This window comes from Gossypium raimondii, chromosome 9 (assembly GCF_025698545.1).
Source record: "Gossypium raimondii isolate GPD5lz chromosome 9, ASM2569854v1, whole genome shotgun sequence".
Lineage (NCBI taxonomy): Eukaryota > Viridiplantae > Streptophyta > Magnoliopsida > Malvales > Malvaceae > Gossypium > Gossypium raimondii.
The window spans coordinates 41512263-41656441 of NC_068573.1; the positions used below are offsets into that span (position 1 = coordinate 41512263).

General features: G+C 33.0%; 13 protein-coding genes, 2 long non-coding RNA genes and 1 other non-coding gene across 36 annotated transcripts; 10 read left to right on the plus strand and 6 right to left on the minus strand.

The window, feature by feature from the left end:
- The first annotated feature begins 3276 nt into the window (after positions 1–3276).
- Positions 3277–4875, plus strand: LOC105799787 (aquaporin PIP2-1). The gene is made up of 4 exons (XM_012630514.2): positions 3277–3658; positions 3820–4115; positions 4206–4346; positions 4461–4875. Exons 1-4 carry the CDS (start codon positions 3358–3360, stop codon positions 4578–4580), a joined length of 858 nt encoding a protein of 285 aa, XP_012485968.1. The 5' UTR covers positions 3277–3357; the 3' UTR covers positions 4581–4875.
- A 14041-nt stretch (positions 4876–18916) lies between these two features.
- Positions 18917–21757, plus strand: LOC105799788 (serine/threonine-protein kinase-like protein CCR1). Its single transcript, XM_012630516.2, has one exon. The coding sequence runs from the start codon at positions 19000–19002 to the stop codon at positions 21580–21582; it is 2583 nt and encodes an 860-aa protein (XP_012485970.1). The 5' UTR covers positions 18917–18999; the 3' UTR covers positions 21583–21757.
- An 8817-nt stretch (positions 21758–30574) lies between these two features.
- LOC105799790 (uncharacterized) lies at positions 30575–32328 on the plus strand. The gene is made up of 2 exons (XR_001135665.2): positions 30575–31551; positions 31637–32328. It is a non-coding gene; the product is annotated as an uncharacterized LOC105799790 (long non-coding RNA).
- Positions 31694–34137, minus strand: LOC105799789 (putative serine/threonine-protein kinase). Of its 2 annotated transcripts, none has more exons than XM_012630518.2 (6): positions 33575–34137; positions 33301–33376; positions 33000–33216; positions 32591–32828; positions 32318–32468; positions 31694–32200 (listed from the first exon to the last, which is right to left on the minus strand). In XM_012630518.2, exons 1-6 carry the CDS (start codon positions 33622–33624, stop codon positions 31877–31879), a joined length of 1056 nt encoding a protein of 351 aa, XP_012485972.1. In that variant the 5' UTR covers positions 33625–34137; the 3' UTR covers positions 31694–31876. The 2 variants fall into 2 exon arrangements, with proteins under 2 accessions (XP_012485972.1, XP_012485971.1); XM_012630517.2 differs by having other exon boundaries at positions 33301–33422.
- A 9978-nt stretch (positions 34138–44115) lies between these two features.
- Positions 44116–47119, plus strand: LOC105799795 (probable E3 ubiquitin-protein ligase LOG2). The gene is made up of 3 exons (XM_012630525.2): positions 44116–44963; positions 46027–46522; positions 46812–47119. Exons 1-3 carry the CDS (start codon positions 44485–44487, stop codon positions 46926–46928), a joined length of 1092 nt encoding a protein of 363 aa, XP_012485979.1. The 5' UTR covers positions 44116–44484; the 3' UTR covers positions 46929–47119.
- A 97-nt stretch (positions 47120–47216) lies between these two features.
- On the minus strand, positions 47217–52897 carry LOC105799791 (uncharacterized). Of its 2 annotated transcripts, XM_012630520.2 has the most exons (11): positions 52246–52897; positions 51546–51860; positions 51348–51456; positions 51176–51269; positions 50407–50494; positions 50207–50290; positions 49440–49536; positions 49249–49336; positions 49009–49114; positions 48827–48919; positions 47217–48084 (listed from the first exon to the last, which is right to left on the minus strand). In XM_012630520.2, the coding sequence occupies exons 1-11, from the start codon at positions 52414–52416 to the stop codon at positions 47689–47691; spliced, it is 1641 nt and encodes a 546-aa protein (XP_012485974.1). In that variant the 5' UTR covers positions 52417–52897; the 3' UTR covers positions 47217–47688. The 2 variants fall into 2 exon arrangements, with proteins under 2 accessions (XP_012485974.1, XP_012485976.1); XM_012630522.2 differs by lacking the exon at positions 50207–50290.
- A 657-nt stretch (positions 52898–53554) lies between these two features.
- On the minus strand, positions 53555–57480 carry LOC105799792 (dnaJ protein P58IPK homolog). Its single transcript, XM_012630523.2, has 9 exons — positions 57298–57480; positions 56160–56325; positions 55648–55849; positions 55399–55559; positions 55214–55307; positions 54802–55014; positions 54629–54709; positions 54089–54307; positions 53555–53966 (listed from the first exon to the last, which is right to left on the minus strand). The coding sequence occupies exons 1-9, from the start codon at positions 57428–57430 to the stop codon at positions 53787–53789; spliced, it is 1449 nt and encodes a 482-aa protein (XP_012485977.1). The 5' UTR covers positions 57431–57480; the 3' UTR covers positions 53555–53786.
- A 3626-nt stretch (positions 57481–61106) lies between these two features.
- LOC105799794 (zinc finger protein JACKDAW) lies at positions 61107–63992 on the minus strand. Its single transcript, XM_012630524.2, has 4 exons — positions 63190–63992; positions 62678–63074; positions 62265–62476; positions 61107–62147 (listed from the first exon to the last, which is right to left on the minus strand). The coding sequence occupies exons 1-4, from the start codon at positions 63320–63322 to the stop codon at positions 61531–61533; spliced, it is 1359 nt and encodes a 452-aa protein (XP_012485978.1). The 5' UTR covers positions 63323–63992; the 3' UTR covers positions 61107–61530.
- A 16443-nt stretch (positions 63993–80435) lies between these two features.
- On the plus strand, positions 80436–88135 carry LOC105799796 (probable E3 ubiquitin-protein ligase ZFP1). 19 transcript variants are annotated; one of them, XM_052620782.1, is made up of 10 exons: positions 80609–81727; positions 82053–83368; positions 83965–84012; positions 84090–84710; positions 85239–85387; positions 85630–86373; positions 86445–86857; positions 87271–87369; positions 87456–87593; positions 87790–88135. In XM_052620782.1, the coding sequence occupies exons 5-10, from the start codon at positions 85288–85290 to the stop codon at positions 87931–87933; spliced, it is 1638 nt and encodes a 545-aa protein (XP_052476742.1). In that variant the 5' UTR covers positions 80609–81727; positions 82053–83368; positions 83965–84012; positions 84090–84710; positions 85239–85287; the 3' UTR covers positions 87934–88135. The 19 variants fall into 19 exon arrangements, with proteins under 19 accessions (XP_012486001.1, XP_052476755.1, XP_052476742.1 ...); XM_052620786.1 differs by lacking the exons at positions 80609–81727; positions 82053–83368 and having other exon boundaries at positions 83965–84302; positions 84398–84517; positions 84593–84710; XM_052620783.1 differs by lacking the exons at positions 80609–81727; positions 82053–83368 and having other exon boundaries at positions 83965–84302; positions 84398–84505; positions 84593–84710.
- Positions 88136–89668: 1533 nt separating this feature from the next.
- Positions 89669–90628, plus strand: LOC105799799 (polyubiquitin 11). The gene has a single exon (XM_012630549.2). It carries the CDS (start codon positions 89800–89802, stop codon positions 90487–90489), a length of 690 nt encoding a protein of 229 aa, XP_012486003.1. The 5' UTR covers positions 89669–89799; the 3' UTR covers positions 90490–90628.
- A 429-nt stretch (positions 90629–91057) lies between these two features.
- TRNAP-AGG (transfer RNA proline (anticodon AGG)) lies at positions 91058–91129 on the minus strand. Its single transcript has one exon. It is a non-coding gene; the product is annotated as a tRNA-Pro (tRNA).
- Positions 91130–104253: 13124 nt separating this feature from the next.
- Positions 104254–105374, plus strand: LOC105799798 (uncharacterized). Its single transcript, XM_012630548.2, has 2 exons — positions 104254–104576; positions 104676–105374. The coding sequence occupies exons 1-2, from the start codon at positions 104343–104345 to the stop codon at positions 105234–105236; spliced, it is 795 nt and encodes a 264-aa protein (XP_012486002.1). The 5' UTR covers positions 104254–104342; the 3' UTR covers positions 105237–105374.
- Positions 105375–106878: 1504 nt separating this feature from the next.
- Positions 106879–109199, plus strand: LOC105799800 (uncharacterized). The gene is made up of 2 exons (XR_001135666.2): positions 106879–107252; positions 108862–109199. It is a non-coding gene; the product is annotated as an uncharacterized LOC105799800 (long non-coding RNA).
- Positions 109200–123761: 14562 nt separating this feature from the next.
- Positions 123762–125854, plus strand: LOC105799802 (peroxidase 21). The gene is made up of 5 exons (XM_012630551.2): positions 123762–123972; positions 124424–124572; positions 124775–124963; positions 125060–125225; positions 125314–125854. The coding sequence occupies exons 1-5, from the start codon at positions 123894–123896 to the stop codon at positions 125718–125720; spliced, it is 990 nt and encodes a 329-aa protein (XP_012486005.1). The 5' UTR covers positions 123762–123893; the 3' UTR covers positions 125721–125854.
- Positions 125855–126437: 583 nt separating this feature from the next.
- LOC105799803 (DNA-binding protein S1FA) lies at positions 126438–128206 on the plus strand. The gene is made up of 2 exons (XM_012630552.2): positions 126438–126603; positions 127832–128206. Exons 1-2 carry the CDS (start codon positions 126550–126552, stop codon positions 128048–128050), a joined length of 273 nt encoding a protein of 90 aa, XP_012486006.1. The 5' UTR covers positions 126438–126549; the 3' UTR covers positions 128051–128206.
- A 9423-nt stretch (positions 128207–137629) lies between these two features.
- LOC105799804 (uncharacterized) lies at positions 137630–139158 on the minus strand. Its single transcript, XM_012630553.2, has one exon. The coding sequence runs from the start codon at positions 138654–138656 to the stop codon at positions 137790–137792; it is 867 nt and encodes a 288-aa protein (XP_012486007.1). The 5' UTR covers positions 138657–139158; the 3' UTR covers positions 137630–137789.
- Between the last annotated feature and the right edge of the window lie 5021 nt (positions 139159–144179).

Consider the following 144179-nt stretch of genomic DNA (forward strand, 5'->3'; position numbering starts at 1 on the left):
AAGTTGCTTTATTGATTCAATAAAGATGTCCAGCCTTTGTTTCAATAAAATAAAATAAAATAAAATAAAACACTATTTTTTGGAATTAATAAATTTGATCCTTTACTTATATAGTTTTACATGGGTCCGGCTTGACATAAATTTAAAATTGTCATATGAACAATTGTATAATTTGGTCTCTCTATTTTTATAATGTCGCATAGACTCAATGCTTTAAATTTTAGTTTTGACTCCTTATATTATGCTAAAACTTGAAATTTAATCCATTTGCATTGATTATATATATTTTAGCCCTTTATTTTTATAGCGTTATTAATTAGTCGAAATAGTTAATATTATTAACTATTTAAATCAAAATTTTGACGTTAATTTTCTTAAAATACTACTTCAAACAAATATTTTATCATGACAAGTTTAAAAGGTTTTTAAAGAAATCCTAATTAATATTTTTAATATTATTTTATTGTTACATGATTATTAAGTGAGAATATATTTTTTAATTTTAAAATGTCACATCAATGAATCTAATAGAAGAATTTTAACAACGATAAGAACTAGACCTGAATTTTTAAATTGAAAAGTAAGAGAATAAAATTTTGAAAATAAAATAAAGAACTAAATTCTAAATGTAAAAATGCATAAAAATTTAGAGCATATTTTAACTTTTAAAATTTTACTTTATAATTAAATACAAGATTTGAACTTAAATCCTCTTTAAAGAGTATAATGTGCCTTATTATAACAACAACACTTGTTGATTATTCAAAGACTAATATTAAACCTAAGTTATAATTTAAGTGGTTCAATGCAATTAAGTCTTAACATTTTAAAACGATTTTGAAATATTCATTAATGTAACAATTTTATCAAAGGATATACACGAAAAGTTCATTTTAGTTCCACTACTAAAAATGCTCTATATTAGTCTTTATACATTAAAATTTTATTTAAATTATGATACCTTCATTATTTGTCATTAAGTTAAGGATAATTTACAAATATATCATGTCCAATTAAATCACTCATGATCGACTAGACCCATAAAAATCCAACAAATCAAAAAAGAAGTATTGTTGAACTATCGCACGACTGAAGTTTATAATTATTTTAGTCATATAATAGTTCAAAAGTATAAGTTATGGGTAAATCAATTAAATATAATATATTTGATCGAAATTATTAGTAACTATCGTATAGACTTTCTGCTCAATATACACTGATAGAGAAACGTGTGAAGAGTGTTCTTCTTCTTTGGGGATGCAGACTATCAAGTTTAAATCCAATCAAAATGTGTGGTTGATTCGAATTTGAGAGAAGAAATTATTTGGTTGTTCACTTCATCTTTCCATATTTTCCACATGCCTTTAGCGTAAAGGCGCAGCAATGCTACCGCCGCAACCACCGCCACCCTCTTTGCCTCTTCCAATTCATAATTTCCTTCGTTTTCAACTCTATTATTATTATGAAAGAAAAACGCATCCACCGCCCTTACATATTTATTTTGTCGTACAAATAATTTTTTATAATTAAATACGAGGTGTAATTATTCAAACTCTTATATTTTATAATATATAATTAAAAATATTTAAATTTAATTCCCAAATAAATTTATGTAACTTATATAATGAAATTGAAACTCAGATTATAAAACTCCCAAAGCCTCGGTCTAACCTCATCTAGACAAAAATTGCAATTCTATTTTATCGGAAATTATGCTTTCTTTTTCAAAGAAGAAAACTGTGTTTCATCCAAACACGTCAAGTCTGAACTGAAATTTCACGAAAATAAGAAAATTTTAATATTGACAATAAAATTTATTTTACACTTTTACAATCCAAACCCATTACACCCTTCCAGTAAAATGTAAATAAAAAAAAAAACATAATAATTGCATTTTGGAGCTGTATTTATGGACTATTTATGTTTGTTTTAAGAAGCCAAATGAAATGCATGACCAATCACCACACATCCAAACAAAATGTCAAACATGAGGGGCATTACATCAAAATACAAACATTCTGATTTTCCCACAAATCAATTTCTTCCTTATCATTATTCTTAAGCAACTCATCTAACATGAAAATCTTTTCTGTAGCCGCATTGCCTGATATGCAAAAGTAACGGATGAGGACAACCGACGGAGTCAACATCGGCCTCCAAATACTGATCATCTGAAAAACTTTTTTAATGTAGTATTTTCTTGCCGCTCAGGCTTTGGACCGCCACTGCACCATCAAGATAATATAATTAATTATGATAATTATAAATCAATTAAAAATAAATTTAAATAAAACATTTCCTTGTTAGTATGCATAGTATCACATTTATAATAAAAATTCTTATAAATACCCTGAAATAACATCTAAAAATATTTTTACCACAATCTTCTAACTGATTTGGGCTATTAACTACATTTTTATTAACATCAACCCAAGTACCCAACTTAATTAGAGTGTCGTTGCACATCTATTTGACATTAAAAAAAAGAAGGACAAAACAACTGGCCAATGATTGGTGGAAGCTGTTGGGCTGGAAGACAACGTGGCAGGAGAAGAGTGGTTGAGCCAATCGGGTTAAAATGGACGGTGGTGCCGTAAACAACAGTGGTTAGTCGGTAAGCCTTTTAGTCACGCACCAATTTCCATGTGATTCTAGCTGTCCATCGAGTCTTAAACACGTGGCGGATTATTAACCACTTATCGTATACGGCTCTGATTATCCGAATCTGTCTTTCTTTCTTCTTCTACCCAGTTTTCGTCGGATCGGACGACCCAGCATTTTTCACATTTTTATTTTAGATGAAGTGTTGGATTGGAACTACGGTAAAAGGTGGTGCTGTAGTGGAAGATGGAGGGCACTCTGAAAAGTTAATATATATTACTGAGAAGTTAAATACATTATCCATGATTTAATTATTATGTAGTAATAAAAAAAAAAAAGTTGTTTCAAACACAGAATAGGAAAGTTGAGCATGATTGGAACGTCCACACTCCACCCACTAGTTATGTAATTAATGTTGTTGTATTTTGTCACCAAATGAAAGCTAGAAGTTTGATAAGGTTAAAGTGGGGGGCTGTCATTGTTTTTTAAAGAAATAGAACTGACTAGAAACTATGAGGGAGCCGAAGAATCAAAGTCCATGAGCAAATAGTTCTCACTCATGGTGGGGTCTCCCACGGTGTCACAAACCACATCTTTTGTAATATGGGGCGGCAAAACTATATGTTAAATTAACTTTCACTCAAAAATTCTCTCACTTCATCCCGTATATATTCACACACAACTCCTCCACTTCCCCATCACAAAAAATATATTCTTCACTTCACATCTTTTTGGCAATCAATTTTGTAAGCAAGTATGGCTAAGGACGTTGAGGTTGGTGGTGAGTTCCAAGCCAAGGACTACCATGATCCTCCACCAGCTCCATTGGTGGACGGGGAGGAGTTGACAAAGTGGTCATTTTATAGGGCTGTAATAGCCGAGTTTATTGCCACGCTCTTATTTTTATACATCACTGTGTTGACAGTGATCGGATACAAGAGTCAGGTTGACCCTGATAAGGGCAGTGACGAATGTGGTGGTGTTGGCATTCTTGGCATTGCTTGGGCTTTTGGTGGGATGATCTTTATCCTTGTTTACTGCACTGCTGGTATCTCTGGTAAGTTTCGACTCTCTTCCCCTCATGTGTTTGATAAAAAGGGGCATTTTTTTTCCAACTTCTTTTCAAAGTTGTTTTTCATGGTTTACAGTAAATGAGGTAAAAGAAAACCGGATGATGGTTTAGCAGATGAGTAATTGTTTAGCTGAAATAATGTGCAGGAGGACACATCAACCCAGCAGTGACCTTTGGGCTTTTCTTGGCTAGGAAGGTGTCCTTAGTTCGAGCCATATTTTATATGGCTGCTCAATGTTTGGGAGCCATTTGTGGATGTGGGCTAGTGAAGGCATTCCAAAAGTCATATTACAACAAGTATGGAGGAGGAGCCAACAGCCTCGCGGATGGATACAGCACTGGAACTGGTTTGGCAGCTGAAATCATTGGTACCTTTGTCCTTGTCTACACTGTTTTCTCTGCAACTGATCCCAAGAGGAATGCAAGAGATTCTCATATCCCTGTATGTGTTCAATAGCTGCAAATTTCGTAATGATTGCTCAATTTCTTAAGTATGTTCTTAGGTACTAATTTTTCCATATTCTAATTTAAGGTCTTGGCACCACTTCCTATTGGATTTGCTGTGTTCATGGTTCACTTGGCAACTATTCCAATCACCGGCACCGGTATCAACCCTGCTCGTAGCTTTGGGGCCGCTGTTATCTACAACCAGGACAAGCCATGGGATGATCATGTATGAACCTTAAATTTTGACCATATATTCTAGTTTCCCTTTGTTTTATGTGACACCCTTTTTAAAAAATTTTGATGCTTATGCAACCATTTGTACTGTTTTGAAATGTTGCAGTGGATCTTCTGGGTTGGACCATTTATTGGTGCAGCCATTGCTGCAATCTATCACCAGTTTATCCTGAGGGCAGCTGCTGTTAAAGCTCTTGGATCCTTCAGGAGCAGCTCTGCCATGTAATTAAGCAAATCATTCTCCAGCCACAAGTTTAAACAAAAAAAAAAGGGGGGGGGGTGGGTTGCCATGGAGGATTGGATTAAGTTTTATCAATGTGGTCAAGAGGCTTTTTCAGACCACTCAATTTGTAAATTATAATGGAGGATGTCATGCTTTTATGTATGTGGCACTTATTTTCAATGTGCCCCATCATTATCCCTGCTTTTCTTTCCTTTTTTATGGTCTTTGTTTGTTTGGCTTGGTGTTTCTAAGTTATCTTTGAAAATTTTATAAAAATCAAGTACTTTGTGTTGCTTTATTTATACAAGTTTAATTCAATTCCTATCCTTTTTTCTCTTATGAAACTTGGGTGTCCTATAAATGCGGTAAAGTTGTCATATTTATCAATTAAAAAATGATCTGATCTAAACCAGGAAAATAACTGTAAAACTAGGAGCCTTTAATGCAAATTAAGTACACAAATCCTGTCAATCTATGGTTAATATGAGGGAGGACATTTTCAACTGTACTATCAAGTAATGAAGCAAGATAGTGACTCCAATTTAAACCCAATGTGCACAGTGGCTGAAACACGTCAAGCTTTCATAATTTGGCATGTGTTAAGGTGGAGCTTTCCTCATTGTCTCATGGCACCTTTCTGTCTGGGGAAATTCTCTTACAACAAGAACAGGTATTAATGATATTAGCACCCATTTATGGCAAATTGGCAATGCATTTAACCCTGATGTTGAGGGTATATTAAATGCCAATCTTTTCATGATTTCAACCAGTAATCTATTCATTCGATGCTGAAACAATGTCACCTATGCTTCAGCATCAAACCAACTTGGTCTGGACCAAAGTTTATATAATGTGGTGTTCCGAAACTTGAGAAATCCAAGAGTTTCATTGCATATCTTGGAAAAAAATCCTTAGAAGTTTTACAATTTCTAAGACCCCAACCATGGCAAAACAAACCTCCCAAGTATGTGGTGCCTTGTTTATAGTGCTTTCATTGTTAACAAACTATAGTATTTCTACAAAACCATCTGAGCAACATGCTCCCAGTCCTGACAGTCCAACATTTTTTGCTGTCCCGCCTAGTGCCAACATTCCCGACGTCGAAACCAAATCCAATGAAACAATTTCTCAAGAGAATGTTTCCACTCTTTCCAATGCTGATGAACCAACTGATCTTCAAACCAAAGGTGAAGAGACTCTCTCTGATCAACAGCCTGCATCTTCCCAATCAATCAATGTTGATCCTACCCTTGAAACCAATGGTGATAACAATATACCCACTTCTCTTTCTCCTCCCATTGTTGAGAATTCGGTCCTCGACACCCGAGATATGGATAGTGTCTCTCAAGAGAATACATCGGTTCCTCTTTTAAAGGCGGATCCTCCAGCTGCTGAAACCAAAGAGAGTGGTATCATTGAAGATCTTTTCCAAGAAAACACATCTCTTCCCCCTTCTCCAAATGTCGATGTTCCTAACGTTGAAACCAATGAAGAAAAGAATTCATTGGTTCCTTCTTCTCCATACATTGACACCCCAGCTTTTGAAACCTCGGATGATGGAAGTTTCACTCAAGAGAATCTGTCTCCTCCTCCTTCCAACACAGTATCCGAATACCCAGAAGATGTACCTCAACTTAATGACTATAGCTCCCTACCCAACAACATCGTTCCTGCACCATCCGAGGCACTTTCGTACCCCGAATCAGACACTTTCAGTTCAGCTCCAACAAGTAATCAGCATACAATCTTGCCATTCAACTATAGGGCTGAAGATGAGCCAGTTGAGCCTTATGAGGAGGAAGAGGAGGATTCTTGGAATGGAGTGAATGGAGCAGTAGCAGGTGTTCTGGTTGGTGTTTTCGTCATTGGGGTGGGAGGCTTTGTCTACAAGAAGAGAAAGAATGATAATGTTAGAGCACAATATCATTCCTTGGCCAAGAAAGAAGGGGTTTGAACTTTGAATTGGAGCTATCTATCTATACATCACCTTCCGTAATTCCAGCTCTCTGAAGCTATATCATTTTACATTTATGTATGTTGTATTGCAACTATAATAGAATTTGGATTGAATGGAACTCGAAGGATCTATATAGGAAAAGCATGCTTTTGGAGAAGAATGCTTTCACTTGGATTTCTTGAAGACTTTTAAGGTAGCTTTGGATGGGCGGTGACGTGCGGCGCGGTGCGTTTAGCTTATTTTTTATCTCACGCTATGATATTACCTTTATTTATTTTTAACTGCAGCTAAACGTACTGCTCATCTAAACTCACCCCTAATTTGGTGGTGATTTGCCATTTTTATACGTAAGTACAATTAAAATTTTTTTATTTAGATGATTTTACTAATTTTGATTATAAATTAAATAAACATGGGATACTATAGTTGCAAAAATATTGTTTCTATTTGATTCATTTGTTTTAAAGTAACTTGAAGGATAAGTTTAATTACCTAAATAACTATAACTAAAACATTTTTATAAAATCTATATTATAAAGCATAATTGTAGATGTTTGCTTTTTGTTACTAACTATTCTATCAATAGTAGTATCGGAAAATATTGTTCTTTAGGATAGCACTTTTGGGAACAATTCTATTTTGGGAAACTACATTTGAAAACAAGTCTACTGGTAGGATTCTTGAATTCTATTACTTGGGGTTCAAATACAGATACTATTAAAAATCACTTTTTAATGTTTCTTTATAATACAACTATTTCCTCCTTATTTCTTCATTAAACAAGATCCTCCCTTATCTACGTTTTCAAGTAACTTTTTTTCACTTTCACTACCCATTATATTATCATGTTCACTCCTACTTTTTTATTGTAACCCTTCATTAATAATTTCTTTCTAACATCTATGAATAGTGGTTTAAAAGTTTCATTTGGGTCTTTTTGATTTTTGGTAAATTAGCACTTTAAGGCTTTGCTTAGTAAGTTGGAAGAAAAATTGGAAGGATGGAAAGTTGAAAGGGTAGAATGTTGAGAATAATTCAAAATAATATTGGTGGGATGTTTAGAAAATCTTGGTAGTATCTTGGTAGTTTCAGATTTTCTAGTTTGACTAAATAATTTGTTAGCTATTTTTATCTTAAGTTAGTTTTCATGTAAGCCTATAAATATAGGCATTTATTCTTTGTTTTTTACTCATTCAGAATTCATTAATAAGAGAGCAACTTTCCTACATATTATTCTATCTTTCTCACGTTTTATTCTCCAACAATTTTGGCATCGGAGCTAGGTTGGATCCTTTAGGCAATTGAGTGAAAGTGAGGTTTGGGTCCATTAGGGTCTTTGGGAAACACGAGAGAAAAGAGTGAGTGTTTTTGGAATGGCATCAGCTGGTTTTTCTTCCTCTCAACCACTCATACCCATTTTCAATGGTGAGAAATATGAGTGGTGGAGCATCAAGGTGAGGACATTGCTCAAATCGCAAGAGCTATGGGACTTGGTGGAGTACGGGTTCGTTGACATACTTGAACCTGATGAAGAAGAAGATAGGAGGTTGAAAGAAGTCAGGAAAAATGATGCTAAGGCATTGTTCATTATCCAGCAAGCAGTTCATGACTCTATTTTCTCTCGAATTGCAGCAGCAACCACATCGAATGAAGCATGGTCAATCTTGCAGAAAGAATATCAAGGTGATTCAAGAGTCATAGTAGTGAAATTACAATCACTACGACGTGATTTTGAGACCTTAATGATGAAGAATGGTGAATCAATTGCTGATTTTTTGTCACGAACAAGGACAATAGTCGGTCAATTGCGCTCCTATGGTGAGAAAATTTCAGACGAGACAATTGTAGCAAAAGTCTTGCGAAGCTTAACGACAAAATTTAATCATGTTGTGGTGCTATAGAAGAGTCCAAAGATCCGCCGGTTCTTTCCGTTGATGAATCGATGGGATCTCTTCAATCTCATGAGGCGAGAATCAATAGATCGTGAGAAAGGAGTGAAGAGAAGAGTGAAGAGAAGGCATTTCAAGTGAAAGGTGACAATAACCGTTCAACAAATAGAGGACGAGGAAGAGGAGGATTTCGTAGAGGTCGTAGCGGTGGCTATGGCAGAAGCAGAGGCAAAGGAAGGTATGATGGACAAAGGCAATCGAATGAGCAAGGTAACACAAAAAATGGCATTCAATGTTACCATTGCAATAGATATGGGCATGTAAAAGCTGATTGTTGGTATAAAGATCAAAAAATGAATTTTGCATCAGAAAGTGAGGAAGAAAACAAGCTTTTTATGGCTTGTATTGATACTAACTATAAGTCAAGTGATTGGTGGTTTGTGGACAGCGGTTGTTGAATCACATGACGGGTACCAAATCCTTATTCAAGGAGCTCGACGAGTCACAAAAGCTAAAGGTGCAACTTGGAAACAAAAGGGAGATGCAAGTTGAAGGAAAAGGCACTGTGGAAATCGTTAATAGCCATGGAGAAGGAAAAATGTTGGACAATGTTCGGTTTGTTCTGATTTAGGATACAATTTATTGAGTGTTGGACAACTAATGGTGGTGGATATCTTTGTCGTATTTGATGATGGTGCATGTATCATCAAAACAAAAATCGAGCAAACGAGTCCATGTCAACATGACACCAAACAAGATGTTTCCGTTGGATGTTTCAAACATGGAGAACTTTGTTCTTCTTGCAAGTACAAAGGATGACTCAAGCTATGGCATTTGAGGTATGGTCATCTCAATATTAAAGGCACGAAATTCGAGTGATAAAGGTATGGTTCTTGGACTACCGAAAATTGTCTCTCTTGATTTATGTGAGGGTGCATTTATGGAAAGCAAACTAGGAAGCCATTTCTGTTGGAAAAGCATGGAGAGCTCTTGAATGTTTAGAATTAATTCATCTTGATCTATGTGGTCCTATGCAAACCGAGTCCTTGGGTGGGGCTGTTACTTCTTCATTTCTTGATGATTATAGTCGCATGAGCTGGGTGTATTTTTTGGAAAACAAGTCAGAAACTTTTGAAAAGTTCCAGAAATTCAAGGTTATGGTGGAGAATCAAAGTGGCTGCCATATCAAAGTTCTTCGCACAGATCGAGGTGGAGAGTTCATGTCCAAAGAGTTTAATATGTTTTGTGAGGACAGTGGCATCCATAGGGAGTTAACAATTCCTTACACTCCTGAGTAGAACGGTGTCGCTGAGCGGAAGAATCGAACTGTTGTGGAGATGGCAAGAAGCATGTTACAAGCGAAGGGACTCTCAAATCAGTTTTGGGCGGAAGCTGTGGCAACATCTGTCTATCTACTGAATCTCTCACCAACAAGGGCTGTCATGAACAAAACTCCATATGAAGCTTGGTGTGGTAGGAAACCTAATGTAAGTCATTTAAGAATTTTTGGGTGTGTTGCATACGCTTTATTAAATTCTCATGCTCGTAAAAGCTTGATGAAAAGTCCGAAAATGCATTTTCATTGGTTATTGTACTCAATCCAAAGCATATAGATTGTATAACCCTCATAGTGGAAAATTTACAAGTAGAAGAGATGTAGTGTTTGATGAAAATGCAAGCTGGGATATGAGTGTAGAACAGGTACAACAGGAGATTTCTTTTCCCATCAAAGATTCTATAGATAAAAAGGAGGAGCCTGCACCAGCAATATCTACAACACTTGAAGAATCTTCTGACGAGCCAATTCCACTAAGGAGATCAACAAGGGTCAAAAAGCCAAATCCGAAATATGCTGATGACACTTATGCATCCTGCCAATTTGCCCTAGCCGTTTCAGATCCTCAGTATTATGAAGAAGCTGCTGATAAGGAAGAATGGAAAAAGGCAATGATGGAGGAGATACAATGCATCGAAAAGAATAGAACTTGGGAGATGGTCGACTTGCCGGAAGATAAAAATGCAATTGGTTTGAAGTGGGTGTTCAAGACAAAATTCAGTGCAGATGGAAGCATTCAAAAGCACAAAGCTCGTCTTGTAGCAAAAGGTTATGCACAGCAATATGGTATTGATTTCGAAGAAACTTTCTCTCCGAGAGCTTCGGTTCAAACGGTGAGGCTTGTTCTAGCAATAATGCACAATTGCAATGGCACATTTACCGGTTTGATGTCAAATCGGCGTTCCTCAATGGAGATACAAGAGGAAGTTTACGTAACACAACCAGAAGGTTTCATAGAGAAGGGAAATGAAACAAAAGTTTACAAGCTGAAAAAGGCGTTGTACGGATTGAAGCAGGCCCCTCGAGCATGGTACAACAAGATCGATGGGTATTTTCAGAAGAAAGGGTACATGAGAAGTGAGAACGAGCCCACCTTATGCGTGAAAAGGAAGGTAAAATGATTTCATCATTGTTTGTCTTTACGTTGATGATATCATTTATACTAGTTCCTCTAACTTACTTGTTGATGAATTTAAGTCTCAAATGATGAATGAATTTGAGATGTCCGATATGGGTTTATTGCATTATTTCCTCGGTCTTGAAATTCATCAAGCTGATGATGGAATTTTATCTCACAAAGGAAATATGCCAAGGATCTTCTCAAGAAATTTAGTATGCTTAATTGCAAGCCTGCAGACTACACCCATGAATATCAATGAAAAATTGCAGCAAGAGGATGGAGAAGAAATGGTAGATGCAAGGAGGTTTAGAAGCTTGGTTGGAGGTTTAATCTATTTGACTCACACTAGACCCGATATTGCATTTCTTGTTGGTGTTATTTCGTGTTTATGCAAAGAACCTTCAAAGGTTCATTATGGAGCGACAAAACGAGTCTTGCGATACATTCTTTGGAACTTGAGTATGGCATATAGTACTCAAAAACTTTAGATTTCAGATTGTGTGGGTTCACGACGGTGATTGGGCAAGTTCTCTAGATGATAGAAGAAGTGTATCAGCATTTGTTTTTACTCTAGGTTCGGGGTGATCACATGGAGTTCTAAGAAGCAAGCTACAACAAACATTGTCAACCTCGGAGAGGTGAATATGTAAAGAAGAATCGCAATGACTTGTCAAGCCATTTGGCTAAGGAGAATGTTAACCGATCTCCAACAAGAGCGAAATGTGCAACTACCATATTTTGTGACAACAAATCCACTATCTCTATGACAAAGAATCCAACATTTCATAGTAGAACAAAGCACATAGATATTCGTTATCATTTCATTCGAGATTTGGTAGCAAAAGAGGAGATATCTTTGGAATATTGCAACACTGAAGAACAGCTGGCAGATATGTTAACAAAAGCATTATCAAAAGAGAAGTTTTGCTATTTTAGAAGTTTACTTGGTGTCTGCAACTTTGAATTAAGGGGAGTGTTGAGAATAATTCAAAATAATATTGGTGGGATGTTTAGAAAATCTTGGTAGTATCTTGGTAGTTTGATTTTCTAGTTTGACTAAATAATTTGTTAGCTATTTTTATCTTAAGTTAGTTTTCATGTAAGCCTATAAATATAGGCATTTATTCTTTGTTTTTTACTCATTCAGAATTCATTAATAAGAGAGCAACTTTCCTACATATTATTCTATCTTTCTCACGTTTTATTCTCCAACATAGAAATTAAAAGGAAGGGAAACATAAATTTTCTTTCCATAAGTAAGCGAGATGAAAAAAATAAAAATAATTTTTTTATTTCTATTCATTACTTGGTAGAGTTGAAAAATGCCTATTTTTGAACTAACATACACATTTAGAGGTGCTCATGGGTTGGGCTGGTCGGGTTTGGGTTGACCTCATGCAAAGTATTTAGATCAATTTTCCAAACTTGGGCCCAACTCGATCTAAAAAAAGGGGCTTACTTTTTGCCCAAGTCTGACCCAATTTAAGGAAATTTGACTTTTTAAAATAATTTTAAAAAAAATATATAATACACTAAAAAAAACTCAAAAATAAAAGTTTTCTAGCACATTAAAGATACATTAAAAAAGTATTATATTAAAAGAACTACCATAAATATAATAAATGTTTTATTGTATTAAATATAATTTTTAAAATTTTATATTTTGGGTTGAGTTATTTAGTTGGGTAATTTTTTTTTTAGGTTTTGGGTAATGTGTTTAATTGTTATTGAGTTTGTAATTTAATATAAATATATATTTATTATTTAACATATATAATTGATATAATTACTTTTTATAACATAATATATTCAGGCCAGGCTGGGCTCATGCCAAACAAACTTATTCAAGGCCAAACCCATATAAGAAACATGCATTAAATTTTACCCAAACTTATTTTTTGGATTTTGTATATTTGGTCAAATCCTCCCATTTTTTAGGTTGGCCTTTGGACTTGGGCGGGTGACCCAACCAATGAGCAAGTCTAGTTTAAACAAAATGAATTAAAATCATTTTCATAAAAAAAATTAAAATCATTAAAAAATAGAGTAGATTGTAAAAAAAAAACATTATGAAAAGAAAGTGAAATTAATTTAGGAAAGAAGTAATATTGAGATTCCCATTTATATTCCCGAATCTTGAACTTATTGGTTATTGACTAACGGTAATATTTAAAATCTAAATGTGGAAATCTTATAATATCGCGCATTACATTAAAACTATTACATTTTTTGAACCAAGCACACTTTAAAAGGTTTATAATTTGGACTCACCTAATTCAAATGAAAAATTGACCTGAATCAAAATATTTCAAACTCAAAATAACCCCAACAAATAACCCAAATTAACTATTAGCAAACATGAATATATCTACCCGAAAACAACCCAATTGACTCAATCTTAATCCAAAATAATTTAAACCCTAAATCCAAAATAAACTTAAACGACTCCACTTATTTATTTATGTTAAGCTTAAGTATTAAAAAAAATCTCTGTAAAATAATTAAAAAAATCAATTGAGTTTATTGCCGAAAAGTGTAACCAATTGAAGCCTTAATCAAAAGTTAGCAATCAATTGAGTCCCAAGAATATGAGTTTTCGTCGAAGTCTTTGATTAACTGTTAGGTATTGATGTGACAGGTAACATAGTGGTAGACATGAAAAAATAATGATGTGACATTTGATATGAAAAAAAATTATTGACATGGAAGACTTAATTGATCTTTAATTATTTTACAAAGGTTTAATAAATTTTAATTATTTTAGGTGATTTAATTGATTTTAGAAATTATATAAAAATAATAAAAATTTATAAAAGGAGAAGTCACTTTGGGTTTTAGAATATTTAATAATTTTATATACCAATTTTTTAATAATTTATATAATTTTTAGATTTTCTTTTTTATTTATAAATTTACAATATTTTAATAATTTCTAATGATTTTTAAACTTTTTAATGAAAAATTATTATTCAATTTTGTTTTCCTCACAAACTACCCTACATCATTCCTCAATCTATCTTTATCAACTTTTCTCGTATCATTACTCCTTAATCAAAACCATTACTTATTATTAACCTTAAACCACCAAACACTAAACTTATTCTTTTCAAACCTCATACTCGAACCCGTTATAATTACTCTTTAATCAAAACCATTATTTATTATTAACCTTAAACCACCAAACACTAAACTCATTATTTTTCAAACCTCATACTCAGAACCCGTTATAAGTTTAATCACCATCACACTTTTGAAATAACAAAATTTTTCTATAATTTTCTTATATATATTTATAAATTTTTAAAACTTTTAATAAGTTTTTATAAATTTTATAAATAATTTTTTTATAAATTTTATAAATTTTTCTATAAGGTTGTGTTTAGAAAATCACCTAATAATTGAATTTGGGTATAATTACTTGTAATTACACAATGAAGACATGTTTGGGTAACTATTATAATTAACGGCTCTCACTGAATTGCGTGCAATTGGAGCACCTCAATTACACTTTCCAATCCTTAGAGGAAGGTGAGAATTAGAGTAATTATGTAGGTAATTACACCCAAATCTCATTTTTTAAAAATTATTGTTATACAAGTTATAAAAATTATATTATAAGTATGAACATGTATAAGTGTTTAAGATAGTTATGCTAAAAAAATTATATTATAAATCCTAAAAATTATATTATAAAAATAATGTGTATTTTATAAATTTATAGTAAAAATTATATTATCTAAATCCCAAAATAATTCTAAAGTTACGGTAAACAAATTTATTATAAAAATAATTTACATATTATAATATATTTATTTATAAAAAGTTATGACTAGATATTGACATAATTTATTTATGTGTCCATATTATAAATTATAAAAATAGTATACTTATTCATAAAATATATTTTTATCATAATTTATTTATTAAAATAACTTTCTAAATTTATGATAAAATAATATTATTTTATATGAAGTAATATAAAAGTTATATATTATAAATTTTATATTATATTTTACTTAATTTATGTATTATAAAAAATGATATAATAGACTATTTGGTCTGCAAATGCAAACATTATAAGGTCGATGCTAATGATGCAAATAGAAAATATTTTCTTGCACCATATCGTTAGGTATGATACCATTTAAGAGAATGGAGTCAACAAGCACTATAGACAGCTCGTGAACTCTTTGATTTGAAATATTCAATGCTTTGAAATGTGGTTGAAATAACATTGGTTGTTCTAAAATAATATTTCTCATATTAACAACATCGTCTTAGTAAAGCATAAAGAAAATGTTGGATCATATTAGTATTTTGAATATTTCATAACCTCAATCATAAGTGGAATTGAGATAATCCATACTTTGAAGAGTAAATGAAAAAAGATATTGATAATCTTAATTATGCGGATTCAAATTCAGATGATACTGAACTCAGTCAAGGTTAAGGAGCAGCAAATGATGATAATGGGCATGTGTTAAATATTAAAGAGGGAAAAACCCAACAAATATGCACTAGAACAATTAGATAATATTACATATGATATTTATTTTTCTTACTTTTTTTTATTAGTGATCATATTATTATATACTTTTTTAGACTAACATAATAAACATGACGATTTAATTTTAATTTTAGTTATTTGTTTATAAATTATTTTTGTCATACTAGTATTTTTATAGTAATTAATATTTTTAATATTATAAATTATATAACTGTGTAATTATAATTTGTATTACCAAACATGAGATGAAAAATTACGATGTAATTACACTCTATTAGCCAAACATGTCTAGAGAATTACAATTTTTGTAATTATAAGAGCGTGTAATTACTATCTTAGTAATCTCACTTTCGTTTAATTACTTTGTGATGTCCAAATAGACCGTAATTTTTTTATAATTTATATATGTTTAAAATTTTCTACAATTTCCAAATTTTATATTATTTATATAATATTTTCATTTTCTCGTAACATATTAATAATTTTTAGATTTTATAATATTTGATAATATTTATAGTTTTTCTATATTTTTATATTTTTCAAAAAATATAACAATTTAATAATTTTAGGCTCAAATAATAAAAAATAAATTAAGTCCTCCATGTTAGAATTATTCCATATCAACCGTCATATATCATTTTTTTCAACGACAGCTACCACATTAATACTTAATGAGTTGTCAAGAACTTTAATGGAAAATTATATATTTAGAGCTTAATTGATTGCTAAATATTATTTAAGGGCTTAATTAATTGTAGTTTTGGATGAAATTATGAATTTCAAAGGTAATTCTTTTGGTAACTTTTGTTTTAGATTAACTCTCTGCATGAAAGAAGATCAAAACTTTGCGTTCTCTTGTTCATTGGAGAGAATAAAATTCTGTGAAAGATCAAACCAAGAAAGCAGAAAAAAGATGGAACCTTTTTATATATATAAATTCATCGTTAGTTCAGTACTTATAGTTATGGTTGGTAGGTTCCTTTTTTATCTCATTTTCAAATAACTCTTTCCCCTCTTTCATAAGGATTTTAGCTATAACGCAATTTAAGCTGATGATGGGATCTAAGGAAAGATCTTTAATTTAATAACTGTTTATCAAGCATTAGGACTGAACTTTTGTGGGAAAATGGAGCTGATGATGTCCTTGAGAACTTACCATTACAGTTTATGGCTATAAGCCTAGTTCGCTAATAGTTTACCGCAACACCTTAATACGAGTGAGGCGTTCTTGGCTTTGCAGACATGCAATTAGACTGTTATTATCAATCTTGTTGTTGAAAGTTTGTTTTGGCATTGTAGCAAAAAACATGGAATCCAGCAGTTGTTTGCTGCAGAACAAGATGCTCAGCACATCATCGCTGCCAGAAACGGTGACCAGTCTTTCAACAGATTTACGGATTGGGCCATATTTAATATCAATTACGGCTGCAAATATGAGTGACCACTATGGATATTTCCCTTTACCAAGCAGGACACAAACAAAAACAAAAAGAAATGGAAAGAAACATTAGTATTTATTTATTTTGGTTCCTTCTGCAGCTTGACTGCCCCCACCCCAGCCGTTTGTTAACATGCTACTGCCTACTACAATGCTATACGAGTATACAGCAATAAAGTAAAATGAAAACAATGTAACCTATACACATATATTTTTAAAGAAGCAAACAAAATCTAGGTTGAGTTCCAAGCAAAATGTTCATCCAGGACAGTCCACATGCAATGATCAGAGTCCCCCTTACACAATGTGGGTCCACTTCTTATCCTGCACCATGGATCTACCACCCTCACCCTCACTCTGCATACCATATATTCACACAATGGAATGGCTTTAATACCACCGAATAGTGACTACTCTTGGACGCTAATATCTGCTCGGAACTCGAGCTTTCTGGGGTCCTAAACTCTATTAATTAAGGTATTAACATCGGATTCTAGCAACAGCATTTGACTTGAGAGTTAATCTATTTGTCTGGTAAATGATGTACATATAATAAAAGAAAACTGAATACAAAAAGAATAAGATGGATCCTATGCAAATAATTGGGCTTGGGGATGGTGGGTGGGGGTAATATTTATATACTATATACAATGTATAGACCAATGGGATTAGATTTTTGGAAGATTTTGGTGACCCCAATTGGCTATTTGTTCGGCATTGTAGTTTTGACTGTGGAACACAAAAAGATTCAGGTTGACTATAGAGTGAGTCGTTTAGTTCCAAAAAAGAAAAAAAAGCCAGACAATCTGAGCAAGCAAGCATGTGATTGTGACATGATGGGGCGTTTATAATTTCTAGGGTAGAGGATTTTGGCAGCTACTGCACAATTCACACCCAACCCAACAAGGAAATTTCAATATTGGATTTGGTTTTTTCTTCCGGCATCAATGTTTAGTTTAGTTTTTTTTTTTTGGTACTTTGAGAATTTGATTTACTCTCCATCCCTTTGCATTTATTATATTTGCCAGCATTCAAATCTAAACATAACTTTGCTGTCTGATTACAGTTCTTGTCCTGTTTCAGAGTTTTTTTTTTGTATTAATTAGCCTATTCTAATAAATTAACCGTTAAATATTTGAATATAATGATAAATATATATTAATTAAGAAAAAGTAAACATATTCAATAAAACACAAGACTACAATAAAATAGTTTGAAAATTTAAAAAAATTTTAAATTATAACATCCTTTAAATAAAATAAATGTGAGAAGAGATGGAGAAAGAAAAGTTATGGGGTGAGTAGGATCAAACTTGCAGACTTTTTTTTAATAATTGTAAAATTGTCTTGTGGTTGTAGTTGGAAAAGAAAAAGTATGATTAGCAACCAAGTTAATGTTTGTTTTCTTAGTAATATTTGGATGATTAAGAAACAGGAAGAGAGTGGTTCCTGGTCATTGGTTGTTTAATATTTTGTGATTAACAAATGATAATGGCATATTAGTGCCCAATTTGTTTCATGGTAAGTGAGGCACTCTTGATCCATTTATACAAACAAACATTTAGTCTATTTATAAGTTAGGCCAATGCACCTTCAATTGTGTAACAAGTTTATTTTTAAAATAATTTAACCTTTCAATTTGAACCCAACATGAAAAAAAAAAAATCAAACAATTTTAATATCCCACCTAATTTCTTCTCCATCAAATTTGTTAGTATAATCAGTGAATGACACTAACTTAATTAAACCTAAAATCCGTGATATTATTTGAATCTTAGGAATAGAGGTAAAACCTGCAAATTAATTTTCATAATCCGTAAAAAAAAAAAAAAACATAGCAGCCTCTAAGAGAAACCTTGCCACTTTTTGGGAAAAAACACATCACTGTCTTAAAAATAGAATAGATTTTCAGGAAGCTTATAAATATTACGATTTTAGTAAAAACTGTGTTATAATTTGAGTGTGGGTTGAAGCGTTTACGGATTCTCGTATGTCTCCGGTGCCCACACATTTGACGGTGGGCTAATGGAGCATTTCTTGGAAATCAAAACAATGGAATTTACTTTGAAATAGTAATTTGATGAGAAGTTGATTTCATGATTAGCACTGTTGACGGGTAAAACTCAACTATAAAGCAACAGTTAATTATGGAAAACCTTCCATTATCTTTGTAAAAATGAAAAACCAACAAAACAGAGGAGAAAAAGAAAAAACAAAAAAATGGCGACACCCACGTTGTTTCATCGTCATTCGTCACCAACCTCATCAACTGTCTCTATCTCTTTCTTTTTTCTATTATTCACTTCAACCTCAAACAACCCACCCTTTCATTTCCACTTCAATCCCATGTCAACAAACAAGAGGAGCAGAAAACGAGGAGGAAGAAGACGATAACAACCAAGACCCGCCGCCAGCCATGCAAATCCTCAGAACCACAGTGTTTCTCCTCCTTGCTTCCGCCATTTCCACATCTGGGTTCGGCTCAATGGGCCCCATCTCCGCCGCATTCGGCGACGACGGGTTCTTCTGCGCCATTGATGCCAGTGGGAAACAGGAAGTCATATGTTGGAGCAAAAACAACAGCTCTCCTTCTTCATCTACTTATACTAGTACTAGTACTACTATAACTACTACTTCATCTGCTTCAACTTCACTATCATCGATGGACACCCCTTCTCAAGTTCCTCCAATGGCAGCTCTATCAGGCGGCGAAGGTTTCCTTTGTGGCATATTAGCTAATACTTCTCAAGTTTTCTGTTGGAGCTTGGTGGCGTCAGGTATGGATCTTGTTCCTTCAGATTACAAAACCACAGCATATTCTTATATAGCTTCTGGAAGGAATCATGTTTGTGGAATTAGAGGGGCTTATTATTCCGATCATGGATCTGGTACCGTTGATTGTTGGGAAATTGTAAAAAGTTCTAATAATACTTTAAGTTCAAAACAGAGTACTCTGTTTTATAATGAGACTATCAATAACCTTGCCTTCAAAAAGATTGTTTCTGGTGAGGGGTTTAGTTGTGGTGGGATTAGAGAAGGAGGTCTTGTTTGTTGGGGACCAAATTCTGATTCTTTACGGGTTTCCAATGTTTCCGAGAGTTTTTTAGTTTTAGCCTCAGCTAAAGGTTCTATCTGTGGTATCCTGGATTCATCTCGTGAAGTGAAATGCTGGGGTGATTCTGATTCATTTTCCGGTTGTCCAATCGGGGTCCATTTCATATCATTGACAGCTGGCGCTTATCATTTTTGTGGGATTCGAGAGGATGATCATGGGGTTGAATGTTGGGGCAGTTTCAATTTTTCTTCAGTTCCGAAGCATTCTGGATTCATGGCACTTGCTTCATCAGACGTCACTACATGCGGCATAAGGGAAGATGATTTAGTTCTAGATTGTTGGTCCAGATATGCCACATTGCAGCCTGATTATAATCCTCCACTGGAATTGTGCAGCCCCGGTCTTTGTCGTCCGACCTCTTGCCTTGAAGGGGAGTTTGCTTTCAACGCAAGTAACCTAAACGAGCCGGATTTGACTAGCTTGTGTGTTAGGAAAGATTTGCATATTTGTTCACCTTGTGCATCAAATTGCTCTGCAGGTTTCTTCTTGTCTAGTCCATGCTCTACGAATGCCGACAGAATATGCACTGCTTGCTCTCTTTGCCAAAACAGTTCTTGTTGGGATGTTTGTGGACTCCAACCATCCTCAGAGAAAAACTGGCATCATATGATTAGACTAGCAATAATAGTTGCTTCTTGTGTTTCTTGTTTTTTGCTGATATTGCTTAGTTGGTGTTTTCTTCCACGTATGTTTGCGACAAAACCGGAAGAAGGGACAAAAAAACAGTTCAAGTCTTGCATAGGAAAACCAGACCAGTTGGATGGCGAAGCCACTGCTGATTTATTCCCTTCTGTTTCAGTCACTTCTTGTCCTGGAACAGCTCAAATTTTCCGACTTACGGAGCTAAAAGATGCCACTAATGGGTTCAAGGAGTTCAATGTGCTTGGTAGGGGAAGTTACGGTTTTGTTTACAAGGCAGTGCTAGCGGATGGGAGGCAAGTTGCTGTCAAGAGAGCGAATGCTGCGACAATAATCCACACCAACAGTCGTGACTTCGAGATGGAACTTGAAATCCTTTGCAATGCGAGGCATTGCAATATTGTGAATTTGTTAGGTTACTGTTCCGAGATGGGGGAAAGGCTGCTCGTTTATGAATATATGCCTCATGGTACCCTTCATGACCACCTTCATGGTGGGCTTTCTCCTTTGAGTTGGAGCCTTCGTTTGAAGATCTCATTGCAGGCTGCGAGGGGACTTGAGTACCTGCATAAGGAAGTTGAGCCTCCAATTGTCCACCGTGATGTCAAGACTTCAAACATTCTACTGGACTCAGATTGGGGAGCACGGATAGCGGATTTCGGACTTTTTACATCAAGCGAGAAGGATCTTGATCTTAGTGGAGACATGAAAAGTGATGTTTACAGATTTGGGATTGTTTTGTTGGAGATTCTCAGTGGAAGGAAAGCTTATGATAGAGATTATACACCTGCAAGCATCGTTGATTGGGCAGTTCCCTTAATTAAACAGGGTAAGGCAGCTGCCATTATCGATTGTTACGTTGCGCTTCCGAGAAATGTTGAGCCTTTGCTTAAATTGGCTGATATAGCTGAGTTGGCTGTCAGAGAAGATCCTAGTGAACGTCCTACTATGTCAGATATAGTAATTTTGTTGCAGCAAATTGTGAAGGATGGATTGCTCTTATGATCTTCGCCCCCTATTATTCATTTTTATTTTTTCTTAAAACCAAATGAACAGATTAGCAAAATGCATAGGTAGTTTGGAAACTGTAAATCAGCTTCTTGTACATTAGAATGAGATGCAATGTATTACTAAATTTCCATAAAGTGAAGAAGATTTGATTCTCTTTTTATGAAAATAAGAGTGCTTCATGATGAGCTTAGCTTTCTTGAGGGAAATGGAAATATTTGAGCCTTTGGGGAGACCAAAAACCTTATATATGGTATTGGGTTGGCTCTCATTGATTGTATAATACTGCATTCGGCATCATAATAGACTTATAAAAGGGTAATTCATATCATTTCTGCAATTATGTTGGAACCAGTAGAATCACTCGTCTGATGTCTGTAAGGCAAGCTTTCAGCTTTAAATGTTTATAGTTTTGAAGTAGAAGCCCAAAGCCTTTATGTTCAACTCTTGGTTAGTGTTTTCCATATCCCATATCAGATTTACTCAAACATAGGTTACAGGAGAAAAGATTTTGATGTTCTATCCTACAGACTACAATTTATGCTAGGAATTCCAAAATTACATTGTTTTTAAGGGACCAACCAACAAGGATTTTAGTATAGATTTTGTTTTCCTCCCATGTCTTTGGTTCCTCTATAACGCAGGCCTCTCATCATTGCATGAAATGGTGTCTTTGAAAACCTTATAAGCGTATGCACATTATGCAGTTAGTTTTTCTCTGGTTCACTACTTGACTACGATTTATGATCCTCAAACCATTTTTCTATTTGAATTAGTATGTATCATTATTTATCCATATTTTTAAAAAATATTTAATATAAGTATATAAAAATTATTTACAAATATAAAATAATTGAGAAAATAAATATAAAATACTCATCAATCATATAAAATAATTTTTATTTGTCAAGATAACTTATTATTATTAATTTTAAGTTTCACTCTTTTCACGGAAAGGATATCATAATATATATTTTAAATAATCAATGTAACTACAAAATGTTAAAAATATATGTAATATTAATAATATTTAATCAAATAAAATATATTATAAATTTATGAAGCATTTCATATTAAAATAAATTTATTTTTGTTTCAAAAGTAAAATGTTATCTTTTTAAGGATTAAAATCTTATAAACTTAGTTAATTTATATATTATATAAAAACAACTTCTAAGGCCATTTCTGAAAAAAAAAAAAAAAAACCTTTATGAGCAAGTAGGGGAGTTAACCGCTGCAGAGACGAGGGTAAGCGTCTTTGCCAGAGTCATTAATCGCCTTTTGCTTATAGTTCCTTTACGCGTTTTCAAATGAAGAATATGTTCCTTCCGTTTTTGTTTTTAGGCTTTCATGAACTTTTCATCCATGGAAAAAAAACATTTTTCCATTAAAAATTTTTTACAACGGTTTTGTTTGCTTCTATAGTACGATAGGTTTAGTTTTTTGATTTTCCAAGCATTTGGGAGAAAGAAAGTAAAGTCGCGGTTCAGTGATTTGTTGAACGGTTTTGGTGGCGTTGTCCATATAGGATGAGGAAGTTGACGAGTAGCATATCAATTCCGGTGAGGGGAGGAGTAAATCAGGCAAGGGGCAATGCCAGACAATAGAGGGATGGGTTACAGGAGAAGCTTGTCGTTAAGTGTTGTGGTGGGTCAAGTGGACTTCCAATCGCCAAGGATGTTGCCATTGGAACGAGGAGTGTATATGGACTGGATGCTACCTTCTTGGAGCGGAACGAGGGTAGATTGGGGGTGAACAAATGGTGGTGGATCTTGCCGGAGCGGGGTCTCTCATCATTCATTTGTCACGGGAAATGTGTGGTATCAAGAGAGCTCTGTACGTATCAATGTGAAAATGTCTGTTTGCACGAAGGGCAGGTCAAACAATGATTGGATGCGCATGGATCTTCCCTTTAACAGGATGCTAGTCAACAAAGGGATCCCAGTCATTATTTTCTTGTAGAGGACGAACGGCGAAAAGTGTCTACAGAGGTGGTGTGGTAGATGGGTCAGGTTTTAGGGCGATGGTGGCGGGAGATGGAAGATTGGAATGGGTCTCAACGGTCATGGTACTTACCATCAGCTTGTTTATTCTTGGATGCTTCTGCCACTGTAACAATGGATGTGGACATCAGTGAATTTGGGAGCTTTTTAGTTTGTTGATATTCTAATTTTTAGACGAGGAAAGCTCAAGTGTGGCTAGAATCTAATCTTTTCTTTTGATGTTTTCTTTTTAAGTCCTAGGCTTTTTTTGTTTTTTTATTTCTATTTGTGCAACGTTATCGTATTACTTAAATAAAGATGTCTGGCTTTTGTTTCAAAAAAAAATTTAATAGGGATATTTTAGATAATATAAAATTAATATAGATATTTTAGGTGGCATAAAAATCAATAGGGTAATTTAGACATTAACAAAAATAAATAGGTGTATTTTAGGTAATATAAAAAGCAGGGATAATTTAGAAATTAAAACTTAATAAGGATAATTTAGTTATATTTTATTATGAAATTAGAATTGCAATATAAATATCTGTTACTTTCTTTTATGATAAAATTGTTGTAAAATAGGTGAAAAATTATACCATTTCTCTTTTATCTTTCTGCATTCAATTCTTTCTTTAACTTGGATTTAAATATAAAATTTGGCTTTATAATTAATTATATATTATTTAGCAATTAATTCTTCCTTTTTTTTAATATTCAAGCTTTGCGTTGAATATAAAAATCTATTAGGTCTTTTTTTTTAGGGTTTATGTTTTATATTTTGGATGATGAATTTATTTATGGTAACTAAATTATGAAATCTGCAAGATTTAATCTCATTTTAAAACCTTTTATATATTTTTATTCACTTCATTTACCATATATTATATTGTAACATTTCATAGAACAAAATTCCTCCTACCCTCTATTTCCAGCTAAATATGGATTTAAAATTCTAAAAGCTTTAGATTAAAAAAAAGAAAGAAAGAAAGATAAACACTCCATCAATCAATAGGTGACAATTTATATTCCTATTTTTAATTTTTATTATAAGAATTAATTATTTTTATTTTGGAGATTATTGAGTCAATTTCCAACATAAAATTAATAAAGGAAAATAATCATTTAATTATTTTCTTGTTCACAATAATTTATAGGATTTAAATTTAAATTATTGAGCCAATTGCCAGCCTTAGTTTTCATCCATTTTCTTTTCATTTTCCTTGAAACTTTTAAATTATCATAATAAATTTTACTTTAATTTCTTATTTTCCATTTTACTTATTAAAACTCATAGTAATATGTCATATATATTATAAGGTTGGAGGTCCTGATATAGCTGTTTAATTTTTTGATATGTGACTGATACATGGCAGCACAATCTGTCTATATATATTTTTTTAATTAATAGAAAATAATATTTTAAATTAATAGAAGATGATCTCAAATTAATTTTTGTTTAGGATGTGAACCATTAATTATAAATAAAATTTTAAATAATTATTATATGTTAATATCTATGCAAATAAAATTAGAAATATATTCAAATGAAATACAATAAATTGAGAAATCAAAATCTAAAATATTTATATAATTTCTCAAACCCCTTCAAATATTTCTAATAGATCCCTAAAAATAAATAATTTAAATAATACAAATAAACTCTCAAGTTATACAAGTACAAAAACAATAATTATTTTTATTATTCCAAATTTTTTTAAATAAATAATAATAATAAAAACCATGGCAGCTTCACCAGCTCTTTCTGCTTCTCCCACTACGGCACCATTGAACCCTTCCTTCCATGGCAGCTTCACCAGTTCCTTCTAGTTCACCCGCTCTTCCATTGTTGACCAACATTTTTTTTTTTGTTTTTTCCGTCGACGGAGTCCACCACTGTTAATTGAAGTTGGGGGTTACGTCCACTGATACTTTGATAGATGGATGTTGAGATTGATGACCAGAAACGCCATCGAAAGCTTTGGGTATTTTGAACATAAAAATTTCAGATTGAGTTGTTTCTCCATTTTAGACAAATCAAGATCTCGTGGAATGTTGAAAGTTTGATCGAGGGGCAATATTCCCCGACCGAATTGTTTCATCGAGTGGGCCTAGTGTCTTGATCGAAAAAACTGGAAGTGGCTTCAACCCAGTTCACAGTATCGGTCCAGGAAGGGGATAGAGTAGAGAAAACGGGTAACCGGTGTCTGAATCGGGCAGGAGATGACAAGGTTAACCGTGTGCACCCATTGGAAAGAGGGACCGCCATTGAAGACGGCAGTAGCTCAAAGCTTCTGTGGGTTTTTTCTTTTTGTTGTTAAAAAAGGTTCAGTGGAGATTTGTGTTGTATGGTTCTGGATGGAATTTTACGGAATAAATCATATTAAGATATGTCGAAAACTTTAGTTTTTATGCATATATTCATTCATATCTATTATTTTTTCAATTTAATTTAATTATTTAAAATAATTATTTTTAAATTATAAATAAATATATTTTCTTCTTTTACAATTTTTAATCATTTTATTTTTTCTAAAATTAATATTTTTTATTTTGGGCAACCAATTTTTTTTAAAAATTAGTTTCTAGAGAGTGAATTTTTTCATTTTAAATTGTTTTCTATTTCATACTATATTTTTTAAAAGTAAAAATTATATTGCGTTGAATCTCCAATAACAAGAATTGTGTAAAATTTAAAGTTTCTATGTTATTTGATTTTTATTTTATTTTAATTACTCATGTTTTTTAAAATATATATATATAGAGTTGGAGAGTAGTTTAAAATGGATTGGTGTATAATAATACTTTCATATTTTAAAATTTGATGATGTGACCAAATTCTATTAATGCTTAAAACTAAGGTTTTAGGATATCCTAATGTAAGTTATTCTCGAAATTTTATGTGTAAAAAATTCCAAAACTTTAAAATACATGTCATCTTATCAACGATCATGTCAATGGTAGTTATTGTTTTAACGAAATGAACTAAAAATACAAAATATAACTCGAATAATTATTTTATAATTTTTAAAATCAAATAACTCAATAAAAATATAATAATTAGGTGACAATTTATATAATTTACACTTTATTTTATTATTAAGTTTAGATATATTTTAATTATGAATATGATGATGTTTTATAATTATTAATTTTGATTATAATTATTCTAATGTATTTTTGTCTTTGTAATTATGAATTTTTAACTCTCAAAAGAAATAATAAAATTACATATATTAATTGAAAATATATTATATTTAACATATGATTCTATTAGAACATAGTGCAACATATAATATAATTTAATAATAACTAAATTATTTTATATAATTGATTAGATTTTTATAGTTTTTAATTAAAATTTATTCAATAAAAATAAGTAGAATAATAATTAATACAGTATCAAGAAACCCTTTAATTTAGAATTTATTTAATAAATAAGCATTACGGGTTAATGTAATTTCCATCAAACCATTGGAGTAGGGTGTATGAAAAATTCTAAATCGAAAAAGCTGTATTTTTCTGTTTATTGATTTTTTTGTTTAATCAGTTTTATGTTTGATTTAATTGGTTTATTGGGTTCATCTTTTATTTTGATATTTTAAATTGAATAAACCGATTTAACAGTCAAAATGCTTTTGAACTTAAAAGTAAAAACAATTATTTTTAGTTTGGCAAAAGCGTTTTAAAATCAAATGACAATTTTAACACTTATAAAGTATTTTATATAACATTTATATTGGGTATGTAATTACTTTCTTATTAAAATTTATTTTAAATATATAATATATTTTAAGCTTTTAATGGTTATATTTTAATATTTAAAATATAGTTTATATATTCAATTAAATTTTATAAATAATTAATATTAATAACTTAAAAATATTTAAAATTTATATTTCATATACTAAAATATTAACAACAAATTATAATAAATTATTTTTATATTCTTACTAAAATCTCATAATATTAACTAATTTGAACATTATTTAAATACATATTTGTTATTTTATAATATTATGTTTAAAATAGACATTTTATTTCTCAAAACATTTTTTTATTTCTCAAGGTATTTACCAGAGCAAACCCAGTAACTAATCCTCCACATCCTCAAAAGCACATTTTGACAGTAATACTAAATACTTAAATCTTAAACCAAATTTCTCAAAAACACTTCTAAAAATCATTTTTCCACATTACTTTTTAAAAGCAGTATTAAATCCATAAGGTCATAAACTCATAACCCGTTTACATACCTAAATTAGAATTTAAACCTTAAACCCAAATAATCATCCTATTAAATTTAAAATCCAATGTGAATTAATATTTAAAACCCAAATTGACACCTTTTATCTAGCTTATCACTTTTGATTTGTGGCACATAAACAAAACACAAAAATCCAATTACTTAGAGACTTTTTTAAAGAATATAACCATATCGGACTTCAAATGATGTATTTCCTTGGAAGTCCGTTGAGTAGAAAAACCATTGTATGTGTAGCTTCTGCCCATATAACAAACATCTAATCATCCCCTTTTATGGTACGACTCTTCCTCTCACTAATTCCTTTTTGTAGTGGAGTATTATGAAGTAAGGAGTTGATGTTCATCCTAAAATAAATTGAATTGATCAAATGTGTATTCCTTATTATTGTCTGACCTTAAAGCTTGAATCCTACAAATACTTTTAAGTTACAATCTATTCTTTAAATTTCTAGAACACACCAATAACCTTGGACTTGAATTTGAGGAAGTAAATCCAACTCATCTTGGTATAAACATCAATGAAAACCATGCAATACTTGCTCTCTTTGAGCGACAAAGTTTTGTGAGATCTAGCCCAGTCCATGTAGATTAGTTTAAGGTTTTCAGACATTTTGGTGTAATCATCAATAAAAACTATGCAATGCTTACTCTCTTTTGAGTGACAAAGTTTTGTGAGATCTAACCAGGTCCATGTTGATTAATTTAAGTTTTTCAATAACTCTCTATGTTGATTTCTTTCTTGCTTGCCAAATTGAAAATTTTTATAATCTAGTATATCATCTTCACGGTGAGGTAACCCCTAAACTATATCTTTTTTTGTTGAAAAAATTCGATTTAGAAATTGATTTTGTTGCACAACGAAAATTTAAAACTTTTCTAAGACTCAAGCGGTTGTGCTATTTATTATAGCAATAAATTCTTTATCAAATTCGTACATATGGTTTGGAATAGGCAAACTGTTGTTTCCTAGATTTCGACCAATACGACCTTCTTCGCTATTCTCGAACCTTGACTTGCTTAGAGTGCGGGCTCTAAATCATATACCGATTAACACAATGAAATCTTGATTAGTATTCCACTGAGGAAAATCAATAACTCTCTATGGGCTAGAAATCAAAAGGCAAATATTCTCAAAGTTAGAATTTATTTGAAAATAAATCTCTCTAAAATTTGACAGTGTGCCATCGCTTAGTATTGTTAGTCTTGACCTAACTCATAATCGCTATTTATACATAAAATCACAAGTCTTACTTGAACAAGAATAAACAAAATAATAATATTTTAAACAGAAAACACATATCCCTATCGGGATAATAGAGTGGGCAATGACAAACTCCCTCTAAGAACCTTGCTTGTGTGTCACCCATCCCATGTAAAACAGGTTTACTAAGTCTTTTTCTGTATTGTATTCAATTATATATTTTATTTGATCTTTAAATCAACCCATATAATTTTACCAACCCAATAACTTGTTTTCTATACCCAAAATAGTATTTATTTAAAATAAATTTAATTAATGTTTCCAATTAAATTATTTTCTTAATCCAATTCTAATTCTATTAAAATCATGACGACTTTATTCTACTAGAATCGTGAATAAATAAATTTAATTATCTTGTTCAATAAAATTGTAATGACTAATTAATTTAATTTTCACTTTGAACTTCAATTATTTAGTTACAATTAATTGAAAAATGATTCAAAGAAATGAATAATTTAATCTCTAAATCATCTCTTGCTCATAGAGAGAAAACATATTTTCAGCGAATAGTGATGCATGTGATTTATTTCTTTAATTTGTTGTGTTCATATATTCATCTCATCGATTCAAGTGTAAACCGTCAAGATTGTATCGAGCTAACAGATCGATTAGACATATATAATTGAAGTTAGCTTAAATAATTTGTAATTAAATTCTTACTCTTCATCTATTAATTACAATATTATTTAGCATACCACCGTCCAATAACCTTATTGTATGTATTACTGTTATAGAATTAATATTATATACCATTACATCTTCTTTGATGGTAAACATCACATACACATATCGAATACTTTCATAATCATGTAATATATCACGAACCGAAACATAACACATTTTCATTAACCGTCTCCTGAACCGATCCGATTCATCAAGACTCTACTCTAAGTAGCTGCTATTTAGTTCATTCAATTGAAGCAATTCTGACAACAGAAAAAGCAGAATCTGTAGTCCAAGGCCAAGCCAAACGCAATGGTCGACCCAACTCTTGGCACAAGTGCTAACTAAGCTCTAACTTCTGACAACTTAACACAAAGATTCACGCACTTGCAGCACCTTCCAACCCCCAAAACGACAAAATATATGAACCAGTTATTGCTCTTGTTTTCAAGTTTCAAGACAACAGTTCATGCATGCATCCTTTTATGTTAATGTACACTGTTTTCTTCTTCAATTCACGAAAGGAGAAATGGAAATTTTTGCAGCCTTTTTGGCCAACTTCTCACACACACACACACACACATGTATATATGTATAATATTATATATGACTATCAGGTGACCCTAAGGGAAACTTTCTTCAAACCCTCTAAGGAAATGGTAGGTTGCCTTCACTGACATGGCATTCATAGTAGCAGCTAGCAAATTAGCAATTGGGGAAGTTGGGTTCATCAATCATGGAACTAAGTTCCTTTGAGACTATAGTGTTTGGTCGACATCTGGTCCCACTGTATACCGAATGGGTAGGGAATGCAAGGGAAAGCTGTAGAGAAGAAGATGGGACAAAGGTTTCAAAACCAGGTGTATAGGCATGGGAATCTAAGTCTTCCAAGCACTTCCAGACAAATCAGTTTCAGAATTGCGAAAGAACCTTTGCTTTATGATATTGAAAAGAGAGAAAAAATAAAGATAAAACCAAACAATAAAGTCCTCAAGAGAATTACCCACTTTCCCTACCATCTTTTCTTTTTCTTTCTCTTCAACCAAACAGCTTCACTCCTACTCTTCTTTCTCAAGTGTCACCACAAAAAACCCGGTCATTTAGAGACAAAAGTAGGCTAAGAAAGTGGCCTTTCAGGTAGAAAAATTATATGCCTTGAACTTGTGTTCATAGCTATATGCCAAATTGACAACTCAAAAGCAAAGGGAAGTTATGAGGGGCAAAGTCACCTTGAAGCCAACTTTATTATGACCGATTACGAGTTTATTCAAGATGTCACCCTCCTCTTTCTTTCTTTTTAATAACATATTTCCTTTTCTTCAGTATATATACAACTCCTTGCCTCCTTTTTCTAATGCAATCTTCTTAACCTCAACAGTTTTTGTACATTTTCTCCAACACTTCTCAAGTATGTGTGTGTATTCATGCTTGAGAATGCTTGCCATGTGGTACTTCTTCACTGCCTTAGACACCATTGTCCAAGCATTATCATCATTATTCGGTTATAGACACTAAAAAGTAACTGGACGTTATACATTCAGTGTGCCTCAACATATATATATGTATATTAGGCATCCATTCATTTTCATATTCATATATCATCATGCTTGCATTATATTAATTAAATGCATATTTTGCATGCCTGGCTCCCTGTATGCCATTTGCAAAGCTCATCAAGAGTCTGGTGGCCTTCGCGTATGGCGTGCGAGGAGCCATGCATGCATTCTGATGTCTTAATCAGGGGAAAAGAAAAAGAGTTAGGATTTCCATGACAAAATAAGCTTAGGGATACAGGTATCTTCTGAGATCTCTTGGATTAGTTCTTTTTTATTTGTTTTTGCTTCTGAACCCGGTTTTCTTTTCACATCTTATACTGCAGAAAAGGAGGACTCTGATGTTTCACTCTATTTTCCTCATTTCCTAGGGAGAATTCAACTACCAAACTGTAATATGCTTTTTATTTATATATGAAAAGAATGAAAAGTTGTAGTGGGAAAATGCTATTCTTCTCTCTCTATCTTTTTTCTTTGTACAACATTTTCAGGACCGTATAGGAACTGTTCCAATGTTATGGAGAAACAGTGATTAGTTCTCCCAAAAGAACAATTGAGGCAGCAAGTCAAGAACAAGAGCTCAGGGAGCTTGGGGTGCTTTCCATGTTTGAGGCTTTAGAGTAGAGGCTCTGAAACGTTGTCTTTTGTCCCAACTTGATGTTCATCAGATCAGCAACAAGACCAGGTTGTGAAATCTGAACTCCTTCTATGTCTATCTCATTAGTCAACATTTTCAGGGCTGTTGACATTTCTGGTCGGAACCTGGCTGTTTCTTGAACGCAAAGGAGACCCACCTTGATGTATCGAACCGCATCTGCTTCAGGGCAGTTCATACCTAGTACAGGATCCACCAATTGCAGAAGCCTGTTAGCCCTGTATAGTTCCCATGCCTGCATGTCTCACACACAATATGAAGTCAACAAGTTACTAATTTACTAAGAGAATTTATTTTCCGAAAACGAATCGGGAAGTTAGATTCACAAGTTACTTTGAATAACATCCATTACCTTTTGAACCAGGTAACGTTCACCATGTTCAAAGTCAAAATTGACAACTGTCTGGCCGCTGATAATTTCCAAAAGTAGGACCCCAAAACTGTAAACATCTGTTTTTCTTGTCAAACGTCCACTGACGGCATATTCTGGGGCAAGATAGCCTCTATCTCATTTGCCATCGTAATAAATTCCATTAGCCACGGTTACTTCAAGGAGCATAAATTCAATCCCACAGGAGAAATATTCATTAAGTTTATTGGTAAAGAACCAGCATTTCTCACTTACAATGTGCCTGCAACACGGGTACTAATATGAGAAGCATTATCCCTCAAAATTCTTGAAAGCCCGAAATCTGAAACTTTCGGTATTAAATTTTGATCCAAAAGTATGTTGCTAGCTTTAATGTCTCTGTGCACAATGTGTGGCTTAACTTCCTCGTGAAGATACGCAAGCCCTCGAGCGACCCCTAGCAAAATCGCTCCCCTTGCTTCCCACCTGAGTTTGATCCTGTTTTGCTCTCCACCTATTAATCGACAAGACATGGCAACCAAAATTGTCTAAACATAAATTCTATCGTTTTCGTTCACTATCTGATCAAATTTCGAGTATTCTGCAATGTTTTAATTCATCAAATGAAATCTTTATAACACGAATTACTCAATTTAGAATACCAGAACAATGAAAACAAGCTTACCTAGTAATACCTGCGCCAAGCTATTATTTTCCATGTAATTGTAAACCAAGAACCTTTTAGCTCCCTCAACACAGCAACCTACAAGTGTGACAAGGTTTTCATGTTTAAGATTTGTAAGTGTAGTTATTTCAGACACAAACTCCCTTTCCCCACGCATGGATTCCAGTTCAATTGAAAGCATTTTTACAGCTACAATAGAACCATTTGTAAGCAAGCCCTGCAAGATGAACCCAAAACTTTATATGATTACTGTATTAACCAAGGTTTTAACTTTTTGAGTTCAAGTCAAAAGACGTTTAACCTTGTAGACCGAACCAAAGGCACCTTCTCCGATCTTGTTTGAAGCAGAGAATCCATGAGTGGCAACTTTGAGCTCACTATAAGAGAAGACAGTAAAATTTTGATCATTTTCTGGTTCAGGTTCTGCAATGAAAGAAAGAAAGAAAAGCAACTACTGTTGAATAGAGAAAATAAAATCAATATTGGAAACACTAAATCCTCTTTAAACTTTTTTGAGACGAAACATAGTCAAAGGTACAAGAAAGAGAGAACACGCATAAGCTTATGTTCTTTACCCTCTTTGCGTATGTCGATGATAGCTGTTTCTGATGGAAAACAAAAACATTTTGAGAAACAGGAATTGAACTTCATGTCTTTGGGTCTGCCTGGAAAGTGGAAACTTAGAAATTTCCCCCTTTTCTCTCACGAATCTTTCTAACCCTGAACTGTGAGATTAGATGTTTGGTTAGAGGGAAAAAGTTTTCAGCCAAATTGGAGGAAGGAGAGTATGGTAGCAGTTAAAAGAGGAAGCGCAACGAGAACATAGCATGCCTATGGATTTTGACTTTGTCTTTAAAAAAAGGAAGACTTATAGACTCACTCATTTCTCCGGGAAAATTTAAAAACAAAGCCTAGTTTTAGCAGCATAATCGGATGAACAACAAAACAAATAAGTTAATATAAAACAGTCATGCTCATTTCAGATTGGGAGTCCGTTCTTTTTCCCACGAAATGAAAAATATCTGTAATTAAAGAATTACTCATTAGATACCAATTTTGAAAAAAAAAGAAAAGAAAAAGAACTTAGATTTTTACAAGACCGTAACAGGAAAGAAGACCCATCCATCCATCAGGACCAACCCGCCAACATGGACTTGAAATTTAATCAAAAAGAAAAACATCCAAATCTTGTCAACATATGTTGTTTCTTTTAACTATGTTTTAAGGTTTAGCTGATGAAGTAAAAATAATACTCTTTGTTTTTTAGATTTAAATATTTTAATCCAATTTATTCATAATCATTATTTTTATTTTAAATAATAGATATAATATTTTAACAATTATATTTTCCTGTTTCCCCAATTAATGGAGCATAGACTAATGAAAATAATATTCAAAAAGGTTATTGCTTGAGCCCAAACCCAACTCAACATCAAGCTGCAGAATATAAGACCTTTTCATAATGTTAATTTAGCATTAATCTATACATCTATTCTTTATTGTAAAAATACTTTTCTTGTCGCTTTTGAATTTTTAAACATTTCGATGATAATTAAACCTAATCCTGAATATATTATGAGAAATGAAATTTCAAGGTTGCTAGAAAATTTTAAAAATAGCAGCACCTACTCCTAAGGGAATAATTAAGATTAAGCAGGTAGGGTAAACCCACTTGTTTACGTTTTTTATTTGTGCTCATTTTTCAATCATAGCCTTAAATTACAGAATTACACTCTATAATTCTATCTTATAAGTCAATTTTAATCCAAATCACCCTTTAATTGAACCCGTTATGATCATTTTTATCTTGAATCCGTACGTCAAAATTAGTGGAGGGTATGTTTTGATTTCATGTGAGCCTAAGGGTTTGTGAATGATAACACCACAAAGTATGCATATTACGTTATAAGTAAAGCTTTTCTTTCACGTATATTACTCTGATATAGAAAATGAAAGTTTTGTATACTTTTTTTTTTTTTGTAACACGTTTTGAAATCAAATAAATAAATTTATGTTGAAAGATGTTATACATCAATAATCATTGACCTAAGTATTAGAAAGGATTTGGGTCTCTGACCCGTTATTCGAATAGGCCCGTCAGAAGATTGAGTGCAAGATGAACCACGAAAGGACAGTAAGGCGAGTTCGTGGACCCTACTCGCAAGAACCCAAGGAAAATCACGGTCTCGACTCGCATACATCCAATGAGCTCGCAGAAAGGATCACGTGCTCCGCAGGTCACCCAGACACATGTCCAGCAGGTGCAGAGCCCGCTCAGAATGTAAGTCCCAATAACAAAAAAGATCGTGTGCTCTGTAGACACGTGCCCAATAGATCTGGAGAATGTTAGCACTAAAGGCAGCGGAGTCAAAGACAAAATAGTGGAGCCCTATCATGAATTGCAATAATATCTGTAACAACATATATAAATACTCGAGCACTCCTATCAATAAGATAAAAGGGTTTTTTATTTTTTATTTTTTAAAAATTATTGAGAAAAGGTCGAAATCTACTTGCCTTTTTGAACCCGCATCTGCTTATTAAAATTAATAAATCAAATTCATGTTAGTAAAATACTTCACCCAAATCTAGGGTCTTCCAAAAGGACCCAGACAAATCAAATCAAATAAAGAACGTAAGTATCATTATCGGCTAAAATTTCAATACCAAAAGTAAGCCTTTTCAATTGGATTCTCTATCACTTGAAATTGATTTTCCTATGAATTGAGTGAGATATTTGGTGTTCAGTCCTTACCTATTTCTTATCCTTGTAAAATAGTCCCTCCACTTATGAGCCCCGAAACTACGGTCCTCTTGACCCCCTGGTCGTTGGTCTTTAAACTGACCGGTTCAAGCTTTAACCAAAGCTCGCCTTTTGCTCTGGATATTGCTTCGTAAATAAAATATTTGATCCTGGAGTTCTTCTTGTTAGGTTTTCTTCCAACACAAGACTTATCCAATGACAATCGTTTCAAATCCTCAATTAGACTGGACTCAAGTTGGATCCATATATATGGATTATGGTTTAATGTGTAGTTATGTACATAAACTTTGATTTTGTGCAATTTTATACATGAAACTTTTATTTGATCCAATTCTTGATAATTATTAACACAATTATTGATATAACATCATTTTTTGTTTATATGCTGCATACATAAATAATTATATTTATTCAATATAAAAATAAAGTGATGTATTTATTTCTTTAAATGTGTATGATTGAATCAAAATTGAACTTTTAAGTATACATTTGAACCACAATTGGAGTTTCACGTGTATAATTGCATCAAATTAAAAGTTATGTATACAACTACACATTAAATCAAAGTTCATGTATAATTTTGAGATTTATCCATTTTTGATCATATCTGTTCTTTTACACAATGCCTAAAACTATCAATAGTCGCTCCCCAAATAGAAGGATATTGCACTTCAGCACACTCGAACCCACGTATTCCTACATTGATAATAATATTCATACCAATCAAGCTAACACTCAATAACTTTTATTAAATTATTTTTTTCCTTTTTCGCCTGAGACATGTAATACCATATTCTGTTCAACCAACTTAGAAGATGTCAAATATATATCAATATTTATTTATAATTAAAAAAGGAGATAAAATGTCAAATTTTAGTTGGTTTCTTTTTTAAAAAAACTAATTTTACTTATTCAATAAATGGCTGTGGTTGAATGGTTGAGTTCAAAGTCTTCTTTTTAATGAAGAAATACATTTCAATTTCTAAAATGAAACAAGTATTATGACACAATAATATTAGGTATATCAAATTAAAAATTATTATCCTTTTCCAGAAAAACAAAATGTTCCTTATAGAGTGAAGGCATGGGTACAAATATATATTATATGTAGCAAAAAGAATATTATATAAATTGAATCCAATACAACCTTTATATACTAATTTGTATATATATTGATTTTGTAATACTTTTTATAGTATTAACTTTCGTTTAAAATCATTAATATTTTTAATGAGTTAAAAAGCAACAAATTACAAAATAATTTTAAAAATACTTAACATTAAAACAATACAAAATTCATTATAGTTTGAAAGTTAATCAATTGGATCAAAACTAAAATTAGTGAAGTTTTTATTATCAATTAAACCAGTTAAATCAATTGATTGTATAAAAAAAATTTAAGCATTAATTATTTGATTTTGATAATACATAAGTATTAAATATTATAGATAGTTAGAATTTTGTCACTAAAATTAGCAAATGTCGAGTGCTACGCTTCCTAATGTGGATCTTACGGCGGGTGCTAATAGTTCAGGTTCTAATAGTGGTGTTGGTAGGGCTATGAAAAAAGTGTGCACCAGGCTGGAGTTACATTTAGACTAAGATGATCCAATGGTGGACAGAAATGGGCAAAAAGTTTAAAGTTTGGATGTTTCCAAAGCATTATACAGGTCAACCTTGTTAGTGCGTCATCGGAGAAGGAACAAAATGTATTCATGAAGGAAGATTTTGCCCTAACTAAAGGGGATGTGTTAACTGAAATGGTTGAAAGTGTCCCATCAATTACGTTTTTGGATAGGGTGCAAGAGTATATTGAACGTCAAATGGCTAAAACTATTATTGTTAATTTGCTGAGGGGAAGATTGGATTTAATGTCCTTTTGAACAAGATTACCTTATTGTGGAATCCAAAATGCCCAATTCAACTCATGGATCTTGAAAACGACTTCTTCCTGGTTAGATTTCAAGACGAGAACGACTACAATAAGGCCTTAATTGGGGGGCTATGGGTAAGTTTTTGAAGATACCTGATTGTTCGGCCATGGTCACTGGATTTCTCAACATCGCGAAGTGGAATTGAATCGCAATTCATTTGGATACGACTTCTGGAATTACCTAAGGGGTTTTACTCGGATTGTCTTCTCAGGGTGATTGATAAAACAATTGGACTAGTTGTTAAGTTGGATGTGCACACGGATTGTGCTCGCATGGTAAGATTTGCCCGACTAGCAGTTTGGGTCAATTTGAGGAAGCTGCTGATGTCCAAGGTTAGAATCAATAACCACCTTCAACGAGTCGAATATGAAGCTTTGCCTAACATTTACTTCAAGTGTGGACTTTATGGGCATGGAGCAGACTTGGGCTCAGGAGTTAAAACAACATCACCGACAGCTGATTTTGATTGTGCTAGTCCAGTGATGGAAAAGTCAGGGCTTGAACGGAGGGTGGAGAAGGAGCCCTTTGCCCCTTAGATGGTGGTGGAACAACGAAAAGAGAGAAGCCGAGTCACAAGGAAGGAGAGCAATGATAGTTATGGTGATACTTTTGGGGGTTCGTGGTTTGCGACACTTAGAGATCTTAGAGGAGAAAATCTTAGTGATGTTGATGGAAAGATTGACGACGAAATGGAGGATAGAAATTAGGGACAAATTAATGGTGTAGGTGACAATAGTGTTTTAGGCTCCAAGTGATTAAGAGCAAATCTACGGATACCAAGGCTAAAAAGCGGGATAAAGGAAAATGGGTAATGAGCTTCAAAATATACGGCTTCTATTAGACCAACGATTGGAAGCGGAGGTATTTATTTATTTAAATTTAAACTATATAATATTAACATAGTCGGTTTCATATTTAGTAGTATATATATAACTAATGTTTTTATCACGTTAATATAGTTTGAATGGACACCATACGAGGATCTGACAATTTGAGAAGTCATCCCCGATAAATTATTTGTGAATCCCAACATCTGGCATTTGAATGTCCCCATTGGTAATGTATGCTACCATTGAAATGCACAAGACTGGTAGAGTGCTGCGGCAGTTCGGATTTCGACAATTGATTCCCGTGGCACTTCAAGACCTTGATGATCTGCATCCTATCGACTTGCGGCGGCCGAATGAGAATTGTTTGGTATTCCACTCCCAACATATCAACATGTGGAATAATCAATATGATTTCTTACCTACTCGCAAACCTATTATCTTTCCGGAGTTAGTATGCGATCCAGAGTACATGCCATGATTTAGGATCTATAGCAAGCCATATTTGTACGGAAAAAAAAAGAGCGAGGGGTCGGCATCCCTATACGATAGGCCACAACGCCCCCTTTAAATCCAAGGCCTGGCAACGGGGGTCCATCATCAACATCCACGTAAGAACCGGCACCGACGGCCCTAGAACCAATGCCCACACCGCCCACCGGTCAGTATGTACCATCTTATTCTGGTGCATATTCTAACCCTATCATCTTCACACAAGCACCATATATTGCACCACATTTTTCTACTTCTAGTCCTATGTCAGGTTGGAGTGTAATACATTTGTCCTCGATGTATTCAACGCCTATGCCATCGGCACCTCCGATGACGCCGACGATGATGTATAGGCCATCTATGTTTCAGGCACCAATAGAGAGTCTACTCGTCATCCCATCGGTGTATGGGACTTAATATAGTTATGCTCATTTGTCGTTTGTGACGCAAACACCTCCGGGATCTTTGTTCTACCAAGCTGGGTCAACTTCCCAACCACCTATTCCTGCCCAAAGGTTGAACCAATAAGGAATCTAGTGTGCAACCGTTGACCACCCCGATATGGCACAAATTTTGATCGACATTAATTTTATCATTGTATCGAACGTTTATATTTTTCGACGATTTTTATTATTATGTTTTTAGAGGAATATTGTTATCATTTTAAAAAAAAACTAAAGTTGAAATTTGTTATCATTTTACAAAATTGAAATTGTAATTTGTTACCATTTCACAAAATGAAAGTTGTTATTCATTATCATTTTACATATTACAATAGAATTGATATTTGTTTTTTAGTTTGCATCTTCCTCAATTGGTTTGACCTGTCCTACATATCCATGTTGTTGTGTATTCGAGTCAACGTCGATCGACCTTTTGGTTTGCGATGCAATGACCTATTGGGTAACAACTTAAATGGAGTGCTCGATACAAGCGGTCACATACGATTGGTGTAAATATGAATATTTTAAATATTGAATTCAATAATTACTAATATTATGTTAAACGTTTAATCAATTTAAATTTTAAAACCCTAAACCTTAATTTTTAAAAATTGGCCTATTCCGATAATTTTGAAAAAAATTGACATTTTTTTGTGATTCAATCAATTTACCCTAATTTTTACAAAATTTTATTATTGACAATTAAGGATAATAGCATCAATTACATCGGTAGCTAGCTAACAATATTGCAACGTGATGAAAGCTTGAAAGCTTGCTGCCCTCACACGGCTAAATGATTATTGAGGTGAAAATTCATGAGTCGCGCCACTTGTATAAGAAATGAGAGGGTTTTAATAAAAGTACGAGGATCGAAAAATGAACTTAAGTAAAATTTAAGGTCCGTTTACTATACAGGCTATGCCTTAGGAAAGATTTTTGGCTTGAGCCCGGCTTGATCCAAAAATATTATGTTATAAAAGAATATTTATATTAATTATATGTTAAATAATAATTATATATTTATATTAAATCACAAACCCTATAACAATTAAACTTGTTACTCAAAACTTAAAAAAACTTATTCAACTAAATAATCCAACTCAAAATATAAAATTTTAAAAATTATATTTAATACAATAAAAATTATTAAATTTATAGTAGTATTTTTAATATAAATATTTTTAATGTGTTAGAAAAGTTTTATATTAGTGTATTATATTTAAAATAAAAATAAAACAAAACTACTCTAAAAAAGCCAACAAATATGATTGGGGTAGGTCAGATCTAAATTTACATTTCTTAAATAGAGTGAAACTTAAAAAATATATATTTTTTGAATTAAATTCCAACTTAAAAAATGAATCTAAAAACCATCTCTAAATGAAAAACTGGTGAATGATTTTAGAATTTTCATTATTTTAAGGCAAAAGACAAGTTGTCTACCGACAACATCTTGGGCGTTTGAAATTTGCAAATGAATTTTTAACAAAGAAAAACATTGATTGGGATGGAGACAATGACTATGACTGCATAAGCAATGGAATTGTTTGAAGGTTTCCACTTTTTGTCTCTGCCATCACGCCTTTCCCACTAGTCGTTATCAGATTACACAAATTTTAGTTACTATAATATAATTGCTAGACACGGGAGAAAATAAAATATCTTATCATGAAAGACAAAAAGATTGATTGAGTTAATGAAGAGGGCAATTTATCATTAAAAGCTTTTTTTTTTTTAATTTATCGAAATAGATTCGATATTTTATTATTTATTAGAATTGGCCCTTTTCTCTTAAAGCGCGTCCACGTCAGCATGAAGTCAGGGGACGTGTAAGCAAATTGCGTCCACATTAACGCGCTTTGCTGACGTGGCAACAAATCGCGTCTACGTCAGCAAAGCGCTCTGACGTGGACGCGATTTGATGCCACATAGCGCACCCTTGAGGATGCGATTTCCCGGCACGTGAACAGTGCAACGGTCATTTTTTTGACCGTTGCCCCCCCAATGGTCAAAAAAAATCTATAAATACCCCCTACCCTTTATTTTTTTTTCATAAACTAATCATCTCTCAATTATTTTCTCAATTTCCTCTCAATTTGCTCTCAAATTCCTTCCAAATTTCTCTCAAATCCATATTTAATCTCAATTTGCTCTCAATTTGCTCTTAAATTTCTCTTAAACCCCTATTTTTAAATAATTTTAAATTTTTTTATTTTTAAAATTTTATAACCTCGCTTTGATTTTATATTAAAAACTCATAAACACGAAACGTAATCCAATTTTGAATAAATTATAATTAATTTAATTAGGACACCCTAAACCCTAATCCCTTATTTGTTTACTTTTTCCTCCAAAACCGTAAAAACCCTAACCCTAAAAACTAAAAACCTAACATGGGAAAAACGGGGAAAACACGTCCCCAGGGGTGCGCTACATGTCAGCAAATCGCGTCCACATCAGCGCGCTTTGCTGACGTTGCAACAAATCGCTCCCACGTAAGCGCGATTTGTGTCCACATCAGCAAAGCGCGCTGACGTGGACGCGCTTTAGGGGAAAAGGGCCCATTCGGATAAATAATAAAATATCGGGCCCATTTCGATAAATTTTAAAAAAAATGACTTTTTTTGGTATTTTGCGATATGAATAAAAATATATTTATTCTCGGTTGGTGAAATTAGATTGAAAATGATTCACATAAATAAAATAAAATGAAAGAGTAGCAGGGCAGGGGGAGCCCGTGAAGCGGCAGAAAGATGGTGAATTCGTGGTCTTTCTTTTTTGTCCAGAAAAAATAATCGTAAAACTTAAGAAATTAAAAAAGAAAGCAGAAAAATAAAATCACGATTCTTGATTTGCAGAGTTTTTATTGGGAAATATACGAATTTAAATGTAATGCACAAAAGAAGTATTTTAGTTTTTGAAAAAAAGGAATAAAAATGTTTTCATCATTTCTCCTTCAAACTCCGTTTTTATTATATATAATTTCTTCTCATGATAATTTATATGTAGAAGGTATTGACTATTGAATCATGGAATTTTATTATATCTCCTTTAATTGGATCAATTGAATAATTATATTATTTTGAAACTTTAACTACTATGATTTTCATTTTAACTATAATTTCCTTTGTTTTTAATTTAGTTTTCTATAAATATACTACTTTAATTTTTTTTAAGTATTAACTGTCCTAAGAACATTATTTTTATACTTCCTACAACTTACAAGTTTATTTTAAAAACATGATTTTAGATTATTATTGCATAATAATTATGGATTGGGCCAAGTCATAGCAAAAAGTTAGGCCTGTTTCTTAAGCTTGAGTCTCACCTGAAAATTGGGCTTAAATTTTTATCTCAAGTCCGGTTAACTCCAGTCCAATTTAGCCCGCCCGTATGAATTTTTTTAGATTATTTTTATATAAAAATAAATTTAAAAAATATAATACATCAAACTGATTAAAAACATTTATTTCCCAACAAATTAAAAATACATATAAAAAAATCTTTATACTTAAATAACACTAACTTAGTTGCAACGTAACAAGCAAATGCCTTTAAAATAGTAACAAAATTAACAATAAAACAAGAATTATACAATATCCAAACAATAATAACAAAATAATAATAAAATGGTAGCAAAACAAAACATAACAGCAATATGCAATAGCAAACAACAACAAATTTTTTTTTTAAATTCGGGCTGGGCTTGAGTCAAAAAAGTCTTGCTCGAGGCTCGACCCATTGTCTAAATAAGTCTTATTTTTTTGTCCAAACCTATTTTTTGGGCCGATATTTTCGTCCAAACCCTTCCATTTTTTAGGCAAGCCTTCGAGTTTGGTTTTTTCTAGATTAGTTTGGTTTTTGTTCTTTCTTTTTTTTTTTTGTTCATCGTACATTATTTTGGTTGATTTTGTATTATAAATAGTGGGCATATATTTATATTTATGCTTAAGTTATACTTGTATTGTATTAGTAAGACTTTTAAACAAAATTGAAATCTTATCACACACGTATACATGTAGAAACCACATATTTGGAATATATTGTGCACGTTAAAATAAAAATGTATGAAAACATTAAAATGAAGTTTTGATTTTGTGGTAAATTTAAAATTTTACTAATGCAATTGGCATAAGCTCAAATCTAGAGCTATCCATGGACTAGACTGAGTCAAGCCAAGGCTCGATTCTAAAAAAATTCCATGCTCAGACTCGTTTTCAAGCTAGCTTGACCCGCTTAAAAAGCACATTTTACTGTTCAAAAAATTAAAAAATATTTTTAATTGATATTTTATAATTAAAATTAAAACTTTAAAATATTTTTATTATTCAAATTGAATTCCACCTAGACCAAGTTGAGATACAAAACTTTTTGTCTAAGCTTAACCTAAGTCAAGTATATTTTTATTGATTATTATAAAAATAAAAATATTAAAATATTTTTAATAAATAATATAATTTATTTTAATTACGAAAAAATATTTGAATTGGGGAGTGGATTAAGAGTTTCGAAAATTGAATAAAACCTATAGATATAGTAAATTGTAGTGAACCATACATTCACGCCCTCAGTCTGCTGCTAAGTGCTTCTGCATAAGATTCGGAAATACAATCTGAAATGGACCAAAATTAGATACTTTTTTCACCAAACAAACAACTAGTGTAATTAAAAAGAAAAAGAAAGATAAAAGTTGAGATTAGCACACAATCTCTCGAGATCTCCCATTAATGGTGGGTTTGGGTGGAAGGTTTACGCAATCCATTATAGCAATCCAAAGATTCTCTTTTTCTCCAACTCCACTTTCCCTTTGCTTCCGTTTCCTTTCTCTGTCTTCTACTCATTAATCAAATATCCGTTTCGTTCCTTCCTCTCCCAAACAACTTCATTTTCTCTCTTCTTTTGTGGAAATCCCAAAATTATTGACACGAATTTGGATCTATCTTTGTTATAAAAATCTTTCCTTTATACATATTTATAACAACTTCCAATTTATTTCCCTTTATATTCCTTCTTCTGCGAAATACCATGGGAAACATCGGAAGTAGCGGTTCACATGGCTGGCGTAGGAACGGCAGTCGGCGAAACCACCCTCCGCCGCCGCCGCAACCGCCTACTCCATCTCAACCTCAACCTGAAATCACTGCCAATCGCTACGTCTTTGCTGCCGCCACGCCTTACCCGCCCCAGTACCCCAACACGAACCCACCCCAATACTATCAGTATCCAGGCTACTACCAGCCTCAGCCGCCGGTTCCCTTGCCACTTCCGGCGCCTTACGATCATCACCATCGAGGCGGTCCTCACATGGAACCCGCCAATTGGGGTAGGTATCCTTATGTACCGATGGTGCCGCCGCCTCCAGTGCCGTATATTGAGCATCAAAAGGCGGTTACTATAAGGAATGACGTTAACTTGAAGAAGGAAACTTTGAAATTGGTGCCTGATGAGGAGAATGCTGGGAAGTTTTTGGTTTCTTTTACTTTTGATGCTACTGTTGCTGGAAGGTATAAAACTCATAACTTTTCCGCATGAAATTTTCAATTTTCGTTGTCAATGAGAACCAGTAGTTGCAGCTTGATTGGAACTTTACTCTGTGCTTAGAATTGATGTGATTATTGTTTTAAAGCTGTCTTTATTAGAGCTTGAGATGTATATTATGTCAAATTAGAACGATAAGTGTATTACAGTTGGAGAGAGAAGCACTTTTAGATAGATTAAGCCTGCCAAGGGATTAAGCCTGCCAATTTGTGTGGAATTGAATGAATGATTATCGGGACAGCTTTTGTTAACTTATATCAATGTTGTAGTTTGTCTGTTGCGATTTGAGGTCTTAAGGCTTCCTTGCTTGAATGGGGTTTGACAATGATTAAAGAACCTGGTTGTCTGTAAGTTTATTTACAATTGTGAATCTACTTTAAAATATATACCAAGATGACAGGAAAAAGGATGAAAACTACTGAAATGGTATTTCAGAATCCTGCGCTTGTCAAAGTTCAAGCTGTGTGATTTTGTTGTTTTACTTGACAGAGAAAATGTTAATAGCTTTAATGTAATCAAGACTGAAATTATGGTGATTTCTGTGTCCTGGTGGTAATCGATTATGGGAACTGCTTAACTAGAGTAAAATGATGGAAAAGTAAGCTCTATGCTTTGCTTGAAAGAAGTTTTGCAATAGATTACCGAAAAGAATCATAAATGGTTTGTTGATCAGCACAACTTAGGTGACAAGCATTTATCTGGCACAATTTCTTTCTGAAAATGTACAAGGACATTTCATATAGTCCTTTGGTCGTTCAATCATATCACATTATGGGTGGTATTGTACTTTGAATTGTTCTAATGGATATAGCATTTATGGTATTTTTGTTTCTCTAGCATCCATGTAGCCATTACCGACGAAGTCTTTTCCTTTTCTTCTTCTTACTAGCATTTATGCATTGAGGTTATTTCTTATGCAGCATCTTATTTTTCTTCTGTGTTGCTTCTCTCTACTGAAGATTGCCATTTTTGTGTGTCTCTAATATAGTTATTAACAAGATGTAGTGTTTGCTTTTGCTCTGTGAACAGAATGGCTGTTATTTTCTTCGCAAAAGAAGGTGAGGACTGCAATCTAACACCAATGAAGGAAAGTATTCTACCCCCAGTAACTGTGCCTTTCGAACTAGGTCTAGGACAGAAGTTCAGACAACCCTCTGGTACAGGGATTGATTTCTCTATGTTTGAGGAGTCAGAATTACTGAAAGTGGATGATGCCAGTATCTATCATCTGGCAGTGAAAGCAGAGGCATTGCCTGTCAACCAGAGTGAACCAGATGGAAATCAAGTGACGGGAGCCATGAATTCTCAGATAACTCAGGCAGTGTTTGAGAAGGAGAAGGGCGAATACCACGCTAGAGTAGTGAAACAGATTCTATGGGTGAATGGTATGAGGTATGAGCTACAAGAGATTTATGGAATTGGAAATTCAGTTGATAACGGGGTCGATGCAAATGATCTTGGAAAAGAATGCGTCATTTGCCTTTCGGAACCTCGGGACACAACCGTTCTTCCCTGTAGGCACATGGTAACCAAGCCACTTTTTTGCTCTGCATTTCTTTTTTGGTGTTTTACAATATTGGTCGATTAGATGAGAAATCAGGGGCAAAATTTGACTGTTTTCCCTAAACCAATAAATGACAGACCTAATAAGGACATTATATCACAGTGGTGGGTCTCAAATAAATGGTGGATTTCACCAATTTTGAATCTAAAAGTCTATTCACAAAGAAGACAGACAAATGCAGTAAAGAAGATACTATATGCATATGACTGGTTGCTGATTCAATTGTTTTGTTTTTTTTATCATAATGCAGTGCATGTGCAGCTCTTGCGCAAAGGTTTTGAGATGCCAGACTAATCGCTGCCCAATATGTAGGCAACCTGTTGAGAGGCTTTTGGAGATAAAGGTCAACAATGTCCCTGATGAATGAGATGACTATGTTTCTTCAAATATCTTCCTGTATAGTACCTTGTTGCCTTTCTTTTGACTTTTACCCCCTTCTTTTTCACTTTTTCATTGCCTCTCTCTCACTATATGTTTGGCCTTTCTAATAATCAAACAGGAAGTTATAAGAATTATGCTGCTATATAGAATGAATGAATTGATGGAATTTTCACCCAATATCTATTAGCCAAATACGTGCTTTTCTCATCTGTGAAATTTCTTTTATGATCTATTACATTTTTTTTATGTTAAAGAAGAAACAGTAAAAATCATATGGTTGAATCCCATCTGATAATCATGATTTGCCCAAATTTGAAGAAAAACTGTGTAAGCCCAGACACCTAACTCGCGGAGCTATCCACATGTTCAACATTAGTCTTTCAATGATCCAACAAAAAAATCATAATCTTAACGGCGATGATCCATCACCAATAATAAATAACTCAAATTCGCCTCTAAGAAATACAAATCTTAAAGGAGCAACTTAATGTTATTCGTGTCAGTGTCATCATATACTCTAGGAATAGCCGTTTGTACTTTTATAATGGAGGGTCTTTCGTCCTCCACAACTCTTTCGTGCTGTCAAATGGATTCATCTCACTGGAATTCAATTCAGTTCACACGGTTGTAGTTCAAGACAACCAACGGGTGGGTTAAAGCGGTGAGTGGCCAAACTTGCAAATCAAAATGACAGAAAAAATGAAACCACCACCTTTGTTTTGTCTCGAATCTTGATGATGGTCTGATCATTGCTTGTAGCTAGAACCACCAGTCTTGCTGGGAAGTAATAGCTTATCCTTGGCGCTGCTACTTAATGTTTCGGTGTTGCTTGATTGACTTTCTGTAATACCTGGTCTCATCCAGATTTTTATGTGCCCCTCTTGACAAACCGTAAGTACAGATTCCTGGGTAAAAATCAAACCCGAGAGGGGTTCAGTGTGTACGCGATGAGCAACCACTGGCGAAATTTTTGGAACATCTCGAATGCTCGAGGCAGGTTGCAGGGTACCCAATGGGGATACATTGTCCCAATGGGAAGACTGGCTCCCGGTGCTGTAAGTAGGAGACCCTCCGGGAGGGCATCGACGTAGTGGCACCACAATTTCATCCATTTCCAAGTCCCACAATAGCAATTGTGTGTCCTACAGAGATGAAGGCAGTAATGAGATATATATATAGCAGGTGCTACAAGGAACCATATTCTCAGAGCTTGAAGTTCAGTGCTAATATATTAATGCTCAAGCACTACAGTTGGATGCCCCTCTTCAACAGGACAGAAGGAACTATTTTTTTATGGTCAAACAGATTGTGGTGTGCATCTGTGGGTTGTGTGGTTGGGATGGTGTCCATTATTGGCCAGGGGGTTGCTTTTCCCCACATGTTAAAGGATCAGACAGGAAAAAGAATCACAATAACCAACTTTTAAAACCATGTTCCTTGACCATAAAATGTTTTTGTAGAACGGTAAGACATTTCATAAATCTGTTCATCCCAGAATTTTCTCCAAGTACTCCCTTCTTCTCTGCCAATATTTTTTTGGCTTTGACCATCATTGTTCAGTTTAAGCCACTAGTATTCCCATATTAGCTGTAGACGGCACTATTAAACAAGAACCTAATCCAAAAAACCTACAACGGATAGTAATCTATGCAGAAGTAATGTTACATAAAGGAGGCAACCCCTACCACTATAAATGTTGCTTCGTAACTTTAACATAAATGTGAACCATCTATAACTTGCAAAAGCAAAGACAATTGCATAACTCAAGAGTTGATCCCACATAAACACAATCAAGAAACAATCAGAATACATGAGCAGGAAAGAACCATAGGAAAACATGGCATAAAGAAACAGGGCAGTCATTAGTTTGACCAGATTATATACCTGTCCAACAGAACCGAATCGGTACATCACAGTCTCCGTTGTGCCATCTGAATTAGGTGATGACCAATATGGATCAAACGCCACTCCACTGACCTGTCAGTGCCAGTTCATAAGAAATGAGTCTAGAGACATCATCCAAAATAAATAAAACAGAAGCCTTCATTAGAAGACAAAAATCTCACCCACGAGTTGTGCCCCTCACCCCATGCCACAACCTTCCGATCTTCCATACTCCAAACTTGAACCAAATCATCTTCGCCCCCAGTCAGAATATATTTCCCATCCATACTGTTCAGTGGACATTGTGTCAATAACAAATTTTATTTTATGTATAAAACAGATAACATTGACAAAAGGAGAACACAGTATACTCTAGAGAAACAGCCACAAGTTTAAAAAGTTTAACAGCAAAAACAGAGCACCTCCAAGAACAACACAGTACAGCACCATAATAACCTTTGCCACCACATACAAGCTGTTCTTTTGGATAATCAAACACTCGCAGATAGCCTGTACCCAGCATATGAAAAGAGAAAAAGAGAAATTAAACTTCAAACAAACTAGAAAATAAATGACCATAAAATGTAAATTATATGAATTTGAAGTAAAATACCATCTCTTCCAACGGTGGCCAAGTAGGCCCCATCAAAGGAGAAAGCAATGCTATTAATTGACCCTTGACAAACATGCCACCTTGCAATGGGATTACTCTGCAAGTAAAAACGGCACATCAACAAAGTGAAAGACACAGAATACATGGAAAGCTTGGAGTAAAAAGTATACGGCTTCCTCAATGATGTCAAACAACAGTCAGACTAATCCCAAGTTATGGTGCTAAGGTAGGTCCACTATCTTGTCACGTACCAAGACTATCATAGCATTAACTGTAACAAAATAAAAAAATAAATACATACACCAGCAGTCAAGCACAAGACTAAATTCTTTCTTCCTTCTTCTTTCATTCCTGTACCATGTAGCCAGCTAATCTGTTGAGTAAAGGTTTGCAGCATGCATGATTAACATGGGCTTCTATATGACTACTTGCAGCTCTTCAAAAAAAATAAATATGGGCACACTTAGGACTAATTGCAGCAGTCTAAGAAATTTGGGTGTAAATTACCATTTTCACAATCTAGATCATGAACAGCCCAACTGCATAAGAATCATCAAATTTTGAACAGAATATTTTCCAGCTAGAACTTACTAGATAAGTGAAAAATATGTTATAAGCAATAAAGCACCTACTAGAGCTGTACAGATGATATAATGCTAATGGCCTTCTCCTTTAGGCAAGAAGTTCTTAGGTAAAAAAAAATACTAATTTCAGGAAGCATACACAAATGACAAAGTCAAATTTCTAAAATAAACACCAACTGGTACCTTACTGTAACGTGCATGTGCTACAGAAAATTGAGTTTGGTCTTTTATAACAAAGAATGAAGAATCGCCAGCACCATCCTTGTTCTAGAGGGGAAAAGAAGAAAACGAAAACTAAAAATCCAATGAACTGTATAAAAAATCATGAAATTCGTAAGTTGTACCCCCAGATGAAAAAAAGCCTTGAAATTATTGGAACTTGCCTTTTCATATACATACATATTTCCATCAGCATGAGCAACCACAAAAGTACCATCAGCTCCAGGAACCCATGCGATACTAGTACAGCGACTGCTGGAAATAACAAGCATTAGTCAAAAGCCAACACTAGAAATAAAAAACCATCAATATCAAAGATAAACACCAATTAGTCACAAAGTTGGTTGCCCCTTTCCATTATCCTAAGGGAAGCCCAAGAGGAAAGCAAAGGCAGAAGAAAATTACAAAACAAATATTGCTAACAAGGTTAACAATCAACTCATAGAGAGGCCAACTAATTGCTGAATTTAAGCGGATAACATTGATACCTTAGAAATAAAGATTGAATATTTAAGGTCAAAGAGAAAACAAATAAAGCACGCTACAAAAAGGTCTCAAAGGTGGATGGAAGATTAAATTCATGGTCACCCAAAAAGGCAATATTGCCCTGTAAAACAACATATTCCAGAGAAAGATATTTTGATAATGATCTTATGGGGTAAGCTACATATGCACACCTGAAAGAAAAACTAAGCTATATGATGTCATGGAAAATTATTCTGCTTCCAAGCCTTTGGGTATTACAATATGTCTTTCTTCTATCCTAGAACTGAAACATATAAATCTGCAAGTCAACACCATGCAGTAAGACCTAAAACAGAACCTGCTGAACATGGAGGCTTAGAAAAGAACTTGGGTAGGGAAAATAAGTTGAAAGAGTCACTTTGAGAATGTCAAAAAAATGTATAAAAGATGTGGTATTCTTAATCTTGCCTGTTATTGACACAACCATCTTTATTGTAATGATGTGCCCCAACAAGTTTCTTTCCAACATCCTGTAACTGCTGTCTCAGTGACACGGAGTAAACTACAGCAATACAACAGAACTCATAAGTTGCAGAGTTTAAACCTTGGAATCGAAATTGCAAATCAGAACAATGATTACCATCACCAGAATTCAACCCAATAAGCAAATCATGCCCTTCCTTGGCATCCTGATCAAACGCATGGCAGACAGGGTTTGAATTGCTGAAATGGATAGACTTTATTGGATCCTGCCTCAAACATCAAGGTTCTTAAAATAGCACCATGTAAAACCCTTTCCATTCATCAAACATCTAACCAAGCCAAAAATCTAAATTACCTTTTCCTGAGAATTCAAATCACTTATAAAAATAGCATCACCAACATTAGAGATTAAATAAGTTCCTTTCCCATCAAAATTTGTATTAGTCATTGAAGTGCTTGAACTTGAAGTACCCAATGACCCAATCCTACTAGTACTACTAACACTTTTACTCCCACCATTCCCTCCAACAAAGCTAAGAGCACGGCTGCCGTTTCCAGAACCTAGCCACCTTGCTGCAGCTGATTTTACCCCAGTGCTAGCACCGAAGCTGGACGATGAAGCTGTTGGAGTTGACGGAGCTGGCTTGTCCTTTAGATGCGCAAGGGTAACCTAGAAAACCAATATTGAAACACAACACTTGAAATTTGAGTTTAGAAACATGGGCATTAATTTGAAGTCCTTAATATTCAATCTTTCAACCAACAATGCTCTAATTGAACATGAAAAAGTAACCTATCAAAATCTATTCATTCAGTGCTTCCAACAAATGAGTGTTTGTTAAAACCCTATTTTTACTAATAAATCGGAAACGTTATTATGTAATAAGAAATTTTAAGTACAAACCCACCAAATTGAAATTCCATACTACAAGTAAGACCTACTTAAAGCGAAATAAAAAAGATGGATCTTGATTACAACCCCAAATATAATCTCTCCCTTTTTTTCAATAATCTAAGAAAATGGACATATAAAACCCTAGAAATTTTGAAGTTACCTGAGTAACAGTCTTGCCATGAGCGTAGTGAAGAAGGCTAGAAGGGTGAGTCTTTTCATACTGAAGCTTATATCGACCTTCTGGGGTTTTAAAATAAGTTTTCAAGCCCGGCGATTGAGCGTTCGCCGATGAAGATGAGGTCGACATCATACCGTTAGCTGTGTTGATCATGCCGTCTCCTAATCATACACCCAAGAATATCATCTGATCATGACACTCTAGGGCTTCCTCTTATCTTCTTCCATTTCTTCTCAATTCTCAATTTTTACAATAAAAAACCCAAAAATAAAAACAAAAAGACTTCTTTTTTCTGTTCTTCAATGGCAATAGCTTAAAGGGATCAAAGAAAGGAGCTCAGAGGAGGGGAGGATCCTGTGTGGTTGCAGCTTATGATAAGTTTCTTAGTTTGCACTGATCGGTCTGTAATCTGAGTTTTGCTTCATATTTTTATATAGTTAAGAGTTTGACTTTGTGGCCAAACGAAAGGAAAATCAACACAATGGACGGTGGAGATGGGATGGAGAATTGAAGAGAGCGTTTCTCAGGCTTTGAAGCTATAACTTAGAAAGGGTTGGGAGAGACTGACAGACAAAGATGAGATTGAAGAGAAAAATGGCAATGAGACATATCCCTCTGTTTTCTTTGGTTTAGTGTTTGAGATTTGATTAAATATATTTCAGATTTTTTAGCTCCAATTTTCACTCTTCTAAACTTAATTAATTTATGGGCTTTTTAAGGCTTAAGCCTACCTTTGAATGTTTTTTACAAAAAAAATTAGTAAGGTACAAAGATTGGGCCTTTAATAAAAATTATAATCCATATTTTTTAATTAACACCAACCCAAAAATACTTTTAATTGGTATCTATTTCTTCTTTATCAACTTTTTCGAATGAAAAATCAATAAATCAATAAAGTGCACCGTCAGAATGAATGCTGAATGACACTCTCAACTCAATGACACGATAAAATGGATAAATTTCTATTTCACTTAGATGTTTTCTTCTGAAAAAAAAAACATAAAGGGTTCCATTGAATGGACTACATTATAATTTTTTGGTTGGAGCAAAGAAATACCAACATTTTAGGAAAGTCGGATATAAAAATTCATTTATTTTAGTTATTTAAATATTTTTTTTTTCCATTTTGGATTCAACCAAAGAAAAAAAAAAGCTTTTGCCAATTTGGTAAAGATCCGATAATCAGGTTCAAAGGCCCAGCTTGTTTTATGAAAATATCAAAAGGGAAAGTAGTAGTAGAATATATGACAAATTAAGCTTCCAGTGAATCAATGAAGAAAGACTCAGCATATAACTCAGTTAAAGCTCTTCAATTTATTTTCCTATCATTATTAACTTATACAAATTTTAAAATGAATGAATGGAGCAAAACTTTGTTAAGGGGATCAATTCTTTCCTGTAAGAACAAACCAGTTATAGTGGGTGTAAAAAAGTTACATACTGCTGGAAGATGTCAGGAAAAGTCATGGTGTTAACGCTCAAGATTGATAATGTAATCTCTTTATAACCCATATGGTAAGGTATCAAAAGTTGAAACCAAATCCACCACCTCCAAAGCCTCCGGGAAACCCTCCGTCAAACGTAAACGTGAACTGCTGTCCCCCACCACCACCAAATGGGTTGAAACCACCACCTCCCATTCCCATGTCTTCAATATCTTCTCCCCTATCATACTTTGCTCTCTTTTCGTCATCCCCAAGAACCTGTAAAATGCAATCTGTTATTACCATTTCATACATTTCATCTTAGAATGGATGGCGTCGATCAAAACATATTAATCAGCAAAGTTTAAGTTAAAGAGAGTTGAATATTTAATGAACCAGACCTCATATGCGGCAGCAATTTCCCGGAATTGTGCCTCAGCTTCTTCTCTGTTATCAACGTTCTTATCTGGGTGCCATTGCAAAGCAAGCTTCTTGTATGCACGTTTTATTTCGGCAACTGAAGAAGTCTTTGAAACCCCTAAAATCTTGTACCAGTCTTTACGTTTGCTCATCTTCAAAGCTTTCTCAGCTCTCATAAGTGCTTCACGGATATTCATGTCCTGCAAAGCAAGCAACTTTTAGCTCTCATGAACTCAGAGATGCACATTAATTAGCATAATAACCAAAATATAATTCTAAGTAGATCTAAACTTTCATTAACAGTAAGAAGACAGCAATGAAAGTTTAACATAAGGATTTTGAGGCTATTACTCTATTATATTATCTATTCTCACTTGGCAATAATTGGTAGAGTGACTAAAAAGCCATGAAAGCAAACAATTTATTAATCTCTTCAAAATGCACAAAACAAAAAGAACTACAAAACCTCAGCCTCAAATCTGTCCCATACATATGCCTATAAATTTAATATTATGACTAACCTGAGGTGATTTTTGAGCCGCTGATTTCAGATCATCCACAGCACCTTCCCAATCTTCTGTTAAAAGTTTAGCCTCACCCCTCTGAAGCATGCAAACACAGTTAAAGAATGAGGTATGGCATTACGTTCAACCAACTGTAGTAAAAACTTAGACCAAGTGAATCTACAGCAGACCTGTACTAATGCTTCAAGGAGTTCCCCATCAATGTTAAGTGCCTCGGAGCAACTAATTGAAGCATCTTTCCCTCTGCCAAGCTTAACCAAGACCTTACATAAACCAAGGTGAAGATGCACATTATAAGCAAGATGATCGGGATCCAATGCAAGTGCACCTTTATAGTCCTCAACTGCAAGGCGCAGCTTACCCTTGTTTACATTATCCTCCGCCTATACAATGTTCCATGAATCCAATTAACAAAATTAGGACATATAGTAGACAATATGACCAACTTAAAGTTATAAAAAAAATTTAATTGAAGATTGTTCAAGAAAATAGGGCTGATACCGAACCATATCTAAACCTACACTAAGCTCAAACTAGACATAAAAGGGAAAGGCAGGATAAAAATATGCTTAGTAGGCTTACACTTTTAGTCTTCTTCAGTAAATTTTTCAACCCAAAATATGCTTTCTTCAGTTCACTGTGCTCTGGATCAAGGCGGAGACCTTTCTGGTAATGCCTGAAAAGATCATGTATCACATCTATTTAATCACTATTCTTTAGGTAACCCAATAGTAACATAATACTCTTTTGCAATAAAATAAAGAAACCTTTGAGCAACATCATGATCTGCTAAATAGTAGTATGCTTGACCTCGAAGGAGTAAGGCCTCAAGATTGTTCTCATCTTCCTTGAGAATAAACCCAGTTTCTGATATTACACTAGAATAATATTTAGCTGCTAACAGCAACTTCGCCTTCAGGATCTTAGCCTGCAAACAAATGAAGCAAGTTAGACTTTATAAAGATTGCTATAACTCAGGGAAAGATAAAAGAAAAGAAATTTGAAGTCGGTGCTACCTTTGAGCATGCCGGTGAAAAAACTAGCACAACTTTGTCCAGGTATTCCAGACCTTTTGTATGGTCTCTAGAGTCAAAGAGACTGAAAGCTGTTTCCAGAGCACTTTGAGCCTGACGCAATTGAGACAGTTCCTTTTCACCAATTGAATTTCCAGGTTTTAATTCCAGAAACTTTTTGTAGCTTTTCTCAGATTCCTCATATCTACATCATCGAAAAAGCGCCTGTCATGTAGTTTTCCAATCAAAAGATGAAGATAGAGGGAGGGATATAAAGAAAAGACCAGAAACTTTTTACTTTCAAGGTGCAAAGGAACCATAAAACTTCAAAAAAATCCATACCACATTTTCCCAGCAAGTATAGGAAAATGTCATCAATGACTTCAGAATATCTCAATAAAACCATATTTTGTAATAATCCCTTCATTTTGAATAAAACATGAAAAAGGGAAAAATAGCTATTGTGAATGATAGAATGCAAGTTCATGTCCTAACATCCTAAGCTTCAACAGTACCGGCATAGTTGTCGCAGGATGGATGCACGGTGAAAATATGCTTCTGAAAGTGCTGGATCTGTCTCGATAGCAGCATTAAGATCATTGAGTGCCTCACTGTAACGCTTCACTTTTATATTCTGTGAAACACTCTCAAATAACTCAGCAGCATTTCCTGGCTTTCCATCTGCACATCCAAGTGTAAATTCTAAGGGCAAAGAAACAGGGAATGCATGCATTTGCTAATTAACAGTTACAAAAACAGATCAATAAACTGAAGAATACCAATTCTAATCTTCAAACAAGAATCACTAGATATTCTGCAGCTGAGACTTAAAAAATCACACAAAAATCAAACAAAAGATATACATTTCTACAAAGATGTTAGCAGTTATAAGTAGTCATCACTTTCACGCTGGAACCACCTGGTGCTTTTCAGTTCAATTTTTAACTATAGTACATTATAAAAGGGTGAAATTTGATATTCTTCATCATGCTGAACTATCCAATAGAAAATTTATACTCCACTAATGCCAAACAGAGAAGGGTAATGAACAAAAATGATGAAAAATCATAAAAAGAATGAGGAAACTATACGTCCTCAGGCAACTAGGATATTAAATTGATAATCCTTTTATAGCCCCATTCCAAAGGAAGGCAGGCCTTTCATTTCATATTTTCTCTCTAGCAGTTTTGCTTATTGCAAAATTCAAAACTTCTTTTCTATATTTATAATGAAAAAGAAGAGTCTTTTTTTGGTCACATGTCTACTCAATGGATAAAGAAAGATGACTAATGGATAAAGCAATTAATAACGCATATGACTAATTGACTATTCAAGGACTTCTTTTGAAGAAAACAATAATCCAAGAAAATCCCAAAAACAGTTTCTTTGACAATGAATAAAATTATAATCAAAACTAAAACAAACAATTAATGTAAAAAAATGTAATTTTTCCCTCCAAAATACGTCAAGTTTCACATGATCTCTAACGCAAGAACTTCCTTTATCCTCAAACAAAACCTAGATAATGAATGAAACTAAAGATTCCGTATTTAGAGGTAAAACCCACCAACTTGATGCAAGGAAACCCCAGATCAAATCGTGAAATGTGCACAATCCTCAAAAAAAAAAAAAAGAGTAAAGAAGTGGACTAACCCAAAGCAGAAACGAGAGGTTGAAGAAGCAGAAGCTGACAAACCAAAACGAAATGGAGTATGAAAACTGTGTACAGCAATCCTCTCCAAGCCATCGAATTGAAGGCCCAACTCAAACTCAACGTCTTCAACATCTGTCTTCCTCTCTTTCTACAGATTTACATACCACTTGTTTATTTATTTGGTGATTTGGAGAAGTCTCAATATTGGGGTAGTCGTTGGAATTTCAATTAAGCATCCGAGGACTTGCATGTCATTCCACGTTGTTTCATCCAATGGGTAAAGTACACGTGGAAATTACTTGGCCGGCAACATGCCGACACGTGGAATTTTGAACCTGTAGTAGATTAACACGTCAGGTTATTATTTCTTCGGACCAAAGACTAGCCCAACCAAACACTTTGTCGGACTTTCCTAAACCCAACACTTGCTTACAATTGGAGCATTTGAAACAAACAGCCCAAAGAGGAAGTCAGTCCCAAAAATATTGGATATTTGTTGACTTGTTGTAATGGTTATGGAGGACATCATTGATGCCAATGTCACCTGTATCTCTTCTCTAAGGTCGGTGTCTTGATTTGTGAAGTTTATCAAAAAAAAAAAAGGTTAGACAGTCTCAAAATTAAACTAAGTAGAGAAAATGTTTTAAGACTTTTTGCAGATAATCAAAAAAAAAAAAAAAAACATAACAGATGCTACTTGAAATGTAATATAAATCCATTAATGTTTATGTAACCATACTTATCTGAAATTCTAATTACTACCACAATACCTTTTATATTACATTTTAGCCCTTTATTTAAAAATATTTATTTTGGTGTTTTTATATAAAGTGTAATAATAAATTTAGCCTTCAATATTTACACATTTATTCTATTTGACCCTTACTCTTTTTATTGGAAGTAAATTAATTTTTTTGAAACTAATAAGGCTAAAGAGTCAAAAGACCTTAGTAATAAATTTTAAAGAAATTAATTAAACCCTTTTAAATTTTAAAATTATTTAAAAATCATAAAAATTATAAACAAAATTTATATAAAATCTTTATTAAAATTAACAATACCGATCTATTAAAATCTAATGATCATACGATTTTAAAAATTTGACCTCTATCTTTTATTGACTAATTTATCTATTTTTTAAATAAGATAACTAAATTACAATTTAAAATCTAATATTGGTTAATGTAACTTGGTTCTTTGTCCCTTCCCTTCCCCTTCCCCTTCCCCTCACACGCACATATATATGTAAGTAATTAATTAATAAAACTCTATTTTCTTAGCTGGGGTGACTTATTGTTAGGGGGAAAGAAAAAGACCTATATATGAACTCCGATTCCCTAAACGAAAGGTCGATCTTCTATAGGTTTGAATTTTTCCACACTGCACAAAGGTTCGTTGTATTTACTTTGTAGAACCACTTGTCTAACTAAATTTCTAAAAGAATGAGGTTTATGTTCAAAAAACTTACCTTTCATATATTTTATGTTTAATATCTTTATATATCCTTTCGGTTTTGGAAACGTGACAACATATCAAGTCGTTTTTGAATCGTCAGAAAGTAACTCTCCGCTCTCTATTGTTCGGGATGTCATTAGATTACTAATGTCTCGAAAGGCCTAGCTCCATCCAACTCCTATCGTGGACACGGCCTTTAGGTCCACATGCACTCCACAATGATGACTCATTGGTAGCTGGTTTGCCACGTCAGCATTTCCAAACAGGATACATCCACTGTGTATACCCTCGATCGATCCTTAAACATTTATAACCACCTTCTAATTCTCAACCTCCTTACTTGTTTACTACCTCCGACTCTTTATCCTACTAAAATGAACCAATCTTCTTAATTAATTCCTCCCTATATCCTCTATTATTGATATGCTAATCAACAATATTCTAAATTAAAAGTATAAATTACAGTCAGCTAGAATTCTTTTTGGTACATACAGTCAGCTAGCTATTAATGTTGTGGTAAATGGTGTGTATCTTATAAGCCACATTAAATCCAAATCTAGGTAATCCTTTCCTTTTAATTTTCTTTATAAATTTTAAAATCTTCACAATTTAAAAATGTAAAAATTAAAAGAAATAAACTTATAACCTTTTTTTATAACCACATGTGTCTTCATCCATCAAGAGTGGTATTCAAGTAAAGTCGTCTTAACAATGTGGACTCCAAAATTCGAACTTAGTTACCCACTTGTACTACTTCTAAGCACTTGATAGTAAACTTATTTATTATGGATAAGTTATTCATATTTATTTTTAAATTTATTTACCTCACACTATAATTAACTTTAGTATATTAAATATTAATTCAATTTATAATTATATACCGCATTTTTTTTCTCTTTAGCTAAAAACTTTGTTTGGAAGCTTGTGTTACAAATGTGACATTAAAAAAATATATATGGGAATCGTTGGATCATCCATCCTTAATAAAAAATGAATAAAATAACAATGGAATAGTGGTTGAAAACACCAAAGTTCAAAGACATAACTTAATGTGGTGACCCTTCATGCAGGTCTCAAAAAGCTGGTCGTGGCAAGTACCAATAAAAAGGTGAAAATCATTCATTTCACACAATCAACATCCACTTTCTTTACATATATTATATACCCCAAGTTCAAAGATGTTGGATATCTCTCTTTTTGTGTATTTCGTGGCCACATCGATGATCCCCTTCCTTCACTACTCACCCTGCTGTTACCCTCCACCATTGGTTCTCTTAACCAAAGCATTCCCGCTTTCAAAAAAGAAGCAGCATTGAAAGTCAAAAAAACCTATTTTTGTACAAACTGTGGCAAGCAACGGGCTGTTTGGGGCAACACTACGGTGCCCTACACTAGGTCTTGGAGAGCAAGATATGTATATATATATTTAGTGTTTATGTTTTAGTTCCAAGGTTGTTTTTGCCTTTTTACCCAAATTTAAATGAATGCACTATAAAAATCAGCAAACACTGCACATGCATGTTTGACTTAGGTATAATTTGTGTAATTAAATATGTAAGTATAAGGCATCATAATCATAGTTCTATTTGGAATATATATGGAGGTGGATAAGCAAAAGTGTCCTTAAAAACAAATGAGAACTTTAACTTTTATCATATTTATATAAAAGAATTTCTACAAGTGTAGTTGATGTTTGAGGATATATTTTCCAAATTCCATCAATTGAAATTGGACTATCCTTGTTTTCTAACCTCTAAATTCTAACGTACCTCCAAGGCAATCTTGGGCCACTTACACACATACATACATATGTACTCATTACACTAAGGTCTACATTTGCAGCCCCTAGATTCTTCCTACTTTCATTCAACATGGTCATTGCCTACCTTCCTTCCTAGTTGATTAATACTAGAAGCCCAAAACAGTGGAATTTATTGGATATAAAGATATTCAACTAATTAATTTTTGTGGTAATATGAATGCAAATAATAAAGTCTCCCCTATACCTATATCAATTAATGTACATAGATGAACAAAATTAAGGGTGCAAAGTAAGCTTTAAAGTTTTTTTTTAATTAAAGTTAAGCTTTAATTTCTTTGATCTTTTAAATATTTATATAATCAGATAATCATAACTAGATAATTCTATTTTAAAATAAATTACTGAGTTGATTGTCTATATATATTTTATTTTTCTCATAAAAAAACAAGGTGCAAATTAATTAAGTGACAAATACTTGTAATTAATTAATCTCTTAGTTTCTCACTCCTGATCCCGAAACCCACCAACGTTGACGACCAGTCAACCAAATACTAACTTCAGCTGTTAAGTTTAGAAAAAGGAGAGAGAAAATTACTACTAATATAACGATTAATTAAGATAAGCAAAGGGAAGCAAATAATTATAAAACCGAGGGGAAAAAAAAGGATAAAAGAACTGAGACATGAAGCAAAACAACAAGAACAACAACGTGGAGAAACATGCATGACTCGGAGTTGGCTCATTGTTTAGTCATTTCAAACATGGAATTGGGGCCACCTCGGCAGTTTCACTGACCATTCACAAGATGAGCTTACTGTGCTCTGGGAGTTTGGTTTTTGCTTTGCCTTCTACACCCACACTCCAAACTTGGTCCCCAGTTTGTAGCTTTTTCAATACTATATTGCAGTTTGCAGATAATATATATGTGTATATATATATTGCATATATAGGACCACGATCGTATATTTTGCCACTGAGCTGTAATCCCGTAACGCTATTTGAAAGGTAGCTGAGCTTAGTGGTTGCTGCTAGTGAATTGACTGAGACCCATGGTTGAGCCAATTGCTGCATATTTGGCTAGTTCTTGGGGTAAAAATGGACGTGGTGATTGATCATTGCTCATCCCAAGGAAGTCCCTCGTCAAGCTTTGAGCGAATGAATTTGAACCAGGGTGATGCATGCTTAATAGAGTCGGCTCACTTGGTTTGCCTCCTGTTTGTAACATGAGCTTATCAAGCTTGTTGCTTGTTGCACTCATTGATGCACTGCTTGATGCCATGAAAGTAGGTGCTGTGTGAGAGGAAGATGAGCTCATTACACCGAAACTGTTGCCAAAGAAGGACGAATTGCTTCTAGTTGAACCCATTTGAGCCGCTTTTTGCAAAAGCGCAGTTGCGGACATTGGTGAAGCATTAGCTTTAGATTGCTTGTTTTGATTATCAGAATAGAGAGATGAAAGGCTTTCCATTAAATTTCCTTCGTTTCGACCTTCTTCTTTTAACCCTTGTGGCAGTTGCGATAAGGAGAGATTATTGGAATTTGATGAAGTTGCACCGCCGTTTTCAAATCCAGGAAAGTGTGAAGAAGAGCCAAAGACATTGGCTGGAGCCATTTGAACCATCTCAGGCAAACCTGAGTGACAAATTCAATAACAACGAATAACCCCCCACATAATTTGTCACAATATATAGATTGATAGATAAATAGATAGATAGATGAGAAACAAATTAATACTGTGCAGTTACCTACCTGGTGCAGGCATCCCACTGAAATCTTGAGGAAAACCCGAACCAAATTGAGGAATGCCAGCAACATCTTGAACTCCACGGCCAGCAAATCCATGAGGCAGATTCACAGTATCGTTTCTGAAATTTAGGCTTGTGGCTGCAACTGAAGTGAGTCTTGCACTTTCTTCAGCTAAGGCGTCACAAAAAGCTCTATGGGTGATAAAGCTGTCTTTTCTGTTTGAATTAAAACAGCCCCCAAAATTCAATACACAAACAAGCACTTATTACCTAATCATTAGGTTGCATTGAATTCGAAAACACCCAAAGCCATGAAACCCCTCAAATATAAGCATTTATGATGCAACGTTTGTAAGAAAACCAGGAGGAAAGGAATTGAAAACAAGTGAGCAATGAAGGAATTTATGTGACATATACCTGGAAAACAGTGTCCCACAGTCACACTTGTACTCTCTAGTACCACAAGTTTTAGAGTGAGCTTTCCAGTCGGATTGAACAGCGTATTTCTTTGAACATTTCTCACACTTCCACTTCTTCTCACCATGTTTTCTGCTGAAATGTTTCTTTATTCCAGTGAGGTCGCCAAGAGCCCTGGATGGATCATGGTGGACGCAGGTTTTCTCAGGGCAAATATAAACCTTCTTCCGAACTTCTTTGTTTGTTCTTTGCCTTAGCTTCCATGGAAGATTGTGACCCCTGCGGTGAAGCTGCAGGTTTTGGTCTCTTTGGAAACCTTTCTTGCATATTTCACATATGAATCGGTTTGTAGCCATAAGTGTTTTTGGAGATAAAGCAATTACTTCAGCATCTGGATCTGTTTAAGACCCAAAGCCAAAGAGAATCCTATTCATTTCTGTAACCAATTGGATCATTGACAGCAACTAAGCAAAGGGTATTATCAAAAGAAAGAATTGATGAAGCAAGCTTACCAGGAGTTCCGGGAAGATTTCTCTTCTTCTTAGCAGGGTTAGCATTAGGTTTAGGGTTAGGGTTTGCATTACTTGGGTCTTGAATAAACCCTCCTATTGAAGCAGCTGGTAAAGAAAACGCCTCACCGGACATAGTTTCTTCCTTCTTCTAATTTTACTTTATAATATAGTTTGCAACTAAATTCCGAAAACTGATAGCTTTGAAAATTAGTTGCAAGAAAAAACAACTAGCTTTCAAAAGGCTAAAAACACAGTACAAAACAAAAGCAAACAAGGATTTCTCCAAGGCACAAGCAGATAAATCTTTGGTAATATATATTCAAAACAAATACTGCCTCTCTCTCTCTCTCTCAGTTTCTGCTAAAGAGACAAGAAAAGCACTACTTAAGCTTAAATCTAAAACACACAACACACTCTCCCCACAAATATAAACAACTTATACTAAACTTTAAAACAAAAAAGATAGAAATTAAAAAAGAAAACCCTTTAGGATTCTTCTCAGTTCTAAGTTCTTACAGAGATCTGGTTTTTAGTTACCTTGTTTGATTACAAGAGAAAACACCAAAAAAACATGATGACTAAAGAGTATATATATCTCCTTCCTCTCTTTTTTTCTTATAGTCTTGGTCTTGCATTATTCTACTCTCTTTTTTTTCTTCTTTTTAATCTCAACATATCTTTAAAGTCGGTCAGCCATTGATTTTAGATGGGCCACACCCTCTCTTTCTTTTTTTTCTCTCCCTCTCTCTTTCATACACAAACCGCACGATTGTGGAAGCTTGCAATTGTGTGTGCAAGACAGCAAGCTGATGCTTTAGATTAACCAGTTGAAAATGTATAGGCTTTCGTGCGTTCTTTTGCAGTAGTAGTTTTACTACAACTCACTCTCCACATTACTATAATTAATTTAGTGGTGTAGAAAGTAGAAAATTGAGGGGATTGTTTTACCGAGAGAAAAAAAGAAGATTAATTATTTGTTTAATGTTGAATAATGAAAAGTGAAGTGATTTGAGGGAGATGAAAAGGGAAGGGGTTAAAAAGTGAGTTGCCTTTACAGTGATATAGATCAAGTATGAAATGATTAAACCATAATTAAAAGGAAGACCAAATAGAGGAAGAAGTGACAGAGGGGGAAAAAGGAAGAGAGAGAGATGGGGGTTCCCGAGAGAGATGATAGGACGGTCCGTGATACCTGTCTGGGAAGAGGGACCCAAGATTTGGACTGTGATTCTGATGCTGCACCCTCCATCATCCCCCATAAAGTAAATCATCCATTATCATGCAAGCAATGTTGTTGCCACTCCCACTGATATTTACATATATTTATGTACTTTGCCTTCGTTTTTTAATTTTGTTTACTGAAGTTATTTATTTATGAACATCATCATGTTCTCCACTTCTATATCTAATAACACTACACTTTGAGTCAGTGAATGAGTGACTGAATGCTGTCATATATGGCATGGCGTCAATCACATTTTTCATATATTTGCGCTGTTGCAACGCCTGTTATTTTCATTGATGCTTTCTGCTTATTATTAGTTTTAGCTCTGGTAGAATCGGAATTTTAACCAATCTTTTTCATATTCAGTTCAATCTAATTGTTATTTAAATAATAACATAATTTACTTTAAATATAATTATTTTTAATATTTTATCGATTAAAATTTAATTCAATTACTATTATTATTGTAAAAACTATATGAATTTAGAGAACATAAAGCGACAATAATTTACTCGTGAAATTAATATGTGAGTTATGTTCATAGTGTTAAAAGGCATTTTTATTTTCATTTCATTGTCGTGAATAACCAGAATCAATTGGGGAAATTTAAAACTTATTTGTAAAAAAAGGCAACTAGAGTGAAGACCATCTGTATTATACTACTCTACTGTATGTGCTTTTTTCTTTTGAAGTATGGGTAAGGATAGTTTAAGGATCCAACCTGAGAATGGTGTAAACTAAGTCCTATTTCTCGTTTTATTTCGTTTTCACCACTACTATTCTCATACCAAAGACAAAACTAACGGAAACGGTGTCGTATCAACCACATTATTATTTCAAAAAGCATGCATTCCAATGGTGAAAAACGTGGAGCAACTAGTTATTAATTCATAAATTAATTCTCTCCTACTTGTTGCAATCATGAATCATGAATGTTGAATTTATGTATGAAACTGACTTTTTTTAATGATAAAGGTATATTTTATATTTATTTTACTGTATATGAAGATTAATTTTTTAAATGGTTCGTAGTTATTTTTTCAGTATAATCTTTTAAATAGTTCATGGTTGTTTCTCTCGATAATGTGAATTACTGTTAAACCTAACACTTATTGATTATGAAATTGATTTTAATCCGCTAAGCACTGATACATCACTCTTAACCTTGAGTACATCCAAAATTCAAACCCAAGAAATTGCATTTTTTTTTAATTTTCAAATCAAAGTTTCCTTTATATATGCAAGAATCTAGAAAGGCTTGGTTAAACTTATTTGATCTCATTTACAAATTTATAATAAAATGGAGTTGTTTCAACTAAACACGTTTTGACCAATGTCTCACATATAAATTCTACTTATTTAAAGCATGGAGTGAGCTCGGTTTCATGTGACCATGTCTTTATCCAAGCTGACTCCAACCAGACCCGCCTCATCGGTTTTATATTCTAAATTATAACTCGATGGATATGTATTAGGTGACAAAAATAAATATAATACACATATACATGTAAATATATATAATATAAAGTGGAACGTATGATACGAAATTTTAGGCATTCATATTAGAAAATTCATCAGCTTTTGGCTCCATGCACTCGGAGCTTACTTCCACAAAAAATGATGCCCCTCTCTTTCCATGGTATCCTATGCTCTTTTTTTTTTTTTTTTGTTTCTAAAAACATTTAAGTAGAGAGACACATGCAAACGTAGGGACACAAAACAAATTCTCATGTCCCATTTGTTAGGGTTTTTTTTTTAATTTGTTTAGTTTTCAAATATCTTTATTTAAAAAAAAAACCCTAATTCTAAGATGATGGATTAAGAATGAGTTAATAAAATATTACTGTATCCGACCAGAAACGACATCCTTCACATTCATCCATTGCATATAGATTCCCAATCTCTGTCCCACTATGCTGCTATTTATCGGAGAATTAATGCCTATTTTCTTACTTTATTATTCTCTCCCAAGACCTTCTTTGGTAATATAAAATTAAACTATTTAAAATACAATCTGTATTTTATTTATAATAAAAAGAAAAACAGATAATATTTCATGAAATGCGTTGTTTTGTTTTTTTATGGGGTTCCAAATAATGGCATATATATTTCTCCTGAGATATGAAAGAAAACAAGTATCCTAATACCATTGATGGTTGTGCACGAACCTTTTCATGCGTGTCTAAATTCAAACATCGGTGTGCTTGATATTTGAAAAATATGCATAATTTTCTTTTTCTTGAGGATTGATGCATAAATATTTTAGATTAGAAAAGTGGAAAATGTCCAAAGTTATTGGATATAATTAGTGATTTATCCAAATATATGTGGACAAGTGTTTTTGCAGAGTAGAACATGAAGGCATAAAATCCTAATTCCTACCCATATTTTAAAGTATATTAGCTAATCATAAAATTTGAGGACATATCACTCGATTCCAATTCATAAATAAATATAATTTATCTTGTTGTTATATAAAGATTTGGGACTTAGCAGTCGCAGCTCAATTATTAAATTAGTTTGATTTAGACAAATATATCTTTTTCCTTGGTTTCAAGTGAAATGAAGATTTTGGAATACCCATCTATTACTATATATCAACCTGCGCAAAACCACATGATATAAAAGAGTTATCCTTTACTGCTATGTTTCTTAAATTTTAAAATAAGAGTTATCCTTTTCTTTACATGCCAAAAGACGGTATTAGGTGCGAGTTTGGATGTATGATAATGATACCGCTATTTTTACACTAACAGTAAATAAACGCACCCTTAAATAATTCAAGAATCTCCACCAACAGGTCTGTTAAAATCATATAAGTATTGAAAACCTTTGAATAAATATATAATGCAACCAGCTTTTTTTACGAATTACTATACATAATCAATGGGCCGTGAAAAGTTACTTCGTGAGTCACAAGAAGGGTACTTTTTCTTCTCTGTTTTGTTTAATATTTTAGTGATGGGGTATTCTTATAATAATAATAAAAAGAGATTGTTTATTGATTTTTGTAATAATAAAATATTCAAACTTAAGAGCTCGCAACTAACACGTTGGGCCACGGCAAAACAGATGCGTGGTTCCCACATGGGCTGTCTTTACTAGCGAGGCTGCTACCTTTGAAAATATGCTCCAATAAGAAAGCAAAAACTGCTAACCCTTGTCACGCAAATTATCAGATTTAACTTGTTTATCATACTAAAGAGTAAGAATAAACGATAAACGACAACTTAACTCATTTGGTAAGCCAAGCCCTACGTTTATCTTTGACATATCTAGAAGATTTTAGGTCATATTATTCAGTCAAGTTAAAATGAACATATTTTGTAGCTAGTTATTTATCTTTTAAAGAACACCTAAGATTAGTCACTATTGTTAATAGTGAATACGTTAGTTTCAACCAAAAAATTTAAGTTGAATTAAGTTGTTTAAATTAATAGTAATTAAAAGTTCATCGCTGAAGCCCAATTAGTGTTCTTTTACTCCCAATAAATACAAGTTAATAATTATGACAAACTCATCAACACAAAATAAAGCAAAAACTACAAGAAGCAAACTAAACACGACTATTATATTGAAAAGCCATTTAAAACAAATGATAAAAAGCATGAGAGTTCAAAGCCCACTCAATAGCTTCACTATACTCCAATAAGGCAATCGAAAAATAATTTCAAACAAACTAAACAAAGAAGTTGATAATATCACCAAACTAAAAATCCCAAAGCTACAATATCAATATGGAAAATCCAACTATCCACAACCAAAATCTTTTAATCTACTATAGCATACTAAATCAATTACTATCAATCTTCTCATAAAACCAACAATATAATAAGCATAAATAATATCTTCAATGAGCTCAGAATAAATCATGAATCTTCAAGATATGTTTCCAAATTTTACTTGATTCGATCTAATCTCATTAAAAATAGATCAATTGCCTTGATCCAATCGAAACTAATCTCCAGAATATATTGTTATAAACAATTTGGATATCATAAATGAGCTTATAGTCGTCCAAAAACTCAATAGTCATCAAAGCCTCTGCTAAAATTTTCCAACTCAAACGTAACAAAAGTTGAAGTTGAATAGTGGACGCTGCTCAAAAACTACCTCAAAAATCTATTGTTGGCTTGAATCCTCTCTGTTATTCAATCTTTTGGGTGGTGACAATGTATAAAGCATAGCCACAACATAATTTTCTTCTCTTGCATTGTCAAAGCTGCATTTATTTTTTGATCTCGTACTTCATTAATTTCATGTCCTCAAGACTTTAATTTTGTTTTTCAAATCTTTTACATATCCCACATTTTTCGAAATATTTTGTTGATATTTTATCCTCCAAAAATGATAGACTGAGCTTGGAGGCCCACGGCTAGGCAAAATTAATGCAAGTTTGAGACATTGGTCCAACCTCCAGACCCCTTTTTGTGACTCACATGATTCTCACTCTCAAATATATTCACGAGCAAAAGTCAACATCTTTAATGCTACTTGTTTTAGACATAGACTACTACTTCAACCAACACGATTTGTATATATACATTTTAACTAAACAAGAATTTGAATTTTCCAACTTCTTCGCTTATATAATTTCGGTCACAAATAAACTATATTTTCAACCCTATGATCAGAATATATATTTTAAAATAACAGTATTTATTAAAAGGGTAAATTATAGTAGAGGTCACCAAATTATATTTTTTCTAGTCATCCAATTATGAACAATTATAAAATGATCATCTAACTATTTAATTTCGTCTTTTTTAGTCACTAACGAGCTAATGTAAAAATGGAAACACAAAAAATTTCAAGATAGTTGGGTGACCAAAAAAAGACAAAATTGAAAGTTAAGTGGCCATTTTGTAACTTTTTGTAGTTGGGTGACAAAAAAAGAAATTTATTGATAGTTGGTGACAAAAAAAAATTAGGTGACTACTAATGTAGTTTAACCTTTTTAAAATGATTATATTTGCTAAATCTTTTAAGTAGAAGACAAAAGTGGGTAGTTATTTTGGATTTTTTAAAGAAAATAATCAACTGTCAGTCTTTTAGATTTCACAAATAGGGCCAGAGTGATGACAATGTATATATATGTAAAGAGACATATGACGATTTTTTAAGTCTACTTGTGGAATAAAAAAATTGTTAATGTATCAAATATTGACTTTTTTTTAAATGTTTAATCTTTTTAAAGATATTATATAAAAGTATTGAAAAGATTTTTCTCGGCGCTGAGGACATCCCCCAAGAGCAGGGGATTTCGTGACATTTCTAATTGGCTGTCTTGCATTTTTAATAAGTTGTTTAATAATTGGCATACTGAATCATATACATAATAGACTGGTTTAGATCGATCCTAACCAGATGATTCTGAATTACTTCTTTTTCTATTTAATAGATTAGTAAAATACTAACCCCTTAGGCTTAAGTTAAGAAGGAAAGTAAGAAGAGGGATTAAATCAATCTTAATTAAATTGCGGATTTGTGTTAAATCGTTGCTATTGCCATTTGTTATTTAACTTATTTAACCGCTACAAGATCCACAATTCCATGAGCTTGGGCTTCTATTGCTGACATAAAAACATCTCTTTCCATGTCTTCGGATACAACCCATAGGGGCTTGCCTGTTCTTTGTACATAAACCCTTGTGAGGCTTTCGCGAAGAATCTTTTCTAATAATATTTTTTGTTATCAAAAAATTAGATTTATTTTTGTTTTCTTCTTTCGAGTTAATGTCTAATTAACTCGTGCAACCAATTTAATTAAAAGTTTTTTATGGTATAATAACAAATTTACCCTTCAATATTTACATCTTTTGTCAATTTGACTCTTACTCTTTTTTGAGCTAAATTTACTTTTCAAGAAAAAAGTCAAATCACTTTTTTTATCGGAAATACTGACTAAAATAGTAATTTTTTGACAATATTGGTGCAACAACCTATGTGACAATCCATGTCACTATTTGTCTTACGTGTCACATCAACAAGTAATTTAAAATTATAAAAATATTCAAAAGATTCTAAATTCAAAACAAAAATTATAAAAAGTTTTTAATTTTTTTTTAAAAAGCATGAACATATTATTATATTTTGAAAAAATATTATATTTAGTTTCTTTCAAAGATATTATTATAAAAATATTTAAAATCTCCACAAGATATTAATTATAAAAGTAGGTGAAAACTCTACGCGGGATATTGTTTATATGAATAGAGAAGTGAATAAACTTGTGGACAAGCTGAGGATGATGTTGTCATTTGCTATGTACTGATTCGTGTGGTTTATTTTCTTAATTTCCAGTTAGCCCCTCTACCAAGGCGCCATTTTTTTTCCAATCATTTGATATTTTAATATTTTAGGATGAACCCTTTTATTAGGAATGATATTGATGCTAAATTGAGCCATTTAATTTTTGTTGGGCTGGAGCTGTCGGTGCATTATGTCAACAAATGTAATCCATATATAAAGAAAAGTTGGATATTAAGTCAGGAATAGATGAAATTAAAGGTTAGAGGCAGCCAATGTATATGAATTAATCAATCATAAGACATAATCTAATGAAATCTTTCATTATTACATCACACAATTAATGCTGGGATTTGAAAGAAAATTTGACAATTTTGGATTCATACCAAAACAAAATAACACCATAATATATTTATAATAATTATTGATAAGATAATAAAACAAGTGTAAAAATTTTGTGAATGATATTTTGATTTATTCGCATTTTGTAAAACATTTTTTAATGAAAACACATTTAATAAATAAAATAAATATTTTAATAATGAAAATAAAAAACATGTTTGGTTTTTTTTATAATAGGAGAAATAGAATAAAAAATTTACATTTATATGGTTTCAATCAAGGTACCTAATCTAATATTAAAAATATATTGTTATGTTTATATCGATTTGAATAATGCAATTGATTTAAAGTTAAACACCTTTATTTTTATTATTTTCCAAGAAAATGAAAACGTAAATGACATCTATTTTTCTTATTCTTATTTTATTTTAAAATAAATACCTTATATAATCTTACTAACATATTAATTTTGTGATATTAATTAAATTCATGATACCAAGTAAAAGGAAGTAGAAATTAGTGAATAGCACTATTAAGAACTTTATCATCAATATTAGAAGGAGATATTCTCGAAAGATTAATCATTTTAACTACTAATTATCTCCTGAAGGAAAGCCAATAATTGGGGATATCATATCATAAAGCTGAAAAAAGAACCAACAATTGGATATCATGGAGAAAAAAAAACAGACACACATAAAGCAACATGTTGTGCAAGCAAACAGATCAAACAGTGGATTATTGTCATTTGCACAACTTAGGTTTTACTAAAAACTATTTTATTGGTGACAATTATTCTTAATAATGGACCTGTCCTAACCGACATTACTTTTTTCTCTTTCCTTTTTCCTTTTTTCAACATATTTTCCCTTTAAACAAACAAGATCTCCTCATCATAAATTTGTTTATATTCATCAAATCGGCTTCTGTTTGGACCTGTTTTACGTATCCAAGTTTCAATCACTTTCGTTTGCCGTATGTGGTAAATTAATATAAATTTCGATGTGTTAATAATTCATATACTGAATTCTTGATGGTGCCGTGGGATGATATCCGAATTGTTTTACGACGGGGCCACTTGCCGAGTGCTCTTTTGTCATTTACAACAATGAGGTTCTGGATTCCCTTCCACAAAAAGATTGGACCCTTTTTCTTTTTCCTCTATACATTAGCTTCCAATTGACTGGCAAATCCTTGTTTCAAGCTATCTAGTTAGCGCTAAAGAGATGGATATCTAAGAGCTAAGACAACAAGTTGTACTTCGGACCAACTGCCACAAGATCATGCCAAATTACATGATTAGGAAATGAGCTAAGTGTCCCAAATGCGTTATTCTCACTCCAGGGTCTTGGCTGTTAACATTATATGTTCCATATGCAATGCATGCAGGCAAGCTAGTTGGTCACTTTATTGGCAATGCAAGGAACAGTTGGGAAGAGAGAATTTCTATGAGTCCTGAACCAGATAGCTATCTCCCAAAACCGAATGAGCTATGGCCTTCAAATGCGAACCCCAAGGCTGATAAAGCCAAAAGCTATCTGCTAAATGACTGCCCCATCTTACCTTACACTTTTGCATCTGAGGATCTTCCCTGCTTTGATATAACCTCGACCTCAAGCATTAGCTGCCAAGGCAGTGGTATATCTTGCGCTTCTGACCAGGGGACCAATTCTAATAAGAAGAATTTGCAGATTTCATTTTCATCTCATCACAAGTTATGTACCACAAAGCAGGAAGCTCATCATGGAGAATACAGAGAAAGAGGAAGTACTATCAGTAAGTAATTGCACTAGTGATATAAACTTTTATGGAACAGATCATGCCCAACCCAAAGGCAACAATTTTAGTTCAGAGCTTAGGAATTAAAATCCTACATTATCAACTCTATTCGATTTCACAAGCATGGAAACGTTGCTAACTTACGTTGCCTATTTGCTTAAAATGCAATAAAATGAAAAATGCAATAGAAGTTCATGAGTTGGGTCACCCAGTCCGGCCCCGAAATGTGGGAGGGTTTGGGCAAAAATATAGTACCGAAATATGGGCTTTGACAAAAAATAAGGCCCTTTTAAAAAATGGGCTAGGCCTCGAGTAAGACATTTTTTGCTAGGGTCTGGGCTCGAATTCACTAAAGGACAAAAAAATCTTTTTTTAATATTATTTTCTTACTGTTTTCTCTCTATTTTGCTACAATTTTACTATTATGTTTCTACTATTTTGTTGTTATTGTTTGGATATTGTATAAAAGTTATTTTATTGTTAATTTTGTTATTATTCTAGAGGCATGTGCTTGTTAAGTTGCATCTACCTTAGTGTTATTTAACTATACATATTTTTTAAAATTTATTTTCAATTTGTTGGGAAATATTTATTTTGATGTTTTTAGTATTTTTGATGTATTATATATATATTAAAATTATATAAAGATAATATAAAAATTAATATGGGCGGGCCGGGTCGGGCCCGGATTTTAGCATTTTTATTCGGGTCGGGCTTGGGTAAAATTTTAGGCCCATTTTTTGGGCCGGACCAGAGCCTAGCAAACGGACCTAAAGTTTTAGTTGAGCCCGCCCCGACCAAGCCCATGCACACCTCTATTATGGATTGGCACTGCAAAAATTATACAAACAAAAACTCAAAGAACACTAATGTTTGTTTACGCAGTTCGGTTTCTTTACGTCTGCGGACTCTAACTTAGTGAGTAATTCCACTATCTTTAATCTACAATACAACAAGTAATTCACATTCTATTACTCCCCAAGTATAGAGATCTCACATTTGTATCTAAAGACTGGAACACCCTGTAACAGTCCAATTTTCAGTAGTGTCGAAAACAGTGGTTCGAGACAACCAAAACCAAAAAGTGAGCTTGTATATTTTATTATTTAGTGTTTAAGAGAAAAATATAATTTTAGGAAGATTTTTGAATTAGTGAATTGTGTTTTAGAAGAATTCATTAAGTAAATTGGTATTAAAAACGAGGTATCGAGACATCGATTTCATAAAACGAGCCATAAATATTTTTATAAATATTTATGGAGTGTCATTAAGTTCGTATTAAAGTTTCGTTAGAAAATTTTAACTTTTAGATAATTAATTAAATAAAAAGAATTAAATTGAAAAAGGTCCAAAACTTGCTAATTAAAAAAATAGTGATTAAATAGTTTAAATAGTAAATAGGAGGACCAAAAAGGTAATTATACACTCAATACAAGGCTGGGACGGCATGTATGTACAAGAAAATTAGTGTGAACAAGAGGCAAAATAGGAAATTTTGTAAAATTAAGCTTAGAAATTGAAATTACAAGAGAATTCTAGACAATTTCTCTTCTAGAACTTCAGAAAAACGTCATAGGAGGGTTTCTTAAGCTAATTTTCATACTTTTGCTCCAAGTGAGTTCAATTCTTGCTCTTTTCTAGGAATTTTTGTGTTTTTAAGATTTTACAATTAGGTCCAATTATCTATTTCATTAGTTTTTGATTCTATGGGTAATTTTGAAAGTTACAATTGATGAGTGTTGGATTTTTATGATGAATTAATATGGATTTAGAGCTTTGTTTTTATTTTATGGTGATTTTATCAAGTGATTTTGATAGATATTGATTTTAGGATCAAATTGTGAAAATGTTAACAATTAGGGTTTGGTGTTGAAATTCTAGATATCAAGAGCTATATATTAGCCTAGAATGTTTAGATAAATTTTCAATTGAGAAAAATTAGCTCAATTGATGGATTAATTAGTAATGGACTAATTTGCAAAATTGTCAAAATTAGGTAATTGTGTTCAAGTTGGTTGGGTAAAATAAATAAATAGTTGAATCGGGTTTGAAGTAAAACCATCCCTCTTCAAGATATTTACAAAAATATCTCGAATATGTATATTAAGTTTTTTTCTTTTAATAAATGAATATATATAAAGTTTTAAGTCTAAAATAAATTAATAATCTTATTTACTTCAAAATAAAAAATAAAACAACGAAAAATGTAATATTATTTATTTCAAAATAAAAAAAATAATTAAATCAAATTCGGTTGAGTTAGAATCAAATCTCTTATTAAATTTCTAGTTCAGATTCAAAACATTTTTTTTTAATAATTAGAGTTGAGTCAAAGCCAAAACGAATTGATCAAATTTCAAATCACAATTATGACGGGCAAAAATCCTCCCACCCCGTTACTATACTTGATTTCAAGCAACCTCAAAGCTTCCGTTGGAATATATAGCCCAGTCTGGTGGGCAAGGGATTTTCCCAATAGCCTCAGATGATTATAGGAACCAACTATCAAAATTGTTATCTCCATTCTTTTAAACTGTCCTATTACACAACTTGACTTCTCAAAATATTTCTTTCACAGATTTATAACTAAAGAAATTTATATGGAGAAACAATTGAGTTTCATTCATCAAAACTGCATTTGATTATGTTTGTAAATTACACAAATCATTGTATCGTTTAGTAAGGTACCCCAACTCTTTTATTCTCCAACTTAGTTTCTTCTCCTCCATTTTTATTGCGGTTAAAAAAGTTATCATGGAAAATTGTCAAGTGTTTTTCATTAAGGTTAAAAATTGCAATAGAAAGTTAAAATAAATAATATTTAAATACTTTAATATAATGATGTAACACCCCTAACCCTTATCCGTCACTGGAACAGGGTTACAGAGCATTACCAAACTTTACGAATTAAATACGGTCGTTTCACAACCTTTGTTACACATATTAAGAATCAACCATATAACACTCATATTGTCCCTTAAATGGACCCTCGAGGCCTTCATCTTAGAAGTAAATTGGGACTAAACCGAGTACTCAGGGAATTTTTCCCAAAATCTAAAAAATTTTCTTAGAAGCAGGGGACACACGCCTATGTGACCGGCTGTGTGGCTCACACGGCTAGGAGACACGCATGTGTCTTAGGCCGTGTGGGCATTCGATGTGAGGCACACGGTCGTGTCCTAGCTCATGTCCTTACTTGTGTAACTCTCTTACTTGGGTCACATGGCCAACCACATGCCCGTGTGCTAGGCTATGTGTAAAAACCTAGGCATTCTGTTTGAAAATTTAATATACAGGGGACACACGGCCAAGTCACAAGCCCATGTGTTAGGCTGTGTGTCACATACGGCTGAGACACACGCCTGTGTCTTTGCTCGTGTGGACGAAAATAGGCCATTTTAAGGCCACTTTTCTCACCCATTTTGAAATTAATTTGCACTCAACAATCACATACACCAATATATCCCAACCAAGCAGTCAATACAAGCTAAAACGTGTTCTTCACATGACATAACATTACAAATATTTCAATTACTTATTCTTACCTATTTAACTCATTTCATTGATTTATCAAATTCTACTACCAATTGCATACATACAAACATTTTAGATTCACAACCACAATTCAAACTATTTCATTGCCAAACCAACCCTATACATGCCATATAAACTAAAATTTACATTGCAAAAACTACCGGATTAAACTGGATAGTGTAGCTTGATGTGTTGATCCGATCTCTCGATTACACGTTAATCTACAAAAATATTAAACAACACGAGTAAGCTTAATGAAGCTTAGTAAGTTCAATAGGATAAACATCGATCTTACCGAACTTAATATAATAAATTAAATTGTAAATAAATCATACATTTTTCCCTATCAATTACAATATAATCAATAAACACACTTCATTCAGATTAATGTCAATAATAATCTATAAATCTTTCAATTCAATCACATACGTCTTTTACCATTTCTTTCTGAATTGAAGAACGACTTACGGATATGAGTACATCGTTCTTTTTGTGCCATAGTCCAATTATGGTCTTACACATGCATTGCCGTGGCCCTGCCATGGTCTTAAATTTGTAGTGTCATAACCCAGTTATGGTCTTATCATCAGAATGCCATAGCCTAGTTACAGTCTTACACATATATATATACTCCCATGGTCTAACCATGGTCTTACGTTTAAGGTGCCATAACCCAATTATGGTCTTTTCATTAAAATGACATAGCTCAACTATGGTCTTACATTTAAACATTGCCATGGTCCAACCATGGTCTTATCCGTCAATTCATTCTTTTCCATGGAACGATCATACTCAATCTTACGTTCTACTCATTTTAAACATTCAATTCAATTTTCATACTTTTACAATAATATTAATTTCAACAAAAAATATAAATAAATATATTATATCATTCCTAAATTAACACATAATCATGAAAGTTTAACCATATGAACTTACCTGAGTTGGATTATAAAATTGGTAATAGTTCAAAGACTACTCGGCTAATTTCCCTTATTCTCGTTGATCTATGAGCTCTTGATCTAGAATGTAAAATTTTTCATTCATTAGTATATATTTCAATTTCAGTCCACTTCACAATTTATATCCTTCAAATTTCGTAATTACACAATTACTCCAACTTTTACAATTTTTGCAATTTAGTCCCTCACCAATTATCCCGTCGATTGAGCTAATTTTTCTCAATTTACAGTTTATCTAATTATTATAGGCCATTTTACATCCTTAGATACAAATAAATTTAATATAAAACCCTAATTATTTAGTTCTTTACAATTTAGTCCTAAAATCAATTTCGATTTAAATCACTTGATAAAATAATCATATAACAAAATTAAAGCTTAAATTCCATATTAATTCATCATAAACATCCAGAAATCATCCATGATAACTTTAAAATTACCCATAAAATAAAAAAAACTAATGAAATAGATAGTTGGACCTAATTGTAAAAGTCTCAAAAACATAAAAATTTCAATAGAAAAGTAAGAATTAAACTTAAATGAAGTAAAAATATAAAAACCAGCTTGAGAAGCTCTGTAACGGCTGTTTTTGGCTGAGAATTGAAGAAGAATTGCCTAGAAATCTTTAGATTTCTTTTTATTTAAGCTTAATTTCACAAAATATAGTATTTTACCCTTAAATAACCTAATTCCAAGATTTTTTTTCTGCTTATGCCGCCTCAGAAATTCCTTGGGTGTCTAATTTCTCTTTTAGTCCTCCCTTATTTTCCATTTATTCTATTTAATCACTTTAGCAAGTTTTGCATCTTTTTCAATTTAGTCCTTTTTAATTAATTAACTATCAAAACGTTAAAATTTTTTGACGAAACTTTAATACTAACTTAATGACACTTTTAAAATATTTATAAAATATTTTTGGCTCGATTTATAAAATCGAGGTCTCGATACCCCGTTTTCAAAACTAATTAACCTAATAATTCTTTCTAAACTCAATTCACTATTTCAAAAATCTTTCTAAAATCATATTTAAATAATAATTAATAAATAATAAAATTTTTTAACTCACTCGTCAGATTTAGTGGCTCAAACCACTGTTTCCGACACCACTGAAAATTGGGCTGTTGCAAATGATACATGAAATATAAATTTTAAATATTTCTAAGAAAATAACATAAATTATTTTTAGAATTAATGATAAATAAAATATTAAAAAATTTAATAATGATAAATGGTATTTAAAAAATTTAATATCACTGATATTTATATAATTTAATATAATTAGAAATTCTATCACACGCGTACGCTTGTGGAAACCACATATTTAGAACACGAGTGTGTGTTTAAAAATAACATACAATAAATAATGAAACGTAAGGTTTTGAACTAATTAATAATAAGACATGAAATATGTATGATATTAAAATGAAAAATAGATTAAATTGTAAGTAATATGAAATTTAAACACATAAATACATCGTATTAAGAATATTAAATGCCTTACGATTGTTTATTATAGTGTTGTAATCAATTTTGAATTAGTGTTGAGTGGATTTGGGACATTAACTCAAATCAACAACATTATTTTGGTTGAGGTGCTAGAGTACGTATAATATAATTAAAATAAAGCTTTAATTTTGTGGTAAAATTAATTTTTATTGATGTAAATAGCACGGGTTTAAATCAAACCACATGTAAATTTTTATTGGTTTTTAAAATAAAAAATTAAAATAACCTCAAATAATATAACTTATTTTAATTATTAAAAGATATTTTCGTAATTTATCTAACCAAGTTGATGCTAAGTGGTTTAAATACCTTTTAAATAATTAATATACATAAGAGCATTTCGATAATTCATTGATTTATGTTGTTGTTTTTTTTTGATAATTAAGAACTAAGAGACGTACTCAAATTCTTATCACCAAATAAAGAGGTTGTTTACCTCTTCATTAGATTTTTGTGGTTACTCTCTCACAATAAAAATAAATTATTGATTTGTTGACTCATTACAATATGGACACTTAGGGTGAGTTTGAATAGATGGTGCGTTTATCTATAATTAGTGTAAAAATAGCAATGATAGTGAGATTAGATACTATAACAATACTATAACTTAAAACAAAAAATAAGATAAATCCATCCAAATCCACCTTATAAGCCTTGCTCTACTCCTACGGCTACAGCCCCACCTTTGTCAAAATATTCTGGTGAACGGCTCTCCATTGGTGGATCAAATTTGGCAACTTGATGGGTCATTACGGTATATCACATTCACCTATGTTTCACGGTCAACAAATTCACATGGTTCATGCATATCTAGTACGGGGTTCTTCTTTTCATCTTAACAAACGTGGAAAATATTTTATATCCAACTAGCTTTAAACAATCTTTTATATCGTTGCCTGTTTCAATACTTTTTTTCACTAATTCCGTCATGAAAACAAAGTCAATAATGTCATAGTTGCGATATTCTTTTTTTGGTGAGAAAAAAAATATAATAATTACATCAATGTCAATCAATAAAATAAGATAATTAATTTATTAAATTTTACCGGAAAAGGCTAAATCAATTTCAAAAATACCGTAAACAATTTTGTTTGTATTAAATTATAAAGTAAAAATTATGCTTTAAATTTCTATATATTTTGTGTATTTAAAATTTAATCTCACTATTTTTATTAAAATTTTTAGTGTGAATTAAAAAACACTATTCACTTAATAGTTATATAAGAATAAAAATATCATTGAAAATACTTATTATGATTTTTGTCTTAAAACAGTCATTTGAAACCATAGCAATAAAGAAAATTTTTATTGGAATAATGTTTTGAAAAAAAATTAAGGTAAACAATTAACATATTAACGATATTGTAAAATAGATGGACTAAATTATGTACAAAATTAAAATATATAAATTAAACCTCTAATTTCAACATAATTTAAAGGTCAAATTTGACCATTATTTTATCATGTAAAAAATATGTAAATTAAAAAAAAGAGAGTAAAATATATAAATTAAATCTCAACATTTACAATATTTTTGTAAAACGCGAAAAGGAGAAAAGCAAAGAGAATAGTGCTAGGTGGCAACATAAGGAAGGTCTTTTGTATCTTCCTTTTTTATATATAGAGATTTTGGGCGGGTGATTTGGGCCTACTCTTATTCTGAACAAGGCCAGACCACCCAAACCCTTTATTTCCTTGCCTTTCTTCGTTGTCCCAAACATAAGATTTCCCTATTTTTCCACCTTTTTTTCCTTTATAAGTTATAATTCTACTATTTCTCTCAGAATTTCATCGAAAAAAATCGAGGTGGGTTTTCCCTTTTCTTTTATTTTGGTTGATGACTTTGTTAGTTGATTCTTTTAAACCTACCTTGATCATGAAATTTTTGTTTATCTGAGGTTTGATTATTGTTCGTTTGGTTGATTTAATTTGTTTCTTGATTTTGCATGTTAATCTGTTAATGGTTTCAGTTTTTTTCCCCTTAATCTTAGATTCTCTTAAATTTTTTTATTTATTAGAGATATCCAAGAAAAATAATTGCCATCAAAATCAGTTTCCTAGTTCTAAATTCGTTATCTTTGCGATGGCCATCATCATCGGCTTGATATATTTCATTGTTGATCATTGATTTTTTGACTTGGCTTGACTTAAAAGGATGATCAGTTGCTATAATTTTGATCTGATTGTTGTAGAGATTTTGTTGCTGTGACCGTATTTAAACAGAAACTCTGTTTGTAGGAAGTAATTCCAAGTCCGGTTTTCTGCCTTTTGTTCTAAGAATTGTGATAATAAGGGTTTTAAAACTGATACAAGAGTTCATAGTCATATTTTTCAAGGGGAGTGCTTTGACATATGAGATGTTACCCAGTATATAATTGGACAACCTTTTCCGATGTCCTGCAATGGGTTCAATGCAAAAAAATCAAGGGAAAAGAATTGGGCTTTTTGGCATATTGCATCCTCTATCGTGCAATACTAATTTGCTTTCCTGATTTTGAATCTCAAATGTTTGCTTGCACGATATCTGTGATAGGCTTAACCTCTCAATTTTATTCTTTTGTCCAGCACATTGATGCTGTCAATGTTGGTTTAAAGATTTAGTTTATAAAAAGAAATAGAAAATGGTTATTGTAAGCTGCTCCCCCTAGGGCTGCTGTAACATGAGAAATTGACTTTCAATCTTTGTGGTTCAGATTCAAGTTTGTAGATGAATACGTCATACCTTCCTTCTAGCATGTCCAACAACTTCTTGTTGGATGCTATAATGGATAGGGTTGGATATAGTTTTCTCTTGGTTTCCTTAGCAGCAACTAGGTTTAGATGTTTTCTTATGCAGGTCATTCACTTGGCGTTTCATTCTTGCACTGATCTTGATTTTGCCCCTGAGCCTAAATACTAATATGTATGCCAGTTTTGGAACGACAGCCAGTCTATATCTGAAGGTATGAGGTTTCCTCTATCTCCGCACAATATGTTTCCATAATCTTATTGCTATCAGCTTTTAGGTGTAGTGTGTCTAGCCTCTGTTTTCATTCCTTAACTTTCCATCATACTCATCCTTGTCATGTCTTGCAGCACCTTCACTTTACTTATATTTCCTTTCTTAATTCCCTTGATTTTATCTATGTTCTCCCAGTTGCAGATAGTTTCTGTTGCATGTTGAGCATTCCTTTGGATTATCCATGCATAGAAACCTTTCTGGAGTTGTTAACAGCTTAGTAGTGATCTTTCTTGTTACTATTTTCTGAATTGCAAATGTTGTCGCAGGAAAGCATTGGTCAATTTGGCAACTGAAGGGGAAAATTCCTATATCTTCTTATTAGGTTCATATGCACTCACTTTGGACTGTTTATGTCAGCTGTTATACACGGAGAACAAGTAAATGGTTTAGAGCTACCAATTTGCAGAACTCTTAGACCTTGTTCAATCGGAATTCACTTTGACATCAGGATCTTTCCACTCCAGGATCTGGAGATTGCATTGAAAATGATTAAAGGGTGGGGGGGTGAACGATTGTAGTCATGCCATTATCTTAAATCCATTATATTTTACCCATGTGTTAGCATGCTCGATGCTTGTTGTAGGGTGTCACAGGAGGTTTAGGGAGTGACTGACATTAAGGAATTGATAATAGTGTCTCGTGCTGTGTAGTTCTAAGATGTAATGACCTAAGAATCCCCTAAAGCTTGCTGGGGTCATCTTCATGGCCTTTACAGTTCCTTATATTCAACCATTCTACTGTTTCTGCTGATAGGTTGATTTATAGTGTAGGCCTTGTGATGACATTGCTGAAGATTAAGCTTAGTATTATCTGCTGGACACCCATTACATTCTGTTTATGGAGACTTAAGACTTGGAAAAATTGGATGCCAGGATGATGACCATTAACAGGCAAGTGATGGGAACTGTCTTACATTGCTTGTCAGTGAATGTAGTAAAAACCTTAGGGGTTGAAAAAATTTAGCAGTTGAAATCATGCGTCTAGATGCCTCGGAGGAGGGACAATTATGCAAACATTTAAAGGTCTGATGGCATCAGGTTCACATATTTTATTGAGGCGGAGGGCTGACTTGTACTTGCATGTAGTGGCTTAGACGCTTACTTAAGCCAAAACTGAAGATTGTTACTCTCAAGATGCAAGGCAGTGAACCATCTTGACAGGAGAGCTGAATGTTTGTTAAGTTTGGATTAAGATATGGTGCGTCTGATATGGCCTTTCTGATGCTCAGTATTGAAGAGAAATCACTGGAGCTGGGTTTTGTAAGATTCTCCATGTTGCTTTGTAGGCTTTATTATATGTGCCTCTTTCTAAGGAGTTTATTCACACATTTTGAAGCCTTTTTTTTATTTCTCGGGTAATATCTTCCCCCTGATTTGTATTAGTAAAGCTTCCTGGTGAACCATTTCACTATTTTTGGCAGAGTTCTTTAACGAATGTACATAATACTAGCTCATAATTTTTTGTTGATACTCACCTAATTGTTTAACCTTGAAAGATTTCAGAAAGACATTGTGAGGCACAATATATGAGATACTAATATGTAACCACTTCATCTCTACTTCAAATGTTACATAATAAGAAGGTACTGTAGGAATCAGTCTAGACCTTTCATTTTGAATCTAAATATATTTTCAATGGATAGGAATCTTACATTAGCAATGGTGACTGTTAGTGTCGCCTACTTTTCAATTATATCGTAGACATTCCTGTTTTCTGTTTATTTCCTTTAATTTGGTGATTTATATCAAGAAAATATAATTTATTGGTTTTAAACGATACTTCTACGTTCTTTTGGCAAAGGTTACTCTCTTACTGATTGATTAATTGGAAAAAGCAGCTATAATCACAGCAGACTATATTTACTCTCTTACAGATGGAAATCCATGCTCGCTTTCATGTATATTAAACATGTTGTCTAATTACTGAACTTTCCTCTTCAATAAACAATTTATACATCCCCATGGCATTTGACTTAGTTCCTTATGGAGATGAATAATTTCAAAATTGTAGTTTATCTCCTATACCGCCTCTTCAATTTCTTTGAGGATGCTTTCTTTTACTACAGATTAATGTTCCAAGTTTATCAGTTTTCTATCTGTTAAAAGCTTACATTGTACTTTAAATCATTTCTTTACTATCTTATTGTTTTTTTATTCTTCTAACTTATTTTCATAATAGATAGGTTTTTGTCCCTCTCTTACGGACTGGAAGTTCAGTGTCATGAAGGTTACTTTATACGAATTGATTTCATCTCTTTTACTGAACCAAAGAGAGACAGGACTTACTTTTCTATATTCATTCAGTTACTAATTTCATGACTGGAGTACGAGGCCTTATTCTTCTGCTGTTACTGTGACTTCACAATCTTTATATCCATTCTTGGATAAGTGATTATCACTTTCATCACATACATCTGCTGAGTTATAAATCAATTCCGGGTGATGTCCTGATGTATAATCCTGCTTCTAGTGGTTTCTCTAGCCTCAATCTAAGGTACTATTGCATTGGGGTTATAGGTTAGTACTAGCGACCAATTCAAAGTCTGTATGTAATTACAATCTAGTGTTATCTATCTTGCATTCACCTTTTCCTTCTTTGTTTCTTGCCCCAGAATATGACGAATGCCCTCTCCAATTTTTCGGAGAGGGGAGAAATGTATAACCAGATAAGTGCAAGAGGCAGGACCATGGCTGGCACGCCAGTTTATAAGAAGACCATAGTTGCGTACTTGGTATTAGGGCTGTTAAATTACTGTGTGAAAGCCTACTGCAAAACACACCCTAAGCATTTAATTCCTTTTTTGCAGCTCACTTTGTCCTACTCCTAAGAATCAACTCACACGTGACTTACTGTTCATTATGCACAATTTGGATTTGATGGGCCAAAGTAGAAAATTTCTTATGGTTGTTGAAGTTCTAGCCTAGGTGACTTTTTCACGTATCAGTTTGTGCTTGTGCCTGTGCTTGTCTAGTGGATGCTGGAGTGTCTTCCTGATGCATTTAGAAATTTTACATCTATGGTCTGTTGTTATTTGTTTCAAGAGATTGATATTTATAAGGTTATGTGTAATTCTCATCTTTTGGAGTTTTAATAGCATGGTAAAACTGTCTTCTCTTTTAAATGGATTAAACAGTTGTGGGTAGGAAAAGAAAATTGGGTACCTTTATTTTCAGCTTCAGTGGCAACTAATTTGGGATACAACTAAAAATGTAATTCTTGTTGTTGCATTTTTCTTCATTTTGCTGCCGATATGTGAGATCCAAAACATGATAATTTTTGTGTTAGACTTATGGAAGTTCTTGATAAGAAATGAAATGCATTAGCATCAGTGTATTTTGCTTGTGAAAATGTAATGGGGACAGTTAACACATCCTTTGTTTTAATTATTTCCTGTCATTGGAAGTTAAATATAGCTCCTCTTCTATGTATTTGATCTGTTTTTCCTTTTGCAGGTTTACTCTTCTTCTGAGACATTTATTCTTTTCCTTTTAAGTGACTGTTATGGGGCATAGACATTTATTTGGCACATCCCAAATGTTTGAGAGTGAACCTGAGCAGGGCAGGAATCATTTGCATGTAGAGCAACCTTACGCAAATATAGGTATTGTTATTTTATTGCCTCTACTTTTGCCTTTTATTTTAAGGGAAAAGGGTTGATGTCAATGACAAATTTATATTGATTTATAGCATGAAAACATGTTTGCATGGTTGTATGGGTTCAACTTATCGTATTCCCCTATCTAGAGAGTTGGGCCTAGGTTTTGGATTTTCCTGCCTCGTGGCATCCTCTGTTTGTACCTAGCTATTGTTCTAATGGGTATTTTTTCTTGCTTTGTTCCACAGCGAGGTCAAGCTCTACAGAACATGTTTCATTCTTCTACCCAGTAGAAAATATGCCTGTTGATGCGGTGCAGTTTTCTTCTCACTGGAATTCCATGCCTAGGTCAAGTGGTTTTGCTACCTCAAGCCATAATGTTGAAGCTCCACGCTACCAGCTTGACACTTCAGGCCCATCTCATGATCTTTTTCTGCATTCATCTGCGCCTAGAACCTTTGGTTCTGCTCCTGAGAACTACATGCATCATGCATCTTCTTCCAATTATGATAGGCAGACTTTCCAAGGAATTGAAGGCGGTCTTGTTGATCTCCCAATGAGCAGTGGAAGAGGAACTCACAAGCGAAAAAGCCCGGGAGTTCCTTCAGTCTGTGAGAGGGGTGGATCAAGCAGATATGCTGGTGCTGGAAGTTCATCTGATATTCCTTTATCTTCTGACTTTTGGCAAGAGAAACCTAATGTAGATCCTCAGCACATGTATTGGGATCATATTTCCATGCCCCCGAGCTGTAGAGGCAATGGCCTCTCAATTAGGGGTGAGTGTTCTATGCGGAATGTGAGAAGCCGTCCAGCACTTGATCTTGAATCTAACCTAGTTAGGACCCATTTGTCAAGCAATACTTCCTACCTTACAAGCCACCCGGTTGAATGTTCTAGCTCAGTGGATATCACTGGTCAGAGCTCTAATGCTATGTCAAGGGACTGGAGCCATTTGAGAATGTCTCCTAGTCATGGAAGGATTCCAGCTGCAGGTTAGTTGAATAATTTTGTGTTATGATTTTGATCTCTCATTATCTCTGAGTCTGTTGCTGGTGAATTGCAGATTCAAATGTTTTTACTCATGAGACAAACCGCTTTCTGGGTGGTAGTAATGCTACAAATGCTTCTGTTGAGGTTGGGGGACTTCAGCATAATTTCATTTCTGGTAGAAATCCTGTTCTTCCTCAGGGTTTCCATGGCAACTCACCACAATCTGTAAGGGGTGCTCGAACAAATTATTTTCAGAGATCTAGCCCAAATTTCAGGGCCTCTTCCAGCAGTGTGCACATGGGACATGCTGCATCCCATGAAGAGGGGATGCAGGTTGTTTCTGAAAGTTATTCAACCAGGCATCCTCGGCCATTATCAGCTGTAACATGGCGTAATAATGAGCGGAGTGGGAGGTCAAGGATATCTAATGATAGATACCAATCTCTAGCTGATGATGCAGCTTTCCATGGTCGATTTTCATCTGAGGTATTTACCGTTTATGAATGAATTACGTATTTGCATATTAGCAATTGAGGTGGACTTAAATGTCCTCTAAAAATAGTTTGAAAACTCATTTGACATAGCTTTCAGCACGTTGCATTTCTTCTGAGAGTGTTCCATTTATTTCATCTTGGTGTACTTCTCTGACTTTATTGCTTCATAAGTACCCTTCTTTGGTGAATGGTAGTGACCTGTTCCGTTAATAACCAGGCTGTAATTATCTATGTTTATAGGTATTGATGATTCTATTGTATCCAAATGCTTCATATCAAGTGTTTTGCAATTGAGATTCAGGAAAAATTGTATTCATTAGCATTTATGATATATCAGCTTGCCACCCAATTTTGCTGATTTAATGAGTCATCAGGTAATGTTTATAGTTTATCTTCATTCTGCAGGGTTTTATGATTGTTGACCGCTCCGCCTTTTATGGATCTAGAAATATGTTTGATCAGCATAGAGATATGAGGTTAGACATAGACAACATGACTTACGAGGTATGTACATACTTCCTGTTTCCATTATGTTGTTATTTTCCTTTTCTTGTTTTGTTTTAAATGACCTTGGACGATTTCTCGGGCAGGAACTACTTGCACTAGGGGAAAGAATCGGGAGTGTTAATACAGGCTTGTCTGAAGACTCGATATCTAAGTGCTTGGCTGAAACAATTTACAGCTCTTCAGATCAATTCCAGGATGAAAGCTCTTGTGTGATCTGCCTGGTAAGAATTTTAGTGTATGAAACGTAAACATAATTGATTATGTTGTATGGAACCATGGAATTATCAAGAAGAGTTGGTGAATGATTGTTGATTATAGTCTGCTACTTGTGATCGAAATGTATGCTAGCTCTTTTCAAAGATCCCATTAGTCCTGCTAACCAAATCATCTAAGTACTTTTGATGTTGCAAAATGCAGGAAGAGTATAAGGACATGGATGAGGTTGGGGCATTAAAGACTTGTGGTCATAAATACCATGTTCCTTGTATCAAGAAGTGGTTGTCGATGAAGAATACATGTCCGATCTGCAAAGCTTCGGCTGTGGCCGATGATATAAAATAGTGACTTCTATAATGGCTTGTCATTTATCATTCTTGTATATGTATGTTAAACTTGCTCAAACAAAATGACATTGTTTAGGGAAATTTGTAAAAGAAAAAGGGGGAATGTTAGATTAATTTTAAACCCATTTGTTTGCCTTCTATCTCAAATATGTAGAGCCCAGTGTTGGATTATGTTTAAATTTCATATGTTGATTTCATCACCCAAATTGCTCGTGAGTGATTGTGGTTCAGCTTCAGCATATGGTATGAGAAAACCAATGCCCGCAAAGACTAGCTTTTCTTTTGTTTATTTTTTTTTTCAGTTGACATTGTGTTGGTATATATATGAATCTATTCAGTTGCGTTGTGTTCAGTGGCGTGTATGGATGACACAAGTGGTGTGAAGAAAAAAGTGTCCTTGGATCCCTTGGCTTAAGTTAGGTCTTATCCTTTTCTTTTGGCCAAAGCTAAATGGAATAAATAAAAGAAAGCAGGCAGAAACTTGGAAGTTGCGTTCATCAACATCCACTTGGTTTATTCGTGAAGCTGGACGGTTTTGTACGTTAGAATAATTGTATTTCATTTTAATTGGTCTCGTGAATTACAATGTTCATAACTTTCTTCTGCTATCAAAGGAAATAATGGAGAAAGGATAAATTAGGGCTAAGAGATTAAATTTCAAAATTTGAGATTAACAACATATTTTAATATTGATACTTCTAGTGTGTCTGGATCTAAATATTATATTTTCTTTGAATGTGACTTTTCTAGGAAGGTTTGGGAGATAAAATTATATTAGTAGAACTGTTGCGTCATGGGATCAGGAGTTAAATTGGGTTGTCATCTTTAAATCGGCTGGAAATACATATATTCACACTGGTAAGCCTTGTTCCGTTGAAGATTAAAAAGTCCGCGAATTAAACATGTAAATATGATTGATGATATTAACATCCAACTTTGTTCCAATTGGGGTCCTATTGATGATAGTTAGCTTGTATAGTTTCTTGCTATATTTGCCTGTATAGGACTTTCCTATTTGTCTTTTTGTAGCAGGTTATTGTTTGCTAGATAAATGAAATTCCATTTATTATCTTAATGGAACACCATACTAAAATATCATTTCATTTTTAGAATAAGTTATATTACCATTGGTTCTATACCCTATTCATAACTAAAAGTTTTTTTTAATCCTTTCTGATCGGGGCTAAAAACTCCAGAAATTAGAAATGCCAAAATAGAAATTTTCAAAAAATGTCATATTCGTACAGCAAAAACATAGACGAACTCCTATGAATGTGAAAAATAAATCGGATTAGTCACTTCGACCTGAAATTCATTATCAAGTCATCCGCTTAAATTTTTTTATTTAAAAAACTATAAAAAATAGAGATTTAAATTCATGCTAACTGGGTTTGTAAAACTATAAATTTATCACTCAATCAAAATTTTACTTTATTTATTATTATACATTTTAATTTTATAAGGCATATTTATTACTTTTATCAATTCTACATCTATTTTATTGTTTAAACCCTAATTAAATTAATAAAAAATATTAAAATATTATTTTATATTTAAAATAAGTTATATTATTTAAAATAAACCACTTGAAAATGATTAGTTTTCCTAAATTAATTAAATACTTAAATTATAATATGGCCGTTAAAAAGGAAAAGGACAATGGAGAGAGCGGCTAAGGGTTAAAAGTTAAGCCGACTTATATGACCCACAATTAACTTTCTGGTGTTCTCCGGATATTTCCTTAGGGAATGGGTCACCCACCTCCACTCCTCGCCTATATAGACATCCCCTCATCTTCAATCTAATTCCATTCCCCAACCAAATTCAAATCATCTCTACAAACCCATATTTCCCTTTGAAGAAGATGCAGATCTTTGTGAAAACCCTTACCGGCAAGACCATAACACTCGAGGTCGAAAGCTCCGACACCATCGACAACGTCAAGGCCAAGATCCAAGACAAGGAAGGGATCCCACCCGACCAGCAGCGTCTCATTTTCGCTGGCAAACAGCTCGAAGACGGTCGGACCCTTGCCGATTATAACATCCAGAAAGAATCCACCCTCCACCTCGTCTTACGCCTTCGTGGGGGCATGCAAATCTTTGTCAAAACCTTAACCGGCAAGACCATCACCCTCGAAGTCGAGAGTTCCGACACCATCGACAACGTTAAGGCCAAGATTCAAGACAAGGAAGGCATCCCACCTGACCAACAGCGTTTGATCTTCGCTGGCAAACAATTGGAAGATGGGAGGACCTTGGCTGATTATAATATCCAAAAGGAATCCACCCTTCACCTTGTTTTGAGGCTTCGTGGAGGGATGCAGATTTTTGTCAAGACTTTGACCGGCAAAACAATCACCTTGGAGGTTGAAAGCTCCGATACCATTGACAATGTTAAGGCAAAGATTCAGGATAAGGAAGGAATCCCACCTGATCAGCAAAGGCTCATCTTTGCCGGCAAACAATTGGAAGATGGGAGGACTTTGGCTGATTATAACATTCAGAAAGAGTCTACCCTTCACCTTGTTCTTCGTCTCCGTGGTGGCCACTGATTATTCTAACACAACCATCTTGCCTTGGTTTCAAGTTTTAAAGTGCTCGTGTGTCTTTCTAACTTGGATTTCTGGGTCTTGTCCCCTTTGTAATACTTTTACTTCTCCTCTGGAATAAAAAGTTTGGTTTTCTTTTCCATTGGAACTCTTCGAACCATGGAAATAGCAAATAAGTTGAACATTAATGCCTTTAACAAGGGAGGCCCTGCTTGTCTCTCTGTTAAATCCTAATATGGTTAAATACAGACAAATCAGAGAATCTGGTTTATATGATAACTGAAATTTAATGTTGGGCTTTGTTCACGGTGTGTTTCTCTTCTATTTCCGGGCATGCGTTGGAAGTGTGAAATCTAGTTGATAAAAAAGATGTTAAGTTAATGCGTTGAATGGAAGTTTGAAGTAGTTGTTACATAGTGGTCTTTCCAATTATTAATGCTCACTTTAAACAAAACTGACAACATCTCCAGTAATAATTTGTGTATGGTTTCAACTTCAGATAAAAAGCTAGGCTCTCCCCTGGTTCAACCATATGTCTAACACTGACCCAAAAGCAAGACGACCAAAGCACGGGGCATTCCGAGAATTGAACTCGGGACCTCTCGCACCCTAAGCGAGAATCATACCACTAGACCAAATGCCCTGCTGTGGCTCTTTGTTTTGGGTTCATTATATGCCTGACATATAGGCTTATGTCTATTGATATAGTAACTTAAATTATTAATCCATTTCTTCACTTCGGATATGATTATATTTTCTGAAGATGTCAATGGAGATGGTTTGCAGTTGCATTCTTTGTAACTTATTACAATGCTTAATGTTATGATGTTGATTGAACTAAGTCTCCTCCATTGGAGAATAATGATCTAAAAAGTCCACTTATTTGCGTTCATTCTCTTCGGAATTTTAAGCCATGAACTTATTTTGCTCCAAGTACATAAAATATATATATGATATAACTGAAAAGAGATCCATTCATAGTTTAGTTGCTTTGGTCTTTGTTTTATACGTATATTTAACAATATAGAGTAATGTTTTCCAGGGCGATTTAGTTTCAGGCATTGCCCCTATCAGGTCCTTTTTCATCAGGTTTTGGTGTGAAGTTGCCAGCCATTTTAAAAATAAAATAAAATACCATGTTTACTTGTAGTTGCCGGCCCACCAAGGTATTGGCCACCTTTCTTAAATCATACCATTGAAACCTATTAATATTGTATTGTTTGTTTCATCTGGTTTTCTTCTTCTCCACTTTCTGATATATGTCTACTTCCATGATTGCAGACACTATATGCTTCCATGCAGGAAGAAAGTTGAATACAACATCACCATTTTGTCAGCCTGTATGATAGTGATAATTCCATGGAAAATAATCCATAGCCAACTGACTGGCTGATGAAGCTGAGGCTACTTTTTCTAATCCTTGCACTTCTAAACCATGCAATTGGATACTAAATAATTGTATTGTTTGTTTCATCTGGTTTTCTTCTTCTCCACTTTCTGATATATGTCTACTTCCATGATTGCAGACACTATATGCTTCCATGCAGGAAGAAAGTTGAATACAACATCACCATTTTGTCAGCCTGTATGATAGTGATAATTCCATGGAAAATAATCCATAGCCAACTGACTGGCTGATGAAGCTGAGGCTACTTTTTCTAATCCTTGCACTTCTAAACCATGCAATTGGATACTAAATAATAGTAAATACCCTTTGGGTGTTTTTTCCTGTCTTTACTATCATTATTGCTGTTCGGTTTGTTTGTAGGGAAATGTTTCATTGGCATGTAGCAACTGCCAGAATTCATATTTGTTCTCACCTCACCATGGCTTTTGGTAATTAAAACAACTCAATATACCTGTTTTAGGCATCTTGCCACATGAAACAAGTTTTTAGGTTGGAATCTACGTGTGACTTATTTTGGGGTTTAAATACGGTGATTGTTGGGAATAAAATCACATCAAAATCACCAAGGAATATTTCTTGATTTACATGATAATGATGAAATTAAGGTTCTGTTTAATAAAATAACACAATTAAATATGTAATCTAATGAGAGAGTTTGATAAATGTAATTTTTATTTTATTTTATTTTATATTTGTATGCTTATTTTACTTATGTTATTTTAGATTATGTATTAAATATTTTAGAAAATAAAATTACCCGAAGAAGAGAATGATTCAAAAATTTTACTCAACAAAAAAATTAATGGGCTAGATTAAAAGTAAACCTAAAACATTTAAGTTTAAAAAGTAATTATTCAACATATTCTTTATTTATAAATAACATTATCTATTTATCATTTTCACTATCTTTTATTGAAAATTTATATAAAATATTTTTATCGAAGATATTAAGAAAAATTAAATTAATAAAAATAAAAATATTTAGTTAGGTTAATTGGATTTCTTTAATGATTAATTAAACAGGTCCAACGTGGGTAAATAAATAAAATTGATAAAATTTAGAGTAAACCTAATTATTAGTATATTTCTATTTTGATCACCCCATTTTAGTCACTAATATTGTTAAATTTTAATATTTTAGTTACTCCTCTGTTAAATCACTAACGATGACCTCTTTTCTATTAGCACAATAATAAATTTAGCCTTTTAATATTTACAAATTCTATCAATTTAGTCCTAATTCTGAAACAATCAATAATTTAGCCCTCAACTTACACATTACGCCAATTTAGTCTTCTTAAATTTTAAAAATTTTAAAATGAAAAATTATTTTAAAAATTTTATTTTAAGATAAAATACATGCAAAATTATAAATAAATGAATACTCATTTTCTCTTTTTTTACATGAAATTTATTAAAATATTAATTTTATAAATAAAATATTTACAAAAAAACTCGCAAATAAGACTTAAACCAAATCCAAACATTTCCTTTTTATTTTATAGATAATAAATTTTATAATACATCTCTCCTTATTCCTTAGTCCTTGTCAAATTTGTCGAGTGTTGGGCCTGCCTTCACCCACAACCACTAGCACCAATAACCGTTACATTAAACTCCTTGATTTTCACATCCTCTATTATCGCACCATTGAACTAGGATTTGGTTGTAGAGCTGTCGACATGACCTTCCACTTATTGTTTCTCGAAGACCTCATCCTAATCACCTATATATCCTTAATCGTGCTCGCCATAAAGCATAACTTCAAACACAATAAGCCCATTCTAGGCATCAACCTAAAGACACCGATTCTCACACCTCAAGTTGTAGTTTTTCAACCCACCTGAATATAGTAGACGTTAATGTTGAAAAAAAGAGAAAAGTTGAATCTTCATAAATCTTCTTCATGATTTTCACCTTAAATTGTTTTATTTATAAGATTATTATTGTAATAAATAAATTCCATGTTAGAAAATGAGAAAAAATATTCATTTATTTGTAAATATATTTATAATTTTGTATGTATTTTATAAAATCTTATGTGTGTTTATTGGAAAATGAAATTTTAAATAATTTTTTATTTTTGAAGTTTTTAATTTCTTATTTTAAAGAATAAAGACTAAATTGATAGAATGTGCAAAGTTGAGGTCTAAATTTGTTTATTTTTTAGATTTAGGACTAAATTGATAAAACCTATAAATATTGGAGGGTTGAATTTGTTACCATATCAATGAAAAAGAGGCCACCGATAATAAATTAATAGAGTGACCAAAATATTAATTTTTGATAACGTTAGTTAGTATTTTTAAACCTAGGTGACGAAAACAAAAACACGTAAAAAATTGGGTAAATTATTTTTATAGTTTACCCTAAAATATATTAATTTAATCTTTCATATTTTTCACTTTTAAATTTTTTTAATGATAAATGTAGATGAGGTGGTGAAAATAGAGGTGATCATGGGCAAAGTTGGACAGTAACAAAATTCTAGGCCCTTTTTATAGGTCCAATCCGAAAAACGGGCCTAAAATTTTATCCAAACCTGACCTAAATAAAAAAATTGAAACTTGAACCCATTTGCTTGTATTAAAATTTTTTATATAAAAAAATTTTAAAAAATGTTTTTACATTTGATTTTGGTGGACACAACTTCTAGTAAAAACATGTTTCATGAGTGAGCATATGAAAATCCGCCTTAACTCCTTTTTTTTTTTTAAGAAAAAATATTACAAAAAACTCTTTAAATAAATACTCAAGCCTTCATGGAGTTGTTCCAAAAAATTGAAAGCCACAATTATAATGGACCGTTATTTTTGTTAGCCTATCAACTTCTTTGTTGAATTCTCTGAAAATATGATGAATCGATCAAAGCACTATCTTGCCGAATAATAAATGAAGTCCTTTAGCCAAACCTGAATTCAAATACGTTGAAACTTGTTTTTGTAAAACTTGTATCATCTCTTGACTATTTAAAAGAATTATCGACCTACCGAATCCTTTATCTATTGCAATCATCAAACCATTCCAAATATCCCATAAATCCATATTTATTTAAAATAGAACATATTCCAAAAAATCGATTATAGTCAAAGATACAATTTCTGTCGTGGCAGCCTTAGAATCCCCTTTAATTGCAACATCAGTGTGCGTAACTCCTATCTTTAATTATATGTTGAGATTCAATTTCCCAGTGTATTACATGAAATGTGGCTCTCCTTTTTGATGTATATAAATTTTAGGGCTCTCTTTTCCGATATATTAAATTAGATAATAAACTATCATTAATTTCTAAAAATAAATATAATTTATTGAATTTTAATAGTAGTACTTTAAGTGACATGGGTTCGGAGGTGCACCAATGTTTGATATTCTTCACTTTGAAAATCGTATGTTTATGATTAATTTAGGAATAAAAATGACTTTGGCAGTGTGAAGCAAAGCCTGCAATAGGATTCAAAATCTCATTTTTATTTCCTTGGTGGACCATTTTACATGTAGTAAGGGTCACATAACATCAAGTTGTCTGCTATTATTATTATTTGAAAGATAATTGCAAAAACACAATGCTGCCAAGACTTGAATTTGTATTCCATAGGTAGTTACAAGAATTGAATAAATAAGATATATGTATATGTATATGTATCTGTTTTTGTTGGTCCAGAAACAATATATGATACAGGTTTTTAATATTTCTGTCATGATTATGACCTGTTTTACTATAGATCCTGAAAGGTTCAGATTAACAAGACAAACGACGTTTGCAAGGCGACATGTTTCTTCTTGTACTGAAACATCACTCCCAACTCTGGATTGTAAGCTTCCATTACAACACTACAATTAATACATTAATTTCAGTTGAGTTCCCATAGAAATACAATAACTGCTGTTGGATGGTTGTGACTCTGGAGCAGAAATGTTTCTTCAGACAGCTGTTCTTTAATCCAGTAGCCAAAGTTGATTATCTCACCTTCAGACATGGCTTTATCTCGGTAAATTAATGATCTTCATTGAAAAAAAAAAAAAAGTAAACATGAAAAGAGAAAAACTTACCTTAATTTCAGGCTCACTTCTCAGGAAGGTAAAGGAATTTCAATTTCCAGGATTACATAGAAAGATCCTAATTGGATGAAGATTTCAAGACAGAGGTTGGCGTCAGGTTCTGGACTTCTCTATAAATCTCATATTTCTACCTTGAATCCTGAAATGAGCCAACACAAGATCCTCAAAAAGACATATATAGAGCAACGAAGTCATATCCGGCTGAATCTTCACTTCTGTCGGAGAAATAACATGTGAAGGATCTGATTGATACCGTCGTAGCATAGACACATGAAAAACATTATGAATTCTATCGAGTTCCGGTGGTAACGCCAATCGATAAGCGACTGGTCCAATTCTTTCTACGATTTCATATGGCCCGATAAATCTTGGACTCAATTTACCCTTTCGACCGAATCGGAGAACTTTCTTCCAAGGAGACACTTTTAAAAATACCTTATCACCCACCTGAAATTCAATCTCTTTTCGTTTAAGATCAGCATATGATTTCTGACGATCGAAAGCTGCTTTTAGACTATCTCGAATCACCTTGACTTTTTCTTCTGTTTCTCGGATCAAATCAACCCCGTGGATTTTCTTTTCACTGAGCTCTGTCCGGTGTTCTACATTTTCTACCATACAAAGCTTCATACGGAGCCATTTTAATACTGGACTGATAACTATTATTATAAGCAAATTCAATCAAAGGTATATACTTCTCCCAATTACCTTCAAACTCTAATATACAACATCGGAGCATATCTTCTAGTACCTGAATTACACGCTCAGATTGGCCATCTGTCTGAGGATGAAATGCAGTGCTGAAACACAACTGAGTACCCAAGGCTTCTTGCAATTTGTCCCAGAAACGAGATGTAAATCGGGGATCTCTATCTGATATAATGGAGATTGGCACTCCATGTAGCCTGACAATCTCAGACATATACAGTTCAGCCAATTTATCTAGAGAATAATCCATACGTACCAGGATAAAATGTGCTGATTTTGTTAATCGATCAACGATCACCCAAATGGCATAACCAAAAACTCGTAATGCCCATACCTGTTTCTAAAAGCTGTCTTCGGTACATCTGACTCCTTTACCCGTAACTGATAGTAGCCCGATCGGAGATTAATCTTTGAAAATACAGTGGCACCCTTCAACTGGTCAAACAGATCATCAATCCGAGGCAATGGGTACTTATTCTTTATAGTGACTTTGTTGAGCTGTCGGTAATCAATACATAATCTTAAGGACCCGTCCTTCTTCTTCACAAATAGAACTGGAGCACCCCAAGGTGAATGACTCGGTCGAACAAAACCCCTATCAACAAGTTCTTGTAACTGTGTCTTTAACTCCTTTAATTTCGTAGGAGCCATACGATACGGAGCTATGGAAATTGGAGTAGTTCCCGGAATCAGATCTATAGAAAATTCCACTTCTCTTTCTGGTGGCAACCCTGGTAATTCCTCTGGAAATACATCAGAAAATTCACATACAACTGGCACTGCCTGTATCTTTGACTCGGATACCTTAGTGTCTAACACATATGCCAAATAAGCATCACACCTTTTTCTGATACACCTCTGAGCTGTCATCACTGAAATCACATTAGATAATTCCTCTGTCTGTTCAGATTTAACCCGAAGTAATTCTCCATTCGGACACTTTAGAACAATATATTTCTGTTTACAATTTACTACTGCATCATGCTGAGTTAGCCAATCCATACCCAATATCACATCGAACTCATCAAAAGGAGTAACATCAAGTCACCGAGAAACAATAACCTCTTACCATCGGTGGACAATTTTACAAATTTTATCCACTAATACAAACCGCCCGGGGGTTCGAGACTTTAACCACAAATTCAGAGAGGTTCAATAGATAAATTTTAACAAGTGCAAGTTTAACACATATATATGAATGCGTAGAACCAGGATAAATCAATGCGAGTTATATCGTATCAAGTAAAGAAAATGTACCAAGAATAACATCATGTGTCTGAGGCCTCTCTCTAGCACGAATGGCATATGTCCTAGCGGTGCTCGTGCCTCGGGCCGCTGCAGATATCTTCGTAGTTCCTCGACTACCACCGACATCACCAAATGGTCGAGGTGGTCTACCCTCAAATCGGATTACTCGGCCTCGATGTCATTCAACTTCTTTTCACCTCTTTCTGGACAATCTCTGAGGAAATGATCGAAAGAACCACATCGGTAACAAGCCCCGCTCTTTGATCGGCATTCACCAAAATGAAGTTTATTACAGTACTGAAATCTCGGCTTAGGGGTGCCAACACTGCCAACACTGGTCACTGATGGAGTGGAAGGTCTTGGATTAGTGCGTTGAAAACCTCTCTCTCTACCCGAATACCCAGTGGCTGAGGTAGAACGATCCTGGTATTTCTTCAGTTTCTTTGAAGCAGAAAACTGGGATTTTTCCATTGATCTTTTACTGAAAACCCGAGCTTCTCTTTCAGCTTGTTTCTTTTCTTTGCTCAATTCTTCTGCTTTATAAGCTCGCTCTGCCAATGTAGCAAACTCTCGAATTTCAAGAATTCCAATCAGTAGCTTAATTTCTTCATTCAACCCTTCTTCAAATCGTTTGCACATTTCAGCCTCTGACTGTACCCATTCCCGAGCATATTTACTCAATCGGACAAATTCTCTTTCATACTCAGATACCGATCTGTTGCCCTGTTTCAGCTCAAGAAATTCTTTTCTCTTCTGATCAAGGAACCTCTGGCTGATATATTACTTTTTAAATTCGTTCTGAAAGAACTCCCATGTAATTTCTTCTTTCGGAACAACTGAAACTTTAGTATTCCACCAGTGATAAGCTGTATCTTTTAGCAATGATACTGCACATTTCAGACACTCTTCTGGTGTGCAAGATAATTATTCCAAAACCCGAATAGTATTCTCTAACCAAAACTCAGCCCGTTAGGGATCATCATCAACTGCAGCTCTGAATTCTTCTGCCCCATATTTTCTGATTTTATCAACCGGAGCTTTCCCTTTTCTGATAGATTCAAGACTGCACCTGTGGAATCTCGGGAATCGGTGGAGGAGGAGGAGGAGCTTGAGCTTGCTGCACTACAGGGTTAGTTCTTATATACTGAGCAAACCATTCATTCATCATTTGATAGAAGGCCATTTTAGCCTCTTCACTTTGGTCCCTTGTCTTGGACCTTCTACTACTAGTAGCTTCAACTTCTCTTTGTTCTGAAGCCGGAACATGACTCCCGGCTTCCTCGGGTTGAGCTCGGTCGGCAGATATTTACTATAAGAAAATCACATTTTAAATGGTCAGGAGATATCACACTATCAATAATAATTTAAATGGCATGTATAGCTAATCTCATATTTGCTACGTCGGTCCGAGAACCGGCTAAACCGTAGCTCTGATACCAACAAATGTAATACCCCCTACCCGTATTCGTCGCTGAAATAGAGTATGAGGCATTACCAGATTTTACCGAATTTTTTTTTCAAGATAGATTTATCATATTCATAAGATAATTTTATCACATACCAAAACCAAAATTTGTTAGCCATACCAATGGCTAACCATACATTCATTTCACATTAACATCTAATTTACTAGCTTATACATGCCATTGATTTCCAAAATAAAGTTCCTTTATGTACCGAGATCTCGAGATTGATAGTGTGATGTGTCTCCACCAAATCCGACCTCCGAGCTCTTAACTCTACAAACAGGGAAAAAAAAGCAGGTAAGCACTTTGTGCTTAGTAAGTTCATGCAACAGAATTATACTTACCATACTTATACATCCATCATTTAATAACACAAGCACACATCCAATTCACATAAACATATACCTATCACATACAAACTCAACCTCATACAAATTCATTACAAAGATAAATGATTGATGAGCTCATCAATTCCATGATTTCCATTTCCTTGTTATTTTTCCATATTTATCCCGTTGAACTACTTGGAATTTCGATGGATATTCAGGGTACACCTAAGTGTACAAATCCGGTCCGTCAATTCATATTTATGTGACATTTCCATTTCGAGAGCACACTCCATGAACCTCATCCGACAATGGGATTACGATCGAGCTAAATCTCAGTAATATAAACTCACAGAGTATTGTCGGGATTACCAGTCTAGGCTAAATCCCCTGCAACGACAATTACTCTAATGAGCTTGGATCTGAATTACCGGTCTAGGCTAAATTCAGACCCTAATTCGGATTACCCGTCCGGGCTAAATCCATTTTCCACATATTCTTCGGGAGGGCTATATCAGGATAGGATCACCCATCCGGGCTAGATCCTTTTTACCGTCAATTCCTTTTTCAGAGATCCATCGAATTTTTCCTTTCATTCAACCGGGATTTGTTTCCTCTTTTCATCAAGAATATCAATACTTCATCAGTTATCATACAATAAACATCCAAATCATATTCACATCAATCACAAACATTTCAAGCATTTATGAATATAATTCAAGTTACACGAACTTACCTCGACACTTGTTCGTAACCAAAAATCTACTAATCCCGAACTTTTTCTTTTCCTCGATCTTGCTTCGTATTTGAATTTTCCGGATCTAAATAAATAAATTTAATCATTAATCTAATACATTTCATGTTCATATGTAACTTTCTCTACAATTCTATTATTATTTATAGTGCATTCAAAGCTGCCTCACTGAGTCATAGTCACTAAATTATTTATATCTTGAGATAAAGAACTCCAAATTAATATCCGTTAATTTTCCCTGAAACTAGACTCACATATATTCTTACCATAAAAATTTCAGAATTTTTGGTGTAGCCAATAAGTACAGTTTATTCTTTAAAGTTTCCCCTGTTTCACTGTATGACAGTTCTGACCCCTCTTCACTAAAAATTAATTATCTCACTGTACAGAATTAGGATGATGCTTCCCTTTATTTCTTCAGAAAATAGACTCATTAAGGATTCTAAGCATATAAATTATAACTCATAATCATTTTTTTACAATTTTTAATGATTTTCCAAAGTCAGAACAGGGAAACCCGAATTCATTCTGACCTTGTCTCACAAAATCTATTATATATCATGATTTACAATTCCATTGCTTACACTGTTTCTTTTATAAGAAACTAGACTCAATAAGCTTTAATTTCATATTTTATTCATCCTCTAATTAGATCTCTACAATTTTTGGTGATTTTTCAAAGTCAGAGTACTGCTGCTGTCCAAAACTGTTTTAGTGCATGGTGTTAATTACCATTTTTCCCTTAAACTTTCAACAATGATAATTTCGTCGCTGCTCAATTAACCTCTCAATTGAGCTGATTTTTCTCAATAAACACTTTATTATATCACTTTAAACTACCTTATAACCTTTGGAAATCAGAATTTCAGCACTAAACTTTAATTCCAAACTTTTTCACAATTAGGTCCTACAAATCAATTTCTATTGGAATTACCTAATAAAATCATCTCATAAACAAATTAAAGCATCAATTTCATCCTATTTCCTCATAAACTTCCAGCACATATTCATATCAACTTTCAATAACATTCATAAAATCAAAAACTAATGAATTTAGTAATAGGACCTAGTTGTAAAAGTCTTAGAAACACAAAAATTACAAGAAAAAAGGCAAGAATTAACTCACTTGGTGCAAAAATTATGAAAAACCAGCTTGAAGAAACCCTTAGGACATTTTTTTGCTGATGAGAGTGCAAAAAAATAAAGAGAAATCTAGATAATTCCACTTTAGTCCTAACTATTAAAGCAAATTTTGTAATATTCCAATTTTACCCTTATTTCTTCAATTCTTCTGATTTTTCTCAGCGTATGCCGCCCAAAATATCTCCTTTTGGGGTTATTTTCAATTTATGTCCCTCCTCATTTCATAATTGAGCTATTTAATCCCTCTAGTAACTTTTACACCTTTTTCAATTTAGTCCTTTTTACTTAATTGACTACCCAAACATTAAAATTTTCTAACGAAATTTTAATACCATATTACTAACACTTCATAAATATTTATAAAAATATTTTTGACTCGGTTTTACGAGATCGAAGTCTCGATATATTATTTTTACCTAATTTCTTCAATAATTTCTTTTTCTAACTAACCGCTTAATCAGTAAAATTTTTCTATCGATATTTTCATACGATTTTTCCTATCATATCGATATTCATGCAAAAATATTAAAATAAATTTCTCTTTAAATTGGATTTGTGGTTACGAAACCACTATTCCGATAATTTTGAATTTGGGCCATTACAAACCACCACCTAATATTACATTAAATTGTTTGTTTGCAGCCCTCTGATGTGGTTTATTGTAGTTATTTTCGTGCTTGTTGATGTACATGGTAAGTGTTCTGTTTCCCATTATATACTTCTTCATCTTTTTTGGTGATACATTAAATGTTTTTTTTTTAAAATTCCATCTGGCACGTGTTCTTTTGTTCCCCTACTTGCAAGCGTAAAAAAATTATTTAAGTAATCTAACCTATTAAGTAAATAAGACAATAATAATTGGATAGAAGTTTATGATCATGTCTAGTTTTTTTGACATATTGTAGAAAATGTTAATTATGGGACAAAACTTGAAATGGCTCTTCAAATCAACAATCAAAACACAGTGACTAGGGGAACCCCTGTAATTCAACCAAGTGATCAGCTCTTCTGGTTTGGACGATCACGATTTATTCTCACTCTTCTAATAATCTTTTCTTCCTAGAAATATAATTGGACAAGGACAACAAAGTAAGCCATCAAATTTGAACTAACTCACATTAATATGCTTGCTTTTCAGAATGCATTTCAGCTGGCCTTCATTTGGGTATCGGTTGGTTGTAATATAATTGTTAACTCAAATTTGATACAACTTTTGATAGCATGATATGTCTTTATTTTGTTCGTTTCAGATTGAATTTGAATTAGATTCTTATTATCATAATTCATGAGTAGATTTTAATCGTTACAATGAGAATTCTATTGCCATAAGAATCGATGCTTTGTGTCCAACTATTTTTTGAGTATCAAATACTTTGCAATAATTTAATTCCCTTTGTAATGTGTTCCTTAGGATCACGGTTCAAGTAGTTTGCAGCTATTTCACTCTTCCTTTATATGCACTTGTTAATCTATTACTGGAACTGATACTTTTTTAGTTTTGAGGCGATTACCCAGTGTGTAGCTAAAGGATGATTATATTTGGATGCAGATGGGTTCAGAACTCAAGGGTCCTTTAGTGGACAACTCCTAAAATGTCCTAATAACAAAGCTTCTTTGCCAATAGAATTGAGCTTCAGAAGGGCTGCAATATTCCCTTCTATGGATGTACCTCTCCTTACATGCAGTGAAAGAATGTATTTATCCAACACAGGCGAAATCAATGAGGAACAAGACGACGAAATTGTACAAGTAGTAGAAGCAAGTTAGGTCCTCTTTTGCTCCATCTTAGTTAGCCTTTTATCATTACAAAGGCCGATAGGGTTGATAGAAAGAATGTATGAAATAATATACCGCTGGCAAGAGAGAGATCACTGGTTTATCTAAAAAAATTTTACACCCTAGTCTGAAATATATGACTCAGACAAGATGCGATTATAATGTTGCTTTCATATAGTTGTATGAATTAATTGAGTTCAATTTCGATAAATTTATATTTGAAATTTGAAATTGATGCATTTCAATAATAAAAACTTAGATTAACCGACGGAAATTTTTAACATTTGAAAGACTTTACCAAGTCCTCAAGATTTGTCACAGATTGCAGCTTCAATTAAAAGCGATATTTGATGTAGGATCTAGACAATAGGCCATGAGTGTTTTCCTCCACTATAAACACAAGGAATAAGAGAGTTCATATCTGTTTTGGATTGGTTGCGACTGTTTTGGGGTCCGCTATTAGGCACCCTATGGTAGAAAATGACCTTATATGAATGTAACCAATAGTATCCACATTAAGGGGCCAAGGCTCTAATTTTAGCTTGTGAAAGATGTGGAGTTGGAGGAATCCAGGTTGATCACCACATCCTCCCTTCTCCATGGTTCCATCACTTCAACTTTCTACTATATTCCCATGCTTTTCTTTTTCTTCCTAAGATTCTTTTATCACCACAGAACCTACCTCCCACAAGTGATTTTAGTAACTTTAATTTGTAATTGAATTCCCATTTGGCTAATCATATATAATAAATTAAAAATCAAAATCTATTCACTTTGAACCAAAATTAATTTCAATGATAACTGTTAATATCTGAATTAATTTGAGCGAACTTAAATAACGCACAACTAACCGTGTCTACCTCGACACCCTGTTTAACATCAATAACAGATAACAACTCAGATTTTTCCTTTTAAATAACCCCTCTCTCTCACTCACTCTCTCCCACTTCCCCATACTCTCACTAGCCATGGCCGACAACCTCTCCTTAAGTCTCATAGGAGCCATGGATCGTCTTTGGTTTCACCAAATTATCCTTTTCCCAGAACCCATTTCACTATTTTCCTTTAAACCCCTTAAACCACAGCAGCCCTACTCGGAATCTACCGCTACGCCTACAAGCCCGTCTGCAACATCTCTTGCAGAAGACAATATCTCAACGCCTGTTTGCCCTCTCTTTGACCATCAGCCATTAGCTCCAGCGGTAATAATAAACCTACGCTCTTCAACAATGTTTAAATACAGTATTTCTCAAAGTTTTGTTGTTCATTTGCTGTTGTTTTCATGGTGATATTAATTCTAGGACGATTCTAAAGATGAGGAAGAAGAAGAGGAAATGAAGAAACGAGCAAGGAGAGGGAGTGTTAGCTCTAGAAGTCGTTCACATTCCTCATCTCCATCAACCGAAAAGCGTCTAAGGAATCACAGGCACTCAACTTCACGTTCACTAGGGGGTAAACTGAAAAAATCCACGAGTTGTAAGAGCTTGGAAGATTTGGAACTAGAAGAAGTAAAAGGGTTCATGGATCTAGGTTTCATATTCAAGAAAGAACACTTAGATTCAAGAATGATTGACGTCGTCCCAGGCTTGCTCAGACTCGGATTTCTCAAAACTCAACCGAATCTTCCCGCTGACGAACATGAAGTATCTAAAGATGATGATGATGATGATGATGATATTGAACAAGAAGATCAAGAAAGTGGTGTTATAAGACCGTATTTATCAGAGGCTTGGCTGATAAAAAGACCTGATTCACCATTGCTGAATCTAAAAGTACCAAGGGTGTCTGCAGCTGCTGATATGAAGAAACATCTCAAGTGTTGGGCTCGAACCGTTGCATCGGTAGTACAGCAGGAATGCTAAAAGTAAATCTAGAAAAACAACTGCACAACTATTAGCTTGCCTAGCTTATTCAATTGTTCAAAAAGAAGAGTTTGTTTGTAATTAGATAGTATATATATAAAAATAAAGATGAGCCAAATGCTCTTTTTGTCTGATCCATTTTTGAGCTACTTGTATGTAAGGTAAATTGAAAAGAAACTGGAAATAGGATCTTTTTTATCTTTTGTTCATCCTAATTGCTGAAGAGATAAGGCAAACAAAAAAGGCAAGATTATGAGGACGGTACGGTCCCACCATGTTGCGGGTTAAAACAAAAGGTTAGCTTCCATTCTAACAGTAGCCAAATCTGTTTTTTCCGTGTTCCATCCAGGGTTTTGTCTTCATTTGCATTATTCATGTTTTGAGATTATCAAATAAGGGTAAAAAAATGGGTCCGAATCACATGTTTTAACATATCCTATTACCGGGAAATTTGGTTTTTTTTCCCTTTTCTTCTTTTTTCAGAATCCATCCTTTTCATTATTATTTGCAATACAGTTCTTACTTTGCCCAGTTCCATCATTTTACGCTTCGCTGCGGCAGCTTTAAACATGTCGTCCCATGCTAGCTATGAAAACACGGTCGCAGACTATCCCATGGGGATGTTTCTTTGTTTGGTTTGGTTTCTCAACCAGTCTCGAACAGGACAACTGTACTTCCGTTACGTTACGACTATGGCTAGCCTCCATTAAAAGAAATTAATTACTAGTATTTTAAAATAATTTTATCCAACTCAAACAAATTAATACATTAATTAATTGTATTTTTTTATAAATATTACCTTATTTAAAAACTTCATTAGACACTCATTAATATATCTTAACAGTTAAAAATTGTTATGTAATAAATTTTAATTTCGTTTTTATAATTAAAATAATGCATTAAAAGCACATAAGTCAATATAGCGATATACTATCAATGAAGTGTGCGACATTATATGTTAACAAATATAATTAGCCCATTGCTAGGAGTTATGCAATGTGGTTTTCTAATCCATCTCGGTTATTGATCCTGTTTGGATAGAGGATGGATTAAGTTTAATATGGATGGGACGATGTCAACGAATGACTCAAATGTGTTTATTGGTAGAGTTTCAGATACCATAATGCGAATTGGTTATGTGATTACTCTATGGCAATCAGTAGGGACACAATTTTCAATATTGAGACTAGATCTGTGTTAGAAGGGTTATGTGTAGCATGAGAAAAAAGCTTTCGGAAAATAGAACTAGAGTGTGATAACACACTTCTGGTTGAGTCCTTGTTGGCCGGTGGTGCGGCTAATAGCAAATTGATAGAGTTATGATTAATACATCAATGGCTAGGGCGTAATTGGAAAGTATGAATTTGCCATTTTCCGATGACCCAAAATGTTGCAGCCGACTGCATGGCTAAGTATGCGAACACGAGACTTGTGAATTTATAATTGTTTGATGCACTTCCAGACTTTGGACAAAGTGTATTATTAGATGATAGTATTAAGTCTACATTGATATAATGTTTTGAATAATAATATAATGCGGTAAATTTATATCGAAAAACGTTTAACGAAGTACCCGTATGTGATTTAGTGTTAATGTATGAGCATAATACAAGAGTGTTACAATTTGTGAATGAGTGGAGATTGGGCAAGCCAGAAAGTAAAATCGAGCCAAGTTTTAAATTAAGAAGTATTCAGATTCTGGGGGTAGCGCTTAGAAGGGAACCCACATTGTAATCGGCTTTAAGCTTACAAGCCCAATAAAATTAACAGCGTGTTTGGTTCGCTATAATGGGTATGTGATTACCCATCTATTCCGCGCGCCTCATCTAATCCGGCGTTTGGTTCGCTGTAATGCCTATTACGGGCGTATTAGATTACCGGCCTATTCCCCAAAATCTCTGCTTTCTATTCCCTTCCCAAAACGACGATTAGCTATTACGGACGTCTTCCCAATTTCTATGCCCTGTTTTACCCTCCCAGTCTTCTTCAACGATTAGCTATTATGCTGTTTTCAAGGTATTCATTTTCATTTTCTTTCATTCCTAGGAAAACCCCTTTTCTCTCCTTTGTTTCTTCTTACCAAGAATCGAAGGAGAAACAGTTGGGAAGAAAGGAATTGGAAGGGAAGTTATTAACTTTTTTATTTTTAATTATTGTTCTCTCAGGAATTTAACTATAACATCATTATAGCTATTAATAGATGGGAATTGGAAGGGAAGTTATTAATAGATGGGTAATCGCATACCCATTACAGCTAATCTTCTCCTTTCTGGAATTAGGGTTTTGCTTTGGGGATTTTAGATGCTATCTTCTGGTTACCTTCCATGTTGGATTTCTGCTCTTTTTGCCTCCATGGGGCCAGTTTTTTTTTCTTCATCTCTTCTTATATTGTTTATTTGAGTTGGATATTTATCACATCAGTCCTCTTACTCTTAGCCTTCTTGGATTATAAGACGGGAGTTTTAATGTTTTGTTTGTAAGCTTTTTAAGTTTGCTTTTGTTAGTATGGGATTTTGGGTTTTTTTTTTTTTTTTTTGTGCTTACTTGTGTGATCAAAGCTATAAGATGAGATGTATGTGGGAGTTTTCGATTTTGGATCATTCCTTGCTTGAAGTTCTGGGTTGCTGATTGCATGACACAAGCGTTTTTGTTTCGAGATATTGATAATAGGTCTTATTAATTGCCTCTGACTGAGAGATGCTTTGGGAAGAAACCTTGTTGTTCATTTGTTGTATTTTCAGAGCTTATTTACATACTCTTTACCTTCCCCTTGGTGGGAACATTCAAGGCTAAGTACAAAGCACTTTTCGGTGCTGCCTAGTTACAATTTTGAGGCAGTTTCTTTTATCTACTGTGATTGGATATGGATGTGCAAAATATAGTGGTTAGATATGTACACCATGTCATGTAGATTCGTCAATATATATCGGTTTAAGGGCTCATAAGGTTTCTGCAATTAAGCTGTAGGTTAAGGGGTTGGACTGGTACTTGTGGCTTGCGGTTGCGGTTGCTTTTAGTGCCCAAACAAATTCAATCCTTGACATGCTGGTTATTGTGACTTGTGGTTTACTTTTAGTGCCAAAACAAATTTAATTCTTGACATGCTTGTAGTTGTGGCTTGCGGTTGCTTTTAGTGCCAAAACATAGCAACTTTTCTGTAATTGATTATGTGTTCAATGTCACACATTTTGAAGCTTCATTTTCTTTGATTATTTTGAACCTCAGTTTCATATGCTTATTTCAAACGTATGGTTGCCAAGTTAATGGCTTTGTTTTCCTTGTAAAAGATCCAGCATCGAGTTGTTATAGTTGATTCCAATCATACATGCGATTAGTCCTGGTTTTTAACAGAGCAGTGGTTGTCTTGGATGTGAATGCTAAGTTAATTATTGTATCGCTGTTACGGTTTTACTGGTATTCACCTCCTAACCTATTTGTGTGTGCTGAAACTATCCCTGTCTGATGTACCTGTAATGTACAAAAACAAATGTGAAATAACTGTCTTTAGAGTGTAAAATAAGAAATTTTTTTATGTTAAATGGTGCACAATGCTCTATATTTCTCTTCTCTTTCTGGTGTTGTAAGCATTGTTGTTAAAATCATTGTTTTTTCTTTCTATTGGAAGGACAATGAAGGTCAAACCCCATTGCACTATGCTGTTATGTGTGAGAGGGAAGACATTGCCAAATTTCTTGTAAAACAAAATGCAGACAAAGATACGAAGGATAGCGATGGCAACTCTCCAGTCGACCTATGTGACTCAGATTGGCCTTGGTTGCAACATGCGGGCAAAGCGGAATGACATGTGCTTTATTCCCAAGTTTGGTTTCAGTTAAAAAGTACTTGAAAAAAATTTCTCATGGATGTAAATTTGGCGTTTTGGGCCAACAATCTAAGGACGTCAACTTTATCTTCTTTATTGTAGTTTTTATCAAAATTAAGCATGGTGGCGTTAATGTTTAATATTTTTTAAATTTTTCTAATTCTTTTCATTGCTTTTCTCCTTAAATTGTTTTATTTATAAATTTATTATTCTAATAAATAAATGTCATGTTAAAAATGAGAAAAATAGATATTCATTTATTTATAAATATTTTTATAAATTTGTATGTATTTTTATCGAAAAATAAATGTTTAAATTTTTAGTTTTTTAATTTTTATTTTTGAATTTTAAGAATAAAGGTTAAATTGATATAATACGTAAAATTGAAGGTTAAGTTTATTGAATTTTTAAAGTTAGGACCAGATTAATAGAATTTGTAAGTATTGTAGTATTATATATTATGGTTTTAGTAAATTCATATAAGAATATTTAATATTAAGAATTTTATTAAATTATATATTTTATTAAATTATATTTAATAGTAATTATGTTAAAATGATATTTTATAGCATTATATATTATGATTTTAATAAATTCATATAAGAATATTTAATATTAATAATTTTATTAAATTATATATTTTTATTAAATTATATTTAATAATAATTATGTTAAAATATGATTAAATTATTTATTATTTATATTAATAATCTTATTAAAATTTAATAATAATAACAATAATCATCTACTTAAAAAAATTACGCTAAGGGTACTTATGCTATTACACCTCTATTCCATTCAACCAAACACAAGAATACTATTACGCCTCTATTACATTACGCTTCTATTCCATTACGCCTCTATTCCATTACAGCGAACCAAACGCTTCAAATGATTTTCATGGGTTTAACGGAATAACATAAAAATATAAAATAATCTTAAATGCTTTTTTTTAAATTCATACAACTCTCTTTTAATAGTTAATATTTTCATAGTTTCATTGGCACATTTGTTTATGGAATCTACAAATTCTGCAAAATAGCAAATGTTTCATTAGCAAAGATATTCTTAAAATTTAAAATAATAAATAAAGAGATAAATTCTTGTAATTTTTTTAAATTATGTTCTAAGAGAGACCCTTCAAATGATAAAGTGGAAGGTTTACCTTTTAAGTCATTCAACATGAATTCATAATTTTAAAAGTTCATAATGTCATAAATTCACGAATTCGAATTCTAATTCGCAGAAGTTCAAAGGTAACTAATTCAAAAGCTTAAGTAGGGTTCTAAATGAATCGAACTTGAATGAATGAACCATTATTTATGTTCGTTTGTTTATTTTTAAACTTGTTTATGTTCGAGTCGTGTTCATTAAGAATTACAAAATTGTGTTTATGTTCATTTATTTAAAATTATACAAATTCATGTTCGTTTGAAACATGTTCATGAATATTAAATTAACATGTTCATGAACATATAATTGAACATGCTCACAAACAATGTTCATGAATAATAAGCAGACAAACAATAAATAAACATATGTCTTATTTTTATATATAAAATAATAAAATATAAATATTTATAAGTAGATTTAAATAAAATAAGTACACAAACAATAATAATTATATTAATATATAACAATAGAATAATAGACAAATTTTAAATGAGTTTTAAATGCTTTATTAAACTACCTTTAAACACATATAAGCAAATTTGTTCCTTAACATAAATGAACTGAACAAATTTTATTCGTGTTCGATTCCTTTAATAAACGAGTCTCAAAATCTTGTTCATATTCATTTATTTAACTTGGTAAACAAGCATAAACAAATAGATATTGAATTGTTCATCGAACACTCTATTCATGTAATAACCCGATTTTCAGTGGTATTGAAAAATACGGTTTTAGAACCCCATTTTAGTAAAACAAGTCCTTAAATATTAAATATGTATTTACAGGGTTAATATAAAAGTATATTATTGTTTAGTCCATCAATTTTGTCAATAAAATAGTTAATTTAGGTATAGGGACTAAATTGAAAAAATCCAACTGCTATAGGCATTTAATTGGCAAAAGGATTAGAGACTTAAATTGCAATTAGTCAAAGGACCATTAGCCAAAGGTCCAAAATGGTTAATAAACCATTATAAAACTAAAGTTAATGGATGATGATGCCATATTCCATTATGATTAAATAATTGTTAAATTAAGTTAATTAAAACTTGATTATGTTAATTAAACTATGTAAGTTAAGTTAGTGGGTGGTGTCATCTTCTTCAACCTTTGTTCTTCCATTGTGGTCCCAAAAATAAGAAAACCTAAATAAAATTTCGTATCATTAAGCCATTAATTGGTAAGCAAATTATAACATTTTTCTTGTAATTTTTAAAGATTTGAGGTCATGAGAGCTTGATTTAACTAGCCCATGTATTGATTTATAAAACTGCTAACATTTTTGAAAGTTTCCATTGTTGAGAATTAGATGAAATTGGTATGAAATTGTTAAAAATTAAGCTTAGTTTAAGAAAAGACTAGATTGTAAAGCTTAATTGTTAGTTTCAGTACATTAAAGACCAAATTGAATAAAATGTAAAAATTTTGTGAAATTTCGATGCGAATAGGTAGTAGAGAGTCTCTAATGAATATATGTGAAATTGGATTTTAATCCAAAGCTAGAAATTGGAAGTTATGGTTATTTCAAGTTCAAAGACTAAATTAAATAAAATATAAAATTTTAGGGTATCAAAAATGAATTTATATAGGTTCATGCATATCATGACATAATATGAAAATGTTTGGTACTGATTGGTTGTATAAAATAATTGTATAGATCAAGATTTAGATCCAAGTGGAGCTAATAGGGAAAAGTAAAATTGCATATTAGGCCTTTGAAGAATTCACTTGTTTTGCATTTTGAGCAAGTAAGTTCATATAAAATTTAATGTTTTTATGTTGTCATGTGTGATTTTATGTTTGATGATATATATATGTTTTGAATATGGATTGATTAATTGTGAATTGGTATGAAAGGTTAGAATTGGACTAAATTGAAATATGATGCTTATATGTAAAAAATGCCCATGTGAACTTAGTAAAGAGTTAGATATGATTGGTATGCCAATAGGGTTATGTGCACGTGTAACACCCCTTAACCCCAAATCGTCGCCGAAATAGGGTTACGAGACATTACCGGACCTATCAGACAACTTACGAATAATTCATAATTAAAATAACATTCATAGTATAATTTAATAATTAAATTAAATAATGGACTCTCGAAGCCCAAAACATGTATTAAAATTAGAACGGAACTTGTTCGAGTATTCCGAAAAAATTTCGAATTTTTTTTTTAAAATTTTGACAGTATTTCTGCTTATTTTTACATAAAACCCCCTGCAATTAAAACCGTATCCATTTCCAAACATAACCAATTCAACCAATTCAATATAATATTAATTTAAATTTATCAATGTACTATTTAAATTGAAACGGATAAATTTCTTTCATTATAATTCTTAGACTTGTACTACTAACATTTTTAACCATTTATATTCAAAACATAATAACCTTTATATACATCCTATGTACACGTCACATTACCAAAAGAAAATATACATCACCAAAAGTTTGTCAAGTCGGTCGGCTTTGGATTTGATTCAAGATTTAACTTCTACAACTCACAAGACGGAAACAACTGCATAATTGAGTATGCATATACTCAGTGGTATCACTATAATTCAATTTATATTTAAATACATTAAATCACACACACATATTTTTACATTACAATTACCATCACTTAATGAACAATTCAGTCTTTATATTATCATTTGATTATATATATATACCATTCTTATTTCTTTGTTTCAATTCTCAAACTTAGTAAATGATTATATTATCATTTGATTATATATATACATCATTCAAATTTAGTTTTATCAATAAATTTATTTCATTTGCCCCTATTAACTTAACTCAAACTCGGCGGATACACGGATTCCAACCAACACACCAGTACTACACATTGTACCTTAACGATACACAACACCTAACAAGAATCGAAGAAGTAGCGATATGATAATAGTAAAGATTCAACACACAAAGTGTTGAATCATAATGAGAACGATAACGATATTCAACACACAAAGTGTCTAATCGATGACAGTAACAGTAGTCGGCATATAAATGCCAGATCAGTAAGCCAGCAAAAACTCATACCCTTCCATATCCTATGGCATGCCAACTATATCCGACTAGCCCGACTAGTTAATAGGGTAAATAATTCATTTTTCAGTACAATTTCCATCTTAGTTCAGTATCAATTATAATTCCTTATTTCAATCATTTTCACAGTATTGCAGTAATTCATTACTTCAGTAATTTCACTGTTCAATGTAGTACACATAACAATATTCAGTAACTTCACAATTCAATTCAGTACTCAAAAACAATATTCAGTATTCAATAATTCAATTCAGTATCAGTCTCAATTTCAATACCCAATCATAAATTTTCATTTTACTAAAAACTTACCTTAAAATACTTACCATACATAATTAGTAAATTATGTGTTTGTAGTGATACAAACCATAATTCTCTTCAGATTTAATCCTCGATGATCTATTCTTTTCCTTTTTGGGAAGATGCTTCAGGCTCGATATTAGCTACGAATAATTAAAATAATTTCACAATCTATAACAGCCCGATTTTAGGCCTAGTCAGAACAGTGGTTTCGGGACCACAAATCCGACGAAGAAAAATTTATTTTTATTATATTTTTATAGTCTAAAATTTCACGGAATGATTTCGTGAAAATTTCATTCAAAAATTTCGACGTTTGGGCACTCAATTTAGCCAAAAAGACTAAATTGTAAAAAATGCAAAAGTTGAGTTCTACATGTTAGAATTGTCCAATTGTTATGAAATTTTAAATTGGAGGTCCTTAAATGGTAATTAGACCATTGGTTAACTTGTTGGACAAAAATGGACAAGATATAAGTGAAATAGGAAATTTTTAAGTTGGGGGCATTTTGGTAATTTAGTAATTAAAAGAATTAAAAAGGCCAAAATAGCCAAAAATTTGTCCATCTTCTCCATGGTGAACGAAATCAGAAAGGGGAAGCCATATTTAGGGTTTTCAAGCTTCCAAGCTCTATAGTAAGTGATTCCAAGCCCCGTTTTTAATGTTTTTTACGTTTTTAGAGTCTCGGTAACTTGATTAGCTTATTCTAACAATAATTTAACCTAGGGTTCATATTTGGAAAAATACCCATAGGTGAAATGTGTTTATTTTGATGTTTTATGGTAGAATATGAAGCTTAAAATTATGTTAAATAACTTTTGCTAGCCGATTTTAAGTGAAAACGAGTAAATTGACATAATCGGTAAAAATACCTAATGTTCATAAGTAAGTGTTAGAGTGAGAATTTGATATTGATATAGAAGGGGAAAATGTTCAGCATGTCATAAAACATGAGAAAAATTAATAAAGTTTAATTTCCGAGCCTAGGAGCAAAATCGTAATTTTGTGAAACTTTAGGGGCAAAAATGTAATTTTTCCAAAATGTGATTTTTGGATTGGATTGAATAATGTGAGTGTTAAATAAGTTAAATGTGTTATTATAAGTCAAGAAAGACAAGGAATTGACTTTGATTAGTGAAAAAGGAAAAAATGAGAAAAAGTGAGAAATTTCTCGATTAAACATTCGGAATAAAAAGGGATACGAATGAAGTGACAGAAATGATCACATGTGTGGTATGGACTGTGTGTAGGCCACTATGTGAAAGTGAAAGTGATGGTCACGTGTGTAGTACTATGTGCTGGCTACTACGTGTACCAGAATGATAGGTCGCATGTGTAGTACTATGTGCAGGCTACTATGCGTACCGGATAGCTTCGATCACGTGTGTAGTACTATGTGCAGGCTACTACGTGTATCGAATAATGATGGTCACATGTGTAGTACAATGTGCAGGCTACTATGTGAACCGGTATCATTAATTATAAGGTGGTTGCTATGTGCTGATCCCACCGGATATCATTGATTACAAAGGGTGGTTGCTGTGTGCTGAATCCACCGTGTATCTGTTATTATTCCGAAGTGTTCATAGGAAATTGACTAAGTGAAAATACATGAGATCATGTAACGATTAAGTGTGATTGAATGATGAATATATGTGTGGAATTGAATTGAATAATGATTGAAAGTGAAAAAGTGAAATTATGAAAAAGTAAAATTAGCAACAAAACAGTTTTAGACAGTAACAATAGTGTGACTTTGAAAAATCACCAAAAATGGTGGAAATTTAATTAGAGAGTGAATAAGATATGAAATGAAAGCTTAATGAGTCTATCTTTACATAAAAGAAACAGATCAAGCAAAAGGGTTATATATTTTGAGATATTTGAATTTTAGTGAGCCAGGGTCGGATTGATTTCGGAATCCCCTGTTCTAATTTTGGAAAATAATTAAAAATTGTAAAAAAATAATTATGAGTTATAATTTATATTCTTATAATCCTTAATGAGTCTATTTTCAAAATAAATAAATGGAAATAAACGGAAATATCATCTGGATTCTGTACAATGAGATAATTCATTTTTAGTGAAGAGAGGTCAGAGATGTTGAGCAGTGAAATAGGGGTGAATTTAAAGAATAAACTGTACTAATTGGCTAAACCAACAATTCTGAAAATTTTATGGTAAGAAGATATGTGAGTCTAGTTTTGGATAAAATTAACGAAACTTAATTTGGAGCTCTGTAGCTCTGGATAAAAATAATTTAGTGATTGTAACTCGACTAGACAGCTTTGAATTTAAATATAAGTGAATAGTGAAATTATGGATAATGCTATTTAAGCATGTTATATACATAAAGGACGTGGGATGGAGAGGAGGAGGAGGACAATAATATATGAATGAATTGTGTATAATTGGTTAAATGTCTGATTATAATCGATAAATGTTGAAATAGGAGTGATGCTTATATTGGTGCATTACTGGTCATGGTAAGCTCATGAGAGAAAATAAAGTTTCATAGCATATGCGTGTGGTATATTTGGCATGAAATGATATCATGAGTGGCTCATGAATTAACTCATGTTGGTAAGTTGATGCATAATTATAGTATTCAAATATATACATATTTGTAATATTTTGCTATGTGATTCGGAAAAAGGGGAATAAATAGCATACTGAAAATTCGGCCATGGTGCTAGTTTATGTTAAAGGAGTGTTTTATGGTATATATTAAGTAATGGAATGTTATGAATTTTGAGATTAATTTGCTAGTCAAATAAATGACAAATGAATTGATTGCGTATTTGTAATTTTGACATATGCTTGGTATATGAAACGTAATAATATATGCTTGAATAAACTTTAAGTATTCGAATGACATGGATTTGATGGTGATAAGATTCGAACATTGAATTCATGAAGCACAGGTGATGTATAATTGTTGTGTGATAGATTGATTCGAGAAATTGGTTAGGTAAATGGTAAGTGCAAGCATTTATGGATATAGAAGAAAATTTGGAGTGAATATGAAATTTAGCTCAATTAAATGATTTCATCAATTAAACATTGTGTATACCAGAATGTGTTAGTGAATTACATATTCGTAAATTGACATTCGAAGTTCAGTTAGTGATATATGAAAATAACATGAAAAGATTTATGATTGTGATTAATATTGATTCTGGCTTAAAGTGGATTCTTCAATATTGGATTGATTTAACGGATATATTGAGCATATGAATGGGTATGTATTGGGCCTCGTAAACCCTAATTAGCGACTCGAAGATAATAATTTGAAAGTTTTTAATTTGGATGAAATTTTATAACTCGGTTTAATATGTTTATAAGTGTATTTATTCTGGTAATGCCTCGTACCCTATTCCAGCGTAGAATACGGGTAAGGGATGTTACAATGTGACATCACCAGATTCGGCCCTAATGTTTAGGCCAGGTTTGGGGTGTTACACAATCATTAGCACAACACAATTTAATTGCTGAAATTTTTATTTAACTTTTACTTTAATTCCAATTTGAATCCTAACTAAACCTATATATTTTTCTTTCTCAATTCATACCCTTTTGCTACTCAATTTCTTGCCAAACTCACATTTAACTATCTAATTTTTATCATATTTTCATAATTTCGAATTTATTTCAATTTAATCCCTAAAAATCAAAACTTATATCTTAGTTTACAATTCAATCCTTTAATAAATTCTAACTTGAATTTCATTCAATTAAATCCCTAATTCAACAATTTGTTCAACATAAACTATGTTCAAAAACTTAAAACTTCCAAAACCTCAACTTAATTTCAACAAAACTCTATTCTAAAGCTTCTAAAACATCAAAATTAAAAGAAAAGGACTTGATTAACTTACCAAATTAAAGCTTAAATCCTTAAACCCTAGTTTTACTTTTTCTTTTCTTTCTTTCTTTTCCTTCCCTTGTTTCGAATGGTCTCTGTTTCTTTTCTTCTTTTGTTTCTTTTATTCTTTCATTTTATTTCTTTTATGTATTAGTTAATAATAATAACAATATATTATAATAATATAATAATATTTAATTCAAAAATATCTTTTACTTAAATTATAAGAAAATATTTTATTTTATTACAAGTGTGTTTTATATATTTTACACTTTTATTATTTTATCACCATACAATTGTTTTTATCTTATTTATTTCCTATAATATAACATCTAAACTTTAATTAATATAATTTATAATATTTTAATAATAAAAATCAAGAAAAATCTAAGATTTTTCCATGTATTGCTGCCTAATCTTAAGCTATTGACTTATTTGTCATTTTGCTCCTTTATACTTTCTTTTAATCTATAATTAAACTTTTACCCTTTACTCAACTTAGTCATTTTTGTTAATTACTTTAAATTAAGCTAAATTCACTAAATAAAAAGAAATCTAATTAAACACACTATCAGACTCATAATTTTAATTACTCCTACTAATTATTTATAAACTCGGTTTACTAAGACGGAGGCCCGATAACACACTTTTCTGGTGCCCACGAATTTTGGGTCGTTACAGCACGCTTGCGCGAGATTTATAATAGATGTTAACAAAATCCAACATTCATTGCGGATTCTTGAGTATTATACGACACAAGTTTAGCGTGGAAAAGTAACCTAATGTGTAACCATACATATAAATATACTCAGCTCGGACAAGCACATGGTGTGGTATAGTTACATGTGTATCCGAGTCCGTTTGCTAGGGTTCATCGAGCAAAACAATATAAGTGAAATTGAAATTTTGAAATGTGATAAAATGAACTTAACATCCAAATTGAAAAGTCATTAAATGGATTGAATTAAAAATAATATATCTTTATGATTGTTAATAGCAAAGGTAATTGATTTGGATCATGCATACTTGTTATAATCTTACAATTGTGGATTGAATGTACCAATGTGATAACTTATATGAAAGTAACATGAATTGGTATGTTAAGTTACTTGTAGCATTTAAAGATTTTGGTTATACATTAATACTCACTTTGTTGATGTTTTGAGTGCCATGTTCTAGCCAAAGTTATGTCAAACTAAGGTAGCTTTAAATTCTTAGGTAAAAATAAGGTAAGCGTAGTATTTTGCATATGAACTTACAAAGCATTCTATATGCTTACTCTCGTTGTTTTCTTTCCCTTGTGGATGGTCACCTTGCGGAACTCACAAAGTCGAATCATCTTGAAGCTCATACTATCACTAAATCGATAGTTATACAATTATTTTGAGTTTAAGGTTGTGGCATGTAATAAGAGTCTTAGTGTGTACTTTAGCATTTGAAAGTGTTAACTACTTGGCAAATGTGACATTGCTTGTCTTGTGTTACATGTTTCGCTTGAGACTTGGCAAATGTATGGTATTAGTCATATTTCATGCTAGAATAGATGATGATATATGCTTATATGTTTTGGCATGTGGAATGTTATAAAATGAAGTAAAAAAAAAAAGGTAGCTAAGTTAATGAATGGTTGGAGTTGAAATAATTGAATACAATGCTTGGATGTATGTTTGGAGTATGGTTGTTTTGGTTCAAGATACGGTCATTTAGGTTCATGGTGCACAAAATTAAATGGATAGGTTAATTTGTGGAAGTTGAATGGCATGTCTATTTATGTTTTGGTATAAGTAGGTTTGGCATTTGAATGAAAGTGTTGGGGGTAAACATGATTAAGCAACGAACAACTAAACTAAAGAATAAATTAAAAAGATCGAACACAAATATTTTACGTGGAAAAACCCCTTTAAAGAGGATAAAAAACTACATGCAAAGATAATTTCACTAAATCGGTAAAAATGAAGAGTACAGAGATGCAGATAAAAACTAAACCTCGAAACCCGAAAAATATGAACCCTGAAAACTTAAACACAAAATTCCCTAAAAGCTTTTAAAAGCTAATACTTAAATCTTTCTAGGGTTGTAGAAGGCCTGTTTATAGTTTAAATTCGTAGGTCAAATAATTTTAAAATAATATATACTAATCAGAGTTTAAGTGAGAAACTAAAACATTGTTTAATTGAAAGAAGTAAAGACCAAAAAATTGAGGAACATGTGTCACCACGTCGTTGGGACAAAGCATGTTTCCTCATCGTGATGTCAGTTGCTCGTCGAGACGAAGAGCTCCTCCTTGTTGCGACGTCACACATTGTTTATGCTGAAATGCGAGGCATACTCCACAAAAAGTAATGAAATCAATTGATTTTGAGTAGGTTAAGCTTATGTTTGATTTGGTTTTGATTAGAATGGTTAAGTGATTTGTTTGACAATAAAATGATATGAGTTTAGGTTGTTTTAATGGTACCAAGTCCGTATGAATCATGTAGGTTGTTTAACACTCCTTGAATGGGAATCAAAATGACATTTTTACCAAAAACAAGGTCCTCATCATAGCCTTTTACTCTCAATGTCGTGCCAAAACAGAATGTCGTCACAAAGTTGGTAGGTATGAAGTCATGACGTGAAATATTGAGATGGTGACGTCACGATGTGTAGAGTGTGATATCACGATGTCAGCCCAAAAGTTTCCATACCTTACAATTTGATCTTAATTCAAGCTTGGGTTAACAAAAGAGCTTTGGTAAGCTTGTGTGGGATCCAAAAATGTTTATGTAACATATTATGTTTATGAATGCTATTGATTTTCATGTTTGAACGATCAGATGTTGCATAATGACTTGAATTTACTCTGTCAGTAGTAGTACCTCATAGTTCGGACCCGACGACCGGATTAAATATAAAGTGTTACATTTAATGGTAACCTTAAGCTTAAGGAAAAAGTTTTAAATGCGAAAAGTCTCTCTAATATTCGAAAAAGTCTTCAAAATAATCAAACAACTTAAAAAAAATTGTAGAACTTTATGCCAAATTTTAAAAATTCTTAAAGAACTTCTCTCCTATCATCCTTCACTAAAGAAAGGAGATAAATTCTAGGTTTAAAGTTAAAGTCTCGACTACCATTAAAACATACTTCATTTACTTAAGATTAGGTTTAAAGGTCTTTCAACTCAAATCAAATCAAGTTTTTTAATTCATTTTAGGATTTAATTTGAATAACCCTTAAAATAAATTGTGTTTATCTAAGATCAAATCTATGCAATCATTTCATCAAATTTTAGTTGAAGAGAAGAACGAAAAGAATTTCTTTTATTAGAAAAAGTTAGAGTTTGAAATTTTGATAAATAATTTGTTTTATTTGTTTCAATTTTTCACGTCATATTTTTAAGCGACTTTACAAATAACCAATCAATATGTCTAAATTAAAAATATATATAATGATTTAATTAGATTAAAGTTAAATAAAAATGCTATTTCCATAGCCATATCCCAATTAAAAATTTATTGTATCTCTTGAAACTCCTTATAAATCGTACAAATTGGATCTAAATATCGATTACTCTCACGAGCTTAAACTTGTGCTTACTCAATGTCTATTATTGTAACTTTAGGCTTTTCAAAGAATCGTTTTAAACAATATCCCGCTACACATTATAGAATATAAAATGGTGATGAAAACAAATAAGAAGAGAACAATCAATTAAAATCTTGACCAACCTATGGTTATAAATATAAAATATGGAATCGTAATGGATATATACTAAATAAGAATCTTTCTTATAAAATACACAACATTTTAATCAAATCAACAATCAGTAATAACAAAATATTTATATTGATACTCAGTATAAGAAGACATGAGTTCAAATACATTGAAATACATTATTCTATTAAGGAAGAGTTATGAATAATTTTAAACTTTGTATAAAAAAAAGTATTTATAACCATGAAAAACTATTCTTCTCGTTGAATAGAAAAAAACTAATTTATTAAAATAGACATTATTTGATGAAATAAATGAAATCTATTATTAACCTTATCCATTTCTCCGTGGTCCTTTCTTTAAAAATAAAATAAAAATAATAGACATCAGTCAAATTTATGAGGATGCCCACAAAGCAATACAGAATGAGAGCAAGGCTTGAATTATTAAGTATCTATGTGCTGAATTGTTACGTATAGGTTTAGTTTAATTATTTATTTTATAATTATTCAAATATATTTATAATTTTATTAAAATTATATCACACGGATTTAAAACATAGATATATATTTAAGCATAACATATAATAATTTAAAATTCATTAATAATATATTAAATAGGTGCAATATTAAAATAAAATAACATAAATATATCAAATTAACAATATTAAATATAAAATAAAAACTATTTTCACCAAAATTCTAGAAAATGGTAAAATTATTGGTTAATTGATTAAGATTGGTTGCGTCACATGTACATGACAGTCTAACTAAAAGAAAAATGGACAAAAATCGCACAATCTCTCTCTTATTATGAGCCACTCCTTTAATATTTTTTTGGCATCTCCCACTAACCACTTGGAAACCAATTATTTCCCTCTCTTGTAAGTTTAAACCATAAAGCCCTTTTTGGGGATAAAATAACTTACTAAAATTTACTAAAATTGAGTGAATGAGGGTGACATTGGACTCCATATTAAGAGGCTAATCATTTCTCAAGTTACGATATAAATGCAAGTAGATTTGGTAATTCATTTCTTTTATGAATATCATAATTTGGATAACACAAATTGCTCAATATTTTATTTGTTATACAACTTCATCTTTTATAATATTTCAGGCTTACTTTTCTTTGGGTCAAATTGACAACATGTGAACTAATTTTGTAAGCAATCGGGGATTTTAAATAGTTATATATGTAATTATTCATCTATACTAGATTTATGTTTTTGGTTGAGTTGTGGGGACATCAATTTAATTAGAAAAGAAGTTTCTATTTTTTTATAAAGTAATAAATATAAGGTTAGAATATGCTCTGAGTTCATGTACCCTTCATATATTTGGAATTCAATTCCTACTTTTAGTTTTAGAAACTTAGTCCTTCTACTTTTCGTATTTTAAATTTCAGATTTAATTGTTAACACCATTAAAATTCTTTTGTTAAATTCACTGATGTGGCACTTTGAAATTAAAAAAAAATACTCGCTTGATAGCCATGTAATTAAAAATTGAGATTGTAATAAGTCTGAATTTGACAAGTGAATTTCAACAATGTTAACAATTGGACCTGCATTTTTAAATTGCAAAAGTAAAGAGACTAAATTTCTTAAAATAAAAGTAAATAGACTAATTTTCAAACGTATAGGGACTTAGAGCATATTTTAACCTAAATATATATAATTATTAGGGTGTTCGTTGTTTTATCTTTTTATATCAAATAAATCTAAAAATAACTACACAAATTTGAATATGAGAAACCGTAAATATCAAAACTTTAATTTTACCAATTCAACTAAAGCTATATATTTAGTTTTATATAATTTTTTTATAAATTTATGTCCTACATAAAACTTGTTTCACTCACAAGTCACAATTTAGGTATACCATAATCTATTATATTATATATAGTTCTAATTTTGTAGTTAATTACCTTTCACAAAATGTATTTGGTACTTAGGGTGTGTTTGATATCATTTTAATTTTTACTTAATATAAAAATTTCAACAGAATAAATAAGTAGATAGTTACTTATCACTTAAGGTAGAAAATATTAGGTCAATTTATTTTATTAAAAATTAAAATATTTTTTTAAAAAATAAGATATTTTCTTTCACCCAAAATAATATGAACTATTACATTAATAAGATTAAAATAAAAATAAACAATATTTTAAAAATCAATATTCATTTTATCAAACGAACATAATTATATTTAATAATTATATTTGTTAATTTACTAAATAATTTTCTTTATAAATTCATATGAAGAACACAAATTAAAAATTAAAACTATAATTAAAATACAAAATACATATTATTATAATATTAAATAATTTCAAATCAATGCTTCATGAATGAAAAAATTAAAGAAAATTGTAGGAAAACCAATTATACGTGAGGAATCCAACAAATCTCTTTCCTCTTGCCATCAATATTCAATATAGTTGAATCCATAGTAGAATGCTTAAAGATGTGAACAAATAAACAATAATGAAGTATAAAAATTATATTATACATCCAGCGAATCCTGAAGAAAAACTTGATCGTTGCCCCATAGTGGGGGCGGCCGCTCGCGTGAGGAGGGAAGGGGGCATAAGGTCAAAGAAAGTGGCGTAGTGGAGGGATCGAGATTAGGGAGCTTGCCCTTTCTTTTATTTTAATTTAATTTTCTCATTTTTCAGGCTCTTCTAAAACACTACTATATAAAGCTTGGGTCGACGGTCTTTGAGTTGTATCACACCAAAGATATTCATAGATGATGGCTATCAAGAGCCACCATTGCTGCTTCAGCTTTATCTTTCTGTTATTACCATTACTCCTACAGCTTCATTCTGGTACTTGACTATTTCTTTTCATTTTTATGTTTTAGCTCTATGTCGTGTTTTTATTATATGCTCAAATTCGTACCCTGGGATAGACTTCCTTACGTGAGAGTTTAGAGTTAGACCGATGTGAGTACTACTATTACTATTACCATTAGTTGGTAATTATACAATTCTTAATTAGTAAAATTTTTGCATTATGGCCAAAGCTCAATGACCTTGCCTACCTAAGAATTTGTGTAATCAATGGATTAAGATGAACTGGAGAAAGTAGAGTTGGTTGCAATGCCACCAATCTCATAGACATGTTGGACCCCATAGATTTATATATATATATTTCACGATAGACTACCAACATTACCTAGCAATATTTTAATTCCATGGATGAAAGCCAGTTCTGATAAGGTTTCAGAGAGGGAAAAAAAATACCAAGGAAAACAATTAATCTTATCCTTTTTTGCAGTCAAAGGTGATCTCCAGTTGAACTACTATGCTCAAAGTTGCCCCAATGCTGAAGAGATCATCAAACAACAAGTCATCAAGCTCTACAACAAACATGGAAACACAGCTGTTTCTTGGGTTCGAAATCTCTTCCATGACTGCATGGTTAAGGTATATATCTTTTGTGTAATTAAATCATATTTAGTCTCATCCTATTTATGGCAAAGTCAAGTATCATATATGGGTATGTTTTCACCATAATGGTTTTTTTTTTCATATATTTATAAAAGTATACTTCTATACATATATCCGAATATGTGATTATATAATGAAAATGAAGAGCCAGAATAACATAGCTATTTTGTTGATGCAGTCATGCGATGCATCGTTGTTGTTAGAGACGGTGAATGGAATTGAATCGGAACAAAAATCAGATAGGAGTTTTGGGATGAGAAATTTCAAGTACGTTAAGACAATTAAAGATGCTCTGGAGCAAGAATGTCCAAGGACAGTTTCCTGCGCTGATATCGTCTCTCTTTCTGCTAGAGATGGCATTGTCTTGGTCTGTATATATATTGTTTCATTAAAAACAAAAATCAAAACATAAAATGGACAGTTTTGTTAAACGTATAAACCTATACCTCTGCCCATATTACAGCTTGGAGGACCACGCATTGAGATGAAAACCGGTCGGAAAGATAGCAAGAGAAGTTACCTTTCAGAGGTAGAAAATACCATCCCCAACCACAATGATTCAATGGAGTTGGTGCTTTCACGCTTTCAATCCATTGGCATCGACACCCAAGGAATAGTAGCTTTATTAGGTATAATATTTATATATATGTATGAAAACTATATTCTCGTTTGATTTATTCCATATAATATGATAAATCTTGCATTATTATTGTTTAGGAGCTCACTCCGTAGGTCGAGTTCATTGTGTAAACTTAGTACACAGACTCTACCCCACAGTTGATCCGACATTGGACCCTGACTATGCCGAGTACCTTAAAGGGAGGTGTCCGACACCCGACCCTGATCCGGAAGCGGTGTTGTACTCGAGAAACGACCGGGAAACGCCGATGATTCTTGACAATATGTACTACAAGAACTTGTTGAAGCACAAGGGGTTGCTGGTGATCGACCAGCAACTGACCTCTGATCCCACTACTTCCCCTTTTGTGGAGAAAATGGCTGCTGATAATGGATATTTCCATGACCAGTTTGCCAGAGCTGTGCTGTTGTTGTCAGAGAATAATCCACTTACGGGAGATGAAGGAGAGGTTCGAAAGGATTGTCGTTATGTCAACAGTGAATAAAATTACAATGTTAAAAGAAACTGGGGAATGCAACTTTTCCTTATTATGCTTGCAACTCGCAAGTTAATTATATTCGTGTTGCAATAAAATTTGTCCCATAATTATGAACTCCAAAAGAATGAAGAATTAAACTATGCAAACCGTGTAAATATGGAGGATGTTTTCATTCCAAACAAAAAAAAACGCGTGTTAATTGTAATTAAGTATGAGCTAAGGCATATCTCAAAAAAAAAAGAAAGTATGAGCTAAGGCAAATCCTTTTCTTTCTTATATTGTTTTTATGCTAAATTATTACGAAAAATATAAAAATTTAAATACAAATCAATCACAAAGTGTTTATATGACTCAGTTCCACAAAGCTGAGATTTGGGATTAAGTCTTAGATATTGACAAAAGAAACATTAACGCCGGGATTAATTTTTTTTAGTTACTCGCTTTCGAAATTGACAAAAATTAAATTGTTTTAATTTTTTGAGAGGACTAATTTACGATATAGCGAAATTGAGAGGGACCAAAGAGATGATTTTACCCCTATATATTTTGACACAGTTCGTACGAACTAACACTCCAATGGGCTTAATATGTTAAGAGGTAAAGCCCAACTTTTACTTGGATCCATTGGACTGGAGAAAATGGGTTTCAACTGTCAACTCTGAATCTGAATCTGAATCTGCATCCAAATCATGATAATCAAAATCCGGAACAGTCCCGTTATAAATACCATCAGCTACGGTACCTGGAATTGGTTTTATTCATCTTCTCCAATTTCAGGAATTTTCTCCGTCCTAAATTCGTTTTGGTCGGGAGCTCTACCTTTGATTTCGCAGCCATGGCTGAAGAGTCCGACTTCGCCGATAAGGTTCCTCCCTCCTTTTATGAAATGGTACATATTTCTTGAATCTCAATATCTTTGGCAATTCACCTAGATCCGTGCTAAATCAATTGAAATTTTCCATCTAATATAGAGATCTGGTTTTTCTCTCCCCGCCTTATTACTTGGTATCGTGCTGATCTAGTGTTTTTTTTTTATCGTTCCATTTTATATTGTTTTGAGAATTGTGCATGCTGATTGTCTCGCATAATTTAGATTTTCTTTTTTCTTAATTGCATGTTTTTGTTTGAGTAATCTAACATCAAGATGTTTTCATTTTTCATATTGCATGTATATTACCAATTAATTTTTTCCATGTGCTGGTGGTTGAAATCTTTTAGTACATAAAAACTTTTCTTCTGGATTGGATTCTTTCTTTAAGCAAATTAAATCTTTTAATTGGAATAATTAATTTGACATTGATCCATTTTCAATGCAAGTTTTCGGTGATGATAATAACTAATAATGTTGTTAGCTTTTGTTTTGACTCGTTTAATAGTAGGATGATATGTTGTAAATGTAAAGATTGGCTGAGATTTTTTTTTTCCTTTTCATTAATTTTGTTTGCTAAAGACAAAGCAGTCATTTAATAGCTGCTATTAATGGAAAGATTTCCCTTTCTTAATGTGGGATTTGAAATGATCAACTCGGATTGGGTTTTTGTTAGTCTATACTCCTCCTTAATGTCCAAAAAGAAAAAAAATGAAAACTGAATTTTTAGCGGACAACCAGAAAAATGTTCTCACTTGGTAACATTCGATGATTTCGTTATGCATTTCAATGCCATAATTATGCCTAGCTTGCTAAAATGAGCATGAGCTCGATTAAGAATTAACATCTCTGATAAATTAACGGGGTCTTGGTAGAAACCTTGTGCACTCAATTAAGTCTCATTATAAACGAATGATAAATTATTTTTTAGAGCAATGCTGCCTGTATCCGATGTTGTCCTGCATTGTAGAATTTTTTATTTTGCAAGTATCCTATGACATAACTTAATAACCCCTTTGAAAAGTCAGCAACTTCCATGTAGGAGGACTAAGTTCTTAAAATAAAACATATGCAATTAAGAATTTTCCTTCCATGATAAAATGAACTTTCCCTGTTGGTTCTTGATGGCCATGCGAAGCTAAAATGTTGAAGCTAAATATCGAGCAGCTAGTTGTGTTTGTGTGTTTTTCTTGTGCATTAGATGATGAATGCTTACAGTGTAATAATTTCGTTTCCCCTGATGCAATAGGGAAACAAGATCATTTATGAAACTGAAGCCAAAGGGTTGAACCCGGGATTGATAGTGCTACTGGTTGTTCTGGGGCTGCTGCTGATATTCCTTGTAGGGAACTATGTACTTTACTCGTATGCGCAAAAGACTCTTCCTCCTAGGAAAAAGAAGCCAGTATCCAAGAAGAAGATGAAGAGAGAGAGGCTGAAGCAAGGAGTCTCAGCGCCAGGAGAGTAGGACTTCGAGGTCTGATCTCTTCAGCTCCCCATGTTAAACTGTTTGCAACTTCCTGTCCCGTGTCCAGTGAGTTACGTTAGTCAGTCAAACTTTAACATCTTAATTAGAAGTTAACATACCTTTGCGTAGATAAGGAAGTAAATACTGTTTTTTGTTTGTCTGGTGCAGGTTTACTTGTTGCAATTTCGATTTTGTTTACTCTTATTATATGTTTCGTTTTAATTTGCATCTTATGTTACTCATTTAGTTGCTTCCACAACCCATGGAAGCCGTTTACTGACTCAAAGCAACCGCAATAAAGCCTTTTAGTGGTGCTTCATAGGCTTTTCCTGTTTACAGGGCATGTACTAATTTCAAACTTAGGATACGTTGCATGCCCAGTGGAAAAGAATGTTTTTGATTTGATCATCTGAAAAAGAAACATTAGAACCTCGTTCAAGAACTTTAGCCATTAGCCGTTCTGTTGGTTTTAACGAAATCATCTTATGCGATTCAAACCTCTAAGCCCAACATGCTCTTATTCAAGAACTATGTAATATATTATTATCAGTGCAATACAGATGTATCCATCAATATGTTATTTGGTTTCTCACGTTCGTAAAGAATTTAGAACGAACCGTTTGAACATTATTTTTACTACATGCATCACTGATGATGTAATTACGAGGTAGCTACTCTCCTAGAATTCTTTCATATTACAAGGCAGGACATGGACAAGGGCCCATGGCCATGGTCTAATCCCCAGGACAGGCTTGAGGCAAATGCAAAGGAGCTCACAGAATTACTGGCAGAAAACATGGGTTGCAAAGTCACAGGCTGATTCACATTGTTGGCGTTGCTACTCATCTTCCACTAACTATCCCACAGCTTCCGCATGATCCTTTTAGTGCCCTGTTCATCCCAAGAAAACCACCAGATTTCTAAAATCTCCATTTTTCCTTTGATTCTGTGTGTAAAACTCCACATGAAAGAACATTATCAAGGGATCAACTAACGCAGTAGCTCATGGTACAATAACAGTGTTTGAAAATGAGAATAGAACCAAACATTTGATTTTACCAATGAACTCTACAGGATGGTAGAAACTTCCAAAAACCAAGTTTGGAGGATGGAGGGGCGTATTTTGCAACCCATGTTTCTAAACCTGTATCTGCAAGCGTTAGCCACACCCACATAGTACCCGTCAATCATCAATTCTCAATCTTCTTCTTCTTCTTCCTTCTTTCTCCTCCCCCTCCTCCAAAATTTAATGTTAATAAGTAACAATAATCAAATTAAAAAGGCAGAATTAATTATTTGGCACCTAAATCTTAATTTGGTATCTAAGGTTTTTGTGTCCAATGAGGTAATTGAGCTTGACATTTTTTCTTAATTTGGTACTTAAGCTTTTTTTTAGATTCAATTTGGTACCCAAATTTGTTAAATGATATACAAATTACCCCAAAACAATAACGGTATTAAAAAATTCGTGTTATGTTACAAAAATATCTTCAGTATTAGATGAAATTTATGTTAAAAATTATGCATTGAGCTATACTTAACAAATTAATATTAAATAAGGAATACCATGTCATTTGCCACATGTCAATCATCCAATAATTATTTTGTCTACCTCATAAAAAATCATATTATTAGTATATTGGAGTAATTTGTATCAGGTTTGACAAGTTCAAGTACCGAATCAGTAAAAAAAAGTACCAAATTAGGAAAAAAGAGTCAAGTTTAAGTACCAAATTAGACCAAAAAAAGGGTCAAATTAAAAAAAGTCTCAAGTTCAAGTACTAAATCAGAAAAAAGTGTCAAATTTAAATACCAAATTAGACAACAAAATCTAAGTATTTGTCTCTTTCAGTTGAGGTGCAATATACTTAGAAGCTCCTCTTTCTATCCCATTAGGACACAAAATTGAATTATCATTGCACATTTCTTATTTCATAATTATGTTTGTAATGAAATGTCTTATGACCCATTGAAATCGGATAATGAAGCTTCAAGTAATGAGGAAGTCGGAGATGATATGTGTTGACACCATTTTTTTGCTAAAACGGGGTCGACTTGGATTTTAAAAATAAAAACGAAAACGGGAGTCGCCACCAATCTTTTTTGATGAGGTGTGATCGGGTCACCTCGTAAAACGGTTGTTTTTAATAAACGATTTAGATTTTATTAAAACAACGATTTTGGTTTACGAAATTCAGAAAAATAGATTCGGGAGTCGATTACGCACGAGGAAGGATTAGCACCCTCGATACGCCCAAAATTGGTACCTAGTTGATTACTTAATGTCTTGGTGTCGAAAATTGAGAATTTTAAAGAATTTAAAAATGCGATCCTTCTTTATGTATGTTATTTTAAAATTACTCGAATAAATCAAAATGGAAAAATGCTTCTTATCTCGAAGTAACAAGATGTCACATCCAGTAAGTTATGACACAACACATCGTATTTTCGAGAGTAAGCTTGCCTTTATTTTTTGTTTGAATCTCATTTATTTCAATTTTAAAAGGATATTCGGTTATTTAGGTTCAATACGAGAAAAAAGAATCGAAACCCAGTAAGTTAGGGCACGACTTCTCGAATTTCTAAATACAGAATATTGCCTTTATTAATTTTTGAAAAATCCTCGTCTCGAGAAAACAACGCGTCATATCCAATGCGTTAGGACACAACGTATTGAATTCCCGATAATGAGCTTTTTATTTATGTTTTTTTTATTAAAGAGGATTCTCGATTATTTAGATTCAACGAAAAAAATTAGAACCCAGCACATTAGGGCCCAATTCCCTCGAAGATTCCCAAGTATCGAGTATTGCCTTTATTTCCAAAAATTTTCATTTTTTACTAATTTGGGTAAAAATTGATGTGATGTTAAATTGATGTATGAATAAATGGCTACGTTGATAAATGAAAATAATATTAAAATACGAATAAACAATTCATAGTACACATAATGGTAATAAGCATGCAACATACATTATTTAAAGACTAGCATTAATAGTCAAAGACGAATAAATTAAATAACATATATAACAATTTCAAGATGAATAGTACAAAGCAAATTAGAACAAATAAAATGCTGGATAGTTTTAAAAGATAATAAATAAATTTTGAACAAATGATGTGAAAGAAAAGGAAATATTTTAAAATATGTATATGCAAAACAGTTTAAAGCAAATAACAATTTAAAATAAATGATTTGCAAGAATAAATAATAACAGGCTTCAAAAATATATGGTATATAAAAATTTAAAGTGAATATTAATGGTTTAAAACAAATAAACAAAAGGCCTACGACGAATTTCTTTGGAATATACATACGTGGAATTTAAAAGAATATACACATATAATGATTTAAAATGGGAATTAAATAACAAACATGCAAAAACAGTTTATAATAAATGATAAATAAGAAGTTTAAAACAAATAATAATGAAGGAAAGTTTAAAAAAATATAAATAAATAAATAAAGATCTTAAAATGAACCTGGGTGATACTGAAATTAAAACAAAATTGAATGACAGATTTTAAATAAGAAAGGCAATCGGGGCTTGAACTGAATGCGCGCAGAGAGACAGGGACTAACTGGGTAATATTCCCCATCCCCAAAGTGCGGCGTTTCGATACGGACTAAAATGAGACCCGAATTAAATAATCGGGACAAAATGAAAGAAACCAAAGGGACTGATCGCATCGCACTATAAAAGATGAGGGGCTGAACGCGTAAATAGTCCCTCCAAGCACAACACGCGGATCATAGCCTCGTGGGTCGGGTAATCGGGTCTTAAGGCAAAACGGCGTCGTTTTGGCTATTGATGCTTAAGCCCAAAACGGCGCCGTTTCGGGTCCCATATAAATAGCAAAAAATAGAGAAAAAAATCATTTCGCTTTCATTTTTCAACAAAAAGAGAGAGAGAGTCTCTAAGATTCTCTCAACACTCTCAGCCCTCGGAATTCGGCGAGGACCCAGTCACCGGAGCACCACCGGCCACCGCCGCCGTGCACGGCGGTAGGACGCCCAAAGTTCGTCGCTTTTCGGTGATTTCAAAGGTACACCTCTTTTTCTCCTTTTATTTTTGTGTTAAAAAATGAACAAAACAGAATAAATAAATAAAAAATAGAAAAAAACAATCGGGGAAGACTAAAAAACAACTCTCAAACTTTCGTTTTCTGTTTGCCTTTTTTATTTTCGTTTTTAAAAAGAATTAAAAAACAACAATGAAAATAAAGAAAAAAAGGAAAGATTGAAGTAAAAAAAACTAGGAAATCACCTTAGTTTTCGGTTTTTATTTCTTAGTGTTCGTGAACAAAAACCCGAAGAAGGTTACAATCTTTTTGTTTGGCTTATATAGCCAATTTAAAGGACTGTTCATTTCTATTTTTTGTCTATTTCCTATATGTTTCTTCTGTTTGTTGCATTGATTTCTCTCTGTAGGTGTCAGAGGCGTTGGTGCAGGCGACGGCAGAGGCGTGCGGGCACGCGAGTGGTGGCTGGTCAGAGGTGTGCATGCGGCGCTAGGGTTTGGGGAGGCAACTTTCTGCCGAAAATGTTAATGCTTTTGGGCTAGGTTTTTAATTTTTTTTTGGCCTGCTAAGTGTGCTTTGGGCTAGATTTGGGCTTAGGTTGTAAGCCCGGTCAAATTTGGGCATTTACAGCTGCCCCTCTTTGCTTATTGTCGTGTAACAAGAATGAAGCAAAGACTTTCAAAATGCTAAATTTGCCGGGTCTTGCAGGATCTTGACTTCTTTTGATGCTTCTCTTCTTCAAGTAGCTTCCTTCTATTCCACCGTATTTTGTTACTTCAGTCCACTTTATTGCACTTCAGAGAGATACGGCTTCAATCTACTTTACTGCAACTCCATGAGGATGAGATTTGTGGTTTTAATCCGCTCCACTGCAACTTCAAGGAGATAGGATTGGTTTCCTTCATTTGCTCCACTACTGCTTAGGGAGATAAGACTGGATGCGATCTGCTCCACTACTGCTTAGGGAGATAAGATATAGTTTCTTTTGTCTGCTCCACTACTGCTTAGGGAGATAAGACTGCCGGCTTCAATGTACTCCACTGTAATCTCAGGGAGGTAAAATCCACCATCTTCAATCTGCTCCACTACTGCTTAGGGAGATAAGATCTGTAATCTTCAATCTATTCCACTGCTGCCCAGGGAGATAGAGCTAATGGCTTCAATGTACTCCACTGTAATCTCAGGGAGGTAAAATCCGTCATCTTCGATCTGCTCCACTACTGCTTAGGGAGATAAGATCTGTAATCTTCAATCTATTCCACTGCTGCCCAGAGAGATAGAACTAATGGCTTCAATGTACTCCACTGTAATCTCAGGGAGGTAAAATCCGCCATCTTCGATCTGCTCCACTACTGCTTAGGGAGATAAGATCTGTGGTTTTAATCCTTTTAATTGTAATGTCGGGGAACACAATTTTCCATTGTAGCTTCAATCAGTTCCACTGCACCACCAGGAAAGTAAGATTCACCGTTGCAGCTTCAATCTTTTTAATTGCAATGTCGGGGAAGCAAGATTCACCGTCGTAGCTTTAATCTGCCCCACTGCATTGCCAGAAAGATAAGGTTTGATAAGATCTTCTCTACTGCAACTTCAGAGAGATAAGATCTGTTTTCTTCGATCTACTTTGCCACCAGTATGGGAAGACAAGATCTGCATCTTTAACCAGCTCCACTGCAACCGATGGAGGCAAGAATTTGTTTTCGATCTGCTTTGCTGTTAATGCAGGAAGGCAAGATCTGCTATCTTTAACCAGCTCCACTGCAACCGATGGAGGCAAGGTTTTATTTTCTATCTGCTCCGCTGTTAATGCAAGAAGGCAAGATCTGCTATATTTAACCAGCTCCACTGCAACCGATGGAGGCAAGGTTTTGTTTTTGATCTGCTCCGCTGTTAATGCAGGAAGGCAAGATCTGCTATCTTTAACCAGCTCCACTGCAACCGATGGAGGCAAGGTTTTGTTTTCGATCTGCTCCGCTGTTAATGCAGGAAGGCAAGATCTACTATCTTTAACCAGCTCCACTGCAACCGATGAAGTAAAAAAAACTAGGAAATCACCTTAGTTTTCGGTTTTTATTTCTTAGTGTTCGTGAACAAAAACCCGAAGAAGGTTACAATCTTTTTGTTTGGCTTATATAGCCGATTTAAAGAACTGTTCATTTCTATTTTTTGTCTTTTTCCTATCTGTTTCTTCTGTTTGTTGCATTGATTTCTCCCTGTAGGTGTTAGAGGCGTTGGTGCAGGCGACGGCAGAGGCGTGCGGGCACGCGAGTGGTGGCTGGTCAGAGGTGTGCATGCGGTGCTAGGGTTTGGGGAGGCAACTTTCTGCCGAAAATGTTAATGCTTTTGGGCTAGGTTTTTAATTTTTTTGGGCCTGCTAAGTGTGCTTTGGGCTAGATTTGGGCTTGGGTTGTAAGCCCGGTCAAATTTGGGCATTTACAATATGAATGAAACATTAGTTTCCTAAATTGAGCCTACAAATGAGTGGACCATGTGGCAATAACAATTTACTAAGAAGATGTTTAGTGAGTGGAAGGCTACTTCAAAGAGTGAAATAATGGAATAAATTGATCCGAAGTAATTATAGTAATTTCACTAAATGTAGATATGAGTTTAGTTGTCAATGTACGAACTACTTTACATAAATATTTCATTTGCATGAAATGTTTGATTGTATTTATTTGTGATATTTATATTCTTTATTTGTATATTTCATTCTTCTTTATATTTAATTTGGCAATAATTTTGATGTATTATATCATTCCACTTATACATATAGAATGACAAATCAAGAGGTGAATTTGAAATGTGAGAGGTTTAAGTAGCAATTCTCACAAGAGACATTGGACAGATGATGAAGGTAATGTTTAATGCAAAGCCTTAGTTGAATTGCACCACCTAGGCAACCACAATATTAATTGCGGCTTCAATAAAGGATATCTATCTAAACTGCAGAAAATGTTACAATTAAAATTCTCCTTTTTTGGGTATCAAAATTAAGCCTCGCATGGAGAATAAGTAAAGAACTCTTAGAAACAAATGGTCAATTGTATATGATATGATCTATAGCATACGCACTAACAACTTTGGATAGGATACCACAAAAATAGTGGTAACGATTGAGTAAGCCATATAGATATATTAAATGGGATTGGTGTGAGAAAAGCTGGCTCAAATGGAATAAAAAATTAATGAAGAGTTGCAAGTGGAGGAGGAGGATAATGGTGGAACTAATTTGAATCATCAAAGAAAACATGCAAAATAAAAATCGCACTCATGTTGGATTTCGAACAGAGATACCAAATTCGTAAGTCTTTGTCAAAAGAACTGCAAACAATATTGTTTACATCTCTTTGGAACATAATTGGATTTGGATTTGCAAGCTTAAGGTGAACTATGAGGGCGTTGGAACTTGTCCTTCATGATGCTTTTTGATGCTTAAGCCAATAAAAGTGACTGAAGAGGATGAAAGCCAGAAAGGAGATAGCATAGTGGTAGAGTGGTAGAATGATTCAATAGGAGACTGCTAAACTGCTTTCTTTATATCTGAGCATGTCCTCCATTCCCTTGGGTATTCGGTAAGTTGTCCCTTTGCATGAGAGTGCATGGTCATTTCTTAATTGGTTGAGGCATCTTTAACCCAATTAGGTCATGCTGAAGGACTTTAGGTCCGCTACCTTGCTTTCTGTTTTGCTCCAAACATTTGTTAGTACTAGGTGTAAAGCTTTGATAAGTGTTGGCTAAGAGCATATGGCGTTTGAGCTTTTTAGGTCGCTTTTTCTTTGGACTTTAAATTTATTATCTTAGGTGAGTATAACAAATATAATTTAAAGTTAAATTTTATAAATGAAATTTTTACCAAAAAAAAGTCCAATCTTTGGATTTTTAATTTTTTTTATCAAATCCAAGAGAAATTTTCTATATGAGAACTTGATATAATAACTTCTATATTTTCATTGAAAAAAAAATTCTATCTTTCATCCACCAAATTAAAAACAGAGCTTTTCTGTTTTGCACCAAATGTACCGAGCATGGGCTTAGGGTATTGAAACCGTCAACATCCTCACAACATTGTTAGGTAGATGCATGCCATTGAGCTCTACTTAACTGGATTTCTCATTCTTCACACCATCTCTTTCTATTTTTGTTTCCTCAGTCACTGTTATGCCATTTCATATTTGAAAAACCTATCTGATACACAGATGGAAATTTTAAAAAGCTGCATCAGTAAATTTAGCAATATTTACTGTGATTGGAAGCAAAACTGCAGATCTAATTAGTTATCAAGTGAGTATATAAGTCTTCATTTTGGTTATGTCTGGACTAAGATTCATCGGGTTTTTTTTGGTTGCTGTTAAAGTTGGGACATTAATCTCTGTCGCGTTTTGAAAAAACTAAAAAACAACAAGCAGAAGAAAACAGGAATTAGGCTCCAGTTTGAGCAGTTTTACAATCTAGAGGTTGACCCCTAGACAGGGAAACCAGACAAAATCTTTTGGGCCAGATACTGGATGTAATCTTGGATCAGAATCTGATTCTGACCACTGCAGATGTTTGGTTGTAAAGGGAAAAAGCCTGTTCTTCCAATACCTGATGTATCAGATAGATTCGGACACCAAAATCTCCTGCCTTCCCTAGTTTCATTCCATCAGGAATTTGGGGCTTCATTTTTCTCTCATAACCCTCATATTTGGTATAATCTCAATATATGTAAGTCAGCGCGCATGCTGTTGCTGATGATTTTTTTTTTCCATTCTTTAAGGTTACCATACATTGAAAATTTCAAGCATCTTCAATCACCATCCATTCAATCCACAAGCAAAATCATCATTGTTCACAAAGATCAATGACTTGGATTTTTTTTTGCTCCCTATGCCACTTTCTGAAGATACTTCCTTAATAAAAAGTGGAAGAATATATATATATATATAAACCCCAATGTTTACCTATTTTGTTACTTTGGTTTAATTTTTTTTGATCACCTTGATTTCAAATGTTCAAAATTTAGATAAATTGTCTTTTGTTGAATAAAATAGTTGTTTAAATTACTAAAAATATAATGGTATTGATGTAATAAGTCACATAACAAATCACCACAATTTGTATTTAAGTAATTTTTTTTATATAATCATAAATATTTTTGTTTATTTTACGACATAAGATTAGTAAGTAAACTATTCTCCAATCCTAAAATTCGAATTTAATTTGATAAAAGTCCTTCCACTCAAGTGAAAAGAGTAGAATTGAAACAAGTTGAATGTTTACTAAATGAGTGAAGAACAGCATCTGGGCCCTGAAAAAGCTTAACAATGTGACAGGTGCAAAAGTTGGATCCATTAGGTCTGCCCCAACCAAGGTTTGAAATCAGAATTTAATCCCATTTAAACCCAAACTATTTTCTTTTCTCTTTGAAAAAAAAAAATCATCCCCATGATTCTTATCCAATCTGAAAAAGAAAGAGTGGTCCTAATTTTCTTCTATTAGTAGGTTGATCCACTTATCAATTACAAATCAATAATCACTTGACTAAGCTTTCACCATTAACATTACAAATAAAAATTAAGAAGACATAAACCTTATCATTGATTTGATTTAACACTCTACATATTTCCGTTTTCTTGGTTTATATTAATCTAAGATCCCATAGAGATTCTCTCTCAAAGCTCTAGCTGTTGACGTAACATGAGTCAGAAATTTAATTAAATTAAAATGGAATGAATCACGTGAAACCCAACGTTCTCTTCTTCCACAATCTCATTTCAGGATCGAGCCTTGCAACATTTCTAGCCGGTTCTGATTTACATCTTGTGAGAACTACAGGCCCTACATTTCCCTGCTGCTCTGTTTTCGATTCTTGACTTCTCTCAGTTTCTTCTATTTCTTTCTCTTCAATTTTGCTGCAAAAACCGGGCTTTTCTTCAGTTTCCGAATTTCTACAAATCGACTCTTTCTCTTCTTCGTCTTCAAATCCTCTCTTCGCTACCTCTGCTTCTTCATTTGTTTCATGGTTGGCTAAAGGTGACCCCCAAAATCTACAAGCTAAAGAAGAAGACCTGTACGGAGCTGATCGACAACGTGTTAAAATCAAAGCATTTTTTGGTGGTGATGAACAAGAAGAAGATGCAAATATCTTAGCTTCCTCTTCCTCTTCACTTCCTTCCATTTTGTTCCCATATTTCGATGAATCTTCTCTAGTTTGGGGTTTTCTGCAAGAGCCCATAAGGAAAAAAGTCCCCCATTTCTCCCAAGAGGGTTTAACAAAAGGCTTGGCCTTGACTTTCCCAGGGAAATTATGGCAAAAAAGAGCATTAGTGATCCATTTACAGCGGCTGCTGCGACAAATAGGAGCACCTGGTGGAGCGGTTTGTTTGGAGCGTCTGACCCGAACCTGACCCATGCAAGTGACTTTAGGCGAAGAAGGCTCTTGGGTTTCGATGGGGGTGTGCTTTCTTCTAACAAACATGGGGCTGGAACGTGACCTTCCCCTGCTTCTACTTCCAACGTTGCTTCTCAGAAAACGCATCAATTGTGGCGGATACTTCTCTCCCCGACAGGGGCTCGATATGGGTTTCGACGACACCTTCATTTTCACGCGCGCACACACACAAAAAAAAAAAGAAAACCTTTCCTTCTTCTTTAAAGATTCCAGAGATTTCTCGTTTATCCTGTCTGTCTTTATCTACACGAGTTTCTTTGATGTTTTGAGTTATATACTTACATGAAGGTCTAGAGTTTGGAGAATGAAAGATTTGCAGTATGGTTATTTGTCATTTTCTGAAAGCATGTGGGTGTTATTTGCGTCTGGGAATAGGTGACTTTGGTTGTGGGTAGAAAATGAAGAAGGTATTGTAGACAGTGTTGGTCACTGCTCATCTTCCTTTATTATATTTCTGTCTATAGATATATATTTGCACGGATGGGTGAATGAATCCAATGACTGAAAGTGTTTTTTTTTTATTTGCTTTTAGATTGATGGATTAGGGATGTGTTTTGGGCATCTAGGTGGGATGTTGGTTCAGTGTGGTAACATCCAGGCTATGGTTTGGAACAGTGGTTTGCAGGATAAATGAAGTGTGGTTTACTCAGTGGCTACCAAACCAAGCATTCATGATTGGATGCTGATTGATGCTTTTGTTTTTTAAGGGAAACGACCAACTGAACCAAAGTACTCAATTTCAAATATATAATCTATAATAATTTTTAAAATTAATTATTCAATTTAAATTTTGTTAGACCTAATAAAATAAAATATTGTATGTTAAATTTTTTAAAAATTTATTCAATAATAAATATAGGTGGAGTGATAATAAATTTGTATTTTAATATAATTGAACACACACATGATCTTTAAATCTATAATGGTTTTATTTAAAATGTTATAAAATTATAAAAGACAAAAATATTATCATAACAACATTAATTATAATAGAAAAGAATAGGTATTTTTGTAATTTCATAATTAAATTGGCGATTTGATTAAATATAACACCAACTTAATAAAATACTTAAATATTGTAAATGTAAATATAGTAAGTATATACTTAAATTGGATTGACATTAACATTGTCGCCAATGCAAGAGGATGTGGGTTCGAGTTTGTGAGTTGGGAAGGGACTATGAGTAACTTTAGGTGGCATTATATTAAAAAGAACAGGTATTATCAAAACATATAATGTGATTGATATATATAGAGAAATTATTTTATGAATCATTCCTACCACATCATCCATGGTCCCTTTTTAATTATTTAATGACATTTCAATAATCTTTTTCTATGTCATTAACACATAATATTGGTAATTTTTTTTACTCTGAACATTGAACATTGGATCCAAAACTTTAAACCTTGAACCCTGGACCCAAACTTAAACCATGAACCTGAACCCTAACTTCAAACCCTAAACATCGAACCCAAACCACGAACCGCAAACAGAAATGGAGAAGGTAGGAAAACAGAGAGAGAAACAGAAGAGAATGAAAAAAAATGAAAAAAGAAGGAAAGTTTAAAGAATATAAAAGAAAAAATTAAATTGCTTAAAATGAAAAAATATGGGGATCAATTGTATAATTTAACCTAAATTTTTTGTTTGAAATGATGATTTAGCGTGTCACTTCAGCTTATCGTTACACCGTTAACGGTAATTAACGACTTAGTTACTAAAATGTTACAATACTATAACGTAAGTGACTAAAACGTAACATTTTAAATATCAGTGACTAAAATGTAACCTAAGGTGAACAAAAGTGACCATGGGTGTAGTTTACCTTTGTTTTTATTTCCATTATCTATAGTTTAAGTTTCAATTTGTTGAATCAAAATCACATCCATAATTTTGGAGAAAAAATGTTGACAAATTAAGGTCTAATTCTTATACTTTTCTTATTTATTCGATACACAAACTGTAAATGTATTTTTTAGAGGTCTAAATTTTGCACTATAAAATTTGTTATATCCCTTCGTCAAAGGGAAATGTATTAGCCTAAAAGGCATCGTTGACTCTGCATTGACTTTCTAAGCATGACCATCCATCCTACCTCAAATGGAACCAACCACCCGGGCTTAAGGGTGAACGTTATCCTAATGTGAACACAAACCTAAGGCAATAAGAAGTTTATTTAGGCTTAACTACCTCGTACTGATAGAGTCCCATGATATGTGCCAATAATTATCCGTTACCCATTTAATCGAATTGAATGTATATCTTGACACATCATACTTGTAGACAAGAGGACCTCTCTTATAAATAACTTGAGAACGATGAACAAAGGATCGACCTTTTGGTATCCTAAAGTTACTCTGAACATTTGTTTTGCCAATCAGTCTGTCCTCTTATCCTTGTCCCAACTCTCAACCGCTATAGGAGAACTGATCTCCATTACCCGTCTTGACATTTTCCTTACCCTGCATTATCCTCATCCCTTGTCATATCAAGTATCAACAACTGGTGTCTCTGGGAGTAAGGTCATATTATTACTTTTCGTAACATTCGGGACCCTCCGTGAACCTTTTGGGCTCTCAACGGAGGTAAGGCATATCTTCAATATCTTGGCCCTTTCATGAACCCTTTGGGATCTCAGTGAAGGTGAGACATATCTTCAATATTTAGACCTCTTCGTGAACCCTTCGATCACTATGAATTGCTAGTGACTAACATGTATTACACATTTATTATGTTTCAATGAATAGGTCGTATCCCTTACATTTTATTACCAACAGTCAGCTTGAATCTTTTCCATTTTACATTTCTAATAATCTAAAAAATTTTATATAAAGTAAACGACCTACCAAAGTGCCAGACTGAGATTCCCAATACTTAATACAAATTGTTGTGGTTACTCACATATTAAAAAAACCACGAGTTGAAGTATTGATAATTTCTGAATTTATGATTATAACTTTATAACGTAAAGTAGTTATACAACTGTCTTGCATACCATCCGTAGTAGAAACAACAAAGTAATAAATCCAATGTACTAAGAGAAAAGTAAAAATTTTTATTACTATGAAAAACATATTACAATATAAAATCAATTTTCAACATCAAGCCCTTGCCAACACCCTCGACAGGCTTATTACTAAGAGGATCCTCATCACCATTTGATATTTTGATTTCCCTACTCGATGCATCATCTTAAGCTTTTGTACCCTCCCTCTAAAAAATATTAGATACACACAAGGGCCTCATTCTCTTCGAATACTTATCCCACTTAGGGTCATCAGGATTGAAATATTGAACCTAATGTCCTTCCCCTTGTAGCTTATAATACTTTCAAGGGGATTGAGGTCCAGGCTATACATGTAGATGGGCTCATGGTGTAGTTGCATCCCCAAGATGGCCTTCCTCATGCCAAGTCTGAGGCATTGACAACATTCTCCTCAATCTGGGACTTGGTAAGGGTATGGGCCTACTGCTCCACTTTCAACTTCTCCTCCTTCCAAGCTAAAGTTGCTTGAGTTGTGTATCATTCAGTATTGTATTTCTCTATTTGGTCCCACTAAAACTTAACATCATCCCTAACTTTCTTCTTAGCAGCCTTCCACTTCCCCACTACAACTAGAGCCTTATCCTTATCAGCCTTAGCAATATTGGATGACTCATGCAAATCTATGACAGTCCGCATAGAGATCTCAACAACAACCCTTATTCCCTTAAAGAGATCTTCAAAACTTACGCACAAACATCACATTATGACCACCCCAAGGGCTTTAATAAGATTATGGGAATAAAAGATTGCTTACTATGTGGAGCCTCGAAAGAATCTTATAAACCAATAGCCACCGCTTGTACAGAAATAGTGGTAGGAGGAGTAGCAAGGTTAATAACACTTTTCTCATAGCCTCTCGCAATGAGTAGAACACCTTTCACCAACGAAAAGGATTTTAGTTGAACTACCCCCCATTTTACCACTAAAGGGGGCTTTCCACACAACATCTCCTCATATAGTAGCGGACTCCTTTATTATCCCATCCACTCCGCTCTTAATGGAATGGCACGAAATGGACTTCTTTTTTAACGTAAAAGGAGCCTAGGGAGCTCGAAGAGGCTTCGCGGGAATAAAACCCCTCTTTCCCAAAATAGTAGGAACAATAGCATCAACGATAGGATCTTCGGTGCCTATCATACCTTCCTCGTCTAAGCCTAGAGAAAAAAAATAATATTTAAGACAATATTAGTACTGATATAAATAAAACACAAGGAAAATACTAATGTTGCTTTCACTTCTTAGAACGAGCAGGAAACACAAGTTTCTCCTTGACAATTTCATTCTCCTTCCAATTACGTATATAACCAAAATGACCACCACTCGAAAGAAGTTGTGGCAAATATTCAACTTCTCTAACCCTTTTAAAATAGAATATTGCTACTTTAGTCCCCCAAAATTTTTAAAATCTTAAATTAATAAATGGTAAAATTATAGTTTACCCCTAAAATGCTAGAATTTCAATTTAGTCATTTTGAAAACCATAAAGATATAAGTTAATACAAGGGTGGAACTGCATTTTAGCTTTCATACAAAAATATAATCTAATCTCAGCCCCTAAAAAATTCTGGCTTCGCCTTTGACCGCTCCATACAAGTCAAGGCAAATAAATTTGAAAACTTAAATACGAGTTTAATTTTTTATGACTTCCTTGTCATTAAGGTAAAGATGCATCCACGAGTTATTGGTGTAACACCCATTACCTGAGACCGTTGCCCGAGTCGAGCATGAGGCGTTACTTGACTTAACTTAAAAGTTCAGGGCATAAAATTTTACTTTTGAAATAATTTCACTATTCACAACAAATCTGTCCATCTGCACAGCAGTTACTAAATTAATTTTAACTCGAGCTACGAAACTCAAAATTTAGATCCGTAAATTTTCCCTAAAACTAGACTCGTATATATTTTTACCATAAATTTTTCAAAATTTTTAGTTCAGCCAATTAGTACAGTTTATTAGTTAAAGTCTCTCCTGTTTCACTGATCAACTGTCTTGACCTCTTGTCACTAAAATTTAATTATCTCATTGTACAGACTTCGGGTGGGTTTGGATGGGCGATTGGGTGCGGTGCGATGCGTTTAGTTTACTTTTTGTCTCACACTACAGTGTCTAATCTCACCGCCACTGCTGTTTTTACACTAACTGCAGGTAAACGCACCGCTCATTCAAACTCACCCTTCATATGGTGTTTTCAATTGTTTCTACAGAAAATAGACTCAATAAGGAATCTAGACATATAAATTAAAACTCATAACTATTTTTGTACAATTTTTAATGATTTTCCAAAGTCAGAACAGGGAATTCCGAAAACCACTTTGACCTTGTCTAACTAAAATGCAAATATCTCAGAATACATAATTCCTTTGTCTACACCGTTATTTTTCTATGAAAATAGACTCAATAAGCTTTAATTATATATCTCATCCACTCTCTAATTCATTTTATACTATCCTTGGTGATTTTTCAAAATCACGTCACTACTGCTGTCTCAAAACTGAATTACTACCAATTTTTACTTTTTCATGATTTCTATGCATAATTTAGCACCTAGACATTTATAACAACAAACACCTTCATACTTAGTCATTTTAATAACTATTCATCATCAAATATTTACATATCA

Excerpts from the sequence above, each read along its gene's own strand:
- LOC105799795 (XM_012630525.2), top strand. The coding sequence starts at position 44,485 with ATGGGAAACATCGGAAGTAGCGGTTCACATGGCTGGCGTAGGAACGGC. Across the intron at positions 44,964-46,026 it reads GATGCTACTGTTGCTGGAAG|AATGGCTGTTATTTTCTTCG; the intron begins GTATAAAACTCA and ends CTCTGTGAACAG. Across the intron at positions 46,523-46,811 it reads TTCTTCCCTGTAGGCACATG|TGCATGTGCAGCTCTTGCGC; the intron begins GTAACCAAGCCA and ends ATCATAATGCAG.
- LOC105799799 (XM_012630549.2), top strand. The coding sequence starts at position 89,800 with ATGCAGATCTTTGTGAAAACCCTTACCGGCAAGACCATAACACTCGAG.
- LOC105799803 (XM_012630552.2), top strand. The coding sequence starts at position 126,550 with ATGGCTGAAGAGTCCGACTTCGCCGATAAGGTTCCTCCCTCCTTTTAT. Across the intron at positions 126,604-127,831 it reads CTCCCTCCTTTTATGAAATG|GGAAACAAGATCATTTATGA; the intron begins GTACATATTTCT and ends CTGATGCAATAG.
- LOC105799802 (XM_012630551.2), top strand. The coding sequence starts at position 123,894 with ATGATGGCTATCAAGAGCCACCATTGCTGCTTCAGCTTTATCTTTCTG. Across the intron at positions 124,573-124,774 it reads TCCATGACTGCATGGTTAAG|TCATGCGATGCATCGTTGTT; the intron begins GTATATATCTTT and ends TTGTTGATGCAG. Across the intron at positions 124,964-125,059 it reads CTAGAGATGGCATTGTCTTG|CTTGGAGGACCACGCATTGA; the intron begins GTCTGTATATAT and ends CCCATATTACAG.
- LOC105799789 (XM_012630517.2), bottom strand. The coding sequence starts at position 33,650 with ATGAAGTTCAATTCCTGTTTCTCAAAATGTTTTTGTTTTCCATCAGAA. Across the intron at positions 32,829-32,999 it reads CTTGGCGCAGGTATTACTAG|GTGGAGAGCAAAACAGGATC; the intron begins GTAAGCTTGTTT and ends GTCGATTAATAG. Across the intron at positions 32,469-32,590 it reads ACCCGTGTTGCAGGCACATT|AGGCTATCTTGCCCCAGAAT; the intron begins GTAAGTGAGAAA and ends CAAATGAGATAG.
- LOC105799794 (XM_012630524.2), bottom strand. The coding sequence starts at position 63,322 with ATGTCCGGTGAGGCGTTTTCTTTACCAGCTGCTTCAATAGGAGGGTTT. Across the intron at positions 63,075-63,189 it reads AAATCTTCCCGGAACTCCTG|ATCCAGATGCTGAAGTAATT; the intron begins GTAAGCTTGCTT and ends GGTCTTAAACAG. Across the intron at positions 62,148-62,264 it reads CAGTGGGATGCCTGCACCAG|GTTTGCCTGAGATGGTTCAA; the intron begins GTAGGTAACTGC and ends TTTGTCACTCAG.
- LOC105799788 (XM_012630516.2), top strand. The coding sequence starts at position 19,000 with ATGAAAAACCAACAAAACAGAGGAGAAAAAGAAAAAACAAAAAAATGG.
- LOC105799791 (XM_012630520.2), bottom strand. The coding sequence starts at position 52,416 with ATGATCAACACAGCTAACGGTATGATGTCGACCTCATCTTCATCGGCG. Across the intron at positions 51,270-51,347 it reads TGGGTTGAATTCTGGTGATG|TTTACTCCGTGTCACTGAGA; the intron begins GTAATCATTGTT and ends GTATTGCTGTAG. Across the intron at positions 48,920-49,008 it reads GTGAGGGGCACAACTCGTGG|GTCAGTGGAGTGGCGTTTGA; the intron begins GTGAGATTTTTG and ends TGGCACTGACAG.
- LOC105799787 (XM_012630514.2), top strand. The coding sequence starts at position 3,358 with ATGGCTAAGGACGTTGAGGTTGGTGGTGAGTTCCAAGCCAAGGACTAC. Across the intron at positions 4,116-4,205 it reads CAAGAGATTCTCATATCCCT|GTCTTGGCACCACTTCCTAT; the intron begins GTATGTGTTCAA and ends TTCTAATTTAAG. Across the intron at positions 4,347-4,460 it reads ACAAGCCATGGGATGATCAT|TGGATCTTCTGGGTTGGACC; the intron begins GTATGAACCTTA and ends GAAATGTTGCAG.
- LOC105799792 (XM_012630523.2), bottom strand. The coding sequence starts at position 57,430 with ATGTTGAAGACGTTGAGTTTGAGTTGGGCCTTCAATTCGATGGCTTGG. Across the intron at positions 56,326-57,297 it reads ACCTCTCGTTTCTGCTTTGG|ATGGAAAGCCAGGAAATGCT; the intron begins GTTAGTCCACTT and ends TTGGATGTGCAG. Across the intron at positions 55,560-55,647 it reads TTTCACCGGCATGCTCAAAG|GCTAAGATCCTGAAGGCGAA; the intron begins GTAGCACCGACT and ends ATTTGTTTGCAG.
- LOC105799798 (XM_012630548.2), top strand. The coding sequence starts at position 104,343 with ATGGCCGACAACCTCTCCTTAAGTCTCATAGGAGCCATGGATCGTCTT. Across the intron at positions 104,577-104,675 it reads ATCAGCCATTAGCTCCAGCG|GACGATTCTAAAGATGAGGA; the intron begins GTAATAATAAAC and ends TATTAATTCTAG.
- LOC105799804 (XM_012630553.2), bottom strand. The coding sequence starts at position 138,656 with ATGAAGGTGTCGTCGAAACCCATATCGAGCCCCTGTCGGGGAGAGAAG.
- LOC105799796 (XM_012630547.2), top strand. The coding sequence starts at position 85,288 with ATGGGGCATAGACATTTATTTGGCACATCCCAAATGTTTGAGAGTGAA. Across the intron at positions 86,858-87,270 it reads ATGGTCGATTTTCATCTGAG|GGTTTTATGATTGTTGACCG; the intron begins GTATTTACCGTT and ends TTCATTCTGCAG. Across the intron at positions 87,594-87,789 it reads GCTCTTGTGTGATCTGCCTG|GAAGAGTATAAGGACATGGA; the intron begins GTAAGAATTTTA and ends TGCAAAATGCAG.